This window comes from Porcisia hertigi, chromosome 23, assembly GCF_017918235.1.
Source record: "Porcisia hertigi strain C119 chromosome 23, whole genome shotgun sequence".
Taxonomy (NCBI): Eukaryota; Euglenozoa; class Kinetoplastea; order Trypanosomatida; family Trypanosomatidae; genus Porcisia; species Porcisia hertigi.
The window spans coordinates 621,422-742,500 of record NC_090582.1 but is presented as its reverse complement, the minus strand read 5'-3'; the positions used below and the strand labels follow the sequence as shown (position 1 = coordinate 742,500).

The 121,079-nt window shown below is 55.9% G+C and overlaps 34 protein-coding genes across 34 annotated transcripts; all 34 read right to left on the bottom strand.

The window, feature by feature from the left end:
* Positions 1–22,060: 22,060 nt before the first annotated feature.
* On the bottom strand, positions 22,061–22,528 carry JKF63_04951 (uncharacterized protein; the record flags this gene model as incomplete). Its single annotated transcript, XM_067900922.1, has 1 exon — positions 22,061–22,528. The coding sequence occupies one exon, from the start codon at positions 22,526–22,528 to the stop codon at positions 22,061–22,063; it is 468 nt and encodes a 155-aa protein (XP_067757122.1).
* A 694-nt stretch (positions 22,529–23,222) lies between these two features.
* Positions 23,223–25,997, bottom strand: JKF63_04950 (uncharacterized protein; the record flags this gene model as incomplete). Its single annotated transcript, XM_067900921.1, has 1 exon — positions 23,223–25,997. The coding sequence occupies one exon, from the start codon at positions 25,995–25,997 to the stop codon at positions 23,223–23,225; it is 2,775 nt and encodes a 924-aa protein (XP_067757121.1).
* Positions 25,998–27,201: 1,204 nt separating this feature from the next.
* JKF63_04949 (uncharacterized protein) lies at positions 27,202–28,200 on the bottom strand (the record flags this gene model as incomplete). The annotated part of the gene is made up of 1 exon (XM_067900920.1): positions 27,202–28,200. The coding sequence occupies one exon, from the start codon at positions 28,198–28,200 to the stop codon at positions 27,202–27,204; it is 999 nt and encodes a 332-aa protein (XP_067757120.1).
* Positions 28,201–30,242: 2,042 nt separating this feature from the next.
* Positions 30,243–32,627, bottom strand: JKF63_04948 (uncharacterized protein; the record flags this gene model as incomplete). The annotated part of the gene is made up of 1 exon (XM_067900919.1): positions 30,243–32,627. The coding sequence occupies one exon, from the start codon at positions 32,625–32,627 to the stop codon at positions 30,243–30,245; it is 2,385 nt and encodes a 794-aa protein (XP_067757119.1).
* Positions 32,628–33,698: 1,071 nt separating this feature from the next.
* JKF63_04947 (uncharacterized protein) lies at positions 33,699–36,596 on the bottom strand (the record flags this gene model as incomplete). The annotated part of the gene is made up of 1 exon (XM_067900918.1): positions 33,699–36,596. One exon carries the CDS (start codon positions 36,594–36,596, stop codon positions 33,699–33,701), a length of 2,898 nt encoding a protein of 965 aa, XP_067757118.1.
* A 1,097-nt stretch (positions 36,597–37,693) lies between these two features.
* JKF63_04946 (uncharacterized protein) lies at positions 37,694–40,222 on the bottom strand (the record flags this gene model as incomplete). Its single annotated transcript, XM_067900917.1, has 1 exon — positions 37,694–40,222. One exon carries the CDS (start codon positions 40,220–40,222, stop codon positions 37,694–37,696), a length of 2,529 nt encoding a protein of 842 aa, XP_067757117.1.
* A 3,156-nt stretch (positions 40,223–43,378) lies between these two features.
* On the bottom strand, positions 43,379–44,536 carry JKF63_04945 (uncharacterized protein; the record flags this gene model as incomplete). The annotated part of the gene is made up of 1 exon (XM_067900916.1): positions 43,379–44,536. The coding sequence occupies one exon, from the start codon at positions 44,534–44,536 to the stop codon at positions 43,379–43,381; it is 1,158 nt and encodes a 385-aa protein (XP_067757116.1).
* Positions 44,537–46,140: 1,604 nt separating this feature from the next.
* Positions 46,141–48,468, bottom strand: JKF63_04944 (uncharacterized protein; the record flags this gene model as incomplete). The annotated part of the gene is made up of 1 exon (XM_067900915.1): positions 46,141–48,468. The coding sequence occupies one exon, from the start codon at positions 48,466–48,468 to the stop codon at positions 46,141–46,143; it is 2,328 nt and encodes a 775-aa protein (XP_067757115.1).
* An 821-nt stretch (positions 48,469–49,289) lies between these two features.
* JKF63_04943 (uncharacterized protein) lies at positions 49,290–50,666 on the bottom strand (the record flags this gene model as incomplete). The annotated part of the gene is made up of 1 exon (XM_067900914.1): positions 49,290–50,666. One exon carries the CDS (start codon positions 50,664–50,666, stop codon positions 49,290–49,292), a length of 1,377 nt encoding a protein of 458 aa, XP_067757114.1.
* A 1,028-nt stretch (positions 50,667–51,694) lies between these two features.
* Positions 51,695–52,612, bottom strand: JKF63_04942 (uncharacterized protein; the record flags this gene model as incomplete). Its single annotated transcript, XM_067900913.1, has 1 exon — positions 51,695–52,612. The coding sequence occupies one exon, from the start codon at positions 52,610–52,612 to the stop codon at positions 51,695–51,697; it is 918 nt and encodes a 305-aa protein (XP_067757113.1).
* Positions 52,613–53,227: 615 nt separating this feature from the next.
* JKF63_04941 (uncharacterized protein) lies at positions 53,228–53,962 on the bottom strand (the record flags this gene model as incomplete). The annotated part of the gene is made up of 1 exon (XM_067900912.1): positions 53,228–53,962. One exon carries the CDS (start codon positions 53,960–53,962, stop codon positions 53,228–53,230), a length of 735 nt encoding a protein of 244 aa, XP_067757112.1.
* A 750-nt stretch (positions 53,963–54,712) lies between these two features.
* Positions 54,713–55,375, bottom strand: JKF63_04940 (uncharacterized protein; the record flags this gene model as incomplete). The annotated part of the gene is made up of 1 exon (XM_067900911.1): positions 54,713–55,375. One exon carries the CDS (start codon positions 55,373–55,375, stop codon positions 54,713–54,715), a length of 663 nt encoding a protein of 220 aa, XP_067757111.1.
* A 1,135-nt stretch (positions 55,376–56,510) lies between these two features.
* JKF63_04939 (uncharacterized protein) lies at positions 56,511–58,082 on the bottom strand (the record flags this gene model as incomplete). The annotated part of the gene is made up of 1 exon (XM_067900910.1): positions 56,511–58,082. The coding sequence occupies one exon, from the start codon at positions 58,080–58,082 to the stop codon at positions 56,511–56,513; it is 1,572 nt and encodes a 523-aa protein (XP_067757110.1).
* A 2,253-nt stretch (positions 58,083–60,335) lies between these two features.
* Positions 60,336–60,785, bottom strand: JKF63_04938 (uncharacterized protein; the record flags this gene model as incomplete). Its single annotated transcript, XM_067900909.1, has 1 exon — positions 60,336–60,785. One exon carries the CDS (start codon positions 60,783–60,785, stop codon positions 60,336–60,338), a length of 450 nt encoding a protein of 149 aa, XP_067757109.1.
* A 2,054-nt stretch (positions 60,786–62,839) lies between these two features.
* JKF63_04937 (uncharacterized protein) lies at positions 62,840–64,312 on the bottom strand (the record flags this gene model as incomplete). The annotated part of the gene is made up of 1 exon (XM_067900908.1): positions 62,840–64,312. One exon carries the CDS (start codon positions 64,310–64,312, stop codon positions 62,840–62,842), a length of 1,473 nt encoding a protein of 490 aa, XP_067757108.1.
* A 1,539-nt stretch (positions 64,313–65,851) lies between these two features.
* On the bottom strand, positions 65,852–66,697 carry JKF63_04936 (uncharacterized protein; the record flags this gene model as incomplete). Its single annotated transcript, XM_067900907.1, has 1 exon — positions 65,852–66,697. One exon carries the CDS (start codon positions 66,695–66,697, stop codon positions 65,852–65,854), a length of 846 nt encoding a protein of 281 aa, XP_067757107.1.
* An 816-nt stretch (positions 66,698–67,513) lies between these two features.
* On the bottom strand, positions 67,514–69,964 carry JKF63_04935 (uncharacterized protein; the record flags this gene model as incomplete). Its single annotated transcript, XM_067900906.1, has 1 exon — positions 67,514–69,964. The coding sequence occupies one exon, from the start codon at positions 69,962–69,964 to the stop codon at positions 67,514–67,516; it is 2,451 nt and encodes an 816-aa protein (XP_067757106.1).
* Positions 69,965–71,549: 1,585 nt separating this feature from the next.
* Positions 71,550–72,359, bottom strand: JKF63_04934 (uncharacterized protein; the record flags this gene model as incomplete). The annotated part of the gene is made up of 1 exon (XM_067900905.1): positions 71,550–72,359. The coding sequence occupies one exon, from the start codon at positions 72,357–72,359 to the stop codon at positions 71,550–71,552; it is 810 nt and encodes a 269-aa protein (XP_067757105.1).
* Positions 72,360–73,382: 1,023 nt separating this feature from the next.
* JKF63_04933 (uncharacterized protein) lies at positions 73,383–74,135 on the bottom strand (the record flags this gene model as incomplete). Its single annotated transcript, XM_067900904.1, has 1 exon — positions 73,383–74,135. One exon carries the CDS (start codon positions 74,133–74,135, stop codon positions 73,383–73,385), a length of 753 nt encoding a protein of 250 aa, XP_067757104.1.
* Positions 74,136–74,977: 842 nt separating this feature from the next.
* Positions 74,978–76,225, bottom strand: JKF63_04932 (uncharacterized protein; the record flags this gene model as incomplete). The annotated part of the gene is made up of 1 exon (XM_067900903.1): positions 74,978–76,225. One exon carries the CDS (start codon positions 76,223–76,225, stop codon positions 74,978–74,980), a length of 1,248 nt encoding a protein of 415 aa, XP_067757103.1.
* Positions 76,226–77,190: 965 nt separating this feature from the next.
* Positions 77,191–77,607, bottom strand: JKF63_04931 (uncharacterized protein; the record flags this gene model as incomplete). The annotated part of the gene is made up of 1 exon (XM_067900902.1): positions 77,191–77,607. One exon carries the CDS (start codon positions 77,605–77,607, stop codon positions 77,191–77,193), a length of 417 nt encoding a protein of 138 aa, XP_067757102.1.
* Positions 77,608–78,437: 830 nt separating this feature from the next.
* Positions 78,438–78,830, bottom strand: JKF63_04930 (uncharacterized protein; the record flags this gene model as incomplete). The annotated part of the gene is made up of 1 exon (XM_067900901.1): positions 78,438–78,830. One exon carries the CDS (start codon positions 78,828–78,830, stop codon positions 78,438–78,440), a length of 393 nt encoding a protein of 130 aa, XP_067757101.1.
* An 848-nt stretch (positions 78,831–79,678) lies between these two features.
* Positions 79,679–81,721, bottom strand: JKF63_04929 (uncharacterized protein; the record flags this gene model as incomplete). Its single annotated transcript, XM_067900900.1, has 1 exon — positions 79,679–81,721. One exon carries the CDS (start codon positions 81,719–81,721, stop codon positions 79,679–79,681), a length of 2,043 nt encoding a protein of 680 aa, XP_067757100.1.
* A 779-nt stretch (positions 81,722–82,500) lies between these two features.
* On the bottom strand, positions 82,501–83,220 carry JKF63_04928 (uncharacterized protein; the record flags this gene model as incomplete). The annotated part of the gene is made up of 1 exon (XM_067900899.1): positions 82,501–83,220. One exon carries the CDS (start codon positions 83,218–83,220, stop codon positions 82,501–82,503), a length of 720 nt encoding a protein of 239 aa, XP_067757099.1.
* Positions 83,221–84,482: 1,262 nt separating this feature from the next.
* Positions 84,483–85,340, bottom strand: JKF63_04927 (uncharacterized protein; the record flags this gene model as incomplete). Its single annotated transcript, XM_067900898.1, has 1 exon — positions 84,483–85,340. The coding sequence occupies one exon, from the start codon at positions 85,338–85,340 to the stop codon at positions 84,483–84,485; it is 858 nt and encodes a 285-aa protein (XP_067757098.1).
* Positions 85,341–86,375: 1,035 nt separating this feature from the next.
* JKF63_04926 (uncharacterized protein) lies at positions 86,376–91,484 on the bottom strand (the record flags this gene model as incomplete). Its single annotated transcript, XM_067900897.1, has 1 exon — positions 86,376–91,484. One exon carries the CDS (start codon positions 91,482–91,484, stop codon positions 86,376–86,378), a length of 5,109 nt encoding a protein of 1,702 aa, XP_067757097.1.
* Positions 91,485–93,281: 1,797 nt separating this feature from the next.
* JKF63_04925 (uncharacterized protein) lies at positions 93,282–95,198 on the bottom strand (the record flags this gene model as incomplete). The annotated part of the gene is made up of 1 exon (XM_067900896.1): positions 93,282–95,198. The coding sequence occupies one exon, from the start codon at positions 95,196–95,198 to the stop codon at positions 93,282–93,284; it is 1,917 nt and encodes a 638-aa protein (XP_067757096.1).
* A 2,426-nt stretch (positions 95,199–97,624) lies between these two features.
* JKF63_04924 (uncharacterized protein) lies at positions 97,625–99,172 on the bottom strand (the record flags this gene model as incomplete). Its single annotated transcript, XM_067900895.1, has 1 exon — positions 97,625–99,172. The coding sequence occupies one exon, from the start codon at positions 99,170–99,172 to the stop codon at positions 97,625–97,627; it is 1,548 nt and encodes a 515-aa protein (XP_067757095.1).
* A 1,117-nt stretch (positions 99,173–100,289) lies between these two features.
* On the bottom strand, positions 100,290–101,255 carry JKF63_04923 (uncharacterized protein; the record flags this gene model as incomplete). The annotated part of the gene is made up of 1 exon (XM_067900894.1): positions 100,290–101,255. The coding sequence occupies one exon, from the start codon at positions 101,253–101,255 to the stop codon at positions 100,290–100,292; it is 966 nt and encodes a 321-aa protein (XP_067757094.1).
* A 2,633-nt stretch (positions 101,256–103,888) lies between these two features.
* JKF63_04922 (uncharacterized protein) lies at positions 103,889–104,632 on the bottom strand (the record flags this gene model as incomplete). The annotated part of the gene is made up of 1 exon (XM_067900893.1): positions 103,889–104,632. One exon carries the CDS (start codon positions 104,630–104,632, stop codon positions 103,889–103,891), a length of 744 nt encoding a protein of 247 aa, XP_067757093.1.
* Positions 104,633–107,072: 2,440 nt separating this feature from the next.
* Positions 107,073–107,717, bottom strand: JKF63_04921 (uncharacterized protein; the record flags this gene model as incomplete). The annotated part of the gene is made up of 1 exon (XM_067900892.1): positions 107,073–107,717. One exon carries the CDS (start codon positions 107,715–107,717, stop codon positions 107,073–107,075), a length of 645 nt encoding a protein of 214 aa, XP_067757092.1.
* Positions 107,718–108,631: 914 nt separating this feature from the next.
* Positions 108,632–109,078, bottom strand: JKF63_04920 (uncharacterized protein; the record flags this gene model as incomplete). Its single annotated transcript, XM_067900891.1, has 1 exon — positions 108,632–109,078. The coding sequence occupies one exon, from the start codon at positions 109,076–109,078 to the stop codon at positions 108,632–108,634; it is 447 nt and encodes a 148-aa protein (XP_067757091.1).
* A 470-nt stretch (positions 109,079–109,548) lies between these two features.
* JKF63_04919 (uncharacterized protein) lies at positions 109,549–116,103 on the bottom strand (the record flags this gene model as incomplete). Its single annotated transcript, XM_067900890.1, has 1 exon — positions 109,549–116,103. One exon carries the CDS (start codon positions 116,101–116,103, stop codon positions 109,549–109,551), a length of 6,555 nt encoding a protein of 2,184 aa, XP_067757090.1.
* A 3,060-nt stretch (positions 116,104–119,163) lies between these two features.
* JKF63_04918 (uncharacterized protein) lies at positions 119,164–120,366 on the bottom strand (the record flags this gene model as incomplete). Its single annotated transcript, XM_067900889.1, has 1 exon — positions 119,164–120,366. The coding sequence occupies one exon, from the start codon at positions 120,364–120,366 to the stop codon at positions 119,164–119,166; it is 1,203 nt and encodes a 400-aa protein (XP_067757089.1).
* Between the last annotated feature and the right edge of the window lie 713 nt (positions 120,367–121,079).

The window sequence follows — 121,079 nt, the reverse complement described above, 5'->3', positions numbered from 1 at the left end:
GGACTTGACTTAATTCTAATTTAATTTTAATTTATAATTTGTAATTTTAATTTAATTTTAATTTGACTTAATTCTGACTTAATTTAATTTAATTCTGACTTGATTTGAATTTTAATTTTAATTTTAATTTAATCTTGACTTGATTTAATTCTGAACTTCTAACTTAATTTGACTTAACTTTAATTTTAATTCTTGAATTTTAATTTTAACTCTAATTCTAACTTTAATTTGAACTTATTAACTTTAACTTCTAATTCTTAACCTTAAATGCTACCTGACCTGTGTGAGATGTGTCGCGAAAGAAGGAGGCCGAGGGGAAGTGGAGGGAGGCGTGGCCTGAGGTGGGGCAGGTCATGGCATGATTCTTCGCGACCCCGATGGGAAGCGGCAAGGCAGGCACGCGACTACAGCCGCGTGGCCGCGTAACTGGGGTTCCGTTCGTCCACCCTTCGCGTCCAGTCGCGTGTGGGACACGTCACGTCGTCTACATCTCTGTTGTGTGTTTTTCTGTGGCTTGGCACCGGTACCGGGGAAGCCCCCAGCACCGAGTGCCCCTTCATTTGTGCCAAAGGTGTGCATGCCAAACGGACATGCAAGAACAACGGATCACGAAAGAAAATCTGAAAACATATGAAACTACAAAGGCAAATCAGCTCCGACTGAACAAACGGTGGTGCCCGAGGGAAAAAGGAAGAAGCCGAGGCGAAACGAGCACTCGTGTTGTCAGTGGGCAAAAAGATGAAGACAAGAGAATCTACTAAACTAGAGAAATCGAACAAATCAAAGAGTGACGGAAAACAAAGAAAAGATACTGGGTGGATGACAAACGCCCCGCCGGCGTTCGTCAGAGGGTTATGGCGAACACAGCGTGAATCCATGCTGTGTCAAGAGAAAACTGAAAACAAGAGAATCTTTAGAGAAATCAATCATAAACGTTAGATATAGTTTTTCCATTTTTGAGGTCATCCTGGCTACCATTTCTTCACCCAGCGATGCCCAGCCACTAACTATTGAAGGGAAGAAAATGCTGAAAAGTAAAGAATCTGAAAGGGATGTCATTACGGAGGGAACAAATCAATCAACGGTTCCCCTTGTTAAAGCCCACGGGGTGTTGAAACGCCATTGGCATATGAGGGTGGTTAGCTTTCCGGAAAGGTTTTACAACAGAGGAAGCGCACCCTTTCAACTTAGACACCCGCTCTCTTTCTTGGAAACCCGGGGCGCGGGTGAAAGAGAGCTGGTCGAAAAACCTCTCGGGCACCTGCAAAAACATTGAACCTGCAAAACATTGGATAGAATCACAGTCGCGTGGCATTCTTGACCGCCTTGAAAACAAACTGCTTTGCTGATCTGCCATCGTGTGGCATGGAACAGCTTAAACTGAATCAACATTCTGAAAACCACTTCACCGTGGACCAGACACCGTCAGGAGTTCCGGTTCTCAGGGTTGGGTGGGTGGGCGTTTTTGCGTCAGAGACCGCATTAAACCCACTAAGATTACTTACTGGATTTGTATCCAATTCCATAAGAGACAGAAGTAGAAGGAGAGAGAACGAATAATCATTCGGTAAAGAGATAACAAACACACATACATGTGACATCACATTTGTAGAAAACCACTTCAGGAGCATATCGGCACACAAGGTGCACTGGACCAACCGTCCCGGGTACACCCGGGTCCGGGGTACCAAAATACATTCGGACCAGACATCTCGGACGAAACCCGGACATGCATTCGTCAGAAATCCCCGCACCACACACTGCATAGCAGTGAATGTGCGTCGCTCACTCGGAAAGCCGGCCGACCACATGGTACCCGACCCCTCGCTCGGACCCCCTCCCGTGTAGACTTTCAATCCCTCCAGAAAATCATGTACCATTCGATTGCCTCCGTCGAAAAGACTTCGCCAATGAAATGCTACCGACCTGTGTGAGATGTGTCGCGAAAGAAGGAGGCCGAGGGGAAGTGGAGGGAGGCGTGGCCTGAGGTGGGGCAGGTCATGGCATGATTCTTCGCGACCCCGATGGGAAGCGGCAAGGCAGGCACGCGACTACAGCCGCGTGGCCGCGTAACTGGGGTTCCGTTCGTCCACCCTTCGCGTCCAGTCGCGTGTGGGACACGTCACGTCGTCTACATCTCTGTTGTGTGTTTTTTCTTGTGGCTTGGCACCGGTACCGGGGAAGCCCCCATAGCGCGCGGTTAGCCAGAAACCACTCTTGCATCTTTTCTTCCTTCGAAGTTCTTCATCTCATGGTGTGCGTGTGTGTGTGTGCGGGGTTGGTCGTCACACTTCTCCGCCCTCCTCGCGGGGCCGCTCTTCGCATAGCGGGCACCACGTTTGACGGAGAAACGGCACACCGATGGGAGCTACACGCTCCACCTCCAGCGACCCCGTCGCGTCAACCCCAAAGTGGCGCGAGTAGGCGTCAGCCGGATTCTGCGCACCCTCGACGTAGAAAACACTACGTCGATGCCTCTGTCATACCAGAGGTCATATGTGTACTCGAAAAGTTTGTTCAGTGCATAGCCTCTGCCAATGCCACCGAAACCGTTCAGGTGCTTTTGTGCAATCACAATCGCCCGGTGATCCGTTGCCAGCGCGATGCGTGCACCATCGGGAACGCGATGGTGTTCCACAATGTATCGCAGCATCAGTTGCGCTGCGCGAGGTTCCGCATGTGCCGAGTACCTCGCCTGGAACCGGTCCGTCTCGAGGTCCGGATCTCCTAGTTTGCCGTCCGGATTCCTATGGCATTGTTGCTGGTATTTTCGCAGTTTTTCCAGCACGCGGGTCGCCTCGCCGTCCTCACCGCAGAGCTGCTGCTCCAGGTCCTCGGTCCAACGTTGTCGATACGTCCACATTTCAGTGGCGCCGGCCTCGCGCAGGTGAAGGACCGCACCCCAGCCTTCCAGCGACGCGTCGGTGAAACACACCGCGTCGTAGGCCGCCTCGTCATAGGACGGGTGACGCTCATTCGATATTTTCCACCACTGGTTGTGCACAAGTGCTCCGCCAATCTCCTGGAGTGTGCGCGAAACCGCCGAGTCAATGTATGGAACTGGGTCGTCCCAGTCGAAGCCCCGAAACGTCAGACGGAATATGCCGCGGTAGGTTCTCAACAGCTTGAAGGCGCGAGCCGGGTTCACCTGGGTGGTGTGGAGTGCGAAAATATCAGCGAGATCAGTGACGCCAAACTGCGGATCGTGTGGGAAGTTTTTCGCAGCGCAATCTGCATCTTCGCCACGGTCTTGACCGAGTTCCGAATCAGACGTTCATGTCCGTTCCACATGTATTCCTCACCGAGAAACACCGTATTGGCACCTGCCATCTGCAAGATCGCCTCGTCGGACATCACCTCCAACTCGTCACGGTTTGGTGATGTCATGAGGTTTGCCGCCTTGATGCGCGCCACGACCGCGCGCACCGCCATCAGGAACTCACGTTCCTCACCTTCTTTCGCTGCGATCAGAATGTTGTCGATGAGGGTGGTGATGGTGACTGGCGTGTCGATGTCGACGATCGTCCAGGTCACGGCCTGACCCACTGCAACGCTCCACCGCGCACCGGTCGGGAGCGTCCGCAGACGGTAGTATCGCCCGTCATGTCGTGCTCGAAAAACGAACTTGTTGCGGAGTGTCGCCGCGATCGGGATAGCGTCGTAATAAGCTTCGAAATCGATCTGCAGCATGTAGCGGGCGTATCGCAACCGCTGCCGCCTTCCAAGGCGAGTGTCGTAGTGGACGCGTGGCACGTGATGTGTCGGGATCACCCGATTCAGCAGCGGCTCCGTGATGAGGCGCCGTCTGCCCTTCAACTCGGGCACCGTGAACACGTTCACGCCATGCACTCCCTCAGGCAGTTGCGCCTGGGTACCCCCAATTCGTTGGCAGGACACGGCTCGAATTTTCCCATGTCGACTGCCTGGCGGATCTCGTCCGCTGTCAGGGCGCATTTTTTGATGGTCCGCGAGGTCCGCAATCCGTCATAGAAGCAGGGATCCAGGAAGCACTGGATCCGGCGAAGAAAACGCTTTGTGGAGGCGCGTTTTGTCGGCATCATCAGCACCGCCTCCATATCCAGCGGCGTGTTTTGTTTCAAGTGCAGCGGCCAGTGCTTTACTAGCGCCGGCCTTTCCGCCATCACTCGGACGAACCCGGACATGCGATCCACCATGTCCGACACCTCTTGCGGTGCAATCGCGAGGTTCGCACATGACGATTCCTGGGAGCGGAAACGAAACACCGAAGTCGCCGCTTCTAGCGGGTCTGGAATAGCGCTCTTCCTGCGTTTTCCCTTGCGGTCTCGGCCTCCACCGTAGGCTGCTGGCCATACCCAAGGTAGCGCAGCAGCGTGGCTTGTTTGGCGTGGCCTGATATCGTCATCAAGTCCTTCAGCGGGACACCCGCTTCCGCCATGCAGCGGAGTGCGCCTTTTCGAATCGAGGGCAGCTGTGCGCCTCGCATCTCTGTCCGCACCTCGTGTGCGATCCGCGACCTCAGCTCCTCCGAGTGAGGCGCGAACAACTCCTCTGATGGTTTCCGTTTTGCCATCATCTCTTGCAGCGTGGCTGCAAGGTCTCTGGTCAGCATCGACGGCACAGGGTATGGACCCCTCGTCTTGGCACCTTTTCCTTTGCGTATCGTCAGGGTGATTCGCACGCACGGCTCCTCCTCTGCGATGGTGGTCGCTCTCCTCCTGCCGCGGTGGTCCGGTTCCGCCGCGGGTGTCGGAAACACCGTCACGTCCTTCACCCGAAGCGTGGATATGTCGCACGCTCGCGCGGCGAATCCCCACATCATCGCCAAGAAAAGTGCAGCCCGAGGATGGCCTAGGCGAAGTCGGTCGAGGATTTTCTCGACCTGCATACGCGATACGAAAGGAGGCGCGTCTGGCACCGACTCCTTCATGAAGCGCTGCGCCGTGCCAAAAGCGCTTCGCCATTCCGGGTCGTCCTGGAGGCGAATGCCTCGCGACTGGGTGGAATAGAGCGGCAAGTCGCGCAGCGCACCCGCTACTCCCGCAAACGCCTTCGCTGTCGTTGCCCACTTCCATTTGCGTGCCCGAGCGGTCGACAAGATCAGGTCGATACACGCCGACGGAAGACGCATGAGCATCTGCTCTGAATTCATGCATTTTATGCGCGTCAGCCATCGTAGATGGTGTGCGCGCGTGTCCGGCCTCACAAGACTCCATGCCAGCTGTGAGACGTGTGGCGGTTTCGCGCTGAAGAGGAACCAGTTTCTCGGGCAGGCCTCTGCTTCCTCTGCTTGCGAAAGAGGCCTGCCCTGCATGTTTAAAGGGTTTGAACGGATATCCTCGAGTGCTCGTTTCGCCTCCTCCGATATGTTTGCGTCGACATCGGCGTATCCATCACCTTTCCTGTTGCCAGGAATCCTGGATGTCTCGCCTTCATCGCCTTCATCGTTGATGTCCGGATCGACGTTCACTCCATCACCTGGCCATCTTTTCCGTCTGGTCAGACGTGGCGCTGGATCATCCGAACGACCTTGATGTGTCTCCGGCGTCGCACCTCTTGGGCGAGGCACGTATCGGGACGCGTGGCGTGACGCACGCTGTGGCTTTGAGGTCGGGTAATGCGTCATCCCGGCGGGAATGTACACACCCACCGTCGCCTCCGACGCCACCTTTGTGAGGACGTAATAGCTCGGGTATCGCACACCGTTCATGTCTTCCGGTGCCTCACGGAGTCTCGCTCCGAGGAGAAACTTATAGTTTCTAAACTGGTCAGATAACGCCGACATCGAGGGCCCTCGAACGAGATACAATTCGTCGATCGGAGGGTCCATCGACACCTCATCGGCTCCGTTCTCCTCACGGAAAATCACCTCATTCGGATCGGTCGGTGATGGATCCACGATGTGGATCTTCTTGTGGAGAAGTTTCAGCATCTCTTGAACACTATAGGGTTGCAGCGGTGTCAGTTTGTGTCGCACACGCTGCTGTCCAACGGCTGTGTCACTCATACCGCGCGCGACACCATCACCGGCTCTCGCCAGAGCCGTCGCAGCCCATAGGTGATCCAAAACGAATTCGTATACCTTCCTGGCGTGTTTGTTTGCCTCTGCGAATGTTTCTTCTATCCACTCAGAGATGCATTTCCCTTGTGGAGATGGTGGTGATGGATTCGCCGGCACGTTTTCAGCTACACTCACGGTCGCGTTCGTTGGCATACTCCCTGGGATGTTCTCTGGGACAATCCTCTGCTCATTTTCTGATTCTTTGTCGGGAATTTTCGCCGATGCGTTCTCAGGCTCGTGAGCCACGACTCGTGCTGATACGCTGGTTGTTTTATTGACGGGTGCATTGCCTTGCAGTGCTGCAGCACGTGCGTCGGCACGCGCGATCGCATCAATCAGCAGTATGTCCTCATCATCGGATGAGGGTTCGTTTACCAGTGGGGAATGTGATGTGTTTTCCGTCACTCGAACTGGATCCACGGACGTTTGTCTACCACGTTTCTTTGCAGCCTTACGTCTTGGAAGCGGAGCATCCATCGAGGACCTGTCCGGACGTTTTCGGGACGACGCCTGCGATGTCGATTTTCTCTCCTGTGGTGTGCGCCTCGTTCGCGCAGCTCGGTCCACGTTCCTCTGCATCCTGGTTTCCTTTTTCTTCTGTCTCGAAGATGGTTTTGGAATGCTCTGGACCGCTCGTGTGGTGCGTGTCGTGGGTCGTTTCCGATTCGGCGGAGACTTTTTCGACTGCTTTAAACCACCGCCTCCGTGGAGAGCGTCGTGTGATCCGGATGATTGGACTGCGTCATCCATTTTTGCACGCTTCCATGGCATCTTTGCGATTTCATCGTAAAAGAAATCTTTCCTAGATACCGGGTGGTTCGTGAGCACCTTTCTCATTTTCGTGAGGAAATAATCACGAGGCGGGTGATACTGCGACGCCGCAAAAAATAGTCGTCGCAAACACCGTGGCAAATCACGCCGGTGATCGACCATTAATTGTAAATAATGACTGAAAAATGCCGCGGACATGAACAACCCACAATCATTGCTATAGCGTTCCTGACGTGGCGAAAATTGTTTCACCAAACGCAAAGCCGGCCAAACCTTTTTGAGGTTCTCATTGAGTTGTTGCTCCAAAATTGGGGATGGTGCGGAATCATAAAGGGATAACTGAATGCCTGTTGCATCCTCGTCGTCTTGCTCCAAAATGCCCGCTATCCAATGCTTCATAATAAAGATTGGAAAATACACAAAGCCGTGCTTGCGCACCATCTTCGTAAGTTGTTGGGTTTTATCACGGTCCAAGTACACCATTGTATCCGACGGAACGATACGTTTTGGTGGGAGGTACTGCTCGTAAATTGCGTCGAGTTCTATGTTTGATGTTTTGCCTTCGAGCATATCGCCGCCCCACACCTCCTTGCCGAATTCGCGGGCAATATTCGACATATTTTTTGATGTGTGTGTGGATTCCTCCTTCAAAACGACGGCTGCCGTTCCGTCGCGCATCAGTTTTTGGATTTTCCTGCGGTTCGCCTCCTCGGTATGTGTGGCCTCTGCCTCCTGCGCCGCCGTTGCCGTAGCCGTTTCGCCTGCCACCGTTTGTATAAGTTCGTCCTTGGTAACTCTTTTGGTTTGTTTGGCGCGTTTGCGTGCGCATGCGTTCGTTCAATATCCGGGAAGCAAGCTCACGATCATTGGCGTTGAGGGCGTCCAACTTTGCGTTAAGCGTAGCGGCGAATTCTTCCCAGCTGCTCAAGTCCAAAGCTCCAGTTTGTGATCCGTCCGGGCCCAAAATGGGTGCGTATTGCGCCCCGCCCTCGAGCAGGTCGTGTTTGTCATCTTTTGCCCGCCTGAACAATCTTTGCGATTTCTTTTCATGGCCGCCACCTCCCTGGATATTTGTCGCTGTGTTATCCGCCTCTTTCCGCGCCTCCTCTAGCGCAATCCGGTTGAAACGCGCCAACCGAGCCGTCTCAGGAAGTAGAGGGGTGTCCACTTTTGAGAGTATTTCGCGCCACTCCATGTTGTCACCTTCAAGCGCGCTGGTAATAAACGTGTTGTAACGATATAAACGCGACGTGCTTGGCTCATGTACAAAGAATTCGTACCAAAGAGTGATCCGCTCTGCAAGGCTCATCTCCTGAGCCCCAGGCCCCGCAAGGCCGAGCAGGATTACCGCGGATGCTGCCATGATCGGTGTGAGAAGTTTTGCTTCGATGGACGCCTCTAACCTTGCCTGTAGTCCTTCCATTGGGTCCGCTACCTCGCTCAAACGCTGCAAGAGTCTCTTGTTTCTATCCTCCGTAGATAGATACTTTCGCATTTCCTTATCGGAAAATAACGATTGCGCGTGCATCATTTCCCTCTGGATGTTGCGCGGGTGTTCCTCAAAGGTCGCCCTGCTGTCATATGATCTGGCAGATGCTGACCCGTCCCCTTTGCCTTCGAGCAAGCCGGTGGCCATACCCATGCACAACTCGATAAATTGGTTGTGATCAATGCTTCCTCCGAGGTACATCTTTTTATCGTTGAGGCTGAGGTTCGGGTTTCGGGATTTGCAAAATAGACTTTCATTTTCTCATCAAGCTCCTCCTCTGTGAGTCGTCTGGTTGGCTCCATTGTTGCGTTGATGTTTGATGAGTCGTCTGATAAATTGTCTGATAAATCGTCTGGTAGATTCCCTGATAAACGGCGTCTGTTTAAACTTTGTTGGCGTAACTGAGCGTGCTTCAATTTTTGTGTAAGAATTCGTTTTTGCGTCAGAGACCGCATTAAACCCACTAAGATTACTTACTGGATTTGTATCCAATTCCATAAGAGACAGAAGTAGAAGGAGAGAGAACGAATAATCATTCGGTAAAGAGATAACAAACACACATACATGTGACATCACATTTGTAGAAAACCACTTCAGGAGCATATCGGCACACAAGGTGCACTGGACCAACCGTCCTGGGTACACCCGGGTCCGGGGTACCAAAATACATTCGGACCAGACATCTCGGACGAAACCCGGACATGCATTCGTCAGAAATCCCCGCACCACACACTGCATAGCAGTGAATGTGCGTCGCTCACTCGGAAAGCCGGCCGACCACATGGTACCCGACCCCTCGCTCGGACCCCCTCCCGTGTAGACTTTCAATCCCTCCAGAAAATCATGTACCATTCGATTGCCTCCGTCGAAAAGACTTCGCCAATGAAACCCTAACCTAACCCTAACCCTAATGCTACCGACCTGTGTGAGATGTGTCGCGAAAGAAAGAGGCCGAGGAGAAGTGAGGGAGGCGTGGCCTGAGGTGGGGCAGGTCATGGCATGATTCTTCGCGACCCCGATGGGAAGCGGCAAGGCAGGCACGCGACTACAGCCGCGTGGCCGCGTAACTGGGGTTCCGTTCGTCCACCCTTCGCGTCCAGTCGCGTGTGGGACACGTCACGTCGTCTACATCTCTGTTGTGTGTTTTTCTTGTGGCTTGGCACCGGTACCGGGGAAGCCCCCAGCACCGAGTGCCCCTTCATTTGTGCCAAAGGTGTGCATGCCAAACGGACATGCAAGAACAACGGATCACGAAAGAAAATCTGAAAACATATGAAACTACAAAGGCAAATCAGCTCCGACTGAACAAACGGTGGTGCCCGAGGGAAAAAGGGAAGAAGCCGAGGCGAAACGAGCACTCGTGTTGTCAGTGGGCAAAAAGATGAAGACAAGAGAATCTACTAAACTAGAGAAATCGAACAAATCAAAGAGTGACAGAAAACAAAGAAAAGATACTGGGTGGATGACAAACGCCCCGCCGGCGTTCGTCAGAGGGTTATGGCGAACACAGCGGGAACCCATGCTGTGTTAAGAGAAAACTGGAAACAAGAGAATCTTTAGAGAAATCAATCATAAACGTTAGATATAGTTTTTCCATTTTTCAGGTCATCCTGGCTACCATTTCTTCACCCAGCGATGCCCAGCCATCAACTATTGAAGGCAAGATGGTGCTTGGAAAACTAAAGAACTTTTAAAGAAGAATGGCCTTAATGGGATCAACGATTCCCCTTGTTAAAGCCCACGGGGTGTTGAAACGCCATCGGCGTATGAGGGTGGATAGCTTTCCGCCACGATCCTACCATCTCGGAAGCGCACCCTTTCAACTCAGACCCGCGCCCTCTTTCTTGGAAAGACCCGGGCGCGGGGGAAAAGGAGAGCTGGTCGAAACCCCCCTCGGGCACATGTAAAAACACGGAATAAAATCACACTCGCGTGGCATTCTTGACCACCTTGAAAACAAACTGGTTTGCTGATCTGCCATCGTGTGGCATAGAACAGCTTAAACTGAATCAACATTTCTTTGAGAAAAACCACTTCACCGTGGACCAGACACCGTCAGGAGTTCCAGTTCTCAGGGTTGGGTGGGTGGGCGTTTTTGCGTCAGAGACCGCATTAAACCCACTTAGATTACTTACTGGATTTGTATCCAATTCCATAAGAGACAGAAGTAGAAGGAGAGAGAACGAATAATCATTCGGTAAAGAGATAACAAACATACACGCATGTGACATCACATTTGTAGAAAACCACTTCAAGAGCATATCGGCACACAAGGTGCACTGGACCAAACCGTCCTGGGTACACCCGGGTCCGGGGTACCAAAATACATTCGGACCAGACATCTCGGACGAAACCCGGACATGCATTCATCAGAAATCCCCGCACCACACACTGCATAGCAGTGAATGTGCGTCACTCACTCGGAAAGCCGGCCGACCACATGGTACCCGACCCCTCGCTCGGACCCCCTCCCGTGCAGAACTTTCATCCATCCAGAAAATCATGTACCATTCGATTGCCTCCGTCGAAAAGACTTCGCCAATGAAACCTAACTTAACCTTAACTTTACCTAATTTTAACTTTAATTTAACCTTAATACCTTCACTATTTTATGATTTAATACTTAATTTAACTCAACTCTAATCTAAACCCTAACCCTAAATGTCACCGACCTGTGTGAGATGTGTCATGAAAGTAGGCCGAGGGGAAGTGGAGGGAGGCGTGGCCTGAGGTGGGGCAAGTCATGGCATGATTCTTCGCGACCCCGATGGGAAGCGGCAAGGCAGGCACGCGACTACAGCCGCGTGGCCGCGTAACTGGGGTTCCGTTCGTCCACCCTTCGCGTCCAGTCGCGTGTGGGACACGTCACGTCGTCTACATCTCTGTTGTGTGTTTTTCTGTGGCTTGGCACCGGTACCGGGGAAGCCCCCAGCACCGAGTGCCCCTTCATTTGTGCCAAAGGTGTGCATGCCAAACGGACATGCAAGAACAACGGATCACGAAAGAGAATCCAAAAACATATGAAACTACAAAGGCAAATCAGCTCCGACTGAACAAACGGTGGTGCCCGAGGGAAAAAAGGAAGAAGCCGAGGCGAAACGAGCACTCGTGTTGTCAGTGGGCAAAAAGATGAAGACAAGAGAATCTACTAAACTAGAGAAATCGAACAAATCAAAGAGTGACAGAAAACAAAGAAAAGATACTGGGTGGATGACAAACGCCCCGCCGGCGTTCGTCAGAGGGTTATGGCGAACACAGCGTGAATCCAAGCTGTGTTAAGAGAAACTGGAAACAAGAGAATCTTTAGAGAAATCAATCATAAACGTTAGATATAGTTTTCCCATTTTTCAGGTCATCCTGGCTACCATTTCTTCACCCAGCGATGCCCAGCCATCAACTATTGAAGGGAAGATGGTGCTTGAAAAACTAAAGAACTTTTAAAGAAGAATGACCTTAATGGGGTCAACGATTCCCCTTGTTAAAGCCCACGGGGTGTTGAAACGCCATCGGCATATGAGGGTGGATAGCTTTCCGCCACGATCCTACCATCTCGGAAGCGCACCCTTTCAACTCAGACCCGCGCCCTCTTTCTTGGAAAGACCCGGGCGCGGGGGAAAAGGAGAGCTGGTCGAAACCCCCCTCGGGCACATGTAAAAATACGGAATAAAATCACACTCGCGTGGCATTCTTGACCACCTTGAAAACAAACTGGTTTGCTGATCTGCCATCGTGTGGCATAGAACAGCTTAAACTGAATCAACATTTCTTTAAGAAAAACCACTTCACCGTGGACCAGACACCGTCAGGAGTTCCAGTTCTCAGGGTTGGGTGGGTGGGCGTTTTTGCGTCAGAGACCGCATTAAACCCACTTAGATTACTTACTGGATTTGTATCCAATTCCATAAGAGACAGAAGTAGAAGGAGAGAGAACGAATAATCATTCGGTAAAGAGATAACAAACATACACGCATGTGACATCACATTTGTAGAAAACCACTTCAAGAGCATATCGGCACACAAGGTGCACTGGACCAAACCGTCCTGGGTACACCCGGGTCCGGGGTACCAAAATACATTCGGACCAGACATCTCGGACGAAAACCCGGACATGCATTCTTCAGAAATCCCCGCACCACACACTGCATAGCAGTGAATGTGCGTCACTCACTCGGAAAGCCGGCCGACCACATGGTACCCGACCCCCTCGCTCGGACCCCCCCCCGTGCCGAGCTTAAAGCCCATTTCAATCCATCCAGAAAATCATGTACCATTCGATTGCCTCCGTCGAAAAGACTTCGCCAATGAAATGCTACCGACCTGTGTGAGATGTGTCGCGAAAGAAAGAGGCCGAGGGGAAGTGAGGGAGGCGTGGCCTGAGGTGGGGCAAGTCATGGCATGATTCTTCGCGACCCCGATGGGAAGCGGCAAGGCAGGCACGCGACTACAGCCGCGTGGCCGCGTAACTGGGGTTCCGTTCGTCCACCCTTCGCGTCCAGTCGCGTGTGGGACACGTCACGTCGTCTACATCTCTGTTGTGTGTTTTTTCTTGTGGCTTGGCACCGGTACCGGGGAAGCCCCCCATAGCGCGCGGTTAGCCAGAAACCACTCTTGCATCTTTTCTTCCTTCGAAGTTCTTCATCTCATGGTGTGCGTGTGTGTGTGTGCGGGGTTGGTCGTCACACTTCTCCGCCCTCCTCGCGGGGCTGCTCTTCGCATAGCGGGCACCACGTTTGGCGGAGAAACGGCACACCGATGGGAGCTACACGTTCCACCTCCAGCGATCCCGTCGCGTCCACCCCAAAGTGGCGCGAGTAGGCGTCAGCCGGATTCTGCGCACCCTCGACGTAGAAAAACACTACGTCGATGCCTCTGTCATACCAGAGGTCATATGTGTACTCGAAAAGTTTGTTCAGTGCATAGCCTCTGCCGATGCCACCGAAACCGTTCAGGTGCTTTTGCGCAATCACAATCGCCCGGTGATCCGTTGCCAGCGCGATGCGTGCACCATCTGGAACGCGATGGTGTTCCACAATGTGTCGCAGCATCAGTTGCGCGGCGCGAGGTTCCGCATGTGCCGAGTACCTCGCCTGGAACCGGTCCGTCTCGAGGTCCGGATCTCCTAGTTTGCCGTCCGGATTCCTATGGCATTGTTGCTGGTATTTTCGCAGTTTTTCCAGCACGCGGGTCGCCTCGCCGTCCTCACCGCAGAGCTGCTGCTCCAGGTCCTCGGTCCAACGTTGTCGATACGTCCACATTTCCGTGGCGCCGGCCTCGCGCAGGTGAAGGACCGCACCCCAGCCTTCCAGCGACGCGTCGGTGAAACACACCGCGTCGTAGGCCGCCTCGTCATAGGACGGGTGACGTTCATCCGATATTCTCCACCACTGGTTGTGCACAAGTGCTCCGCCAATCTCCTGGAGTGTGCGCGAAACCGCCGAGTCAATGTATGGCACTGGGTCGTCCCAGTCGAAGCCCCGGAACGTCAGACGGAATATGCCGCGGTAGGTTCTCAAGAGCTTGAAGGCGCGAGCCGGGTTCACCTGGGTGGTGTGGAGCGCGAAAATATCAGCGAGATCAGCGACGCCAAACTGCGAATCGTGTGGGAAGTTTTCCGCAGCGCAATCTGCATCTTCGCCACGGTCTTGACCGAGTTCCGAATCAGACGTTCATGTCCGTTCCACATGTATTCCTCACCGAGAAACACCGTATTGGCACCTGCCATCTGCAAGATCGCCTCGTCGGACATCACCTCCAACTCGTCGCGGTTTGGTGATGTCATGAGGTTTGCCGCCTTGATGCGCGCCACGACCGCGCGCACCGCCATCAGGAACTCACGTTCCTGACCCTCCTTCGCTGCGATCAGAATGTTGTCGATGAGGGTGGTGATGGTGACTGGCGTGTCGATGTCGACGATCGTCCAGGTCACGGCCTGACCCACGGCAACGCTCCATCGCGCACCGGTCGGAAGCGTCCGCAGACGGTAGTAGCGTCCGTCATGTCGTGCTCGAAACACGAACTTGTTGCGGAGTGTCGCCGCGATCGGGATAGCGTCGTAATAAGCTTCGAAATCGATCTGCAGCATGTAGCGGGCGTATCGCAACCGCTGCCGCCTTCCGAGGCGGGTGTCGTAGTGGACGCGTGGCACGTGATGTGTCGGGATCACCCGGTTCAGCAGCGGCTCCGTGATGAGGCGCCGTCTGCCCTTCAACTCGGGCACCGTGAACACGTTCACGCCATGCACTCCCTCAGGCAGTTGCGCCTGGGTACCCACCTCGTTGGCAGGACACGGCTCGAATTTTCCCATGTCGACTGCCTGGCGGATCTCGTCCGCTGTCAGGGCGCATTTTTTGATGGTCCGCGAGGTCCGCAATCCGTCATAGAAGCAGGGATCCAGGAAGCACTGGATCCGGCGAAGAAAACGCTTTGTGGAGGCGCGTTTTGTCGGCATCGTCAGCACCGCCTCCATGTCCAGCGGCGTGTTTTGTTTCAAGCGCAGCGGCCAGTGCTTTACCAGCGCCGGCCTTTCCGCCATCACTCGGACGAACCCGGACATGCGATCCACCATGTCCGACACCTCTTGCGGTGCAATCGCGAGGTTCGCACATGACGATTCCTGGGAGCGGAAACGAAACACCGAAGTCGCCGCTTCTAGCGGGTCTGGAATAACGCTCTTCCTGCGTTTTCCTTGCGGTCTCGGCCTCCACCGTAGGCTGCTGGCCATACCCAAGGTAGCGCAGCAGCGTGGCTTGTTTGGCGTGGCCTGATATCGTCATCAAGTCCTTCAGCGGGACACCCGCTTCCGCCATGCAGCGGAGTGCGCCTTTTCGAATCGAGGGCAGCTGTGCGCCTCGCATCTCTGTCCGCACCTCGTGTGCGATCCGCGACCTCAGCTCCTCCGAGTGAGGCGCGAACAACTCCTCTGATGGTTTCCGTTTTGCCATCATCTCTTGCAGCGTGGCTGCAAGGTCTCTGGTCAGCATCGACGGCACAGGGTATGGGCCCTCGTCTTGGCACCTTTTCCTTTGCGTATCGTCAGGGTGATTCGCACGCACGGCTCCTCCTCTGCGATGGTGGTCGCTCTTCTCCTGCTGTGGTGGTCCGGCTCCGCAGCGGGTGTCGGAAACACCGTCACGTCCTTCACACGCAGCGTGGATATGTCGCACGCTCGCGCCGCGAATCCCCACATCATTGCCAAGAAAAGTGCAGCCCGAGGATGGCCTAGGCGAAGTCGGTCGAGGATTTTCTCGACCTGCATACGCGATACGAAAGGAGGCGCGTCTGGCACCGACTCCTTCATGAAGCGCTGCGCCGTGCCAAAAGCGCTTCGCCATTCCGGGTCGTCCTGGAGGCGAATGCCTCGCGATTGGGTGGAATAGAGCGGCAGGTCGCGCAGCGCACCCGCTACTCCCGCAAACGCCTTCGCTGTCGTTGCCCACTTCCATTTGCGTGCCCGAGCGGTCGACAGGATCAGGTCGATGCACGCCGACGGAAGACGCATGAGCATCTGCTCTGAATTCATGCATTTTATGCGCGTCAGCCATCGTAGATGGTGTGCGCGCGTGTCCGGCCTCACAAGACTCCATGCCAGCTGTGAGACGTGTGGCGGTTTCGCGCTGAAGAGGAACCAGTTTCTCGGGCAGGCCTCTGCTTCCTCTGCTTGCGAAAGAGGCCTGCCCTGCATGTTTAAAGGGTTTGAACGGATATCCTCGAGTGCTCGTTTCGCCTCCTCCGATATGTTCGCGTCGACATCGGCGTATCCATCACCTTTCCTGTTGCCAGGAATCCTGGATGTCTCGCCTTCATCGCCTTCATCGTTGATGTCCGGATCGACGTTCACTCCATCACCTGGCCATCTTTTCCGTCTGGTCAGGCGTGGCGCTGGATCATCCGAGCGACCTTGATGTGTCTTCCGGCGTCGCACCTCTTGGACGAGGCACGTATCGGGACGCGTGGCGTGACGCACGCTGTGGCTTTGAGGTCGGGTAATGCGTCATCCCGGCGGGAATGTACACACCCACCGTCGCTTCCGACGCCACTTTTGTGAGGACGTAATAGCTCGGGTATCGCACCCCGTTCATGTCTTCCGGTGCCTCACGGAGTCTCGCTCCGAGGAGAAACTTATAGTTTCTAAACTGGTCAGATAACGCCGACATCGAGGGCCCTCGAACGAGATACAATTCGTCGATCGGAGGGTCCATCGACACCTCATCGGCTCCGTTCTCCTCACGGAAAATCACCTCATTCGGATCGGTCGGTGATGGATCCACGATGTGGATCTTCTTGTGGAGAAGTTTCAGCATCTCTTGAACACTATAGGGTTGCAGCGGTGTCAGTTTGTGTCGCACACGCTGCTGTCCAACGGCTGTGTCGCTCATACCGCGCGCGACACCATCGCCGGCTCTCGCCAGAGCCGTCGCAGCCCATAGGTGATCCAAAACAAATTCGTATACCCTCCTGGCGTGTTTGTTTGCCTCTGCGAATGTTTCTTCTATCCACTCGGAGATGCATTTCCCTTGTGGAGGTGGTGGTGATGGATTCGCCGGCACGTTTTCAGCTACACTCACGGTCGCGTTCGCTGGCATACTCCCTGGGATGTTCTCTGGGACAATCCTCTGCTCATTTTCTGATGCTTTTTCGGGAGTTTTCGCCGATGCGCTCTCAGGCTCGTGAGTCACGACTCGTGCTGATGCGCCATCAGCGCTCGTGAGCCACGTCTCGTGCTGATGCGCTGGTTGTTTCATTGACGGGCACGTTGTCCCGTAGTGCTGCAGCGCGTGCGTCGGCACGCGCGATCGCATCAATCAGCAGCATGTCCTCATCATCGGATGAGGGGTCGCTTACCAGTGGGGAATGTGATGTGTTTTCTGTCACCTGAACTGGATCCACGGACATTTGTCTACCACGTTTCTTTGCAGCCTTACGCCTTGGAAGCGGAGCATCCATCGAGGACCTGTCCGGACGTTTTCGGGACGACGCCTGCGATGTCGATTTTCTCTCCTGTGGTGTGCGCCTCGTTCGCGCAGCTCGGTCCACGTTCCTCTGCATCCTGGTTTCCCTTTTCTTCTGTCTCGAAGATGGTTTTGGAATGCTCTGGACCGCTCGTGTGGTGCGTGTCGTTGGTCGTTTCCGATTCGGCGGAGACTTTTTCGACTGCTTTACACCACCACCTCCGTGGAGAGCGTCGCGTGATCCGGATGATTGGACTGCGTCATCCATTTTTGCACGCTTCCATGGCATCTTCGCGATTTCATCGTAAAAGAAATCTTTCCTAGACACCGGGTGGTTCGTGAGCACCTTTCTCATTTTCGTGAGGAAATAATCACGAGGCGGGTGATACTGCGACGCCGCATAAAATAGTCGTCGCAAACACCGTGGCAAATCACGACGGTGATCAACCATTAATTGTAAATAATGACTGAAAAATGCCGCGGACATGAACAACCCACAATCATTGCTATAGCGTTCCTGACGTGGCGAAAATTGTTTCACCAAACGCAAAGCTGGCCAAACCTTTTTGAGGTTCTCATTGAGTTGTTGCTCCAAAATTGGGGATGGTGCGGAATCATAAAGGGATAACTGAATGCCTGTTGCATCCTCGTCGTCTTGCTCCAAAATGCCCGCTATCCAATGCTTCATAATAAAGATTGGAAAATAAACAAAGCCGTGCTCGCGCACCATCTTCGTAAGTTGTTGGGTTTTATCGCGGTCCAAGTACACCATTGTATCCGACGGAACGATGCGTTTTGGTGGGAGGTACTGCTCGTAAATGGCGTCGAGTTCTATGTTTGATGTTTTGCCTTCGAGCATGTCGCCGCCCCACACTTCCTTGCCGAATTCGCGGGCAATATTCGACATATTTTTTGGTGTGTGTGTGGATTCCTCCTTCAAAACGACGGCTGCCGTTCCGTCGCGCATCAGTTTTTTGGATTTTCCTGCGGTTCGCCTCCGCGGTATGTGTGGCCTCTGCCTCCTGCGTTTCCGTTGCCGTAGCCGCCTCGCCTGCTACCATTTGAATAATTTCGTCCTTGGTAACTCTTGTAATTTGCGGGGGCGTCCGAGCGGTATTGAGTGCTTTGGCGCGTTTGCGCGCGCATGCGTTCTTTCATCATCCGAGAAACAAGCTCACGATCATTGGCATTGAGGGTGTCCAACTTTGCGTAAAGAGTGGTGGCGAATTCATCCCAGCTGCTCAAGTCCAACGCTCCAATTGGTGACCCGTCCGTGCCCACAATTTGCGCATACGCAGCTCCACCTTCAAGCGGGTCACATTTATCGTCCTTTGAGTTCCGGAACGTGCTTTTGGGTTTTTTGGTGTAACCAGCGCCGCCTTCAAATTCCGCCTTTTTAGTCATTACTGCAGCCTGCGCTGTTTCCATAATGTCTCGCGTGAATCTCGCCAGGCGTGGCGTTTGTGGAAGCAATGGCTCGCTGACTTCTTGGATAATTTGTCGCCATGTACGCATCTGGGCTCCCATCGCCCTTGCAACATGCACGTTGTACCGGAAAAGGCGCGTCGGCTTGGGTTCTTCGAGAAACATATCGAGCCATAACGCGATCCGCTCCCTATCGCTCAATTCTTTCAGCTCCGGCCCGGATAGGCCGAGCAGGATTACCGCCGACGCCGCCACGACTGGTGTCACCTGTGATGCTTCGATTGCCGTTTCCAGTTTTTCCAGGGCCCCTTCTAACGGGTCTCCCGTTGTTTGGCGTAGGCTCCGGAGCGCCTCGATAGCCTGTTTGTCTGCATTTTCCGTGTTCATGCATTCGCGGAGCCGTGTGTCCGCGTAGATGGTTTGCGCTTCCATCATGTTGTGTTGAATCCTCGCGTCACCGTCCAACGGCACCGTTCGGTCCCTTTCCTTGTCCTTTTCAAGACCCTCAGCCAGGCGCACAAGCTCTTCGTGATACTTCTCCGCTGAAATGATCCCTTGTTTGCGGAGACCTCTCCACGTCTTCGCTCTAGTCGACGTGCTTGGGTTGTTCAAAAAGAAACTGATGTCCACATCGCCCTCCTCGGTGGAAAGCGAAGCGATATCCGTCTTGTTGCTCATTGTTAAGCGCGAATGTTGTGAAGTACAATCGTCTTTTTGTGACGTGGCGGAACTTCTTGAACGGCTAGATGACGAGAAGCTGCGGATCTGCCTGGGCGCGTGCGTACGGTATTTTTTGTGCAAAATGTGTTTTTGTTTTCGTTTTTGCGTCAGAGACCGCATTAAACCCACTTAGATTACTTACTGGATTTGTATCCAATTCCATAAGAGACAGAAGTAGAAGGAGAGAGAACGAATAATCATTCGGTAAAGAGATAACAAACATACACGCATGTGACATCACATTTGTAGAAAACCACTTCAAGAGCATATCGGCACACAAGGTGCACTGGACCAAACCGTCCCGGGTACACCCGGGTCCGGGGTACCAAAATACATTCGGACCAGACATCTCGGACGAAAACCCGGACATGCATTCTTCAGAAATCCCCCGCACCACACACTGCATAGCAGTGAATGTGCGTCACTCACTCGGAAAGCCGGCCGACCACATGGTACCCGACCCCCTCGCTCGGACCCCCCCCCGTGCCGAGCTTAAAGCCCATTTCAATCCATCCAGAAAATAATGTACCATTCGATTGCCTCCGTCGAAAAGACTTCGCCAATGAAACCCTAACCCTAACCCTAACCCTAACCCTATGCACCCTGACCCTCACCCTATGCACCCTGACCCTCACCCTATGCACCCTGACCCTCACCCTATGCACCCTGACCCTCACCCTATGCACCCTGACCCTAACCCTATGCACCCTGACCCTAACCCTATGCACCCTGACCCTAACCCTATGCACCCTGACCCTCACCTCGCACCCTGACACCATGACCCTGCCACCCTGATGCTGACCAACCTGATGACCACTCACCCTGACTCACCCATGCACCCTGACCCTCACCCATGCACCCTGATCCTAACCCATGCACCCTGGACTACCCTGCACCCTGACTCAACCCATGCACCCTGACCCTAACCACTGCACCCTGACCGCAACCCTGTGCACCCTGACCCTAACCTCATGCACCTGACCAACCTCGCACCCTGGACTCTAACCCATGCACTTGACCTAACCCTATGCACCCTGACCCTAACCCTATGCACCCTGACCCTGAAATCGCAGTCGAAGCCAGAATTAGAAACATTCACTTATCCTTTTGGTGAAAAGGAGTGGATGTTGGGCGGGGATCCTGACCCTCCACGTACATTATGGGACCCTGGTTGCTCTTTCCGCGAAGCGCGATTAGAGGTCCAGGCGAAGAGCCCCCAATGACCAGCCTGGCGCCAAAAAGGCAAAGACGCCCTAGCAAAGCAGAGAGGCAACCTGGGGCCAACAAAGTGGCGGGTTCAGGGCGGAGGGGCCACTGGATACCGAACCCGCCGTCCGACGTCCAGGTAAATAGATCCGCGCTGGGGCCCAACAACCGAAAGAGGGGCACCCAAAGCACCGCAAAGCGGCTAGAGAACCCACACCGCTGCCAAGAGACGGACCCTCGCCACCAAGGCGTTGGAGCCTCGCCGGGTCGTGGAGATGGTGAGGCGCACTTTTCTTTTAGCACATGCGCCCGCGATGCCTTATTCCAAAGGAACGGTAGCAAGAAGGGGGTCACGACGGGGGAAAAAAGCGGGGCCGCGATCCCGGGAAAGAAAAAGACAGGGGAGCGAAGCACGCGCACACACACACGCACCGTAGACCGATGCCGTGCACGCTCACAAAAAGCCATCCGCCTGCTAGAATGGATCCAAAGGGCAAGATTGTAGATGTAATTGCTGGGGTGGGGGTGGGGGGTGGCGGATGCACACCAATGCCTCGGCTAGATGAACGCAAAACCGTTCCAGCCTACCCACCGCGGAACCGCAAGGGGCCGTGATGAAAAAAAAAACACTACTGTGGTGAAAAACATCATTCCGACGCGGCGCCCCTATGGTGCTCCCCAACGTGCGCGTTGGCGGCGGTCGCTGGTGGTTTTCATGGATTTTTAAAGACGAGACATGCCTTTTCAGAGGGGAAGCAGGGAGAAACTCTGATAAAAAAAGACGGAATAGAGAGAGGGCGTTCAGGGTGTGAAAGACAAAAATGTCATGACGTTGGCAGGAAAGGAGACGAAGCGGTCTGCTCATGGGTTGGTCAACCAGAGGAAACACAAAGGTTTTGGACAAGAAGAAAAACAAACAGATCCGTCGACGGCAGCACCGGGCTAAAGCTGCTGAAATGCAGCGCCCCGTGGCCTTGATTGGGGGGAGGGAGTGGAGTGCAAAAAGCTAGCGCGCACCCGCATCAATGATGGAGAAACCTAGGAGGATGGCGGCTTTCCGCATGGTGCGCCTGTTTTTGTGCGCGCGTTGGCGAGGATCTTCTGCACGGCACGGCAACCCCCGCCTCGCTTTTCCTTTTCGAAAAGAGAGTTTTGCATTTGTTTTTCTATTTTGGGGGGCACTCTTCCACCCCTTGGTTTGCTACGAGCACACAATTCAACGCGAGCGGGATGCGCGATATATGAGTAAAACTGCGCACCACCATTGCAACTAGGGAAGACAGAAAACTCTGCTGTAGATCATAGCGCTATTATTAGTTGGATTGCCTCTTCTGTTTGGCGCACGTCATCGAAAAATAAAAATGGAAACGGAAACGGAAGAGGCAACAGGGGAAGAGGGAGAGGGGGGGAGGGGGGGCAGGGAAGCGACTTCAGGGGAGCGCATTGACACGATCGCCGGCGTCACTGGGAAAGGTGATGATCAACGAAATGAGTAAATGCCGCTTCAAAAGAGTTGAACACGGGAGTCCCATCGTGCAGCATCAGGTTGAAGGGCAGTCCGAAATTCTCAACGGAAAGGCCCTCCGCCATCTCACCACCGTACTTCTCCACCATCGGTCGTGTGTCCGTCGAAAAAGTTATCAGCACCTTACCCAGCGCTGCCGCATAGCCAACTTCGAAGGCAGTTCCACAGTCAGGCTCTTTCGAGCGAAACGGGGAGAGGTCGGCGATAATTGCGTCACATGCCTTGATCATATCAATATTCTTGTTGCGTATGTCGAGGGCCTCGGTGGCGACGTTGTCTATTGGGATAAGCGGCCGAACACCTTTCTCCTTGAGGAGCGCACGAACCTTGTTGTAATAAGCCTCACCGTGGTCAGGGTGGAAAACGGCGGGGCCCGCAATATAAATAGACTTTGTTGCAGACATGTTGACGGCTTTGCGGCAGGGTGAAGGGGATGGAGGGAGAGAAGGGAGGGGGGGGGGGCAAGCGATAGTCTCTGAAGTGTCGTGGAGATGTAAGCGGAGACCAGTAAGTTGGAGAATGGGGGCGATCAACTGGAAATGGAAGGAGGCGCTGAAATGGGAGACAGAGAGGACACAAAGAGGTAAGTGGGAGCCAAACCGCCGTTGCGCAGCGCAAGGCAGAAAGAGCTCACACATAACATGCAACAGTGTATGAATAGATTTCAGACAGAGAGAGAGAACGGCGATAGAATAAGAGAAAGAGTGAATAATTCGGGGGCACTTATACGTGCGAAGAAAAGCGGTGCGTCGAGTCTGGTGTCTGGCCGCACACCAGCGGGCATCTCACTGTGAGCACCATAGCCCCCTCCCCTTATATGCCATGTATCCAACACGAGATGACGCGATTCAGGCAGAAGAAGCTGGTGCGCGCAGGGGGGGGTGTTATGTCGTTCCTATTGTTTTCGTGTCGGAATTTACCCCCCGCTCTGATGAAAAAAAAGCTCCACCTGAACCTACTCCTCCGGGATTCCCGATAAGTAGAACGAGTTCAAACCAAGCAGACGTCAGGAAGTACACGTATAACCGACGTGGGTAGCGCACTATGCCGAGCAGGTGGGGAGAGAGAAGCGTCACCAGCGCTGTCACCTGAAGCGTCTCAGCCGGGCGGCTGAGCAGTGAGCTCGGCCACGGTCAAGACGACAGGCAGCTCTGCGTCTTCAATGGTGGTGCCAACGAAAGCGATGAGGTTCCCGGCGGAGCACATCTGTAAAGACCGAAACGCGCTGCACGGTAGCGGCACGGCGTGCGCACCGGTATGTAGCAGTTGGAACACTTGATGGGTCTTTCTGTCCATACGTGCGGAATGCGGATAAACCTGGTTCGCGACACGAGGGCACGCCATCATGGAAACCGGCGTGTAGGCGAGATGCTTGAGCGCGAAGCCACCAAGGTCGTAGAGAACGGCTTCCGCGACAAAGCACACCCAGAACAGCGTGGGCCTTTCCGCCGGAATGACGTGCAGAACCTTCGACCCGGCAGATCCCTTTTCAAGCATACACTGATAGCAAGTGCCTCCATGGAAAACAAATACCTCCAGCTCCTCTGTGGCGGCAACCACAACGTCACCATCGGCAGAGCTACCCATGGACGCGACTCGAGAAGAGGCCTCGGACGTAAGTGAATGCGGCGACTCGAACACAAACGGTGATGCTCCACGAGGCGGTGTCCAGCATGACAGCTGTGCATTCGAGTCCGCGAGAACGACAAGCTGTGATGCAAAACAAGCGTGGATGACAGGAGCCGTCGTCACCGCCGCAGTGAAGTGGGCTACTACGTTTGAAGTCAGCGACAGCACATAACAACTTGTGTTGTCGGTAAAGACAAACATGCTACCATCGTGGAAGGCGGCGGTAGTGATGAGACCGTCAAAGTCAGGAAAGGAACGAATACGGCAACCTGTCGCAACGTCAAATAGCGTTGCTGTGTGTTGATCACTGCCCACAACAAGCAGTTTCGCCATCTGGGAAGTCGGTTGTTCACCTGGAGCGTAACCGAGCGCGATGAAACGGGATGATCGACAGGCCAGCGGGGTTGAGGAAACGATAGTGAGATCAGCTGCGTGCGTGGGCAGACCATGCGTACCCTCTTCCGGTCTGTTTTCTGAATCGACGACAGCAATGGCGTCGTCCATAAACTGCAGCTCTTCCATCATGCGCAAGATCCGCTGCTGACCGGCAAACTCGCGCGAGCATCCGCACGCTTCCAATGCCTCTGTCGTGGATACAGGGGCATGCATACTCTCCATGCGCGGCGGATGTGCATCAGCGAAGAGTTGAATGGGCACATTGCCGAACTCTCTCGCATACTCGTGAGAGGAAAGGTGCAGACCAGGCACGCTTACCTGCTTTTTGGGCTGTGGGTAACAGAAGGGATGAAACAAGTTGGCAGCTGCACAGGCTCGCTCGCCGGTCTGTGCAACGCCAAAAACGAGATCGATCCATAAGTGGATTGACGCAGAGACAATATCGCTCTCAAGAGCGTTCCGATGTTGTCGTAAAAAATCGTCGCTGCTCTTTGCCCAGGGAGGGAGTTTGATATAGGTGGCCACCGGAGACCCGTCCGCGTGAAAACCAAGAGGTAAAACAGGAGGACCGCACATTGTCAAGAACTGGTCGTTGAAAAACTGGGGAATGAGTTCTCGAAAGTTGCTTGAGTTGCTCGTGATGCTTTTCCAAAGTTGGGGAATTGACTCCATGATCCGCTCCGGCAAATCCAGGCTGCCGCCCTGTATGCTGAGCAAGAGCTCAGGGTGCGGACGCACCAGATAGTAGGCTACAATACCAGCAGAAGAGTAGTGAGCTGAATACAAGTAAGCGGTCTCCTCTGCCTCTCGCAGGAACTCAGCCCGCTCTTTGAGAAAAGCCAGCCGCGACGGGGAAAGAGCACCGATCGGCTTGCTCAAGTCGCGGAAGGTCGAGGCTTGAGAAATATCGAGCTCAGAAGAGGTGTAATCAGCTAATATCCAAGGAAAAATAGGATACTGAGAAGCGTCGTTTGCGCAGCGCGACCCCCACTTGTTCAGGTGCAGGAGATACTCGTAAGTAGACATGAAATGCTTCCTCCACGCCTCCACAACTGCCTGGATGGACACATGGTAGGGTGGAACACCGAGACGCCGGGCAAGCAGGTGCACAGCCTGATCCCTTTCGCTCGGGTTTTTAAAGACAAGCGACAGCGCAGGAGCTACATCAACTGAGTCCGATGTATAGACGTCCAGTCCCACCGCCTCAAAGATGATCCAACGAGCAAAGGTGTGCCGGCACAGGTGCCGGTCTAGTGTCACTACACCATGCGCTGGCAAAGGGAAAAGCGGCTCAAAAACAAGGTCGACATCGCCGATGTAGAGAACACCTCTCTGCTCGCGCATGGGCACTTGACGCCGCACGCAAAAGCTTACAGCTGTTGAAGCACTCTGCAGAGCAACCTCACGTCGCGACAATATGTCCTCGATGCGATGCCGACTGAAAAGGCTGCGGATGGACTCCACCACCCACTCAGATGTGCGTGAAAAGTGAAACACCCACACTTCTTTGTTCTGGTATTGTGTGCAAATGCCAGGGATAGAATGTTTTTCATTTGGTGGGGTAAGTACTTCTCGCTGCAATGCGCTCTTACACGCGAATGTCACAGAAATGTACTCTTCAAAGAGTTCCACCTGAGCGCCCGTCACCTTTGACAGTGGAAAAACAACAATGTTCGGGCCACCATCATCGAAGAAGAGATGCTCCGACGCCAATGACAGTGTTCCCCTCGTGCTCGTGTTCAGGAACGGTGCCCACCGAGATGACAATCGCACACATTCGTCCTCGCCGAGAAACCATTCTTTGTCGGCAAGCCAGTAGAGCGTCAAACGAGAGCTTCGTCGACGCATCATGCACGTACCCTAACTTGGTTTGCAGGGCGTACGTGTGTATGCGCGATTGTCTAGTGGCTGCAGAGAAACAAGCAATTCATTTTTCGAGTGATGTTGATAGGAAAGGATGCTTCTCCGCTCTGGATCGCGCTCTCAGTGGCGAGGGCTGTGGGAGATGGGGGAAGCTGTGACAAACACAGCAGCGCAGCCGCCGCTCCTATTCAAAGCGCGCCGCTGAGGAGCGTGCAGCCACCACTAGCCGGTTGACTTTTCTGATGCACTGTTGCGATGCGGTGTAGCCGATCGTGGGTCAAAAGGGACGCCGATGTAGGGGATTACTTTTTGGTTCTCCGGGGGATGAAAGGAGAAAGAGAAGAGCGGGAAGCGGGAGTGAGAACACGCCTCTTCGCCGGTAAAAGATGAGGAGAGGGGGGAGGGGAGGGGAGGGGAGGGGAGAGGGGGGGAGGTCGGCAACAAAGCATGGGCGGAGAATGGTGGACGGGTGGGAGGAAGAGGGAGAGGGAGAGGCGGTGCACTTCCACGAAGGGCACGTAAAAGAGTGTCAGTCACCAGACAGAGCTCCACGTTTAACGAGCAATTCCAAAAGAAACATCAGGTGAACGTGGACAGCATCAATACCGTCTCATCGCTCTCATTGCCACTGTGTGGACAGGGCCACCGGTGTGTTTTGTTCAGTTTTTCAGTGGGACTTCTGAGACGGTACGACTGTGAACATCCGTTGCGGGCGTCTTGCCGCCGCACCGTGGGAGCGGACGGCGCGGCGCTTATCACCTGAGCACATGGAGGAGGAGGAGGAGGAGAAGTGATGCCAATAGCAGGAAGCAGGCATAGACAATATGAGGAATCTGTTGCTGAGAAGCAGCGCACAGTGCCAGTAAGCAGAAGGGGGTAAAGCCAGTAGGTCAAGCGTAGACGCACAGAACAAAGGCGAAAAACGCGGGCAAAAGATGACCTGTGTGACAACAACACGTGGCAAGTAGAAGGGGAGGGGGGGGGGGGGCAGCAGCAGCAGCAGCGAGCCTGGAGAGCAGCACAGGAAGCATTACACGAAAAGACACCATAGGGGCGACAAAATCGGCGCTTCGCGGAGAAGAAACGAAAGACACATTGGAAAAGACTTGGCTTCCAATGGTTTGACATCGTGTCTTGCACACTGTCCCCCTTACGTGCCTTGGAGCGTCCATCAACGATTGGGCACAGATCACTTGTCCAGATCGAGCTGCTGAGAGTTATAGTACCGTCTGTGAATACGACGCTCACACTCCACCACAGTACCGCAGAACGTCATGGCTTCATCTACAGCAATCCAGAGGAGGGGCTGCAAGACTTGCATTTGGGGGGTCTCGCCGCATGGAACATCTCGATGCTGGAGAGGGTACAGCATCTTCAAGAGCTTGTGATGGTGCCAGTGGCTTTCGTAGTACACAAACGACACTGACATGCTTTTGATGAGAACAACCCGCGGGATTGCGCTCACCAGCCTCTCCTGGGTTTCAGACGGCAGCTGTGAAATATGCACTACCCGCAGGGTCTCATAACAGTTGACAAGATGAGGTGCTGCACCGACACGAACTCGCAGCCCCTCAGCGGCAGCCTTTGTCTCCTCAACCCAGTCCAACGATGTATAGCCAAACTGCGCGGCGATGGTGGTTAGCGCGCTGCCGAGGGAGTGCTGCAAGGCCATCTTGGTGAAGAGGTTGCGGTGCACAAGGTCAACGTCGACCAGAAATGGATTGCTCGTCTCTTGAGCGTTGAACACCGTCACCTCTTCATCAACTGTCACACTATCGACGCTGTCGGCGGCGCAGAGCAGGTGCTGATGGGACAACGGAGAGCTGCTACGCACGAAAGCTGCATCAAAGCACTCCGATAGAGAGGCCAGACGCCATGACTTGTCAGCCCCGGCGCTCTCCAAAAATAAACACGAGCCCGGCGGTGTGGAGGGTGGCGGGTGCGTGCTTAGGATCTTGCGTTTCCTTGACAGAGGCAATATAGAAAATGGAATCGCGCAGAGAGGAAGCTGAATCACACTACTGCTCGGCAGTACCAGTTGGGTTGGGTAGAGAGGTCGGACGGAGAAGAAAGCCAGGTGTCGTGGAAGGAGCCATTGATTGCTTTGAAGAGCGTTCTGCGACCTGTAACGCTCAAGTATCTGCAATGCCTCTGTGTTGTTGATCGGCCGGGAAGTCAGAGCCCACATCGCCTCTCCGGCAGCGTGCTGCGCAGCAGGGGCGATAATTTGCCCTCACAAAGAGAAAAGACTCACACGGGCAAACAACGCGTGTCGACGCCTTCGGAAGAGAGAAAAAAAAAAGGGGCGCAAATCGCGAAGTATAACAAAAAAAGAGAGAGAAAACGGAAAGAGAAGAGACCAAGGACAGCGTAGAGGGAAATGCGGGGGATGACTTGCTCGTGGGCGCGGCGACGGTGGAGGGAAGGGGAGGGAAGGCAAATCCATCCAAGCAGAGCGAGATGTGCGCCACAAGATACTCCGTGTGCGAGATCGGCGCGTGAAAGAGCCACTCCATTCGAGCTTCGAGAAATCGGTGAAGCTCCCAGAGTATAGCAGGCGCAACACTGAGTCGGTGGAACGGATGGTTTTTTTCAAAAAGGCTGGGGGGCGGAGGCTTGGAAGAAAGAGGTAGGGCCACCACAGCACTAGCGGAGCAGTGGACTGCACATCACTCCCACACCAGGTCGTTACTGTCAGTCATCTAGCGCAGCCGCTATTCAGAGTACAGGCGGGTGGGTCTTGATAACCTGGCGAGGATTGCCTCTTGCCATCTCCATCACCTCAGGAGCCAGGTTGTTCGGTGTGGAAGGGCCGCCTGCCCGGTAGCGTCTGTCGTAGTGCGTCACAGCGTCCATTACTGTAACGGGGCATGTGAGACTAGAGGCGAACATCCCATGATCACGTCCGTAATCCATGCACTTCATGTAGGCTCCCCTCAACACTGCGCTGGCTATTCAAAACTTGTCTGCTTCGCATGTATGCTCCACTTCACGATAGGACACAAGCACACCGAATAGAAACGCGCACGCCAGACGCTGGTGGTACCCGCATTTTTTGCGCCAAGTACAGTGCCGTCCGACATCATAACCATTTGCAGGGACCCCGTTATGAGACACGCGAGGAAAAAAGGAAAGACCATGACGATGACCACATCTGCTGTTTGCGTTCGGCGCCTTAGGCTCACTCGGGTTTGCTCGCAGCAGGTCACGCCCTCAGCTGTATTGCTCCACATGCAGTACAACAACTCTGAGTGAGGGGACCCGGGATTTTTCCTACTGCGCCTAAGGCGTGTACCATGATCATGTGGCGTTGCAACCGCTTTGGATTGAGCGGGTGTCTTCACTGTGTGCTTCACCTAGAGCGAGCAGGAGAAGTTCACTGAACGGAAGAATCCTTGTCTTCCTGGGGCCGGGTCCTGTCCAAAAAATATATGTATAGACACAGGACCGCAGCTCACCCGGAGGCAATATCCTGTTGTCTGTCTGATCAGCCGTGGACCGCAATAAGCGTGTGCATGCGAAGTTTCGAGGAAGTCAACTCCTGCGCATACTTTGTATGACAGCAGACGAGGAGGTGTGACGGCAAGGTGATGTGGCCTGTGCACATCCCCCCCCCGCCCCAAGTCTAAAAAGCAGACTCACATGTAAATACAGAGAGACGAAAGCAGAGGCAATGGGAAAAGAGAGAGAATTTGTTGATGTGTCGAGGAGACGAGTCGTAATCGCTTAAAAAAAAGGTCATGGCCACGGGTTTATTCGACACAGCGCCAGAGAACACCTTTCCGTGGACGACTAGAGTCCACGACCGTGCCCCCAATGCCAGGAGACGCAAAACCCTTGCCCCACCCACCCCGAGAGATTAGGCACCAGAGTCCCCCCCTCCTTCCGCCACGGTGGGGCAGTTGCATGATCGGGGTGTGCTGCGTGCACGTCACAAGCAGCAGCACTAACGCCCGCTACACAAAAATACGGGTGAGATGATACGACAGCCAGTGGGTACGCTCGTCATGGCCAACACAGCGGTCATGCGAGGTGTGGGGAAAAGGGGAGGGTGAAGAGGTCTGCCCATCGGCGCAGTGACAGGTGATAGTGGAAGGCAGGATCAGACAAGCAAACACCAGACCTGCTTTTCGCCTTTTCATTTATACGGGGAGGACCATTGGACAGTTCGAACAACAACAAAGGCGGCAGGGAGGCGCCAGCTCACGCAGACACGCATGACCATCAAGTTTACAGAGATGGCTTTGCCGTCTCGCGTTTTCCAAATCGAATCGCTGCCTGCTGACGACGACGCGCCACCTTCTCAAACTCCTCCACACTGGTGCAGAGAGACTCCCACAACCGCCAGTAAACCTCACCATGGACGGTGGACGGATTCTGGCTGTCTCCACATGCATCGAGGATGAGGTGCGCTTGTGGTATGTTACCCGAGCGCTTTTCGATTGCGGCCCATTGAAGTGCAACACGTTGCAACAAAATTGTGTCTTGGAGACGCTGAACCAGCGCTCCACAGTACGTGCGTACCGAATCGTAGCCCCTGCGCTGCTCCGTAAAGGTGATAGAATGCTCGAGGATTGCCTGCAAGAGACGGAGGTGCTCACCAGCACCCCTCAGCGCCACGATAGCGACAAAGGCAATCTCCTGCATCATGCGGACAGCTGTCCCGTAGAGGCCAATTTCTGCCTCCATGTACGCACAGCTGACGTGCAGATCGATAACGGCCGCAGGTGTGGTGCGTATAGCGACAGGTGTCACCTGCTGCACAAGCCTAAACACCTCACGAAACTGATGCAGCGGCACCTGTCGACCGTCTCGGACGTGTAGAAAGGAGAGATACTGCTCCAGAACGAAGAGCTGCGCTGTGGGCCTTTGCCGTGTAGCAGCGACAGCCCTCTCCAACACCATCAGAGCAATGGACTCGTGCTTACACGCGTAGGCCTTGTGGGCTACATAACAGGCAGCTTCTGCGGAGAAAGCTGGGGAGCTAGCAAGTGCCTCGACAAGCCGCCGCCAAGCAGCCGCGTTGGTTGCATCGTAGGCAGTGCAGACATCGCACCACATGATCCACGCGTGGGGGTGGTGTACCACGTGGGGCAAGGCTACGCTCGACTGTAGCAGCCCATTTCGAGAGCGCTTTGAGCCGCTACTGCGAGAGCTGGCGGTCAGTCGTTCCGCCAGAGCATCCCGCACGGACAAGGGTGACGCAGACGACATGAGTAGGGCCTCTACAAGAAGACCCAGGAGCTGTATGTTGAGCGCAGAGCTGGTGAAGGGAACGCACCAGGCGCCCTCACTGAGCACCGATACGGCGCTGTCTAGCTTGCCGCCACGGATGAGAGTCTGAGCACACGAAGAGAACAGCTGCGCCGCCGCGCCGTCCACACGCGACATCCCTGCAGTGCACTGTTGAATAGCCTGTCGATACAGGGCAACAAGATCGTCAAAGGTGGAGCGGCCCGCACAGACGTCTTCCTGGACCAGCTCCACACGCTTCAGCCAGAGAGCCGCATTGTGTGGGCTGTTCCGCAGCTGTGCCTGATTGAGGAGCAGCGGGAACTCGCGCACAAGCCGCTCAAGGTGGCTAAGCGGGTCGACTGTACCGAAGATATGCTGCACCACGCTGGTGTACGCGGCGTCGTCGAGGTTCTTGAGTTCGGGGTCTACAGCGAAAGACTCAACTAGTTGGTCCTCCACCTCCACAGCAAGGTGGTAGAGCGTGGTCAGCGTCTGCGCCTCAGGTGCCTCGTCGAGCAGCTGACGTAGCTCCTGTCGACCCTCCTGCATGTACCCTTGACCGTAAAGAAAAGCGGCGAAAGCCATGCAAAGCTCGACTGGAGAGGCGCACCGCCCCCTGCCCAGGGCAAACAACTCGCGCAAAGGACCAATATCACCTGTGAAGCGCCACCCCTTCGCCCGCAGTGCCGTCTGTACGGTTTCCCAAAAGCTCACGTCGCCAAAGAGCTGGTCACGCTCCTCAATGGCGGCCTTGTCGGAGTTTTTGGGCAACCCCAGGTGCACACACTCCTGCAGGAACCCGTTGAAGTCACCCTTTTGCACAAGCACCTGAAAGTAATCCCGCTTGGCCTGCAGTGAGCGCTGAAAAGAGAGATAAAGCCGCCAAACGACCCGCATTGTAGCACTCGGAACAACAGGCATAGCACACCAACGCTTTGCAACTTTCCAGAGATGGTGATGCTGGGTTGCCGGTAGCGCAGCCAAGCCACGCGCAAGCACGTGCCGCGCCATAGTCACACGTGGCACTTGAAAAGCAATGATAAACTCCATGTAACCGACCCAGAGCATCGGCATCTTAGGAAGCTCCACCAACGCCCTCTCATAAACATCGCGCACAGCCTGGAACCACTCGTTTGGCCCACAGAGCCTATCTGTCTCCTGCTGGCGATAGCGAATGTAGGCCGTCCAGAGCTTGTAGGAAGAAGAAAAGGCACGCACGGCACGCTCGTACACGAGCGTCACTGCATTGGCCCTTTCCACCGGATCAGTCGCGGGCACCGCGGCGGTGGTGCGGGCCAGCTCCGCCCACGTTTTGGGTGACGCTGTGGTCTCCCTGGTTACCTCCCATTGTAGGGCACTTACTCGTGGATCACCGTCCATCTGATCAAGGACCTTTATCTGGACTTGCGCCTTCTCAAGGTCATGCAAACCTGCAGACAAAAAAGACAGATACGCACACACACTCACCGCAAGAATCAAGGGTGGCTCCTTCGGGTGCACGGAGCAACACCTGCACTGAGTGTGGGGATCCCTCGATAAGGCAAGTGGGCGCGTTGTCGCTTACCGGAAGCGGTCCGTATGACGACGCCTCAGCGACTGGAGAGAGACTGCGCTACCGTACAAATTGTGAGAGTGCCCCAGATGGGAGCAGAGTTATCAGGTAGATACAAAGGAAGAAAGAAGTAGGATTCGATCTGGGGAAAGTGGAGAACAATCTATCACTCTTTGTGTGTGCATCGAGACCACTTGAGCATAGAGTAAGAGAAGGCATAAAACATCTGGGGGAGACCGAGAAGGCAGCCGTTGATTACGGCTTCAGAGGACGTTGCACGGACGGAAAAAAAATCACAAATAGCGGAGAAATATAGGGGGTCCCCCGCGGCGGCAAAGAAAAAAAAAAGCAGGAAGAGCAGAGTCGTCTTCAGATGCGTTCACCCATAGGTGTGAGTTTGCCTGCCCCCGCTCTGTGCCCAATCGCCTCTGATCTTCCCTCCACGACCGCGCCAACATCCCCGAAAAGAGATCAAGAGAAATTCCGTCAGTCGCTAATGTGACGAAAAAAAAAATCATTGCAATAGGCAGACCCCAAAGAAAGGCACACATCTGGCGACTGCTGCACTGCGATGTGAGTGCCTCGATACACAAGAAAGTGAGTAGAACCCCCTGGTGCTTGCAGATCCGCGTGCTACAGAAACGTCGAAAGCAAGCAAAAAAAAAGCAGTGGTCTTTTTTGGTTTTCTCCCCCCCCCCCTCCCACACACCCTACCACCAACACCAACACCACGATTGGGGTAACAATCATCTGCTTTCTTTCCTATGCAGGCACCTACTTTCTTATATCGTGTGTACGTGCGTCGATGTGAGGACGCGATAATGGCAACGTCACCAGCGCTTTCTTTTTTCGGCGTGCTGCTATGCTATCAAATGCTGCATGGGGGGCATCAAGGCGGGCTAAACCGCCTTTGTGCAGTCGGTGTCATCACGAAGAACACCGAGACGGAGACAGTGGAAAAGAAGTGTCTCCGAGTAGTTGCGCAGTCTCTGTGCATACTGGCCACCCTCGACAGGGGTACAACCGATGACTTCCACAAGGCGAGAGGTCGACGGAGCCAGGGCGACCACCAACCGGTGCTCCTCTGCGCCGCACCCACCTACCACCTCTGCACCGATCCGTGACATCACGGCAGCCACTGACGCCTCGTCCTCCAGCTCCGCACGCAAGTTTGAGGCGCTCTGCAAGAGCTCATCGGCTTTGGTGACCACCTGGAAAAGATGTTGGTCAGCGTAGACCAAACTCTCTTGAGTGCGAATGTTCATGGAGACGTACTCGGGGCTCGTGAAGTCTGCCGCCTCTGCGGCCAGGAAAACACAACACCGCACACCCGTCTCAACTGCAGAGTATATTGTCTGCAGACAGCTCGACGCGACGCGGCACTGGACGGTGCGGAACCACTCTCTGTCGCGCGAGCGGGACCGGATCTCCTCACGTTGCAACAAGGCTGAGATGCTAATAGAGAGCGTGGAGACACCGCACCCTGCGCACCCCACATTGCAGCAGAATGTCGTTCTTGCCATCTCGCGTCGTAGCTCGAAGCAGTGGCAAAGTGCCCACAACAGCATCGACTCGCGCAGATAAGGCAGCTTCGAGGCGGAGGCGATGCTGTTTTCGGTCTCGAAGATGCGAGAAACTGCACCGTAAAAACTGCTAATGGACAGCTCGCTGCACAACAGTTGGTTCATGTGCACTGGTGAGGGTTGTGCGATGGAGAGAAAGTACTTGGTGTGGGCATACAAGCACGCCTCGATACACGCCAGCGGGGCACCGTCGTCAAAATTTGCGCCGCTATCGAAAACGTGGAGCATTCGAAGAAGAGTCCTGCGATACGAAGTCGCATTGAGAAGCGACAAGCCGCGAAAAAGGCGCTGCCTCCACGCGGCGCTTCGAGACGTCCACACCTCGGCGCCAGTGATGCCAGCCTCCTTCCACTCTTTTAATGCGTTCTCAAGGCAGGCTGCCTCGACCTCGGGCACACGCAGAGCTGGCACTTCCTCCTGCTGCTGAACTGTCCTTCCAACAGAGAGCCGGGTCGCAATGCTGCTCATCACAGCCAGGAAGCCACCACTAGACATGGCTGTTGCATCAGCGTGAAGAGGCAAGAGGATGACCTCGGCGGCAGAAGCGAGAGAACACAGGGACTCCAAAAGGGGGTTATCCACTGCGCTATGCGTACAAGTATGAGATGCGGCCATGTCCATACTCGCCAAAGCATAAAGCGGTAGCAGCTTCAACGCGCATTCAATAAGCCCGGGTGCAGCATCAACACTCCACGGTATGGAGGCCTGCTGTGCAGAGCGAAACAGCTCAAGGAGGTCGCCTGGGAGAGACACTGGTGTGGCCTCTGAAGCGAAGGCCGTGCCCAGTGATGTTTGCACAAGAAGGCCCACCGATATGCTCGACAGAGCCGCATGGGCGGAACCGGCACCTGCAGCGCACTGCTCCACCCAAGGCAAGAAGCAGGTAACACATTCGAGTTGAGATGGAGTGTGAGCGGTGACATTCGGGAATAGCGCTGTTCCGGCCCGACCCAGCGGGACTAACGTCACACGAGGACAGTAATGTAAGTTCACCCCCTTCACGCTCACGCGCAAAAGGGGGCCATCGGTGCGGCAAATGATGGAAGTCACAGACGGCGACATCCAGTGTGGTGACGAGGGAAAGAATAGCTCCGACAACGCGCGCAGCTGCCCTGCTGCGTCAAAGACCTCTGCCTCCTCCGCCTCAGTCAACAGCTGGTCTGGCGATGAAGGGCAAAAGTGCAGACCGACTCCGCCCTCTACTCGGCACTGTACCCCTAAGAGCGTGTTACGGTAAAATCCACTTGAGTACCCTAGCGGTGGCGTGTCAACGGTGCCGCCAGAGCCCCGCTGCGACAGGGCCACCGAATCACTTGCAGGAGTCGCGTGCTCGCTCAGTGGCAACTGTGTGAAGTGCAGGAGCTGCTCACTGAGCGAGAGGGTGTGCGCCAGCAGACGTGGACCCTCCTTTAGCAGCAGGCGGGGCGTCCCGTAGGTGATACAGAAGACAGACGAGCACATCGCAGGGCACGTCGTTACCAGGAATGACAAGAATGTCAGCGCGGCGCGCAGGGCCAGACGACCACCATCCGCTATTCCACAGAACACGAGCGATGCCTCCTCGCGCTGCATCATCCTCAGCAGCTCTATTGCGGGGGTGCGCTTCACCGTGTGGAGCCGCGCCGTCGCCACGATGTAGTAAACCGTTCTCGCCTGCCCGACAGGCATTGCAGCGATGCCGTTGTAGACTACCCTATAGGCATTCACAGCTACATCGCCCTCAAGAGTGTAGCGGGTCACCCTTCCGTCGAGGGAGGCGGTGTTTTCAATGGTGGTGGTGCGAGCGGCACTCAGCGCCACAATGTCCTCGACTGTCGTGTTTGTGCAAAGGTAAAGCGCATCGAAGATGCACACCGGCGGTCTTGTAGTGCTGAGCCAAGGTGTTGAGATGTTGCAGACCGCTGTGAACGTGATCTTGGTGGAGACAAGGCCTGCAGTGGATCCTGCTAATCTGGCCTTGGCCACCACTCGCACGTAGTAGGTCTCACCCTCGTGCGGGGTAGCGAGACCAACACAGGTGTCATGAACAGTGATACTGTGTGGCTGCTGCCTCGCTTTGCAGGAGCAGTTGTACTCCACTTGGTACTCCCATACGAGGTGCTCTGCGAAGGATTTGATGTGTGGCGTGCGCGGCTGCTGCCAACACAACACCGCGTGTGATGCAAAGACTGCCACCACGGTCGGCACCTCAAACCTCAAGGAGTCAAGCGGCATGAACCTCCTCGCACCCACTCAAAAATGTGAGAAGACGCAGAGGGGAGAGAAGCGGCGCCAACAAAAAAAAAAACATGTAGGGACGTGTGTATTGAGCGCGCGGTGCCACGCACCAAGGAGCGCAAGCCCGTGTCCGTGTGCCTATATGAGCAAGCGTTCCCTAATCGCCTGGAGATACCTCGGAAAGACAGCGGGGCTCTCCCCAGGGCAAATTAAGGAGAAGTCAAAACGACCAGAAAAGGAGATGCAGGCCAAGTGGAGGCGCTGAAGTGCAGGACACCGCTGGGCGCTTTGATGAGGAAGCAGAAACCGAGCGTCTTCCTGGGGAATACACAGTGCCTCTGGGGAACTGTGCAGCACAACAAGTCTTTCTTGTGGCCTCTCCCACGAAGCCCCGCTACCTGCCTCCCTGTTCTGCCTCGATGCCTTTGTGGACTGGGGCAGAGAATACTAAGGCAATGGGTGCCGTGTTGACCGAGAGGCCTCGTCGTGCTTTCCCTGTGCCAGTGTCGTTTAACAACAACGTTCCGCATGGAGAGCGCACAAGATCAGCGCCGTGTACGAAAATCTCCTTGAATATATGTATATATATATATATATATATACGCACACACACACATACATATACGTTACAAAAAGATGGGTGTGAGATGAGAGCAGGAGATACGGGAAAAAACAAAAAAAAAGGTGTATAGTGAACCAAGGCGGAGCCTGAGGGCTGCGCCAAGTACGCAGTGTCGCATGAGCGTGAAGAAGCAGACGTGCTCGGCGTGGTTCGCCACCGCCACGTTTGTGTCTGGATGGCGGCTTCGTTCATTTGCCCAAAGAGAGGGTGCGTAAAGCCGAGCAAGCAGCGACATACGCAGATGGACACATACAACGCAGAGTGGTATGGGCAGAATGAAACGGAGTGGGTGGTGAAAGACGAAGCAAGTGCTCTCCAGTAGCCCAGTTTAGCTGTGTGTGTTTGTGTGTGTGTGTGTATGTTGAGGAAGGGGGGGAGGAAGCACCTGGGCGACTGTCTAACGACGGCTGCGCTCATCGACGCGGCAAACACTCGCTCACATAAACGCGCATGCACCCGCCACCCTCTAAACTTAATCGCTCACCAAAAGGGGATGGAGAACACCTAAACTGGCAGCCACCTCAAGTACAAGGCAGCGCCACGCGAACGTGTCGTCAGCACCGGGGCCCAAGAGTAGAGGCACCTCTTGGTAGATGCAGAGACTCATAAAGTGAGGAAGCCCGATCATATCCCCCGCTGACCCCTCTAGTGCGCTCCAGCTGAGGAAGTGCGCCTCGAGAAAGAGAGAAAGGCAACGATGGACTGTGCGATAGAAAAGCGCGGCATTTCGAGCCTCCCCACTCAGCTGCAGCAAAATGTGGAAGAAGAAGGTGACAGCCACTGCATCGTGCACCAGCGACTCCACCGGAAGCGCGTTCATCCTCGTCCACATGGACTCTGCAGAAGCCTTCTCTGACCCTCCGCATACCACGTGAAGTGCGTACGCGCACACCCACTCGACCGGTGGGGAAGGTGAGAAAGAGGACACCTGAAAGGCATCCGAAAGGCGCAGCGGGTCACCGAGATCGTCGGCGGAGAGATGGTTGGCCGCGCAGAAAGCCGACAAAACATCCTGAACATCTGGCAAGGGAGACATTCCCCACATCCGGAGGCGCCCTCGCAGTAGAAACGTCAGCACACAGGAAGCTCCTTCGTTGCGCACGAGCGCATCGGTGACGAGCGATGCAGCATACACGGACTGCTGCTGAGCAACCGCAGTCACGTACTCGCTGTACAAAACACCCTGCGACAGCGGCGACTCTGGCACCGTCTTCTCCACCACACGCTCCATGTACACCAGTTTGTGGGAAAAGGTCCGCAGAACGCTAATCTGAAGTGCCGCGTCACAACAACTCACAAGCTGTGCATCAAAGTGGTCGCGCTTGTATGACGCCACTAGCTTCAGCGCTCCGTGCAAGGCGTCACGGCCACTCTCTGGGGGGTCGGCGCCGTCCGGCGGGGAGAGCTCGAGGGCGATATCGGAAATAGCGGTGAGAGGGAGGAATTGGGCGTAGTGCAGGTGGCCTGTACGGCGCAGTGCCACCATCAACAGGGTCAAGTTCTGACGCGCCAACGGTAGGAGGAGGGCAGCCACACCCGCTTCACCATTGGAGTTCAGAAGAGGTGCCAGAAATCCCAAAGCCGCGGCCGCATCCACCTGCGCCACGTGTACAAACACTCGAGCGAGCATGTACGCTGCATGGCGAGCCACGCTGGTGGGATACTGCCCACAGTCTAGACCCGCCACAATAGCAGCCGCCCCCTGCGCGGAAAGAGTGCGGCAAGATGCCAGACAAACCTCGAGTACCTCACTGACCCCGGCACCGTCATGTAGTACCGAGAGTACGTACTGCAGATGCAACTCTGGCGAGCTGGGAAACAGCTCCACCCCCTGACGTCCCAGCCAGCGGCGCTGCGCGGCGTCCTCCACTGCCGCTAGCATGCAACGCCAGGACAAGGAGCTTGGATGCTGCTGGAAGTGCGCCACAGCTGCAGCAGTGAGCGAAAAAGAATCGGTACTGTTAAATCTCTGTTGCTGCTGCTCAACAGCGCACCACCCCTCTATTTCCTCGGTGGACCGCAAAAGTGACGCGCGGGGAGGTGCCGCATTAGCCGCATCCACCGCCTTCATGACCGGTGCGCTCATCATTGCACACACAGGCTGCTTGTCGGTAAGAAGCCCCACATACAGACCAGTTGCTATCAACGTCTGCAAGGCTTCGCATAGAAAGGCACAGACTAAGGAAATTGAGTCGGCGTGATACACGTGACGCGCAAGGCGAGCGGTGGCGTGGGTGACAGCGCACAGGTTGTCATCCACCACCAGATGGCATCGCATGGAGTCTAGAAAGACCATCACTATCATCTTGACATGCGCCAGTTGATTCCGGTGCCAGTACGGGCACGCAGCGTTTCGGCACACCACTGCGGCGGTGTTGCCATTCTCCTCGGATAATGTCAGTGTCCCATCCGCGCCACGCTCCATGAGGCAAGGCTCATCGAAGAAGAAGGGTGGCTTCACCGCCTGCTCCTCCTCGCTCCACTGAAAAAGCGGCGCGCAGCGGCGCAAAAACGCCTCCACATCGGAGGACCGTGGCGGGGCCGTGTTTGCGACGCTGCTGGGGAAGAGAGAGAGGCCGTGCACCGACAACGGGCAGGTCATGGAGATGCGGAGATCCACAGCGCCCAAGCCATTCGCTGTTGACTTGCTAAAGAGGTCACTAGTGTAGGAAGAGTAGACGCGATTAATGCTCTTTTGGTAGTGCAGCTGGTTCCGCAACCCTTCGGCAATACGCTGGCCCTCTTCGAGGAGCGTCAGCTCTGGCGTCAACTCTGCCGTGAGGCTGTTTAGCTCCTTGGCAAGCTGCTCTATACGAGCACGTTTGCCGCTGGTGCGTCGCTCCACAAAGTCAAGCTGCGACTCCACGCACCGCCGATGATTCTCCAACTCCTTGAGCTGCGTAGCCACGGTGGCTCTCTCAAGCCTTAGTCGCAGTTTTTGCAGGTCGCTGTGCACCCATGATGCTGCTATCGGTAGCTTCCGCACAGCATCCTCGGACATGTCGTTGCAGCAGCGCAGCAGCCTACCCACCCTATGGTGCCTGATATATGACCTGTAGGTGGCGCAGGAATCTGTATGGTGGCAGAGTGAAATGCCTCTGTGGATGTGCGGAGTTTACCTTGGCACGGCTACCGCGCCAGAGAGCGACAAAGTAGAGTGGGATCAACTTCACAGACCGTTTGAGGCGTAATGGGAAAAGGGGGACGGGAGGTGGTGCTGGAAACCGCAGGAATAGAGCGATGCGACCTAGGCGTGCGATTAGTGAGCGCCGGTGAAAGCTCATCCCCATTCCTTCACCCCTCCCCCAAATGATTGGCGAGGTAGACGGGGTGACACAGGGGGAGGAGGGAGGGGGCGAAGGGCAATGCCTGGGGGTGGGCAGGGGGGGGGATCACACCCTTCCTGGCTCTTAGAAGCCGTGCTTTCATTTTTTTTTTGGTGCAATGTGACAAGTACGGTTCAGCTCTTGGAAAGCTAGTAGAATGCCCCCGACCGAACACTCACGACGTCTCAGGCATTCAGTGGCGCCATGTTCACACCGGGTGGAAAAAAAAATTGCTACGCGTTGACAAACAGCGACGACAGGGATACGATATCCCTCAATTGAACACACGCACACACTTTAGTGCAGCCGCAGCCCAGGGACGAGACGGGAGGACGAAGCGGTGCCCAAACACACATGAGAAACGAGTCTCAACAGAAAAGGAAATCCCCCCTCCTCCTCCTCCACACACACACACACACACACACACGGGGATGGAAGAAAGGCGACATAGAGAGACCCACCGCTAGTTTATCAAGACACAGCAAGAGATTGAGGGGTGATCGAGGCGGATCCGTCCCACTACGGCTGTCCTCTAGCATCACCGAGGATCGTAAGAAGGCGAGAAGAGACAAATGTGCACGATGAGTGAGTCGGAGGAGGAGGAGGTCAACAGTGCCTCAGCACTCTTCCCATGCACTCACACTATCAACCGCATACGCGTAAAGACCTCATGTTACGGTCGAATGGCCGACACGTAAGCGAACAGAGCGAGCGAAGATAAAGAGAAAACCAAAACAGAAACGTGATGGAAGGCCGAGGAAAGTGCGCAGATTCCCCAAAAAGGGAGTAGTAAAGCAATACACATATGTCACAACCCTCACTAACTCTGCCCTCTACTGTCATTCCTCTCCCACCTCCACCACCACCATCACTCCGTCAGCGCACCCCGACGTACCTCCATATTCCCTATCTATAGAAAAGAATGTGGAGGAAACGCGTCTTGAGAGTGTAGGCTAGCAGTCCCTCACCCACCCACCCACCCCTCTCTCTCTTTATATATATATATCAGGTTGTGTGTGTGTGTGTGTGTGTGTGGTGCATCACTGTGCGCTTCCAACAAACGCGGAGTGGGGAGGGAAGCGCAAAGCGTGAGTCGGTGCCCCTCCGCCCCTCTCACTCCCCTACACACGGCAGTATACGAAAGGCGCGTCACCCATATGCAGGCGGAGCGAAGAAAGCCAAAAGACACGGCATCCAAGCCTTCTGCCGGAAGCGGAAGCAGGATGAGCCTGTTATACGGCAGCTCTCACGTATGCCTTTCCGCTTCCTCCGCACATCTCCTTCAGCGTCTGCTTCGCTATCAGCAGCCCGTGTGTGAGTAGTGTGCAACGCGCCCCTGTGTGTGAGCCCTCGCCACCGAACAAACAAAAAAAAAGAAAAAAAAAAGAGCCGCAGACAATTTCGGCTCGGCTGCTCCTCATTTTTTTTCCAGAATTAAACATTTTTTTGTTATTTGCCCCGGCAGACAAAAAGACATGAAAGAAAAAGACACAGACGCCTCCGCGTACGCAGGCGGTCTTACACTCACCGAAAGAGAGAGAGAAGTGCAACCACACGCACGCCCCGCCCCCTTCTCTCCCTGTTTTGACATCACTAAACAAAAAAAAGACTAAATTTGTGTGGAAATGCGCGGCAATGACAAAGTCAAACCCCCTTGCCCCGCACCTACACAGCCGTGGCGCGTACAGTGGTAAGACATGCACGATCACTACGACCATCACGACAGAGGCAACCCACACACTAGGCAAAGAGAGCTGTCTGCTCTCGTATGTGAGTGTGTAAGCGTGCGCCTGTCAAATGCAGAAGCGGAGGAGCGAGAAAGAAACAAAAGAAAACAGCGGAGTTATCGAAACTCCGCCGCGGATATGCCACCTCAGCCCTCCATCCTAGTGAAACATGAGAGCCGCACTGAGAGACTGGAAGGAGGGAGGAGGAGAGAAGGGAAAGGGAAAGGGAAAGAGAGATGTGCAGTCCACCACCCTCCCCCCCCTCCCTCCCCGTCTCCACACCCACCACACAGCTACCAGCGCAAACGGGGGGAGGGGGCAAAGGCAAAGCTCGACAAACAAAATGGAAGGTTAAAAGAAAATAAAGCGGAGAGGATGCGCGAATCAGCGCAAGTCGAAGAATTCAGTGGGCTATGCTACTAAGCGGTGGCGTCAAATGACAGGCGGCGGGAGGGGAAGGAGGGGAAGGAGGGTGAGGGCCACACACCGTCTTTGTCTGCCCAAGTTGGTGAAAAACTGCAAAATGGGGAGGGAAATACATCGCATAGCCCAATAGATAACAACTCACCCGCCCTCTCAACCACGCGCTAATATCACCACCGCACCCATGTGTTTGTGGGAGTTCGTCTGCGGAGATGATAACGAAAGCGTTGCCCCATTCTCTCTCCCACTCGACACCAGTGACTGCCAACGCGTTCTAGAGGATTAAGTACAAACGCATGTCGACGGAAAGGAAGAAAAAAGTGTTTGTGGTGCATGGAGATGAGACGGCATGTTGGTGGTGGACAAGCATGTCGTGAAATTTTTACTCCCTTTGCTCTGCATGCGGGTGCGATGCTACTGTTGCTTTGTGCGTGACGCAACTAATGTTCAAAACACCTGCGCAGGCTGGACAAGTCTGGCAACGGATTCGGAGATCGCACTTGCATGCACAGTTGCCAATATATATATATATATATATGTGTGTGTGTGTGTATGTGTGCGTGCGTGTGTGTGGCAATGTGGAGGAGAAAGGGGAAGTGCGTGCCTGCATGCCCACTAAGAGCATGTTGCTGCAAGGGTGCTTGGGCACACGCCAGTCTGCACGCGTGCTTTCGACACCTACTACGCCTCTGCGACGGGTGTCATCGACAACGGCGTCTCAGACGCATCGGTTGCCCCCGTAGCCACATAGTCGATGGCGCTCTGTACGAGGTGCATCGGCTGCAAGTGGTTCAGCATGAGCGCCGCGAGGACAACGCTGAGGTACACATAAGAGAAGACGAAGCAACCGCGGCAGTGACTCACCGGCTCATTGTGGAAGAGCAGCGACTTGTAGATCATGAGCGCGTTGGCAGCGGCCGTCACTGGGTAGTACCAGACCCCCTCCACCTCCATGCCCGCGAGTGTCGGGCAGACAAGAGTGAGGAAGGCCATCAGCACGGAAAGGGCAACAGCGTAGAAGGAAGCGCGCCAGGGGTTGTAGTAGGCTAACATCTTGTAACCAGCCGCTTCGTAGTCACGGCGACAGTGGAAGGCGAGCCCGTTAAAATGTGGGATTTGCCAAAAAAACAGGAACGTCGCCAGCAGCCACACCGGCGGCGTGATGACACCAGCGACGGCAACGCCGCCCATCAGTGGGGGCACACCTCCCACGATAGACCCGAACCATGTATTGAGTGCGGAAACACGCTTCAGTGGAGTGTAAACACAGACGTACAAGAACCAGTTGAGCACGCCCAACGCCGCGGCCGGGGGACTGACGCAGTACAGCAATGCAGTGCCTAGGGTAAGCTCTATGCCGGAGATGGTCGTGGCTAGCTGAGGTGAGACAAACTTCATCGGCAAAGGCCGACGGCAGGTGCGCTTCATCAGGCGATCGTACGGTGCCTCAATGATTTGGTTCGCCGTGTTGGCGGAGCAAGACTGCAGCATTGTGCCTGCGGTAATGGCGGCAGCAATGAGGGGGCTGGCGCCGCCCGCAATGACATATCCCGCCAACGCCGTAGCGGCCACATGAGCGGAAAGCTGCGATTTGCCCATCTGCAACGTCATCATCGACATGGTTGGTGTCCGGCGGTCGTACTGCCCCGCCTCTAAGGGGCAGGTCATGCGCGGCGTTGTGCCAACTACAGGGCAGTGCTCCACCGTCCCTTGCGCCACGACCGTGGGAGTTCCCTCCTTGTCTTGGTGGTACGGGCATGCCGTAATGGTGCCCGACTGCAGCCGGCGCTGCGTCAGCCGAAAAAGCTGTACATGCTGAGCCGCCGTGAGGCGAAGCATTGTCCTCTAGACTGTATTAGTCAAACTGAAGAATGTCGCTGACGCACGCGACAGACCCTACACAAGAAGCGAAGGCACACAAGAAAAAAAAAGTGAGAGAAAATGCAGCCAAAGTTGCCAGGGGCTCTTACGAGATGCACAACCAGAAGAAAAGTCGCCAGGGCACAACACCAACGACACGCAGGCACACACACTCACACGCAAACGCAGGGAACCTTTAGAGAGAGACAGACAGGGATGGTGATCCAGAAGACGAAAAGTGTAAGGGTCGAGGTGGAGAGAACGCATGCATGCGCGCCGGTAAGTGTAAAAACATGGATGAGGGGTGGGGACGCCCATGTGTCCACCTTTTTCCCCGAGCAGGAGAGGGATTTCGGCAAAGAAAGGGGGAACAAGCGAATAAGCTTGTTAGGAGAGAGTAGCAGCTGAGTATTGTCGGCTACAAGCCACAGACCTGCGGCGAGCACTTCGACACGCACACGTAAACTTACCTTCGCGCGCAGCCCTGAGGATTCCGCAGCATGGTCAGTCGCTTATAACACCGTCAAGAAGAAAATGACTGCGCCGAGCTCCCACCCCTTTCCCCCACCCGCATGCGTAGGTGCACTGGACCCCAGCCTTTGTCCCCCAAATTTCTTAGCTTCACTCAGGGCTCGCCTCCACAAGAGACAGAGAGCATCGATTGGCATAGCGGAAGTACAGCCGGCACACACAGTTAAACTTTGAGGACAGTCCACACACCCCCCCCTCTCCCCCTCCCCCCCCCTCTATGGTGGCTGTGCCATTCAGCTCATTTGACTACCCCCTTTTATATCCTTCTTTTTTACTGTTTTTTTTTTGACAACTCTTGCGCCTTACATATTCACAGCAAAACAGCGGCCAGGAGAAGGGGAGCGGGGGTTATCCCTCCCTTCCCGTTTCACTGCTGGTGCATGTCCTCGCTCACGATAAAATGTGACATTGCAGCTACTGATACACAGGGTAAAAGAAGTGCAACACAACGTTGCACATCACGGAAACGACGCCCATTCTGGAAAATGCCCTCCAGCCATTAATATGCACAAGAATCCTTCAAAAAGGGAGGAGGGGCGAAAGAAAAAGACGACGAAAAACGGCGTGCATGAAAGCGTCAAGTGTTCCGGGGGCAGCGTGCAGCGCGTGTGCCCACGGGAATGATGGAGAGTCGAAGACACCCCAACGCCACCGCCTATCAGTAGCAAAATCTCAAGCACGCGCAGCCGGAGAAGCAAACCCGCAAACAAGGCGAAAATTAACCAAAGCTACACAGTCAACCTGCACACAGAAAACGGCGGTGCGACAAGAGCCGGTGGCTAAGTGGTGTTGGGGGAGAGGGAGGGGGAGGGAGGGATTCGCGGCCTGCACACAATGAAGCTCACGATAGCGCGGCGAGGCGGGGGAGGGGGGGGGGGGGAGAAACCTCAAGGCTGCAACTCTCCTGATGATAAACCCCTCTCGCCTCATCCATGCGCTGAAGCCACTGGGGAACTTGTCACAGCTGGATCGCATTTTTTGATCCCCCTCCCCTTATCCACACACACTTTTTTCCAAGCGCGATTATCGGGCCCTGGTGCGGGGCACAAAGCTCAACACAGATTCCTCAGAGACTCCGCAAGGTCGAACGGCTCAAATGGGCGGCCGTCAGCGGCGTAGAATTTGTTGTTGAACTCTACCCAGTGAAGACGCAGGGCGTGGAGGAAAGCCGAGAGAGACTCCATGCCGAGGAGCACACCAATCGTTGCCGCCATCCACACGGCGAAGCCGATGAAGACACAGACGCCGCTACCATTGTCGTAGCCAAGCGTGAGGAGAAAGGCAAAACTCCAGAACACCTCGGAAAGCTGCGAGTGAGCGAGGGACAGGGCCCACAGGCGCAGGTATGAGGCAGTGTTCGACACGCAGCCCAGAACGTACTCGATCGTGTGGATCATCTGATGGATTATGACCTCGCTGAGATCGAAATCGTCCTCCTCCTCTTCCTCACCCTCCACCGGCGGGTGCGCAGCCCGTTCCTTCATCTTCTCGTCATGCTCCTTCTTTTCCACGTACGGGATGACGCACAACATGCAAGGCACGCAGACCAAACAGATCAGCAAGAGCACCACCTGCAGGGCAGCCTGGCCACGGTAGAGCGGGAGGCTGATGGTGCCCGGAGCCAAGAAAAAGTTTGTCATGGTCTCCAGCAGTGACGGGGCTTCGTGCGTGTTCTCCCAGGTGGTCAGCCACTTGACGATGATGAGGACGCACATGTAGCCAAAGGTGCAGGACAGAAAGACCACCTCGGGGACAAATCGGAACCACACCTTTATTTTGTCGTTGAAGTAGATGTAATTTGTGAGGGAGATGAACACACCAGCCATCATCTGCGCCACACCGATAATGACAGAGCACTTCATCTTCACCGAGTTGTAGAACTCCAGCTTGTTCTCCGTCTCTGACCAGGCAGAGTCGATACCAAAGGCAGCCGGCGAAGTTGGTTTGACGCTGGGGCGGCCATTGGGGAAGGACGGGTACACAGTCCCGTCTGGGCCCTCCGGCGGCAGCTGCGGCCAGCGGTAGGCTGAGGCAAAAATCTCAATGGAGAAGCCAAACATGTCATTGTACAAGAGCCCCATGTACACGGCAAAGATACCCATCAACAAGAGCAGGTAGCGGCCACCAAATATCATGGCGAAGATCTCGTTCAGCCGCTGCCCCTCGAAACTTTTTTCCTTGAAGACTAAGAAAGCGGCGAAAATAGTGAGAATGATTCCGTGGCCCACATCGCCGTACATGACACCGAACAGATAAGGGAAGGTGATGATCGTAAACACTCCTGGATTTGCCTCCTTGTAGCGAGCCATGCCATAACTGTCCACGATGCTCTGAAAGGAGGCGGTGATCTTGTTGGTCTTGAAGTACGATGGCGGTTTCTCCTTCGTGTGAAGCTCCTCAATGATCGTACCCACCTGTGCCCCGCTCAAGTACTCGGCCTCGGCGATCGCCACTCGGATGGCGTCGCACGCGCGTACCGGCGCCCAGCCCTGCGCGATCGCTGTAGACCCCGAGAACTTCAGCATATTCATGGTCGAGAAGACCGCTTTCTCGGTCGCCACGGCGCGGCGCCACTCGTAGCAGGAGCCCGCGATGCCGAGCAACACCTGCCGCTGACGGTAGGCCGACTGGTGGAGGGTCTGGGTGATCGTGTCCACCTGCTGCTGCAGCAAGGCACGCATGTGGGTTAGCTGCTGCTCGGAGTCAGCGTAGTTGTACACGGTCGCAGCGTTCGCCTCGGCAATCTTGACGATTCTCTCGCGCAGGCTGGGTGCCGAAAAGTATACGGCAAAGACACTCTTGAAGAGAGGCTCGCTTGTGCTGATATTGTAAAACGGTTTATCAATCTCGTCCACGCACATGATGGAGTTGCCACGTGTGGCGCGGTACACCAAGCGCTCAAAAAGAGAAATGCGCTCCTTTGGGATGACACCAGTAACCATGAGTAGCCCGTCGCCGCTCGCCCCGCCAAAGTCACGCGAGAGTATCGCGAGGTGCTCTTTAGACCGGTTGCGCTCCTCGATGAGCGCTCGGTACTGCTCATTGAGCTCCATGACCTCCGAGTACACCTCATCGATCTTGTGCTCAAGCGAAGACATCGTCTCATCCTCTGCAGTGCCCTCAACAATGGTCGCTACGCCGGCCTGGTCAATCTCCTCTTGCAGAAAGCGCAGCTTGCGCTCCATATCGTCGCAGCGGCGCACATCCTGCACGAAGTCGCGCTGAAAGGCGTTGAGGTTTTTGTTCAGGTCATGGAACTGGAACTGGCCAATCTCACCGAGCTTCAGAACAGCGTCGTGAGCCACCTCTCGCTGCATATGGAAGGAAAGAACCACCATGTCCTCCGACCTCCACAACCCACTGCACGCCTCTTTCGGCATGATGACGCAACGATCGGGAAGATCCCGTCACAACGTCGCGAAAAAAAAACTTGCAAAGGAAGATGTGAGAATTAACACACGATGCGAATCGTGTCTGCACAGGGCCGCGACGAGAAACCAAAAAAAAGAAAAAGGAAGGGGGAAGGAAAAAGCGGTTGTAACACTTTTGAAATATCCTTCGATGTCGCTACTACATATACGCGCGCACCTTTGTGAGTAGGTGTGTGCGTGTGTCATGTGCGAGTGATGATGTGGCAACCAATAGAGATGGCAAAAAAAGGGAATAAAAGACGCAGTGGGTCACACCTACAAATACCCCAAAGAGTGCACACCAAAGGGCCACAATACCGCTGAAGCAAAATATCCGACGACTCAGCGGCATTGCGTGCGCCTTGTGGTCGTTCCGTTTCAGGAGAGATGGGCGCGTGGGGGGGGGGCGCCCATCATGTCGTGGGCATTAGATATGGGATTAGTAGAGCTTTGTCCGCATTGTGAGCAAGGTCCATCGAAGAGTCCCCCTTTTTTTTCACACTAATCGCCTCATTACACCAGTCAGAGAAGCGAGTGTATTTTTATGGTTGGTTCTGTGGCACAATTTTTGAGAGCAACACAACAGCGACCAAGAGATCGATAGCAGATAAGTCATTAGCAGCGGTGGTGAGCGGTGGGTGATTTTAGCGCTGTGAGCCCTCTCACCACAAGTTAGAGCAAGATGAAGTGACACGGGAATCCTGAAGGGGGGCGGGGCGGGGCGAGGGCTGTCACCAAAGAGGGAAGAACCCTCCGACACCAGCATAGGGCAGGCCTATACCTGCCCTAATTCATTCATTGGAGAGAAGCGCATCGAGTGAGAAAGAGGCGGAAGCGCAGTGAGACACCAGCTGCTGGCGAAGGCGCTGCATTTCTGGTGGATACACCCCTTGCTCCCGCAACCCTTCGCGTGTAGGGGGCGCAGGGAGCGGCACAAAACGCAGCTCTGGAGGCACGATCTCGCGCACCCGCATTGTTTTATCCGGCATGAAGTATGCAACGAAGTGGTGATGGCGCAGCATTGCGGTATTGCAGACTTCGATACCTGTGTCTTCAGCAGCGAAAACGAGCGCATCGCCGCGGAAGACATCGAAGAAAGCATGCCAAAGGGAGGCCGCCGACGCGGCGCACGACTTTGATGGCGAAGAGGAGCTCAAAGTCGAGGTGAAGGAAGTCGATAGGTCCAGTGTCAGAACCCATGTGTCTCCGAACAAGAACGATTCGTCTATCTTGTCAGCTTCAAGCACCGCCCGTAGGTGCAGCGTGGGCCGCTCGTCCCGACAACTCCTCTCCACCGCCGGTCCCACACTGATAAGAGGATGACAGTGAGCTGTGTCTGCAAAATGCCGGCGCTTCATGTCCCTCGTAACGGGCAAATCAGGCAACACTCGACTCACCCCCGGTACGCTGCTGATTGTGCGGCATTTATTCAGGAAGGCTCCGTAATGCCAGATCGACGCAGCTACTGGTACCACCTGTAAGCCCACTTGCAATTGAAGGTGACGTGAAGAATATACGCTGGGCAACAAAAACGAGCCAAGACCGTCCTGCAATGCCGCCTGCAATTGGCGCGTACTACGAGAGCAGCGATATACACGCACACTGCTGGACATCTCGCCAACAGTCACACACGCAGCCTCCCAGTCCACCAGGATACAGCGCAGCCACTGGTGTGGCGAGGCGTCAAGGCAAAGCCCCGACAAACTCTGCGTAGCCTCGCTGTGACTAACGTAAGAGGAGCAGAAGAGGATGAGCTGAGAGTCCTGCTGGAATTTGTCTAGTGCTCGCTGGACGTGCGGCATCACTGGACTCATTCGATTGCCAAATGTGGTCATACCACACGCGTCGACGCTGTGATCCGGTTGGGCGACTGCAAGAGCGCGTAGGCAATTTTCAACGTCAAGAGCGGCGGAGTTCGTCGGTTGGTCGCTGGCAGTGACGTGAAACGACGTCGCGCCGGACTCCACACGAGTGTGCCTCACAAAATGAACAGTCACAGAAGACGCGGGAGCATCACCAAGTGAGTGGTGGTGAGAGAGAGCTCTGAGTTGACTACACTGTGAGTACACGGTTTGCCGCAGATCCTCATACCCTTTCCCGTCTCCCAAGACGCGACAGTCTAAGAATATACAGACACGCTTGCATCCAGCCACCGAGGACGCTGACATGGAGACTGTTTGCGTGTTTGAGCGAGCGTCGCCACAAAGGTGAGTGGTCCATGCAGAGACGAAGGTACGTAGAAAGCCCGCATGTATGTGCCACCTGCCAGTTTGTAGCAGCGATTAGCCGACTGCAGTTGTGTGTGTGTGTGTGTGTGTGTGTGTGTGTGTATGTGTATCGCCTGCAGAAACCAATCACAGACCCGATGGCAATGACACCTCCTTTCATCCCTTGGTAAAGATGAGGTGTAGCCCTGAAGAAAAGAGGGAAGACGGTAAAGGGGCGATAGCCCGAGGAGTGTAACTTCGGAGGAGAGTATGCATCCACGGCTTCATGGAGGACAGCGCACGAGAAACACTGCAGAAATGGGCCACACATACACGGGGAACGGGAAAACGCATGCGCAACCCCCGCCCCCCCCCGTCCCCCTCACTCCTTCCCTTCCGATCGCTCTCTGAGCCGCTGAAATCAGCAAATGACTGCTCTAATAGACATTCAAAAAAAAAGGGGGGTTGCGACAAAGAAAGCGTGCTCGCGGCCAGCCCTCGACTATGGTCGCTACTGCCTCCTCTCTCCATGCAGATGTGAGCAGAGCCGGGGTGAGTGCAGCCCTCACCCCCATCCCTCATCGATGCCCTCGATACCCTCTCTTCCCTCTCGCGTTGCATGAAAAACATTCCGTCTGACTTCAGTCACAGAGGACGAGACATGCCCTCATCAGCACACATGTAGTGCAAATGGTAAAAGCCCCACGCCGCCCTCATTAGTGCTGGCGCCCGCGTTTTGGCGGGTGTACACGTCCATCCCTCCAACACCCCAGACGCGACATCGGGGAGACATCGCAATTAAAGAAGAACGTGGAAGAAAGTAACTGCAGAGAACCGATAAAGAGACCAAGAGAGTGTGGACAACAGGCCATTCGCGCACCTCCCTCCTCATTCGATGCGCGTGTGTGTGTGTGTGTGTGTGTGTTCGTATATATATATATGTGTGTGGGCAGGGAAGAAGGGAGAGTATGCGGTGCGTGTGAAAAATGCTAGATGAGTTCAGCTTGACCACCCGCATGCAACTTCTTGTTGACCACAGCCCTTTGTTGCTCCTGCCAACTGCAATAGGAGTCCGACTGTACGAGTAAATCATGGAGCTCCTCCTCCCTGGAGTTGCCCTGGAAGGACAGGGAGTTGAGACCCGGGCAGTGAATAAAAATAGCGGGGCTGATGCAGCGGAGCGGCTCCTTACCCGTTTGTGCATTCAAGCTAATGCGTCTCAGTGACGGCATCACCGGAGCCTCCTTCCCTGCTACAAACCCCAAGTCCACGGTGCCGTTGAGATGGTTCTGATCCAGGAGGAGCTCTCGAAGCGCCGGGAACGGCTGGTCTGAGGTGTCATCTGCTATAATAAATGCCTTCAGTTGGTTACGCTCCAGTGAGACCACCTCGAGGCTACTACTCGTGCCGATACACCGGGCCAATGACAGCGGAACCTCCAGGGCCCTCTTGTTGTCGGTGCAGACGAGGCGGCGCAAGCGCGGAAAGCGCACCGCGAGGAACGGGGGGAGCATGTGTAGATCATTTGCAGAGATATTGAGTGACTCAAGAGGTAGCCGTGTGGTGTCACCTGAAGCGTTGGTCCTGGGAGCCCCTGTGATACGTGTCAGTGCCTCCTCCACGTGCCTCTTTGACAATGGAACATCACTTCCCAGCGCACACGCGCACCCGAGACGGTTGTGGGAGAGATCCAAGCTGACTAAAGTGCCCCAGAGAGAGAGAGTCGTGAAGGCCGCTGGAACTGGGTCGCGGAGCGTGTTGTGCGTGATTGTCATGGTGCGCAAAGAAGGCAACCCTTTGAGACCTTTAGCGAGGCTTGACCAAGACGCCACGCTCCCTTTATCAAGCGTCAGAATGCCGGTGGTGGCAGCGCGCTCATAGCGGTCTTTCGAAGTAGCGCTCCCCATCGTTGTTAAAGAAGCCTTGGATGCTTGTAGAGGTGTGTGAGCAGATGCGTGGAAGTGAAAGCGTTACAAAGTCACAGCGTGTCGAACAGCCAAACAAAAAGCCTCCAGGAATGCACCGTCACTGCAATGTCGAGAACAACACGACTCGGATGCGCGGTCAATATGCTTCGTCTGTTGTGTGGACGGCCTTTTTTTTTTTTTGGGGTGGGGGGGGGGAGGGGGGAGCTCCGTCTGCAGACGACCCATTGGCTATCATTCCTGCTTCTCTTTTTTTCTTCAATGCTAAACAATCCACTCGGAAACACTTATTCTAGAGAATCTCGCAGACAACGCAGCACGGCACGCACATACGCGTACCAATGATGCCTGGAGATGTTCCCACGCTCCTCGTTGATGAGTAAGCACGCCCCTTATGGCCCAAAGACCACACTCCCCCCGCCCTACACTCCCACTCCTTCCGTGGATGATCTCGCACAAAGAGCGAGAGAGCAGCAGCGTCGTCGTCACTTTTGACTGTGTGCAGAGGAAATTCATCGCTTTTATTTTTGCCTCTACGTCTCGATACGAGTCAAAGAGAACGGCGCCGCCATCACACAGCCACCGCCTCTTCCTCCCCTACTTCGGTGGGTAGTAGCGTGGACCAAAAATTGAGGACCCGACGCGCACAGTCGTGGAGCCCATGTGAATGGCATTTACATAATCACCGCTCATACCCATAGATAGCTCCAAGTCTTCCGGAGATAACTGCACTGCCCGCGCCACGTCCTCTCGGCACTTCATGAGGCACTCAAAGTTCTCTGGCCGGCTCGTGTAATCAGGCATGCCAATCGTCATGAGTCCCTTCAGCTGCAACAGCGGACACGCATCAACGATGTACTTGGCGAGGGCCACCACTTCTTCGCCAGGCCCTGTTCCGCTCTTTGACTCCTCGCCGCTGGTGTTTACTTGAACATACACCTCCAGTGGCCGGCCGTTGCGATACCTCTTGCACCCCTCATTTACTTTGGTTGCCAACCTCTCGGAGTCGATTGTCTGAATCACGCGCAAGTTGGGCACATCCTCCAGCAACTCCTTCACCTTGTTGCTCTGCAGGTGACCGATAAAGTGCCACACAATGTCCTCAGGCAACTGCTTTGCCTTCTCACTCAGCTCCTGGACATAATTTTCTCCGAACACACGCTGGCCCAGGTTGTATAAGTTCAAAAGGCAAACAGGTGACTTGGTCTTGCTCACCGCAACCAGCGTAACTCGGCGGCCGCCGCTCTCCCGCGCCACCGTGTCGCATACTGCCTTGTAGTTGAGCGCCAGGACCTCGGCAGTGGGCTCGCTGGCGGTATCGTAGAGAGACATGGCACGGCGCAGGAGAAGGGAACTGATACGAATGCGGAACGTTTTTCACTTCCACTGTTGTTATTGTTGTCTGCTGGCTGTGGCCAGAGATGGTGAAACAACGAGAGACGAAGACGGCAACCGTGTCAAAAAAAATAATTTGAAAAGAGGAAAGAACCGCAAATTGTGAATGGAAGGAGAGCACCAGTGAGCCTTGGCAGAGAAAGCAATAATCTCAACAGCACCCGTCCAATAGGGGGGGGATGGGCCCATAGGAATCCTAGTGCGCATCAGCCTGTGTAAGTGAAATGACGGACACAAGATTACGTTCGAGACAAAGAGAGGGAGGGAAAGGAGAGAGAAGCAGCCAAGATAGAGGTCTGGTAAAGAGAGAGAGAGAACGATCACGTCAGAGAGGCAAATAACGGCATGCGTCATCATACGACCCCCCCTCCCCTCCATACCAGTCGAATCGAGGATGATGTCGACAAAGCATCACAGTTACGGTTTCAATACGTTCGATGTGGTGCTTCCGCACAGCGTTACAAATAATGCGCTGGGAATGTCTACGGTGGGGCACACGCGCGCCCTAGGGCTATTCCATCGCTTCTCATCGCAGTAGTGGATCCTCCTCCCTCCTTCCCTCCTCCCCCCCACGCACACGATCAAATACACTTGTAGGCTCCTCAAGAGGCTGCTAAAATGGCCTACAGGCACCCCCCCTGTCACGCGCCGAGGCAACGTGGTTCGTTAAAATCCTGCAAACCACCTTCAGCAACCGTTATGATTATCAGTGCGCGTCCTCTTCGCCAACGGCTCCGCGTCGCTCTCCGACCCCTCCTCGGTGCCACAGCTGCTGGACCCGGAGGATGTAGTCTGTCCTTCCTCATCGGAGCTCTCCCCATCATTGCTATCCCCGTACTCCTCATCGCTGTTCGACTCGTCAGACTCCTCCACGATAATCTCCGTCCCGTCGCGCGTACGCGAGTTGAGGGCGACCAGCTTCGGAAATGCCTCAAAGATAGAACCAAAGTGAGCAGGGGTATCAACATCATTGTCCACCAAGTCCAGTATCTCGAGGTTCGGGAAGCTCTGCGCCAGTCGACCCACCTCATCCAAAGAGCAGAGCTTATTGTTGGGCATGAGAAGACGAGCGAGGGACGGCACGGCCGGCGGGGGTGAAGCGACAGTGAGGGCGTTGTCGCTAACATCCAAATGTCGAAGCACCTGGAGCTGGCTGAGGCCAATCATGTCCAGACTCACCAGCTTGGGTTTCATGCAGACTAGCAGGAGGTGGGTGAGATGGGTGTAAGGCGACCACAGCTCCGGGAGCACCGGCACATCGCTGAGAGAGAGCTGCTTCACCTCTTCGATGGGTCTCCCTTGGACCTGTTTTTGAACCCGGAAAGCAGCCGTCTTTTTCAGTACATCCATGGCTGCCTGCCTGCGTGTGTGTGTGTGTGTGTGTGTGTGTGTGTGTGTGTGTGTGTGTGTGTGCGAATCGGAGCAGAAAGCGTTTATTCTCGTGTAATGCGTATCGACGTGAAGGGACAGAGAGAGAGAGGGGGTCTGTGAAGCCACAAGGCACATACAGCCTTGAACTTTGTGTCAACTTGTAGGTCTGTTGTGGGGCGAGTGTGTGTGTGTGTGTGGGGGAGGGGAGAGGAGATGAAGCCACACACATAAAGGCACAAACATATAGAAGGAAGTAGGTCGATCAAGCATGGCAGCGACATGGGAAAGACGAACTGCCACTGCAGAGCAAGAGGCGGAGGCTACTCTGCGGATGCCTCAGAGAGAATTGTAGTACTCGAAATGCGGCGTTGCCTCCGGCCAACCCAAGACCTAAACATGCACACACGGGGCGACCGGTAGAAGGCTCCGTTGGCAGAGATGAAGAGAGGCTGCACGAGTCAAAGAGCCCCCCTTTCCCAAGGAAATCTGCAATTGCCAGTGCAAGCAGCGGGTACGCGCCCTCGGTCAGGCAACAGATTACATCTCTCCCTCCCCCTCCATATGTCTTTCACCGTGCGCACGCACGCATGCGTGTGTAAGTTAGGTGCGCACCAAGGTGAAGAAAAGACCACACATCCGAGCACGCAATGAAGGAAAGGCGACAGAACACACACAGAGAGAGAGAGAACGCCTGTGGGTGTGTGTGTGAAGACCAAGTAAAGGTATCCGCAGAAACACACAGCGAGTAGGTGCACTTGACCGACACTGCTCAAGGTTACACATCTCGGAAGCGATAAGAGATAAGACAACACACCTCAAGCCGCGATGTCGGCATCGCTGAGAATAGACAGGGGGGGGGGGGGACGAAGAGGGGTGTGACGCGTACACGCATATGGGTCGCAGGCCGTCAATAGAAAGTGCCCTGGAAGAGAGAACCAGAGCCTCCGATCAAGCCAACAAAAAAAAAAACGAGGGGGATGATGAAGCCGGGATTGCAGACGCACCATCTGACCCGCACTAAAATTCGCGTGTGTGTGAGTGCAACCGCTGCACCCCACCCCCTCACCCCCGGCGCAGAGCGCCATAGAGAACAGCCCACCAACAGCCTCCGTCATCAGGCCACCGCCTTCGCTCTCTCCAGCATCCAGTCAGAGGATGAAAAGACCTCAGCCTTAGCGGAAATGGCGTCGGGGGACATGGACTTCCAGTCGACACCGTCCACAGGATCCGCGATACTCAGGCGGCGCAGCTGCTCGAGCAAAACAATGTGTGGCACCCCCGATGGCGAGCGAGTCTTTCCAAACTCGTGGAAGACCCGCACCTCCCGCATCCAAATTTCGTGGTTGTCGACGCGCACAAAGTGACGGAAGAGAACAAAGAAAGCGGAGTCCATGACGCGATACTTGACGCTTCCCGTCACCATGCCGTGATCGTGCAGGTCGTCCTCCATCATGTCGAAGTTGCCGTAGAACAAAATTGGAAGGCTCGTGTCCTTCAAGATGTCCCAGTTGATTCCAGGCGCGTCTGCATCGTCGTTCGGACGCGCCACGAGGCTCACCTGCCCGGGGACGAGGCCGTAGAAGTTGTTGCGCCACGCCCAGTCCACCTTCGGGTCGTATTTCTGGAAATCAAACGACCCCCAACTCTCTGACACTGGAATGCGGAGCTGCTGGGAAACAGTCGTCTTGAACTCCTCCGTTTGGTAATACTGCGCCGCGCTGCGCATCAGCGCCTCGAAGCTGAACTGCAGCCAGGGGTGTCCCGAGTCATCCTTTGGGCCCAGCGAGAGCGTTTCGCCTTGGAAGGCGATCTCCGGCAGCGCAGAAATGCCAAGAGAATCCTGCAGCTGCTGGGCCTCGTCTTGGGTCAAAATACGGTCCAGTTTTGTGCGAGTAAACACCCAACCCTTCACATCCTTCACAGCGACGTCTGGGTGTCTCACGTCCACCTTAAAGAAAGGGATGCGGGTCACGGTCGAGCTATTGGACCCTGTTGTCGTACTGGTGGCCTCGGATGCAGGCGGCGGACTTGCTTCGGCGTCGCTGAGAGACTGGAACGCCCTCTCGCCACCAGCCAGCGCGGAGTAACCAGGTACCCCAAGCGCCGGGTTCACTGTGAGTGCCCGTGCCATGGGGAACTCGAGATGTTGCACAAGCACCGCTGCCACGCGCTCCAGGCCTTCCTTGTCCTCCTCTGAGAAATGACTCAGCTCCGTGCTATCCACGTCGATCACGGCCACGACGCTGCCGTTTTCAATCAGTACAGGCACCACAACCTCCGACTCCGACGTCGAGTCGCACGCAATGTGACTGGCGAACTCATGTACGTTCTGCACCACCAACGACTCGCCAGACTCAGCAACGGTGCCGCAAACACCTTCTCCAACTCGAATTTGTGTGCAAGCGGGACGGCCTTGGAAGGGGCCCAGGGAGAGCAGCCCTGGCGCCTGGAGGAGATAAAAGCCGAACCAGTTGACCTTGAGCTTCTCTAGCGCGGCGCCGGGATTGCAGAACCGGTTCAGCTCGTAAAAACAGAGGGCCGCTACATTGCTAAGGCTGGTGACGAGGTTCGCCTGCGGAGTGAAGCGCTTGCTCAACCCCTCCACCAGCGCCTCGGTCTGCTTCACCAGCCAATCATACAGCTCCTTCTTGGTGGTGAAGGTGGGCATCGAAATCGTCCCGAGCATCACCGCTCAGTACTCACGTGCGGGAAGAAAAGAGGAGGCCAATGATATGGTGGAGAGCTCAGCGCAGCTTACGAGAGCAAAAGATAAGACGCGGTATTCGCAAAGGCTAGTGGATCAATAGAGAGGGGAGGTGAGGGAGGATATATCTATCGCCCGTGGAAGCGTGTATATCTGTATAATTGCTATGTATATATATATATATAGACCTATACGTTGCAGGGCGAACCTGTCCTTCATCTACGCGAGCGGGGGCGAGAACAAATGTTGAAGAATGTGCACAACAGGGTGTAGAAAAAGTGAAGCAGCGAAGAGATGGGGTAAATCGACACAAGAATGGAATCGAGGCAGATGGAAGCACACATGTCAAGGGGGGGAGGGGAAGGGGGGAGAGCAGCAGTAGCCAGCGGAATAGTGTCATATTTGGGGGGTCATCGAATGACCCCGTGTAGAAGTCGCGGAAGAACTCTTCGTCTCTTCCTTCGCCGATGCATCAAAGCACAGGGCGTGGCGGCACGTTGACGTCCGCTTCCCCTCCCCCCCCCCCCCCCCTCCCCGGGAAACGTACATATTTTTCTGGCACGATCACAAGGTGTGCGCCAACCGCGAACATGGAAATGACGACGGGTGACCGGGGTGGTGTTGGTGCCAATGCAGCGGAAGCGAGCCCTGCTCTATGAGGATTCATATAAGGAGAGGATAACGGCCGAGATCTCCAGGATGCCGTCGTCAGCCATATACAAATGTGCAGACGAGTGGATTTGAGTCAAGGAAAGAAAAGGAAGAAGGGGGAGGTGGGAGAATGCTGTGCAATGGACAGCGAGGGAGGGCTCCTCCATGAATGGCGAAGAGAAGGGAAGAGTATGTGGATGAAAAGAGGGCGCTGCTTTTCGAAACGACATAACAGCATGGAGACACCCGCAATGACGAAAAACGAGAACACACACACACACACACACGCGCGCGCGCGCACGCTGATGAACGTGCGAGCATGAAAAGACGACGCACCACTTGGCCCATCACGTGTGCATCCCCGAGAATACGGAGCGACGACGACGGCAAGGGGAGCGGGTGGTGGTGGTGGTGGTGGTGGTATGGAGAGAACAACATAATCTCCGTGTCAATGTACCTGGAAGTAAATCAAACAGAAAAGGAAAAACAACAATTCGATGGACAATAAAAACTATGCGAAGAGGAAGAGAGACGTATACGTTTTTTTTTTTGCCTAACTCAAATTATGAAGAAAAAAGGGGGTGTGGAAAAAAAGAGGGAGCGGGGAGGGCGGAGGAGCACAAATCAAATCGGGGCGGCGAGGCGAACGGGGTGGGGAGGACACGCGTTCAAAGCGAGAAAGAAATATAAATACGTACATATACACATACATATACAACAATAATAAGCACGAATATAAGTATATAAGGAATCCAGTGAAAGTCACTCGCAATGAATAGTCGTCTGGGAGGGAAAGAGGAAGAAACGAGTTACACAGTGATGGAAGCTCTTGAAAAGGAAGGAAGGGGGAGTGTCACCGGGGTAGCGCAGGGACAAGAAGCGGTAAAAGAGGGAAGTGGGGCCGTTGTGCTGTCTCCCTTAGTGTACTCTCCTTTGTTGTCACATTAACCACTCCTTTCATGTCGGTAGCACCCATGAGCCTGGCCATCGCTGCTGCCTAGAGTCGATTCCTTTCGGCCGGCACATCCCTTGTTTACCGACTGTGCACTCCTTCCCGTGAGAAAAAGAAGTTCACAGCTGGTTAAAGTCAAGAAAGCAGAATCGTATCCAACTGTACATCTGTGTGTGTGTGCGTGTGTGTGTGTGCAGATGTACACCAGTAGGACCAGGGGGTACAAATACGTGGAAGAAGTTTTGGCGTCAGACAAACCCCACAATACGTCTTCCCACTTGCAGAAGCATCCGCCGCTGCCAAAGCTGCCGGTTCCTTTTCCTACGGAGGTAGAGAGAGTGAGATGAAACACGGAGGGGGAGGAGGGGGGGGGGGCACACGTGCAGGAATGACAGGAAGAAGACGTGATACACTCGACGTCCCCACGCACTCACCGCCTCACCGTTTCCTCTGACGCACACCCTCTTTCCATTGGACGCGGAGGAAGCACTGAGGGAAAAGGATGGAGAAGAGAGCGCTTTGCAGAATGAGATGCGATGCCTCTCTCTTACTCCTCCCCCTCCTCTTTAGCAAAATCTATCGAAAACAAATGTCGTTGCCCCGCCCCCTCGCCTGCACACGCACATACTCGCTCAATACATTCGCTTGGCGGCAAGCAGCTCAGCAATCGGACGATAAAAAAGAGAATCCCGGCATGCCTGGGATATTTTCTCCTCCGGTATCGTGCGTAGGCAGCGGCGCACCGACGTAGCGTGGTCCGCTGCGGGATAGACGCAGCTACTCCGCTTCTCTGCATCCGTGGTACACGCACGAAATCCAAGGACGTACTCCTTACACATCTCGTTGGTGATGTTGTCCGTGTTCATCATCATACACGCCCACAAGCTCCTAGTCGAGGTGGAGCCCGTACACACGAGGGCGAAGTCCTCGCTGCACTGCCTCACTGGGCTCATCTGCGGCCCCTCGAAGCCCGCAGCTGTGTCACACACCGCGCCACACAAGAAGCAGGCAAGCAGCGCAGTAGACACCAAATCCAACAGCAGAGTCCTCCGCAGCATCTCTAGTCCAACCGAGCGAGCCATGATGCAGAGGTATGTTGAGGTCTAGATACACCACAGCACGCCGCACGGGTGTCTACTCGTGTGTACAGTATTTAATAAGGATCCACTGCAAGTATGAGAGCGTTGAGGAACAACGGAGACTTCTTGTAGTGTGTCCGTTCGGTAAAACACACACACACACAGACACCACTATAGTGAAAAGGAAGATATGTGCGCAGTGTGTGTGTATCCAGAGAGGAGGAAAAGAGGATACAGAGGAGGGCGCACACACCTTCGCATAAAGCGGAGCTTACGCAAGTGAGCGGTTCATACACACACGCACAAAGCGACACACACATCAAGAGAATTGAACAGAGAGAAAAGGGGGGAAAAGGAAAGAGACGGAGTGTACAGCAGGGATACCGGGCAATCAAGATGAAGAGGTGAATATATATTTTGCGTGCGTGAGTGAGTGTGTGTTGGGAGGGGGGGGGGAAGTTCAGGAAAGGCATACAGTACGGGAAACCCACACGCCATCGCCCCCACCACCCCCCCCCAACCCCTTCCTCGCATTCATGAAGACCCCTCCAATGAGGGAAAAGACCACAAATCTCCCTTTTGCGCTCATTTTCGTACGGACGTGGGGTCTCGCTGAACATCACCTCTGGTGAGCAACACCTTTCGCGTGTGAAAGAGAGGGACGGGGATCACCAAGTTTGAACACCGCGGAGAAAGACCAGCTCCTGCGCCCTCCACGCTCGGGTGATTTCTCAGCACGATGAACCACGGAGCTCGTAAAATGCACAAATATGCGGAGAAAGGCAAGAGCACGTCTGCCTGTGCGTGTGTGTGTGTGTGTGTGTGCGCGCGCATAAAAACAAAAATGGAAATAAATAAGGGGGAATGAAGAAACCATAGAAGTAGTCTACATAAACAATGACAGGGCCGCCAGCGTCAAGCATGACCCATCACACCATGCCTCGATGTGCACATTGACATCGGCCCCCCCCTCTCCCCTCCCCTGTTGAAACAGGGGCTGCAGCACCCACAAACCCAGAGCCACCCACACAGACATGATCCAGCAGAGCACAAATATAGCTACAAAGAGCAACAGAAAAAAATGAAAATAAAAGACATCTGGATACCGAGCCGCGCACCCCCTCTTTCGACTCCGGTTTGCAACAAGGCGGCTATGCAGCTCGAAGTATACATCAACACACAGCATGGGCACATGCGCACGCTCACGGGGGGGAGAGAGAAAGAGAGGGGGGGGGGGGCAGACGACGACAGCAAACAAACATACACGACCAAAAAAGGAGAAGTGCCGAAGCGGCGAGTGGCGAGCGGCGCGCAATGTTAACTGCAAAAGTAAGCACATTTACAAAGACCCTTGGATGGCCCCCAAACGGCTTCGAACGGCTGCTCCACAGCTTCACGAAGACGTGACTCTTTCACTTGACAGCCACCATTACCACTCATCTATCCATCCAGTCACACACACACACACACACACATACACACACAGACACGCAGACACAGGTGCAACGACGACAGTCCATTTTTCGGAGACACGTACCTTTCATTTGTGTGCTACCCTACCTTGAGCCTCTGCCATCCCCGTTGTGAAGAGCAGAAGCGACAAAAAGAGAGAAACGAAGGGATCAGCACATACACGACACATACAAAAAAAAAGAGGAAGGCGGAGGGTGGGTCGGAGGGTGTGCGCAAACAAAGACTGAGAGGTGATGCTTTGAGGATGATGATGAGACGCGGCCAAACACACGTGCACAGAAAAGGAGGAGGTAGGAGAAACAAAAAAAAAACAGCGGAGAGACCCCCAGGGGAGAGGCGACAGAGGAGGAGTGGCAATGACCAAACCCATGAGGGAACCTTGCCTTGAGAGCAGACGCCAGGACTTGCCTCGCACGCGGGATAAACGCTTTCCGGCTCTCGCTTTGTACAACCCCTTCCTGTGCACATAGACATGCCCTCAGCGAGTGCCCGCCCCTCCCGTTTCCATCCAGCACATAGACCACACGCAAACTGCAGCATCACACTGGATGTGTGCTGCGCCGCCTCGACAACAGTGTGTGTCTCTAAAACAGTTGGTTCCGCGACTTTCTAGGGAGCAGCGGAACATCACGGTAACGCATCGGCTTAGCCGCCTCGAGGTTGGCCATCTCCTGTGCGATCAGGTCTTCGTACTTCTTCTCTAGAGCCTGCTGATCCGTCAGCTCAGCACGCTTGGCAATCCTTTCGGTCTCCTTCTCCGCCAAGCGCCCCTGAATTTGACCTTCAAGATACTTCTGCGTCTCCTTCAGCAGTGCCTTACGCCGCTCTCGCTCTATAGCGTCGATGTCGCGCTCCTTCGACAAGGATGCAAGGAACTCCTCGTCCTCCAACTTTCGCAGCATAGCATCATCCTTGTCTTTTTGACGCTTGTCCAGAATCTGCTGGCGGCGCGCGATGAGAATGTTTCGCAGTAAGGCGTCGCGCTTGGCCTGGTCCGCCTCCCACTGTGCCTCACGCTTGCGCCACTGCTTCTCGTTCTCCTCCTCCCAAAGCTTGTCCAAGTTCGTGGAGTCTGCCTTGCTCTCTGCCGCTTGCTTGAGCTCCAACAGCTGCTGCCGCTGCTCCTCCATGAGCCGCTTCTTCTCAGCCCGCTTCTCTTCCTGCTCCGCCGCGAGGGAAGCCATGATAAGATCCAGCGCCTCCCTGTCCTCCTTCTTCAACTGCTCGTACTCTTGCTTACGAGCACGCTGCAGCTCTTCGTTCAGTTCGATCATCTCCTGTGCCATCTGGCGGTTCTTCTCCAACCGCTGCAGACGCTTGCGAGCCTCTTCTGCCTGCTCCTCGTGTAGAAGTCGGTAAAACTCTTCGTTTTCACGACACGCCTCCTCCTTCTCCTTCTCTTTTCGCAGGCGGTTGCCCGCCACCTGCGCGGCCAGGTCGCCGAGCATGCACTGCTTCCGGTTGTACTGATGCTCGAGATCGTGTTGGAGTCTCTCTACCGCCAACCGCTGCGCCTCTGCAGCCTGCTGGGCGTACATCTCAGCCTCGGCAGCCTCCTGGCGACGTCGCTCAGCTGCGGCGTCCATCTGGTCATACCGTTCATCTGTCACCTGCATCACCTTGAGTCGGCTCTCCGCCTGACGCAAACAATCGATTTTCGAGCGAAAGAGGCGATCATGGCGGGCGCCAATGTCAGCCTGCTTCGCCTCCTCACGCCTCGCGCGAAGCTCCTGCGCTTTGCGGATGAGTCGCTCACGACGCTGTGTGTCCGTCTCCTGCAAACCCTTCATCATAACCGCGTGCTGCTCGTTCTCGCGCAAGAGCAGCTCTGCTAAGCGACGGCGGCGTGCAACGAGAACGTCGTTGTGCTGCGCCTGTATAACGTCCATGTACTGCAGCACTTCCCGCTGTTCGTTTCGCGCGTTGCCCCGCGTTTCCCACTCCACTGTGCGGCACCAACGCTCCCCTAGTGCGCTCTCCGCGTTGAACTTTTCCATGAAGGCCTCGCGCTTCTGGCGCGCCTCCATGAAGGAGGGACCTATATGGCTGCGTGGCATGACCGTGACGAGGATGACAATGCCGGGGCTGTAGAGCACGACACCAGATGCGTGACAGGGAACAGAGGGGTTCGGGGAAGAAGGGGAGGAAAGGGGGGGCCGGAAGAGAGGCCTATACGATGGAATGGGCCCCCAGCAGGAGGAGTAAGAACGGGGGGGGGAGGGAGGGAAAATAATAGTCGTGCCCGAGATTCGATGCGTCCGTTGTGTACGTAAAACGTCTCGGTGGCCTTGGGGGAAATGGGAGAGGAGACGTTGAGTGTGGGGCAAAGAAGTGTCGCTTTTTCTCGTAACTATGCTTGGATTTCTGGGGTAGCGGTCGATGCTGTGGACGATACGACGGGGTGATGCGGTGGCACGGAGGTTGCGCTCACTCCACACACTCACATTCGCGCACACGCAAATTGTGCGCAGAGGGCGAGGAAAAACAAATGGAGCCAAGAGAGCGGGTGGCGTGTGCCGGGACGCAGAAGAACGGACGGAGAAAGATTAGACGGTAATGCAGAGGAAGGAGAGAGAGGGAGGCAGAGACTCATCAACATGGCAGGGAGCACAGAAAGTTGCGGTGAAGGCAACAAACGTTAGCAGTGAAGCGGCGTAACCCCCAACAAAAACATTTGAGTTGGATATGACGTGGTATACACACATACCACATGTTCTGCGGCGCTGTTGGTCTGAAGACGACAACTTGGAAGCGTGTGTGCCGCAGGCGATGGCGAACGGCCGGGGGGGAGGGAGGGGTCGCAGTGTGGAATGAGTAGTGCAGATCTCACAAGCATGTCTTGAACCGCCAGAACTCACATGCGCGCATTCTCTGGAGGGCTTCTTCATACCCGACTAATGCAGCTGCTCAAAACAACAAAAACTGCGATACGACTGCTGGGAATTGATCCTGGATGCATTACCCCCGCTTTGCATCAGACATTTGAAAATCATGCGCACGAGACAACCGTGGGGCGGCGGTAAAGACGAAAGAGAGACGATACAATGAGGACATCGTGAAAAGAGTCCCCTCATGGTGGTGAAATACCCGCTCTCCCCCCTCCCCTCCCTCCCTCCCTCTCTCCCCTCTCCCCCTCTCCCCCCTCCTCCCCTCCCTCTCCCCCCCCCCGTCTCCTGGTGCTGGTGGTAGAGTTGGAGATACGCACCAGTAAAAACCGCAGCCTCGGGCAGTGGCACACAACTGAAAACGACGCAGTGCGCCCAGCGTGCGCAGAGGACGTACTCGGAATGCCAGACTGTGAGGAGATGGAAGAAGAGGCGGTGTGCATCTTTTTATTCGGTTCTGAATTATCTTTAAATTACACGAGTGGGTGTGCTGGCAGCGTCAAAGTCCACTCGCAGCGACGGACACCGCAACACCTGAGAACGGAGCGCGGACGTGTCTCAGTGTTTGTCTGCGTGTGCGTGTGTAGCAATAAGTAAGAGGGGAAGGGAGTCGTTCCCGTGTAGAGAGAACCCTCGGCATGACAACATGCACATCCAAAGAGGGGGGGAAACTTTAAAAAAAAAACGTGCAGGCCTCATTGTTGTCGTCCCTTACGCCAGTAGCGGGCACCATCGCGGCACCACTTCTCCCGTGCTCCGAACCACCATGGCGTCACGACGGCCGTGTATGTGCGCCAACTTCAACTTCTCTTGCTCGCCGTATTGCCCCTCAGCAGTGGTTATGGTGCTCTCCAACACGCCGAAGCCCTCACCAGTGGTACTGAGCTGGTACTGATGCACGTCGGACTGTGAGATGACCTCGGCGAGAACTACATCACCGACACCGAAGGCCAGCGAAGGGGGAGGTGGCAGCAGCTGGTCCTTTGTTGGCTTGAAGGGTCGGATATCCTCCTGTCGCAGGACACCCTTGAAGACGCCGCTGTTGGTACCGCCGCCGGCCCCTGCCGCAAAGAGGCTGTGATTACTACACCAGCTCCAATTCACTGCAATGATCTCGCCAAAGGCAAACAGGCGGTTCAGTCGTGTGATACGAAGATGCACTGTGTCGCCAGGTCGCGGTCCGAGCACGGAGGGTCTTGAAGACGGGACTCCAGGGCCGGCGGCAGCGGCGCCTGCGTGTCGCGACGCCGCGTTCTCCATCCTGCCAGTCGAAGCGAGGGCAAACACAGACACAAGGCGTCCGTCCCACTGCGCGACACCATGACGAGTGGCCACCACCGAGCGCTCCATCGTTGCCGAGGGCGCCAAAGAAGATGTCGACTCTGATGCAACGCATCGTCCTATGTACTGCACGACACAACCCTCCCCTGGCACGACCTGCGCCTCCTCGGCAGCACCGTCTTCAAGGGCATCGCGAGAGGTTGTCACCGCCGCAGGGGATGTAAAAAGAACGTCGCCAGGTGCGACGCGATCACCGGTGTGCACAATGACTGGCATCCCCGTATATGCCAGAGCTAACAAGACTCTCCCTATGAGATAGACGGGTGGGCCTCCACCTCTTGTCCACAACAAACACTTTAACCGAGCAGGGGAGGGAGTGGAAGAGATGCGACTGGAGAAGGGCGATCGGATAAGGAAGCTGCCCTCGAAGACGCGATGGAAGAGCTGTTGTGCTTTGGGGGAAGTGGGGGGGGGGGGGAGGGGAACGTGCGAGAACAGCACTGACCAAACAGAAGAGAGAGGAAAAGACACGAACTTGGGGTGACAGAAAATGTGCATCCAAAGCGAGAGCAGCAGGGGACTTCCTGCAATTTGGGAACGGCGCCCACACGCCATTCATGTAACCACGTTACCGCGACATTCCCCATTATGCGTTTTTTTTCTATTCATTATAAAAAAGATGCATTGAGGCCCTCTCCATGCCGTGTGGGGGGGGGGGGGAGGGGAGGCGAGAGGCGGGGGAGGCGGGGAGGGAGGCGGGCGGGGAGGGAGGCGGGGAGGGAGAAGCGAAATGGAATTTGTCATCCTTCATTGCACTTAGATGGACTCCTCTCTCTCTCTCTCGATTTGTATTTTACCCACACTCGGTGCCCATCCGCGTATAGTGGAGCAGCCTGGCCTTTATGTGGTAACGGGAACGTATTTCTGGTCATGAAAGGGCGAACGCACCGAGTGCACCTGGTCGGAAGAAGAGTCGAACAAGCGAGACGTCTCTCTCCACATCGTCTTCGAAACGCACTGAAAACATGTGCCACACACACACACACACACACGCGAGCGGATGCCCACCTCGACTGCGGGATGTAAACCTGTTCAGAGAGACTCGATCCGGCAAGCAGGGGTGAGTGCGTCCATATCGCTTAACAGGCCATCCGCGTCAAAGACCCGATCCGGGTGCGCGCAGAGGCAAAAGTAGAGCAGCTCCAATGTAAACATGCGCGCCTCGTACTCCGGTTGTCGTACGCACGTCGGCACCCAGTCGGGCATCTGGAAATGGCCATAAGCGGTGACGCTGCTGCACTCGACGAGAATGTGCGTCGCTGACTGGAGTGTCTTTGCAGAAATGCTGCTTGACGGGGAGACCCCCTCCACAACTCCCTCCGTAGTCGCACAGGTCTCGTCGTAGACGCGCAAGCGTGCATCGGCGTTCATCGGTGCATCCATCTTTAGATCCACCACGAATGCGGTGGCCTGCGTGCAGCCACCTGCAAGCAACGCAGCCAGTACGCCCCGTGCTGCGGCGGAACGGGAGGTTATGAGAACCACTCGCCAGTTACTGAAGATCGGAATGGCGTGCGGTCGGTGCGCAACACCGCGTTGGGGATTCATGTCGTACTCTTTAACGCGGCTCACTAACCAGTAGCCCCGGCGCTGCGAATCAAAAACGAAGCGTGGCGGCACGATATACGTGGCAGCTGCGCAGGCGCCAAGGTACTTCTCCGTCCTCTCTGTAATACCTTCTGCCACGACAAGGTAGCGGCACGCTCGGCTGTAACCAGAGCTCTGGTCCACCACCCCGCCAAGCTGTGATATGGCCTCCATCAACTGTGCCTTGAGGTACTTGACAGAGTTACTGATCTGAAAGACAAGCTGCGGCACGCTCACATCAGCAACCGGGGCTGGAGCGGCGGCATTGCCAGCTCTCGAGGTGTCCTCTTGCGGATGCAGCACGGGAGTGGCGTGGGCTGAGCTGGATGGAGTAACCGAGAGCCGCGACAACAACGCATGCTGGGTGATGCCCACGTGCTGCGATTCCTCAAACTGCTGAGAGGGAGTGATGATGTCTGGATCAGCCGCACCATCGTACACTTCCACGGGGCTCACTGCGTGGGCGGGCGCACCGGCTTGCAGTCGCGCAGGGCCAGTGACAGGAACACGTGAAGAGAGTCTAAAGAGATCAGCCGTCGCGTTTGAGTGAGCGGCAGGAGCTGGCGTTCGCACGTCAACATCCTCCGCCGTTTTTGCAGCTGTGAGGTGCTCATGAGGGTTCATCGTGCTTCCAGAACGATGACGCTTCCACTGTTGTGATGCTCGGCATCCGTCACGGTGAAGCGCGGACCGCTGAACGACAAGCTCCTGACTGCTCAGATAGCCTCGTTCTGCTACAGGGGTAGAGGGCGGCAACGACCACACCGGGTCGATGGCGTTCATGGGAGGCATGTCCGCCTCGAGTTTCACAAAAAGCTCTTCGAGAGCAGAAATGCCTTCGTCGCAGCCGTTTGGCGGGCCCTCATTTCTCGTCTCGTTTCCGTGCCGGTTGAGATCGGCAAGAATGGCCTCATAACTAATCACGAAAAAGCCAGAGCATAACAGGATGCGGCGCAAGTGATGCTGCGGAACGACAAGGAACAGGCAACCGAGACGCAGGGCCATATCTGCCTCTGCCTCCGGGGTTGATGTAGGGTGAAGTAGAACGGCGTGAAGATTGAGGCGACGCTGCACCGCGTCCAGAACGACGTCGAGTCCGTGCTGGTCAGCGATACCGTGCTCCCGAAACGCTGAGGAGAGCGCGAAGAGTTGAATTCGGGGCACGTTCGGGCGTGGAATCCCTTGTCTCTGTAAGGCAGGCTCCTCTGCATGTGCTGGAGCTGAGCTTGTAGTATGCATCCAACTCAAAAGTCCCGAGGACGAAGCATCAGGCTTGGCGCCGTCGCGCAGTGGGGAAGAGTAGGATGTGAAAGAGGAGGAGGGTGTCGTCTTCATCAGCGTTTGAAGCGGCACATCACTGGTGGGACCGTCGGCTTGTGTGGAAAAGCAACGGCCTATGTGGGCCTGAGCAGGGCGCGCGAGCTGGTAACGCAGCTGCGTTATTTGTCGGCGCAGCTCCCGTTGCTCCTCGTCCACATGCGAAGTATCAGCTTTGCTGCGGTTGCTGCCGCCACCTACATCAGCTGAGGTTTCTGAGTGAGACATTGTCTGGGAGAAGGTGGCTGGCGCGTCGCCGAACACAGACCGTTCCACGCCGGCCATGAAACTCAGCACGCTCTCACGATGATGCATGTATACATTCCTGAAAAGAAAGTGATGCAAGACCTCGACGCGCCGCAACAGCTGCGTGAACTCTCGCACGGTGGGCGGCGGCAGCGATGGTGATGGAATCGCTTCAGATGACACCCGCTTCGACGCTGCGCCACCGCACACGTCATGGGCAGGTGACGCCTTCAAGGATGCCTCCAGGGCGGAGCAGGCCGAGGCCAGAGAGGCAAAGGCCTGATGCGCTGCATTTTGCTGATGCCGTAGGTTCTGGTGAAGTGTGCGCAGCATCGTTGCCTGCTCCCCTACTGTATCCACGTGCTGCCGTGCTCCGTCACCAAAATCTGGTGAAGGCATGAGTGGAAGTGTCTGGATAGGGTTTTCGAGGCTGATGGCGGTGTCTCTAACAGCGCAACCAATTACATAGAGAGAAAAGAGAAAATTTGGGGGGTAGCTAAGAAGAAATCGCCCTACACCAGCTCCCACACAGTCGGCTGCGCTCTTGTCTTGTGTGTCGTGGCTCCTGTGTTTTTATATATATTTCGTTAGCTGGAGTGAGTCTCACGAAGCTGGAGCACTTCCCCCGTTCGTCTGGTGTGGATTCCAATGTGAGCCTACTGTGGCGGTTGCATGAATAAGTCACACCGCGGGTAAATTTTTTCGTTGGCTTGTTTTTTGTTTACCTCACCCCTCTTTCCCGATGGTGCACGGGTGCCCCGATTGCAGGGAGCGCGAAGAAAAAAAAAACGAAGGAGAAAGGAGGTGGGTGTAGAGTGCCTTTACACGCACAGGAACGGTGGGGACGGTGGTGTGTGCGCGTTTTTTTCAAAGGGAGATAAGCAGCAGTGATGATAGCGGTGGTCTAGTCTGATCGGAGTCTAAGGCAGGCCAGTGGCAACAGGGAACGAGGCAACAAACGATCTCTCTCCCTCTGGTGCATCCTGAGTGGAGAATGGACGATCGTGATGTGTAGAGAAATGCTGAGGGACAAAGATCAGGACAACCAGGGCGCAGCAGTACGCCGACTGTGCGGGGAGGGGGAGGGGGAGGGGGATTAACGAAGAGCGGCGGACGCCCTGAACAACAAACCCAGTGCGGGAGATCGATGATGTAAGCAAAGTTTATCCCACTCCAAGCCCCCCCCCCTCCGAGGCGATACTGCCATAGCCAACAGTGTTGCCGATGCCGGCAACAACGAGTGTTGCAGCCGCACTGCACCACGAGGTGGCAGCTGTACCCTCGGACTGGATGGATACTTTGTATGCTTGGTGTGCGTGCGTTGGGCCTCACTCCTGTGTTCAGAGGAGATTTGGGGAAAAGTGAGTGGACACTGTAAACGCTTCGAGCTGCTCAGTAATAAAGAGAACGCAAAAAAAAAACGGCTTTTACACTTACACACACACACACACAAAAGGGGGAGAGGAGAGCCGCACATGAACGAAATACGGTGAGGACCGTTAGGTAAGAAGGAACCGCGGCTGCAAGACGATGCCGCACTGGCCACGCGTGCGTGATAGTAAGTAAAACAGGGTCTGCCGCGTAAAGCACATGACCCGTCTCCCCCGTCATCAAGCGCACGAGAGCATATACATGAAAACAAATCCACAGGGAGCGGGAACTCAAGACGACGCGAAATGATGGGCCAGGGGGGGGGGGGGCATGATCACCACCAGGATTAGAGGCAACACACACACACACACACATTGTTGGATTATATGGGGCAGGCACACGCCCATTCGAATATGCATAGCAGGTAAAATCTGCCGTATAACAGTGAGTTTGGCCCTCAAACCTTTTCGGGGTTTTTTTGCACTTGGGGGAGATGCTTCACCTTCACCATTAGTCTACAACGATACCTTCGACAACATCACAGCCGCTACGGCGCCACCGATGTGATAGGGTCGTAAGGGGCTTCGGTCTCTCCAGACGGAAGCGAGTTACGGCGATGCTTCGCGACGCTGACGTAAATAGCCACGCAAATCAAGAAGATCAGGAAGAGTATAATCGCTATGAGAGTGACCTTGTGTTTGATCATCACCCTCTGCATGCCACTAATAATCTTGCGCACCTCTGATACCTCCTCGTCGACAGCGATCGTTGTCTCATGAATATGTTGCATCGTCTCTGTCTGGTTGCGGAGGTTTGTGAGGGCCTCGTTGCCCACCGTCTCTGTATCATTCAGTAGGCGCTCTGCCTGTCGCAGCTTTCCAGAAGCATTTTTCACCTGTGCCGTGTTATCTAGCATGGTTATTCGGTGCGCTTTGGTCGCGTCATCGAGGTCGCCAGGATCACCCTTTCCGTCCCCACCCGCCTTCTCTTTGTCGGCGTCGCCGAGCAGGTCGAGTCGATCAGCAGCGCTAGCGTCCGCCTTGATGCGCAAGATGCTCTGCTCCAATGTTCGCACGTTCATTCGATACTCGGCGATACGCTCCTTAGCGGCCTGCCGGTAGGCCGCAGAGAGATCGTTGGCCTCGTACTCCATGTTATTCACCAACTCCCGCACCTGAGCCAAAAGAGTTGTCAAGTGAGCACCGCGCTGTACACGGCTTCCTGTGCCAGTCGCAGGGGGCGGCTTGTATCCAGGCACCTTGCGGTCGCACAACTGGCGCAGCGCCTCGGACTCATCTCGAATGGCCCGCACGCCTTCGCGGTACTCCTCCTCATAGGTTTGCAGCAGAGTTGTCATGGCTGCTGTGGCTGTGTGTGTGGAGGCGGTACGAATGTACGGATAGCAAGAGTGTCTTCAAAAGCCGACGGAAGGGAAGACCAGAAAATGCCCCTCCTTTTGGGGGGACTCCAGCGGAGCCAACCTCCAAAAAAGTCAACCGTTCGCCTCACAGCACGGCACTTGTGTGTGCGTGTGCGTATTCCAAGCCTAACATGTAAGTGAAGAACACTCGAGGGCACAGCACGGCGGAGAGTGCGGAAAGGGGGAATTGGGGGGGTGAGGGGGTGGCCCAACCTGAAGGTAGGCGAACAGCGAAAGAATTTAAAAAAAGGTGCTCGACAGTGATTGCCGAGACTCTGCTCTCATGTGACACGCAAGGAAGGCATGTGTGTCGGCGTCACTCGATGCGCAGGCGGCGAAGGCAGTTCGGGTATGGGAGAGGGAAAACACACGTGGGCGTAGACAGGAGCGAAGATCACGAAGTGGATCAAGACCATCGGTAAACCCCGACAAAATAATCATCAAAAGAAAATATATATAAATATAGATATATAGATATATATATATATCCGGGGGAGAGGAGAGAGGGAGGTGCACAAGGAGACGGGGGAAGGGAGGGAAGGAGAGTAGAAGGCAGGAAGGGGGGGGGCTGATGCGCACCCACCATTCTCCGCGCTGCCGGAACTAAGGCAAAAGAAAGATGTGCACGCTGTGGAGAATCGACTGCTGGCTGCTTCGACTGCCGAGAAGATATGCGCTCGCTCCTCTGAGGAATACACACGTCAGTAGGGGGCACAGGTGCGCAAAGCGTGACACTGGAGACGGGGGTCGGGGAGGGAGGAAGGGAAGGGAGGGAAGGGGGCAGAAGGAGAAAGCGAGAGAATACAGAGATTCAAAAAAAAAAAACGTGTGTAGCTGCACCAGCAATAGAAAAATATGTAGCAATGTAACTTGGAAAGAAAGAAACACAGGAGGGGGGGGGACGAGAAACTCAAGACTGTATGTACGCCGCCATGCTGACACCCCCTCCGCTCGCCTGAATTAGTGGTAGTAAAGTAAGAGGAGGATGAAAGCGACTAGTAAAAAAATGAGCATAATGAGCTTCAACCTGTGCCGCAAGGCGGTGCGCTGCATCTGGTTGATAATCGCCCGCGACTGCAATATCTCGGCGTCGACATCGTTGGTAGTTTCTTGGATGTGCACAATCTGCTCCGTCTGAGTCCGGAGCGTGTTGAGCGACTCTCGACCGAGGCTGTTTGTCTGGGCGAGGTACGCCTCCGCCTTGGCCAGAGTGTTGGTGCCGCCCTGGAGCCTTTGGGTCGTTTGAAGAGCCATGAGACGATGCGCTTGTGTTTCGGTGTTCGCTTCGGTCACAAAGGGGTCGCGTGTGCCGCCATCAGCAGTGGAGACACCAAAATGAAGCAAGTCTGCCCTGTCAGCCGCACTGCAGGACTGGCGCAGCTGAGCAACCTCCCCATCCAAACGGTTGCATGTTTTGCGATGCAGATCTAACCTCTCTCTCGTTGCCGCTCGCTCCGATGGTTCTAGGTCTGACATCTCATAGGTCATACTCGTCAGCAAATCCTTCGCGTGAGAGAGAGCTTGCTGCACGACTTGGAGTTGTTGCGCCCTGCTGAGAGGACCGGTAGCGGGCGGTGGATGATAAACAAGTGTTGGGTCCTTCTCATGTTTGTATTGCGCGTCGATGCCTGCCTGGAGTTTCGCGCACCCTTCTCGGAGGGCCCGCAGAGTGTCATCCAAGTCTCCTTCATAGGAATTGAAGAGACTTGACATGTTCACCCTGCGTGTGTGCGTATGAAGTTGTGAATGCCTTTTTTTTTTGCAACAAAGAAAGCTTCTCAAGTGGAAGCAAGAAGTCAAGCGAAGAGAAGTGGAGAGACGGCATCGAGGGTGACTGATTACGTGTCTATCTTGCATGTCCCTCCGTGTGCGCGTGTATTAGTCTTTTGGGGGGAAGGGAGGGGGGCTGTCATATATGCGAAGGGACTGACGCTCCCCATGCAGAATATCGAGACTTGCAGCTCACCGACCGCGCTGCAATTGTACCCCAGAGTTACCACGAAATCAAGCGCGGCTTGTAGACGAGACGCAAATGGGGGGGTTGGAGAGATTCGGCGCGGTAGAGAACGGTGCCGGGTGGTGGACACAGCTCCCTGTGACACCGGAGCGCAGAGCTCTCATGGTGAATAAATTACAACGTTGTTCGAGAAGCTCCTCTAGTAAAGGACACTAAAAGCAACGCAGCGGGGGGGCATGCAACACGCACGCCCATACATAAGTGCGCACTCCCAACCCCTACTCAGCGACAGACAGACGCACCACTGGTATTAAAATCACATCGTGCAGATATCGGGCGCTGGACTCGCAAGTGCCTGAGATGCCTCCAACTCCATCTGAGTTTAGTGTTTGAACGTAAAAGTGAGAGGGCGGGACGAGAGGGGGGGAAGGGGAGGGGGGAAGTTGAGAAAATATTTTTTCACCGTGGAAAGACATCAGGACAACCCCGCCTGTCACGCCTTGGCCCCCTTCCCTCATTCCTGTTAAAGGTCGGCATCCCCCTTACCCCTCCCTCCGATCCCTGAGAGTAGTAGAGCACACACACACACACACACACACTACGAAGAGCTTACGGGCGCTGATGATTCAGACCTCGGCAACACCTCTACTTTACAGATGGGACATGTTTTGTTGTGGACGAGCCACTGACTGATGCACGACTTGTGAAAGCAATGACTGCAGTTGAGCAATTTGACACACAGCTTGTCTGAGTAACTGAGCAAGGACGCTGGAGGCGTGGCATCAGTAGTTGTGGTCGTCACCGTCGTCGTGGCGGAGGTGCCACTTAGATCTTCTTGACAGATGGCGCACGTACCTGCATCAGCTGATGCACTTTGCAGCGGTGTCATGCAGCTGTCAAGCAACGCTGGCGATACGCCTTTGCTGACATTCCCAATGCGCTCCTCTAGCTCCAGTAGCTCTTCGTATGACATATTGTCGATGTCGAGATCCAGACCCATCGACTCCATCGTACTCGCCTGCTGCAGCACTCGCAGAAGATTCTGCAGGCTCATCATGCCCCCCTCCAATATGGCGCGCTGATCGAGGCGGCGGCCCTGGCGCGGCAAACCATCACCGTCGCCGCTGCGGCTCCCCGCTTGTGTATGATTGCCGCCAAGGAGTCCGAGGATTTCAATAAAACTTGGCAGCGCGCCCCTCTGACCTTGCGGCCGTCGCCTGATGTGATGCAGACGCACCCCCCCGGTGTCGTCCTCAGAGTCGGCAGTGGTGCCATGAAACGAAAATGGTGATGTCTCAGAGGTGGCCCCCGCGTTGGAATCCTCGTCCTCGTCCTCCTCTTCCTCCTCTTCCTCCTCTTCCTCCTCACCCATCGCCTGCCCTTCGGAGTCGTGCACTTCATCACCATCGGCGTCTGCATGCTCGATCGTGTCAATGTCGTCCTCGGCATCGCTCTCCTCATGAGGGCTGCGCATCATGTGGGCCTGAAACGCGCTAGGGAGCAACCCAGCGCCAATCGTGAAGAAAGAACCGCCGGGGCTGTCAAAGCTACTTACAGCAAGGCTGCGAATCAAGCCCGCCTCTATCTCTGCGTGTTGCTGATGGCGGATGATGTCGTTCAGAACGTCCCTGCGCGTATTTGGCGACATGGATCGAATAGACTCGCGAAAGTCCTCGTCCACATCCAGTGCGTCAAGCTGACGCTCTAGCAGGGGATCCAACTGAGACTCCATCACCTCCACGCCTATCGGATCCGCAGTGGTGCTGTCCGCGTCGCTTACCTCCACAACGTCGTTCTCAGCAACGATTGACGCGTCAGTTGACTTATCTCTAACCCTCTTTGGCATCTCCAGCCCCCGTCGCTCAGGTGCCAGCGCAATCACTCACGTCGTCCTTTCGCAATGGAGACTCCGTAGGCTGGGATATAATTGTCAAGCAGATGCAAGCTCCACAGAAACGGGGCTACGGAAATGTATAGAAACCTGCGATGGCGTGGCTCAACGTCCTGCACCCTACTTGGTGTCTGTGTGAGCTTGAGAGGGTGAGTGGGGTTGGTGTTTGGGGAGGGGGAAGGGGGAGGGGGAGAGATTCTAAAGGAGGGGGAAAAAGGAGGTTGCGGTGGAAAAGAATGCGACAGAGGTTAATATGTGTAGAGATGTGTGTCCAGTAAAGGGCTTGGCGGATGCGTGTCTATGCACCTCTGAAGATACTCCTCACACTGAACGCGATGTGGGACTCTTCAGAAACAGGGGGCAAAGAATACGGGCGCAAGGTAGTGGAGAGCAAAGACGCAAGGGGGGAAGGGGAGGGGGAAGGGGGAGAGATACTTGCAAGTGTGGGGGTGTCGGTGTACACCTTTGGAGAGAGGAGGAGGAGGAGGGGAGGGGGGGGGAGGAAGCCGCGGAATCCAGTGTCAGCAGTGGCAGAGAAAACGTGAGAAAGGAAAAGAAGCGAGGAGAGTTTGCCACGGCGGTAGCAATCAGGACAATCAGTCATGCGATGGGGTGCGATGAGGAGGTGTTCAACTGCACACGTCAGAGGGCACACCGACAGGCCTGAGATGAGGGAAGGAGGGGGGGAGATAGAGGTCTAGCAAAATGGCAAAGAGTCAGTTTATTATTATACAAACAGACGACTCTAAAGCAACAGCCCCCCGGACAGCTTCCAAGATTGAGGCTACAAAGGACCGCGGGTACCAATCGAGGGGGCGGAAGGCGATGCACCGGTACGAGTGGACATGCACACACACACACACACACACACATATATCTCTATAATGAGAAATTATAGCTCCGCCATATACGCATGCACTTCATATTATTTTGTTCTGCAGCGCCTCCTGCTTCCTCTTCAGCGCAGCCTCTCGACGCTCCTGAAAACCCTCCATGATGCTGAAGTAGTCCGTGTCTTGCTCTGGCAGCTGATCCTCTCGAAACTGGCGGTGTTGGAGACCGCCGAACTGCTGCTCCCAACTGTCCGGCAATTCCTTCTCCTTATGCTTCCAGTACAGGAGCATAAAAACAGGAAAAATTATGCAGGCCATCATTTTGCCCAACTCGAACGCACCGACAACGTTGAAGCCATGACGGGTAGTCGGCCGTAGATAATCTGCTAAGCGCTGCATGCGGGACTTCAAGAGAGGCTTCTCGCGTACCACCACCCGCCTCGTGGCTCCTTTGCGAGTGAAGGCGCGCGCGTCATAGTGATCAATGTTCGCTGGATCACTCATAGCGGAGCTATGCACGTCCTGAATAATAAGAAGCGAGAAGCGCTAGAGTATCGCAGCGCGACATGCGGGGGGGGGAGGGCGGGGGGGCGATCAAAAACAGTGCCGCCACCTCTCGGTGCACCGCGCTGCAGAGGTGAACAAATGTACGCGCGCTCGAGTACGTGCCTGTGTGAGCACACGCAGACCAAATTGATGCGAGTCTCAAACGGGCGCAACACCTGCAAATGGGGAAGAGGAGGAAGAGAAGAAAAAGTGGTGAAGGGGGGGGAGGGTGTTCATACGGTGTGTAATTGTGCGTGAGAGAGAGAGAGAGAGGAGAGAATAAAAATGGAAAAGACGCACCACCAAAGATGCACACGGCCCTGCGATTGAGCATTATTATTTGTTCATCTCCAGTGGGTGATGGTGCGGACGAGGAGCTTCTCTAAACCTATTGGAAGATGCAGACACACACACACACACACACACGTGGAGTGTAAACCCCACGCACGCCCTATGCAGTTTCCTTTCCTTGAAGGGAACTAAAAAAACTAAATATATATTTTGTTTGCTTTTCTGGGGTGGGGGGGTGCCTGTGTTTCTCGATGTCGACCTCCTCTCCACCACCACCACGCGGTCCATTTCGAGCAGCGGTGTCTTTTCTATGGTTGATCGGCCCCCCTTCCTCGTGCCGCCAATTCTAACATGTACGACGGCATGTATTTGGGGACAAATGAGGAGGTGCGGTGATACACACACAGGGGACTGCCGTGTGAGAAAGGCAGAGTGTTGCCCCGTGTGGCTCCCCCGGCACCTCCAAAAACGCGCGACGCTTCTCTTCAATTGAGGTGTCAGAAGCCTATGGTGCGGTAGTCCTCCTGCATCCTCTTTACACGCATCTCAGCGGCCGCTTTGGCATGCCGAGCTGCATGTTGACGCAGCGTAGCACTGCGCCTCTCCGCTGCCATGTGGGCCTCAGCAGTGACACGGCCGACACGTGCGTCAATGCGCTGGCTGAGCGCGGCAGAGCGCGCCTGATACTCCATCCGCAGCTCTATTGCACGCAGATTGTCTTCAGAAAGGCACTGGAATTGCGGGCGCACCAGTGCTGGCACGTAGGGGAGTTCTCTGTCGCTTGCATGGCTTCGGCGAAAGGCTGCCTCGCCACTCGCCCGCTTGTAGGAAGTATTCACACGCGGCGCAGCGTATGTGTCCACTGGGACAGCAGACAATATGGGCTGCATTCTGTTTTGGGGGCGTTAAGGTGTATCTCTCAGCTGGGAGAAACTGAAGAGAGTTTGCACACAACATCCAAAGACGAAGGAAACACAAGAGGGAGGGAAAGGGGGAAGGGGAATGCAAGATGATGCCATGTGACGCCTCTGTGTGTGTGTGTGTGGCTCATCCTCTCTCGCTGAGTTTAGAGGAGGGGGAGCGGAACGGAGGTGCTGAAGGAAACCGATTTGGAGTAACCCAGCATCACGCCATGGTGTCTTCGCCTGTAGGACGACAGAAACCGAGCGATCGCCCAGATGGCTGCGTGTTTCCCATCCGCCACAGCGATGGGAAAGAAAAAAAAAAACAGAAACAATGAAAATACTTTCGACCACGAAAAGGATGCGCAACATTCTAACGGAGAAGGAAAGGGAAGAACAGACACGAGGACGGGAAAGAGGAGCGAGAAGCACACTAAGAGAACGGCTTGAGATGACCTCGTGAACTCCTTCCCTTTCATCTCTTAAGGGCGCGCATCTGCGCTACAGGGCAAATGAAGGGAACCAAAAAAAAAGGGGGTGGGGAGGGAGGCGGGAGCACTGTAGGAGCTTCATGGTGTCCAACCTGTGCATCTCCCTCCCCCCCCCTCCCCCAGTCTCTCCCCCTCAAACCGCACGCGTCGATTCATCCGGAACAGTATTTAGCAGCGCTCCACTATTCGTGCGAGTTTGGCAACGGATACACTACAACGACAGAATATCAAGGCGGTCTATGGAGTAAGCATAAAGCAGGAAGATAGGGGACTTGCTCTGCATAGCGGGCAGCGAACAGTAGTGTCCGACCCACCATCTCTGCACCACACACGAGAAACGCAGCGCTACATGCTTCGGAGTTTTTCTCTATATTTGCGGTGGAGTATGTTCAATGTGATGTGCAGTGTGCCAACACTGTCGGTATACAAGCCCTCCTTCACATTGAGGCCTGTGCGGTGTGCAGAGGCGGGACCTGCCTGCCGCGCATCCACCAGCCCAGGTGCTCCGCCAAGCAGCGCAGAGCGGAGGAACTCAATACCGGTCTTGTGCGGTGCCCACATGGGCGCTGTTACTTTGTGGTGACCAGGGCTGGCAATGGGGAGAGTGACGCAAGCGTACGCAACAGGTGCCTGTAACCCTTCTGCGGCTGCACCCTCCGTAAATGCAGTGGCGATGAGTCGAAGTGGACTGCTCGGAGCTGCAGCACCGAGAAAGGAATAGTCGAAGGGCAAGTTGAACACGTGGTCGATGTCTAGCAGACACTCACTCTCCACAAATGTGCTTGCATAAACGAGTTGAGAGTTAAATTCGTACACGCCGGGCGAGGAGAGGGAAGACGCGGAGACCGAATTGTGTGTTGTGGGAGCCCTGTCCTCGACTAGCTGACAGCGTACGAACAGTGTCGACTCTGGAATGCCGACGCAGCGGTCGACAGTGCCGAATACGTAGTAGTGGCAGCAGCCACACGGCAGCGAGGACGCTCCGTGAATGACACTTGTGCGCGACGGGAGCGCGACCCCAGAGGAAGTCTGACGGCGGGGCCTAGAGATCGATGCAGAGTAACCCGCGAAGCTCCCAGCATCGGTGCAACGGGCAGCAGAAGAGCGCGAAATGCCGACCACGGACGTTTCCCGCCCACGATGCATCTCAGTACCCTCCGATGCTGAAGAGGCTGCCGCCGCTGCTGCTGCTGCTGTCGGCGAGGCGCCAGCGTCGGCACTGCCACGCTCTGGTGGCACCATCATGGCCACCTGTCGCAGTAGCCGTCGCGCCACTGCGTCGTTGCTGACCTCAAGCGACTCATACTGCTCCTCCACGCTCCGAGCGACGTGGCGTATATTCGACAGCAGCACCTCCAGAGGCGCTATTGAGGAAGAAGAAAAACGACCGCCAGGCAAGACGCCGCGCAGCATCCCGTCTCCGACCACCCGCCCCTGCCGCGCGGCGGGGACGTTCGCACGTGAGACGGTGACACGGAACGTGTAGATGTATGCAGCGTCAACAACCAACGTGTGCAACTCGTTGAGACTGGGTTTTGCTGTGAAGAAGTGCTCATCCTCATCCGCGGTGAGGGTGCATAACACGCGTTCATCGCCGACCCACGAGACGTTGTCCATCGTGATCGATGCACCTGCCGCCCCCACCTCTGTAGAAGTAGCGGCAAGCGGAGAGGAGGCCGCGCCTGTGGCGAGACCCGTTCTGGGCGAAGCTGCCGTCGGCGATACTCCGTCGACGCCTCCACCACCCGTTACACTAGCTGCTTCAAGTGGAACACGTGAGGTGCCGCCCGGAGGATGGTTGCGCACCAAGAGCTCACCAGCGGCCCACATCAGAAACATGCGGCGGTTTGGCTGATGATCGCGCCGGTGCTGACGCAAGATGATGGGGGCCAAGAGGCTGGGGCCCGGCGGTGGGTCCACCGGGACGTCCTCCTCAGCACGGTTGATGAAGTCCTCCTCGGAGGGCCGAGTGAAGACGGAGAACTGCACCTTCTGGCGCTGTGCGACGATGTCGGGAAGAGCAGGGAAACACGGCATGTTGGGCAGGAGGACGCCAGGTGCAGAGGCTGGCATGCCGACATGAGAAGACGCCGACGGCACCCCGTCTAAATGCAAGGCGGCTGTATGGCTGTGATCACGCACCTTGTCACTGTTGGGGGGCGGCTCTGTCGTGCTTCTCTGCAGTAACTGCGTCAGGTCATGATAGAGGTTCAGTGTCTCAGCCGGAGAGAGCACCTTCCCATCCCACTGCACAGTTTTCTCCACAAGTAGTTCTGCCTTGTCCTCTTCCACAACGATAGCGCGGTACACAGTCACCGTGAACTGCAACTGCCTCAGTGGTAGCCGCGATCGGTAGCGCTGACTACTGGCAAAGTTGAACCAGTCCATCCTTCCCCTCTGTGGCAGACGACGGTCTCATGTGCACGCACACACACACACAGTGAGAGAGAAAGGAGGAATGTTGAGGAAGCGAGGGAAACAGTCAGGAGAAAAGGCCGAAGACCCAATAGTTGAGTGCAAGTGTCTGTTGGGGGGAGAGAGGGAGGGAGGGGGGGAGATAGTTTGTGAGGGGATGTCCGTGTACGCATGTATGCATGGAAATAATAATAAATGTACAGCAAACACACATACACACACACCTTTAGTGTGTGCATATACATATATATATGTGTGTGTTGTGCAATGTAGGCGTGCAGGGCGGGAGAAAGAGAAGGAAAAAGAGCAGCCTGGACCGCCTAGGCACCAGAAACAAACATGAGCGCGCCGATACTCCACGCTGAGAACACAGAGCCAAGGCTCAGTTGTGTGTGTGTGTGTGTAGGGGGGGGAGTGATCATGGACCACTCCATCAGAAGAATTGCGACAGCGCGATGAACAGCGAAGCCGAGACGGCGCTTCGCACATTTTCCACGCTTTTTTTTTACTGCTGCATGACCCCCTCACCCCTCAAGCGCAGCCGGACCCACATGGCGGCTGGCCCTGCAGCCCACAACGAGCGCGAGAGGTCGAAGGGGCGGAGAAATAGGGGTAGGGGGGGGAGGTGAGAACGGCGCAGGGTTGCCGCTTACACGCCAGGTTTGTTGCGAACATTTATGCATCAGAAACTGATACGAAGCAGCGGGTGCACGACTGCTCGCAGGCACGCGGGCCCAAACCAGCATTAAGAGTTACAGTGTCGCGTGGGAATAGATATGCACGCGGCCAGCACGTTCCCGCAGGAAGGCCTCGAGCCCTGGGATGGGCCAACGGTTCGACGCCACTAGCCAGCCACGCTCCATTATTTGTACCAGCTTCTCACGCAACTGGGCGAGGGCTTCCGGGAGGAGGTACATGTACAGAACACATGGCGGCAGGGCTGAGGCGCAAGACGAAGCACCACCGCCCTGGACCCTGCGAGGGAAGTAGATATCCACATCCGCAGTGCAGAGATCCTCAGCAACAAAAAGTGTCTCCACAGAGACCAGCGATGACGATGACGACGACGACGCGGCAGCGAATGCAGACGCGTTTGCCGCCGCGGTCTCGAGAAGTCCGTCGTCCAAGTCGATGCCTGTCACAGTGATGTGCAATGAAGCTGCACCACTCAGGAACGAGGCACCGGCAGTGGTGCTGTGCAGGCTGCACCAGCCTTTGCTGATGTGCTGAGCCAACGAAAGCACCGCTGTGGCATCACCACAACCTAAGTCTGTAAGCCGCAGTTCATGTGATCGAGAGACAGCACAACGCTGATCTGCACAGCTACTAGAAGCAACGCTGCAAGACTCCACGATCGGGCTCAGGCATCGCGTGGTGATCCATTCGGCGAATGCTTTCATGTCTTCCTCGCTGGCAGCCACAAATGGAGAGATGAAGGTGCCATCCTCCCACTGAAACGGTAGATCAGCCATGACCTTTATAAATAATTATATATTTATATATAAATATGTGTGTGTGTGTGTGTGACGAAAGCAGACGAATTACAATGAGAAGGCGGGATGTATGGTGACTGTGGATTCGTTGTCAGCAATCGGGTGCATCAAGGAGGCGGAGTTCTCAAATAAATAAAAAAGACAAAAGCGCTCACACTACTCCGGGACACGTGCCTGGAGGGGGAAGAGGAGGGGAGGGGAGGAGAGGGGGAATACGTAGCCCCCGCTGGGTCGAAGGAGTCTACAAGCGCGCACACGCTGTTGACGAGTTAGCCAACTCTTGAAACACATCAAAGCCAAAAATGAAAACACGCGATGCCGCATGTGCGGCGCCGGTGGGCGGCAACACTTTTGGGGGAGAGCAAAGAGAAGAGCGCTATTAGGATGTGAACATAGCACCAGCAACAGTCGGCGTGCGCGGGGGGGGGGGTCCCTGGAACAACAATTGGCACCGTTCCTGGGAAACTGCTGCCATGAGAGACGGCAACCATTCAGCAGACGACCGACACTTTTCTTTGTTCTGCCCAATCCCGCCCCCCTCCTCTCAATCCCTCCCCCTCCCGATTGACCCTCCCTCTGTTACAATGAAAATGCTGTCCTTCGTCAACATCATCACAGTGTACCAATGGAGCCCCCTTACACCACACACACACACACACCTCTTCTCCTCACATAACACATCACATCTACATGCGTTCCTTTTTTCCTTTTCTCGAGAATGGCGGTGGTGTTGGTGATACCGGGGTGCTCCCCCTCCCCCCTCCGTCGCTAATGCGGGACCCCCCCCCAATTGGGGTGGGCCTCTCTGGTGTCAGTCGATGAATGTACTCGAGAATATGTTCTCTCGCGTCAACCACAGTATATATGTATATATACATTTTTTTTTACTCTGTACATCAAGAATCGGAGAAGGACAAAGTGTGTACGGTCGAATAAGGCGGAAGTGGGACCTCAATAAGTAGCAATGAAGTCCGCCTGCCTTGGGTGTGCACACACGGCACAACAGAAGATGAGAGATCAAAGAGAGAAGACGGTGCAACTCGATGTTCCCTTTGGTTATTGCACAAAAAAAATCTGCCAAAGATGTCTCTCAACGAAAACAGACAGAAAAACAAGTAAAACAAATTTGAAGTCAACCGTCACCGTGTGGAAATACCGTCAGCACGAAAAGGGAGAGGGCAGAGATGTGAGGAAGGGAAGGGTGACGTCGTACACTGCTTCTGTGTAGAGGTGCCGCTGCTCTACTCCTCTTGTAGGCTGGTCAGGATCTGCCGCGTGACGGCTTCAATGCTTTGCGCGCCATCCACGACCAGCAGTTTGTGCTGCGCCTTCCAGTATTCCTCAAAAGAACTAAGAGAGTCAAGGCAAGCAGGAGTTACCGCAGAGCGGCGACGCCCCTGTAGGCACTCAGGAGAGCAGTGTAGGGACACAACAGCAGAAATCTCTTGTCCCACTGCCGCCTCGAGAGTCAGTGCCTCGGCGATGGTAGAGGGATAGCCGTCAAATAGAAAGTAAACCGTCGACGAGAAACCCGGCGCCCCTGCCGTTGACAGGGGGTCTGCTGCAGCTCGGCGCTGACGAACCTCGTACTCCATGCGATTCACGATAAGTCGCGCCACGAGGTCGGGTTGTAGCGAGGAGGAAAAAGACGACGCCGATGGCTGCGACAGTAACCGCTGCGCGAACGCCTTCCTAGCTTCCCTCAGCTCAGCTTGGAGATCCTGAGGAACGTACATGTCTTTCGTGCTATGGAGCACGCCGCCGTTCAGTGCGTCTCGCACCAGCGATGGCACAGCGCAGTGAACACCCTGCAGCCAGTCGGCGATCTGGGAAGCCTGGACGGACTTTCCACAGCCAGGCAAACCCGCAAGGATAACGAGGCGCGGTTTTATGAGAGGCGTTGGAGTATTCACGGCCGCCGATGCCGAACCTGTGCCCTCTCCCTCGATGCGGTCTAGTGCATCAAGCAGAGCGCGCAGGGGGCTGCGGGGGCGGAACTGCGCAACAGTCGTGATCAGCGCCTCCGTGATGGTCTGCACCTCGCAGTTGGCTAGATGCTTCTGTGCCTGCTGCCTCTTATAGGCTGCTGCTGACGGCATTGTGAGTGTGAGAGAAAGAGTGTCGATGCTCACGCAAATCAAACGGACGAAGTAGCCGCAGACAGCCTCGTGTTCCCTGAGGCTCGTATGTGTGGGCGAGTCCGTAGGAGACTGCGGAAGGCGTGTCGGCTGCTTCGCTATTGACAGATCGCGTTTGGTTTCAGAAGCCCCGTTTACGGGTGGGGTTGTGCGCGTTGAGTATACCGAGAGGTGTGGGCGGAGGCATCATGACGAGTTTAAAAGAAGGGGTGCGAGGAGTGGCCATGTAAGTGGAGTGGGAGAGAGCCCGGCGAAAATATCCAAATGACAAAAAGAGAGATGAAAAGAGAAGAGGAAGGGACAACGCTGCGTGGTGAGCGAAACCTTTTTTTTTTGGTGGTGGGGGTCCATCAAACTCGGGCGAGGGTCCCCCCCCCTGTGGATTCACACAATGGGCTGAATTGGGCAGCCCTGTTCTTGAGCGCATGACCACCACACGGCCTGCCGTCAGCATCGACGGCTTCTCGTCACTTCTAACAATACTTAACTACATCACCACGCAACATCTGTAAGAGCACAGAGATATATCCATGTGCTAAGGAATGGGAACAACAGACAAGGGGATATCACCAAAGACACAAAAAGAAAAAAAAGGATATCGGTCAAATGTGAGGAGAACTACACAGACATACACGCAACGACCACCCACTTCAAACTATGTTCACCTGAGAATGAAGAAAAGCTGACAAACAAAAAAAAAGAAAACTAATAAAGAAGTACGGAGAAAATAAAATATCGGAGGAACAATGAAGGATGGGGGGAGGCGTGTGAACGCCTTCCGTTGAAGAATGATTGTTTTTACATCAGTAAAGCGAACAACGAGAGAAGCGCCAAGAGAGAGTGTGTGAGAGAGAGAAAAAAAAAAGTGTAGCTGCATCATCGCCTTTTCTAGTAAACAACGAATCTTTACAGAGATTCGTGCCCCCGCGCACACACACACACACACACACACACACACACACACACACACACGACACTGCACATGCACGTACAGTCTTACATTAGGGCGCATGAGTCGAACAGCGCGCAAATCTCCGGGTGGGTAGACATCCAGTCGGTAAATGAGCGCCGCATGCGTTTCAGCATGCGGTCGTACTCCTCCTGTAGATACACGGCAAAAACGATTAGATTGAAGTAGCGCTTGAGGTAATGCACACCGGCATGATGCGCACGAGCGCGACCTGCCTCAGTCGTGTCCGGCGACGACATCGTAATCGCAAAGGACTCGATAGCCGTACGCAAGTTCTGCATCTTTGAGCATGCTTCGAGAACGAGATCTACTTGGTACTTAGCGGTGCGGCCCTGCACTAGCACGCGCTTCAGCTGAACAATGACTGTGTATTCTCCGCGGCTGAGATCGGATTCTCCGTCCGAATACAGGAAATCACGGTAAGCGTTGTGGAGCTCGTCGTAGTACTCCGGTATCACAAGCCCAATGAGGAGGCAACAGATCACCATCCCGGTCGTGGTGCGGCCACGGCCCATCTGACAGTTGAAGACAAACGATAGCGTTTCGCGGCGGTCGAGGTGCTTGGCAATGCGCGGCAGAAGAGCGCCGACGAGAAGGTCGAAGTCGCCAATATCGGGACTCTGCTCGTCCGTCACTGGCAGTCGTAACATGTGGCACCGAAACTGCTTCACCAGCAGTTCATCGTAGATCTCGCGCAGCGTCTTCACTGTCTCCTCGTTCGCCGACACCCACACCCCAACGAGCTCCCCTGGGCTACCCTCATCATGGACAAGGAACTTACCATCGTACTGCTCCGCCTCCTTGAGAACATCGCGCTTCAGCTCGTACTCCACTAACTCGACCTTTTCGGTCTGGATGCCTGTCAGCTCAACATTTACATACGGGGCTGCCAAGTCGCGGAAGACGAATGGCCGGTCGCCAACGTACAGAATGGGCTCCTCACGCAGGTTTATCCACACCACGGAGCCGCGCAGCGGGTGCTGCAGTTCTTCGGGCTTGAAGGCGGGTTCGAAGAGCCGCTGCGCTGCAAAACCGAGGTACAACTCCGAGTCGTTGCTCTGCCCGGGGTACGCTTGAATCGGCTCGCTCGACGCGCCCAGCAGCGAGAGGATGTTGTGAAGGCCCATGAGAGTCGGGATGGCAACGCCGTAGACGTTTACAAAGTCTACCTTTCGAAAGTTCGGTGCGCCACATAGCGCAGGCCGCAGTCCCTTCTTCTGACAGCCGGGGAAGTGATCTGCCTTCAAGCAGAAGTTGGCTGTGAGAACGTCTCCAGAGCGGCGCAGGAGGTCCGCTTTCATGAGGTTGTCGGCCGCCACGTACTTGAGCGCTGCCTCGCCGCGGTGCTCGAGGTGCTCCACGATGTTTGACACTGCCGCGTGGGCGGTGACCCAACGACTGAACAGCGTTTCTCCGACCGTGAAGCCCTCCTCTTTCTGCGCATCCAGATACAAGCAGGAGAGCAGCACCAGCAGGTAGCAGCGGAGGACATTCAAGGCATCCACGATGCACTGGGGCTTGTTGCTGCCCAGCACTCCAATACGCCTCTTAAGGAAGTCGAGCTCGTGTAAGATGTTCCAGCGCCGACCGCGACCGCAAAGTGCGATGACGGCGTCCACCGTGCGAAGCAAACTGCCAGCTGTCAGCATCTGACATATGGTCGAGGCAAGATGCAGCTCTACGTGGCGCTCCGGGATTTCTTCCGGTGCCACGGCTGCCTTGGCGGCCACCTGTGCAACGCCAACTAGCAGATCTGTGGCCCCGACGCGCAGCAGCGTCGCCACATCGTCGGTGGTCTGCAGTGAGCGCAGGTCCCGAAGTCGGCTGGCCCGAAAGAGCGTCAGGATGTTCAGCGCTACAGTGCTGCGCGTTGTGCCGGCTGAATCGTTGATCACAATGGCGTCATACTCGTTGATGTTGGCCTTGACTAAGTAGTTGAAGAGGGGGTCGATGTCGCTTGCCAGGAGTTGGCCGGAGAACGGCATCGGGATGCGGGAATAACACACACCGGTGGCCTCCGCGAACTCCTCCATCGTGCTGCGCGGGGTGCGAGCTGAAATGACCTTCACCCGCAGAACCTCTCGCTCGCCCGCTGCTGTCAAGCGGTGCAGTATGACGAAACCGCTGTTGTCCTGCGCCTCCAGCAGCACATCGCGGCGCAGGCGGTCCTCAATCTGCTCCATCGCTTGCAGGGAGACGTGCATCGTGGTGCCGTACTTAGCCGACTCCTGCGCAACATCGTAGTCGCATAGCGTATAGGCCACGTCGTTGATGAGTACCATCGGCTCGGCGCGCAGGCTGATCCAATGAACGGATTTCGCATTTGGAAACGCTGCACGAATATCGCGCACGAGTTCGTCACGCGCCACCTCGTTGATGCGGCCACACGTCAGCACCGGCACTCCTGGTGCGAGCTGGCGCAGGGCAATAACATCAGAGCGCAGATGGTTGCTCATTGGGAAGCTGCAGAGGATGCGGCCGGCGCTCAGCACGTTGCCGCGTCGGTGGCGGATCGCGCGCAGCGCGTCCGCTTCGGGACCGCTCGACCGCGGGGCAACCACCTGCTCCGACTTGAGCTGATCAAAAAGCTTCTCGCGCACGCCGCTGATGAGAAGCCTCACCTCAGAGTTGTCGTTCAGCCACTCCACGAAGGACGCATGCGTCGAGTAGTTCCACAACCGTTGCTCACAGTAATATGAAAACACCAAAAAAAGGGCGTACATCTGCAGCCGCATCTGCGCCACCTCGGGGGCGTCCTCCATGCCGGCAAAGGCTTCGTTGATATGATCCTCCATGGAGTACACCTTGTCCGCCAGCTCCATCAGAATCATGAGGCGGCGCTCGTGCAGCTTGCCGTCGGGGAACAGTGATACGAGCTTCTGGATCGTGCGATAGGAAGGCGCGCTCACTTTCTCAGAGAGCACACGCATGTCCACTGTCACGTCCTTCACGCACAGTTGGTAGAAGCGGACGATGTTGGCGATCTGCATCATCGAGCTCGTGCGTCCGCGTCCGGACTGACAACTGAAGACGAACACCGCCCTCGGCTCCTCAAGGCATGCGTCCAGCACGAAGTCGAAGTCCTCCGGTTGGGGCCCGATATTTTGCGTGATGGGACGACGGAAGTACAGGACTTGGTGGTCGGTGTCATTGTACAAACGGTGAAAGAGTTCAGCCAACGTCAACACTTCTCTGCGGCCCGCGCACACCCACTGGTCCTCCATGCCGCCACCGCGTCTCTCGAGGTGCACGCTGATGTTTCCTCCATTATCATACGCCTCCTGGAGTACCTCCTGCTTGAGCTTGCGCTCAATGGACTCGATGACGGGGCCCGTCACGTTGGGTATGATGATCGGTTTTAGCGGATCGTCACGCTCCCGCACAATGTAGGCGTTGTCGCTGATGTACACAAGTGGCTCTTCGCGCAAGTTCACCCAGATAATCGGGCCCTCGATATGCGCGCGGAGAAGTTCGTTCACAATTGTGCGCACCGCCGTAGCGTTTGCCTGAGCAACGCCTGCGATGTTCAGCTTGGGCACAATGCGAAAGAACGGTGCCCCGGCGATTATGCCAGTTGAGCCTTGCCGCGATTGCAGAGCCTCCTCCAAGTCGCGCTTGAGGATGTGCTTCGAGGACAGCACGTCGCCGCGACGCGCAACCGCCGTCTCTGCCGGGGATGGGATCAAAACGTCTGCCCGATTGGCGAGCATCTCCATCACCGCCAGCGTGCTATCGGTCACCTTGGCAACACTGCACGAGCGTATGGACATGCGGCCAGGTGCCACACTCCCCATGGACATATCGCTCCCCTCACGAAGATCCTGTGAGCCTAAAGAGCCATGCACGGGGAGAGGCCGACCGCTGCTGCTGCTGGGCCGTGGATCGAAACAGTTTTCTGAGGTGTCGCCGTCATCACCACGTGAGCCTGCATCACACGGCGCGTTCAGAAAAGCTACACTTGAGAAAGTGCCGTTATTGTCGGCAGACAGACTCGGGCCCCCCGCGGATGAACGCAAAGCACGCATGGCCTCCCTCGACCGTGGGCGTCGAGCTCTCTCTGCACTGCGCTGGCGACGCGTTGAAACGCTGACCGCGTACTCCTCCGCCGCCATCGCACGCTCGTGCACTTCGGCGTCGGAGGTCGCGTGCAGAACCGGAGGCGAGGGAGGATATATATGACCGGTCGAGTGCCGCGACGGCACCGCACAACTCCTGCGAATGTCATTGGTGCGACGTTGAAGCCGAGCCTCCCGCACTGCCGTTTCCTGTTCCAACGCTGAAAGCAGCGCTTCCTCTCCGTCGTCAAGACCCGACTGCATCGAAAATTCGTGCTTGGTCTCAAACCGCCTACAACGGTCTGTGACGTCGTCAAAAAAGTTGCTCGGGGGATTTCGCGCGTATATCGCACCTTTGCGCACCGTCCGCACCCCCGCGTTGGCATACGTGTTGGTATGGATGGGCATGCAGTGATCTGTCGGTGTCTCTGTCGCGCAAGCGATCGGCGCGCGCTTTGCCTCACCTTCGTTGGGGACCTCCGCCACATTGGGCTCAGTTACAGGGCCAGTCGTTGGCTGAGTTGCAGTCACTGTCACAGCCGTCGGATCCGCCCCTGCTGCCACTTCCCTCGGCTTAGAAGGACTGGAGATGAAGGAAATCGAGCTTTCGTGCAGTCCACGCATCTCCTCTTGTCCCAATGCGGCTGCGGGAGAGCGGTAGCGCAGACGCAACGATTGTGAGTTCAGCAGGAGCCTCAAGTCACGCAGCTCTTCCTCCTCCGTCTTCAAAGTCTCTTTTCTAGGGCCGTCACGTGATTTTTCTGGAGACTCACCCTTGTGTCGCGAAGTAGCGGATAGGGGTGGCAACGCAGGCAAGCTGCTTGGCGAGCAGTGCACGCCCCGACCCAACCTACAACTTCTGTTCCGTGCAAGAGACGGATTAGTCGATCTCACATCTCGGCAAGGTACCCCAAACCCATTGTGCATCGTGGGCGACCTCTTCAGTGTGCCCTGGCCCGTCCTCTCGTGCGGGGATACGAAAACACCATTGCCTCCTGTGTTGCCATCGCGAGCTGCAGCCTGCGCCTCTCCGGGGGCAGCATGTACGGAAGATGGCGCTGAAGAGGACCGTTCATTCATAATCGGCTTCAGCGCAATACGTGGGAGGCGATCCTCCGCACTGGCGGTGGTGTCGGCCATGTATATGTGAAATCCCCAAAAAAAAAAACGGGGAAAGAACTCCTCCCCGCGCAGCCAAGAGTCTTACAGGGAAGTCGTGTGTCAAGATGGTGTTTGCGTTTGTGAGCTTCGCTAAGAACCGAAGCGGCTCACACTCGCCTGGACGTGAAAAAAATGATCGGTGGAAGAGGAAAGCTGTGAAGGATTGGGTGGTTAAGCGGTTACCGCAGGAAGTGGGGAGAGAGTACTGGCGAGAACAGAGAGAGAGGCACGGACAGAGGATGTTCCCAGAAAAGAGCCTCCCGACGTAGTTAGCCCTACAGCAGAGAGCGAGAGACAGTGTCAGGGAAACTTCTAAAGGGCGACAACTGAACGAGGGATCGGAAGACGCGACTATCGGACGGTGTACAGTTTGTGGAAGCGATGGAGAAGAGATGTGAACCCGCCCTGCCACGGTTCCGTATCACGTAGCGGGGGGGAGGGAGGGGGGGAGGGGGGGAGTGAGAATAAAACGGAAATTCTTTCGTCGTGCGCAGGTGCGCGTAGAGGCACAGCTGTGCTCAGAGGCTCTTCTCTTGCTCCCCGAGCACAGAGACAAAGGGCGTAGAAGAAAAATGTGGAAGGTGGAAAGTAGCCCAGAACATGAACACAGAAAAGACCGGTGATACGCAGCGAGGTCATGAGAGAGAGGTAGGAGTGGGATGGGGGAAAAGAGAGAACCAACATGGCAGCAGAACAGTCGGTCTGCGTGATGCCCTTAGTCTTTTTTTTTGCGGTGGAGCAGTGGTGACACCAAAAAGAGGAGGGCGTGGTCCTTCGGGCTGGAAATAGCGTACACGACTTAGAAAAAAAAACAGGTGAACCGGCGCCGGCAAAACGCCGCAGCAGCGTGACCAGTTCCAAAGATATGGCCCTGGGGATGGGGGGAGAGAGAGGGGGAAGGGGAAGGGGAAGGGGAAGGGGAAGGGGAGGGGGAGGAGGGGAGATTCAACGAGACCCCTCCTGCCATACAAATTACATCATATGTAGCTTCAACCCCCACACTTCATTCTGCGTCCATCCCCTTTTCCTCCCCCCACCCCCCTCTCTTTCTCTACCTGCCACGTAGGCGCATCACGCGGTGGGAGGCATCCCATGGTCATGCGTCACAGCAATGGCGACCCCTTCCATCGCAGCACTGTCTTGGCCCCGAGCCTCGGCCACCCCCCCCCCTGCCTCGCAGGTCGCCACACAGCAACTCTCACTACGCCGCTGCTAGCTCACTGGTGCATCTCGCAGGTCGGATCGAAGCCCACCCACCGATTGGGAATAAAAGTCCAAGTGAGATATGTTCGCGCCACGCTGATGTTCTATCATGTCGTCAAGACACACGCGTACAGTGCCATACGCTGCGCCATACAAAGCCCAACCGCTGACATCAGCAACGATAGGCTGCTCGGACCTACCCCCTCCACGTCGCAGGTACGTGAACCCCTGTCACCTACAGAAGTGAAGCGGGATCGCAAAACGGATAGAGAGGAGGAGGGGGAGGGGGGGGGGATGTCGCTTGGCCTCCTCTCAGAACTGATAGTGGACCCCCCCCCACCCAAATACCCTTAATATACGTGGAGATGCTGGTCCACGTTACGAAGATACACAGAAGCGGTATGCGAAAAAAAAAAGAAATCCACATACTGCACATATACACCCAAAAAGCAGGCTGAGATGCCACGCGGTACGCGAACCCGTCGCCACATCTCCCCCACCCCATCGGGAGCGCTACATCTCTCTCCCGGGGGACCTCTCACGCAGCTGCAAATCCTCACTTGGGGGCGAGAGAGGCAACAGGTGATATAGGCAGGTGCGTGGGTGTCCGAATAACAATGCGATGCGTTGCGCCCTCCGCTGCAACCGGTTTGCAGGAGTGACGAACGCACTAGCCGGATTGCCATCTCTATCGCTATTGGTGAGATACGAGTTATCGATACCGTGCCGCCTTCGAGACTTGCTGCTGCGCCTCACCAGATCAGCCAGACGCCCCATGAGTAGGACGAGGCTCGTCACACACTCATTCACTGCCATCCCGCAGTCGTTGCAACAGCTTCCAGGCCTGGCGATCCTGCTGGGGCGTGACCCGCCCAAGCCCGCTAGGAAGCGCTCAGCAGAAACCTCAGACATGCGATCAAGCGTGCCAACGCCTCGAATAAGAAGAAACACGTGTTGCGTCCACAAGTACGCCACGCAGACGCCGATCATGCTCATGCCAACCGGCACCCACCACCAGCTGGGCCCCCAGTCCTGGCACTCTGCGCTCCACATGTACGCCATAACAAATAGCGTCGAATTCACCCCGCCACACATTGTGGTGTAAAACAGGCACAAGAAGAAGTACTTGTAGTTGTGCCTGCCTATGCAGTTGTTGAGGAAGCGGCAGTGGTGGTCCATGTCGAAGACGCAACGCTCACATATGCGGCAGTGATGGCTACCATCTGGCCGGTACTGGCGACACACCCCACAGAACCGTAGCGACCCGTCGGCCTCGTATTCCAACACACGATAGGGGTTTACGCCCAAATCTGCAGCCGCAGGGGTTTTGCGGTGTCCACCAAACAGGGGTGACGCCAATGTAACTCCACCGCCACTCGTCGGGGCACCGTGAGGCCCGTCATCTCCAGTAGAGTGTTGGCCCGGTGTGCTCGCCGGCGGGGTGGTGGACCCAGATGACGAGGAGGATGCTGAGTGACAGGAGGGGAGGGCTGCTGTTGCGGTGGCGATGATGCCTGTCGTAGTCGCCACTGCCGCGGAGCAGGGTGACGAAGAAAGGCCTACATCGCTGGAAGTGACACCCGCCCCTCGGAGCGCTGCAGATCCTGAGCAAAGGGCAGGCGCATCCCCCCCCTCTGGCTGAACCGCGACGCTGACTACACTCCCTGAGTCCAACCCGAGAGAGGAAGCAATGAAAGCTGATGTGAGCGGGGTTGAACAACGTGCGGCTGGAAGGAGCGGGGATAGGAGCTTCGATGGCTGCGGTAGAGTGAGCGATAGGGCACATTGGTTCGATGCACTGCTTGGCGCTGGCAGCCCCCCAAGGGAGACTCTGGGCGCGAACCGATGCCCTAACGGCGTCAAGGGGCCGGGGGCTGGTAAAGAACCCGTGCATCGCGGTTCCTGCCGCAGCATGTGTACCTCGTAAGCCCGCCATGCCTGATGAGCCTGCAAAGCTTGGGCGAATCGCTGCCGGGCAGCGACGCCCTGCTCTTGAATCCACTGCCGTTGCGCTGCCCATGTTACCTGCAAGTGATGCTGTCGCACAGTATCGGCACGAGGCGCGCATCGCCAGGGTTTCGCTGGCACGTACCCTGCACAAGTAAAGACTACCTGCCCAAAAGACCAGCACATGAGCGCAAAGAGGGCGTTCCCAAAGGTAAGAGCGTACACGGCAAACCTGCGCGTCGCAGCGAAGTTCAGCAAGTATTGTGACGGCTCCAACACGCTCGAGGCCTCGAGAACGCGCACAGCCATCCGTTCCGCATCCCTCACGGCGCGCAGCAGTTGAAAGAAAAAGCTGTTGTAGCCAGAGATGAGAACCATCGCAGAGATAAAAAGCAGCAGTGGCCACCGATAGGCAGCGATCATGCTCCGCAGCGCACGCCACGATGTCACATGGGGTTCGGTATGAACATTGGTCGTCGGCATCTCTCACGTACCTGGAGAGAGAGAAGGGCGGCGGGTACACGCACACGTACACACGTACACACACGGCCATGAACCTCCAATTGAGACGTCTGCGTTCACGAAGCTGAAAGAAAAGTAAGACTCAACCTTTTCTCCCACACACCCCTGAACGGGTGCACACTCGCGTATGCGTCTTCGATGGATGGGCCGAAAACCACCTCGAGACCGGGGCGATTTTCTGGAATGCACAGCCCGCTCCCTTCGCATCTGTGGTTACTCAGTGCCCCACGTCACCCCGTTCCAACAAATACGAGGGAAAACAAAAAAAAGAAGAGGGGCATTCCAGCCAAGAATGAAGTAATACAAAAGGGGAGGGGAGGGGAGGGGGAGGGGAGGGAGTGCAGGGGAGGGGGAGTGCAGGAGAGGGGGAGGGGGAGGGAAGGGGGTGCAGGGGAGGGGAGGGGGAGGGGAGGGAGTGCAGAGGAGGGGGTGCAGGAGAGGGGGAGGGGAGGGAAGGGGGTGCAGGGGAGGGGGAGGGGGAGGGAGTGCAGGAGAGGGGGAGGGGGAGGGAGTGCAGGAGAGGGGGAGGGGGGGGGAGGGAGTGCAGGGGAGAAGCATAGAGTCACATCCGCCGGCGCATTACTACCGCCTTATGTGGGTCCGCCCTCACAACGAGCCCCTCCAGGGTGTCAATCACTCATTCAAAGAGCACGCACCACAGCCCACTTTGCGGGCTCCTCCCTAGCGTGTGACGCTTTTTTCAGGCTGGGGCACGCACTTCGTGCCGACCAGGTTTGAGCGCACCACCCTATGGTCACAGCCACGAGCATGCAGGCCCTTGTCCACAGATTCCCACACTGACGCCAGACCCTCCGTGCCAGTCAATTGACCTTGTCTCGGGCGGTGTCCAAGAGACGTGCAGTGAAGATAACGCGTGTTCCCACGGCCCATGCTACGCACACAGCACACACTCCAGCCAAAAGAGAGAGAGAGCGCGCTAATCAGTTCGTTGAGAGTAGGCAGGCGCGTGTCCGAAGACCTCCCCCCACACCCACCCCCCCCTTCCATACGCTGTGGCGACAGATGTCGAGGGAATGCGGGATCAGAATACACTGAAGCGACCCACCGGCCACGGGCTCACAACAGCGTCTCCCCCCCCCCCCCACATCCCCCTGCCATAACATCGACACGCATGGAGGATGAGTAAACCGATAGCCCCCTTCCTCCTCTCTCCAGACAACAACGGCCCCCCCCCCTGCCACAGTCCCTCAGATCCCAAATCATGAGCTCTGTGCGCGCGCACTGCGACGCACCGCTGAAGTGGTATAGGGGGCAGTCAGTCCAACAGTGCAGTGAGGGATCCGTGCCCAACAACCCCGAAGTGCACATGCTGTGTAGGCTAAGCTGCACATGCCGTACCCCACCGAGGAGGCTGGTGTGGCGCTGATGCTGGAAACACAACGAGAGCACCTCGAACGGCACGATCGAGCCCCCCCTCCCCCAAGGCTCTCACCTGGGGAGTCTACACTCCCCATCCTACAGGGTGCAGGGGCCTGAGGCGACACAGGCAGAAGCGCGGCACACGGGTTGAGCCCAGCCTTTCGGAAGGTCCTCACCTGAAGCTGGCCAACGCCCTGCTTGAGCTTAGCCGGCATGTGCGCAAGCCTTCCCCTGACACCCGCACTCGAGCAGGACGCTGAAGTCTGCCTGAGTGCCTTGCAGAAGGCGTGCAGGCGCCCCCCCCGGCCCGTCCGACACCGGTCACGCAGCACGCATCCAGAGGAAGGGACGGGAAGCGAGAGCAAGAAGAGTTCGCATGGTGCATGACTGGATACGACAACAGAGACAACTCGTCCCATACGAACGGAGTATTAACTGTGGGTGTAGCAGAAGCAAAGGGAGCGTCGGCGGTGTGCGTGTACAGATTTGTTGACTGGGTCGTGATACAACGGGCCACGGTTTGAATAGGAGACGAAAAAAAAAACATGTTCCCTTTTTGGGCTCGCGTGAGAGGTGGAGTCGTCGTCGTCAAGGTGTTCGCCTCGGCAGACTCATAAAAACCCTCTTTCCTGATAAGCACACAAACAGAAGAACACACGTACACACGCGGGTGAGCGACAGTGGATATTTGAAATAATTGAGGGAATGCAAAATAATAAGTGCGCCGAAACAGGTAACGCAAAACAGGGCGTACAACACACGAGAACGCCCAACACCTCACACGATCACATGCCCTCTGCGCTTGTGTTTTGTCACAAGGCGAATATCTTGCGGCTTCATGGAGAAGTTGGGGGGGGGAGGGGAGGGAGGCTCATGTAGGATGCTAGCACCTCAAGACACGAGCGCTCACGTTCATGTCGGTGGGTGAAAGCACTCACAGCGCACTGAACGATGCCATCTCCCCCCCCCCCCCCACCCCATCCTCCTCCTCCCGCCGCCCCTCACTATCATATGGTCCATGAAAAAGCGTCATCTGCTGTGTCGTCGGTACGCAGTGGCAAGGGAAGATACCTCCTCCACCACGGCGACTCGTCACCCAGTAGGGTGTAGTTGTGCCGTGCCACTTTTTCTTTTTGTCGCCGCGCATTCTCGGCCCTATCTTGGGGGAGCTGAGGCTTTTGAATGCGGCAGCAGAAGTCCCCGAAGGCGTCGTCGCCGCCAGCAGCCGTGAGAGTCTCCAAGGTGCTCTGCCCCTTGCACAGGAGGACACGGTGCTGACAGTAGAAGAGCAACAAGGAAAATCCCAAAATCGCGTCAATCACGGGCACCGAAATCCAGCGAACTTTTCCCAGAAAATCGTCCCGATCAACGGCAAAAAACGTGAGAAGCATGAGACCGCCCCCAAGGCTCGCCCCACAGCCGCTATACAGCAAGAAGATGAGAAACAGCTTGTAGTTGTTGCGTCCGACGCAATTATTCACAAAGGGGCAGTGGTGATCAAAATTGTACACGCACCGGCGACAGACACGGCAGTGGTGAGCATAGTCAGGCTTGTAGAGTTGGCACACGTGGCAGAAGCGCATACACCCTTTGGGGTCCAACTCGGTCACCACATGCCGGTTCGCACCCACGGGCGGGACAGCGCGCTGCCGCTGAGACTGCTCTGGATGTGGTGCAAGTGGAAGGGGGATGTCATCACTGGGCCTGATGTGCCGCCCGTCCTGCAACGGCGGCGAGCGAGGGGCATTGCTTGACCGCATCGGCGCATCCCCAGCGAAGACGATGATCCCATCGCGACTTTGAGCTGGGTGTGTGTGACAGTTATTGATAAGCTTGAGTTGGCCAGTGCTGTCACGGACATCGCCCTCAACGAGGCCGGTGGCGGCAGAAGAAGACATCGGCTGGCTCATGGGCAAAGGGGTGGCGCTGCCAACGTGTTCTAGGGCGGCAGAGACGAAAACGCTGTTGGCCGTATGTGATTGACTCACCTCTGGCGCCAACAGAAACTCCCTTGCCAGTGAACTGGGTGAGTTCGTCTGAGGGAGCCGTGCTGCCTCCTGGTTTGGCTGCTGTAGGTCTGGATGTCGGGGTGGTAGAAGCTGGTGCGGGGAGCACGAAGGAGAGACCTGTGCCGAGTGAAGCCCACCCCCGCAGCGTGGGTGGGATGCCTGATCAGCGTACAGTGGCGGATACACCCACGGATCGCGTGGCACAAAGCCTGGAGAACCGAAGACGATGGCGTAGTAAGACCACAGCACTAAAGCGCCAAAGGCAGTTGTCAGTATAAGCACGATGGTGCACACGACTATACGCCAGGCATCGTACCGATTTCGAGAAATCAGAAGCAAGCTGTACGCGTCACTTGTGAGGGTTAGCGCCACAATGAGAATGGCAATAACGGCGGGGGTACAGTAGCCACAGCACATCATACACTTTTCCGAGCATCCCTTCGGTGGCTCTGGGTGGGCGAGCACATTCAGGCAACGACAGTCCGACATGTCGACCTTGAAGTTGTCCGTGTTGTGAGCATGCGACGAGCGATCATGTACCTCCATATTTCACAAGCGCCTCTCAGGGTTCGTTGCTGTGGGTGTGTGTGTGTGTGTGTGTGTGTGTGTGTGTGTGTGTGTGTGTGTGTGTGTGCGCATCAGATCTCGACAGCGCAAGAGAGTAGTAGACGCGTTGAGAAAAAGAAGAGTCTATAGAGCTGCTGCTGGTGTGATGTGCATCGTGATGAGGAGGGGAGGGAGGGGAGGGGAGGGGTTCGCATGCCGCCTGTGTCATCCTGCGGTCGTGGGCAGTGGTGCTAAACACCCTGACTCCACGCATTTCACGCCAAGTACACGCAAACATGACACCACAGGACTACGCCCCATGACCAGGTTGGCTGATTGGCCGCTAGCACCGCCCCACTTCACCTCTCCGTATGTAACACATGAAACAAAACTGAGTAATGTAAATCGATCATTCACAACCATGGACAAGCCATCCAGCCGAGATCCCCCCTACCCCACCCCCATTCCCTCTCCCCTCGATGTTCCCACCATGAACATCAGCGCAAACACGGGTGATTAAAGAAGAGCCACCCTCCTCCACGACCCCCCCCCTTCTCCTGGCACACACAAACGCGTTAAGCCCACCCCTCAATGGGGGAGGGGAAACGAGGGATCACGCACAAATGGGGAGGGATCCGGATTGAGGGCGCTGACGGCCACGATCACGCACGGGGGCACGTTCGAGTCGTAATCACCGCACACACACACACACACAAAGATCAAGAGTAGTGAACTCTGGCTACCGAAGCCTGGAGATGATCACAAACATTATCAAAAACGGGAGGGGCGATCGTGGTGATAATGGAGGAGAGGAAGCCGAAGAAAACTGGCCTAAAGATTCTTCTTTCAATTAAGGGGAGAAGAGGGGGTGGGTGGGGATCCATGAGAATAGGGAGAGGAGGTGGCAGGGGTGATGATGCACAACTGTAACCGGAATCACAAGTAAATGCAACAGCAAACACAGCCACTAGAGATGCAATTTTTACAACTACGTACACCAAGCCACCAACTGCAGCAAAACAAATATGGAGGGACACACACACACACACACTTTTACATCCTCCCCACGTCTCTCTTGGGGGAGGGGAGAGGGGGTAAGGGAAATCCCATCTATCGCCTACACGGGATTAATCCAATGTTGATCTGCCGGTCCACCGAAGTAGCGTAGGTAACCCTGTGGCGCATGGCGCACATCGTGGTCAGGCTTGAAAGGGAATATTATTCGATACCACCGCTGATCACTGCCGAAGAGGTCGAACATATAAAAGACTCGATCCGCTGCCTGTCGCTTTCGAATCTGCTCCAACTCCTCAGTAGGCTTCGTCGAGGCGATCATGCGCGATACAGAAGTCTGGCCACGGCACGCCATGCAAATGAAGTGCAACGCGAACGCCAGGAAGCAGAGGCCCATCATCATAGAAAACACGATAGACATGATGATGCAGAGACTCGTCAGGATGTTCTCGTCCAGCATGGAGGACTTGAAGAAGTCAGGGAAATGGAAGGCGCAGCTGAAGAGCGTCGTTGCGGCAATGTGGAACGCACCGACGGGGATGTACGACACAAACAACAAAAAATATTTACTGTTTCCCCGCCCAACGCAATTATTGATCCATGGGCAGTGATGGTCCATGCGGTAGACGCAGGAGCGGCATATATGGCAGTGATGGGCCTGATCTGGCTTGAACTGCTTGCAGAAGCTGCAGTAGCGCAGCCGACCGACGCGGTCGAGCTCGAGCACCTCGTACGGGTTGTTGCTGACAGAGCGACCCTGATATACGGGGGCCTCTGCCCACGGGTCGTGGGGCACAAAGCCCGGGCGTGTGAGCGAGGCTAGCAAAAAGTTACTGTAAACCATCGCCTCAGCGAACAGCATGACGATCACACAGTAGTAGTAGTACACGAAGGATGCATCGCCAGCCTCGCACGCGCCGCGTAACTTTTTGAGAAAACAGAGGTGGTATGGAGCTATGTTGGCAGAGATGAGGAGTATGGCAAGTAGGCACGGAACGTACCCGCATGACAAGGAGAGCCACCCGCAGAAGGTGCGAGGCCTTACCGTGTGTATGTTTCCTTGGCACATGGTGATGGTGCCCCCCCCACCTACGGTCTCGGATATGAAAAAGAGGTGACAAGTCCGCAGCGATCAGCAATTGAAAAACGAAGAAGATTTGATCAAACAGGAAAAGGCCAGTGGCACCCACACCCAAACCAGGCGCAGAGTAGCGAGCTCTCGCTGCCGTGAGGGAAGGAGAGGTGTGTGTGTGTATGTGTGTGTGTGTGTGTGTGGGGGGGGGGGGGGTAAGAAAAGATCAACGAATAGAAAGATTTGAGTACGCTCCCCCCCTCCCCGCTTTATTGGCGTACCTGAAAAGAAAGTCACCACGTGAAGGTCAAAACTACAACCCAAAAAAGGGGGGGTGAGAGGAGAAGAGGCACACACACACACACAGAGAGAGAGAGACCCAATCAAGACAGTGGCAACAACTGAAAAGCCACGGATTAGGGATACACGTGCAAAAGTCTAGAACGAGACGAGAATTTGGGGGGGGGGGGTGACTCGCCTCCCTCTGTTTACTGCACGTTTGAAAAGATGGATGAATAGTCAGCGACGTGTTTCGTGTACCGATTTGAACGATATGACCCACATGATGACGGAGACAGCGTCCAGTCGACACACATTCGTCGAAGCACAGCCCAAGCGAGAGAAGGGAAGGAGAGAGAGAGAGAGCCCGGCAGTAGTGAAGAGGAATGAAGAGAAGTAGCAGAGAATGGTCTCCTCAGTCGGAGTAGATGAAACATCTTCTCATCAATACGCCATCACGACATCCGCTCCATGTCACGTGAGCTCAGTGATCGACACTGAGAATACCTCACAGCACCCGAGACATGGATAAAGAAGCACGCACTAGCGTGACATCTGCTGCATGATGACGGTGAGTGGCCCCCACCCCCTTGCAGCAGGCCTCCGTAATCAGAGGTAGGGAAAGAAAGGATGACAGGTAGCCAATCAACAGCTCCCCACCTAAACCGCCAACCCCAATCCTAACCCGTTACTGCACATACTGAAGAGCACTCCTCAGCGGGGCAGGGGGATATGCTGGCGCTTTACTTTCCCGTTGTCGTCTTAGATGAACAGTCACTAGTCTGTCGGTATCATGCCTGTCAGCGTGCTTGGTGGATGGGATTGGGGGAGGGGGCAGGAGGCGCTGCGCCCACCCCCACCCCATCCCCATCAATGGAAACATAAAACCCAAAAATACTAGCCGACATTTCCACGCTGACCTGCTGCTGCCTCAACGACGAAGCGCGGGATGTCAACACGTCAGTTCACGCTAGCGCGCACAGACGTGGGCCAAGGAGAAACAGCGACTGGCAGTCCGCAACCGTCCCAGTGTGCACCGAGCCAAAGAGACTCCGGGAAGAACGAGGCGCACACGCAAGAAGTACATCGATGCGAGTTTGGTGCACGCAAAATGGGCAGCGAAAGCAGGCACAAAAAAAGAGGGGGGCTTAGCAGACACTGAACGTACGCAGAGCACACTCCGTATTGCCATCGCCTCCCTCCTCCTCTCCTCTCTCCCTCCCTCCATGCAAACACAGAGAGAGAGACACAACAGGCACAGAAAGACGCCACAACACACACATCGACTACACGCGTTGTCCGCATGAAATAGAGAGTCACCATGCCAGCACACAAAATGTAAAAACGGAAAAAAAAAAGATGGCGCATATAAAACGATCCCACCTTCCACTCAGCCTCCCCCCTTTCCCCCTCAACTCTTCACCTGCTCAACGCACACGACGACAGCGGCAGACAGTTCGGTCCCGCCAACTTAACAGGTCCCACCGCGCACTGAGGCGTCGGTGGGGTGTAGCCTCGATGGGCACAGAGACTAAGATGTGCAGGCTCCGTCTGTAACGCCTCCTACTACTACTACAGAAGTTTAGGCAAGCATAAACCTGATTTAATAGAAAGGAAGAGGAGACCCGCAAGGGCAGAGGGGGAGGGGGGAGAGGGGGATTGGGGGGAGAGAGAGAGGGGGGGAGGGGAAGGGGAAGGGGAAGGGGGGGAGATTCAACGAGACCCCTCCTGCCATACAAATTACATCATATGTAGCTTCAACCCCCACACTTCATTCTGCGTCCATCCCCTTTTCTTCCCCCCCCCCCCCCTCTTTCTCTACCTGCCACGTAGGCGCATCACGCGGTGGGAGGCATCCCATGGTCATGCGTCACAGCAATGGCGACCCCTTCCATCGCAGCACTGTCTTGGCCCCGAGCCTCGGCCACCACCACCCCCCCCCTGCCTCGCAGGTCGCCACACAGCAACTCTCACTATGCCGCTGCTAGCTCACTGGTGCATCTCGCAGGTCGGATCGAAGCCCACCCACCGATTGGGAATAAAAGTCCAAGTGAGATATGTTCGCGCCACGCTGATGTTCTATCATGTCGTCAAGACACACGCGTACAGTGCCATACGCTGCGCCATACAGAGCCCAACCGCTGACATCAGCAACGATAGGCTGCTCGGACCTACCCCCTCCACGTCGCAGGTACGTGAACCCCTGTCATCTACAGAAGTGAAGCGGGATCGCAAAACGGATAGAGAGGAGGAGGGGGTCTCTTCTTTTGTGAACGGCCGTCACACTGGCTGCCAGTGGTGTGACCGACTCCAGCCTCTCTCTCATGTCGATCTGCTTCAACATTAATGAATCACTTTTGTTTGGTGGCAAAATTCTTGAGCCCGCGCTCGATCAACGCCGTCACCTGTGCTGGGTCCAGCACAACCCCTTCATGCTCGACCTTTTCCAGCACCGAGAGCACCTGCGTCACGTTGCCAGCATCCACGGCAGCGTCTGCAATGCGCAGCAGCGCCGCTACTGTCGTCTCACTCTTCTGCACAGCCGCCAGCTTCTCCTGCGCCTGCTCCATCGCCTTCGCTTCAACCGGACTCACACCGTTTAGAACGCGAGCGATGTTGTGGTAACGCTCCACAATGCTGTCCACCTGACTGCGGTGGAGGTTGGCGTTGCGCACAAACGGTCGAATGTAGGCGTACTGCTGAAAAAAGTGGCGCAGGTCCACAACGAAGTCTTTGATGACAGGGAAATTTGGCAGTGGGCCCACCGTTGTGACATTTTGAGCAAAAGTAATGCAGGCCAGCGAGTTGACGCCGTTAATGTTCATGGCGCAGCTACCGCACACACCCTCACAGCAGGAGCTACGGAAGGCCAAAGTGGGGTCCTGATGGGCCTTGACAGCAATGAGCAGATCCAACACCATGTACTCGTGATGCTTGTCGTACTCGTAACTCTCCACACGCGACGAGTTCGTCTCGGGGTCAAATCGTACAAGCTGAAGGACGGCCTTATGCGCATTTGACTCCGCAGCCGCATCAGTGGCAGCCATGCGGCGCACCATCGTCTTGTACGGACGGGGGGCAACCTTGCGCAGCATCTTGGAGCTACTCGCGGTGGAGAAAGCTGCCTTCAAATGAAGCTATGTCAGCGTGTATAGTATGAGTGCTCACTGGGAACAGCTCAAGCAAATGGAAAGCTCCGCGCCGATGCACGTCACCAGCACAGTAGCCGTGCTGCAGCGCTGGGCGTACGGGGGGGAAAGGGAGGGGAAGGGGGAGAAGGGGGGGGAGGGGCAGGCGGACGAACGGACGGACAGACACGCAGAGAGAGCTATGCCAGGGGGGGGGGGGTTAGCGCGTATGCGTTTGCAGCGTTTTGGTCTTTGATGTGAGCAATGGTGCTAAAAAAAAAGAAGCGAAAAATATATATATAAATATATAAATGTGTGTGTGTGTGATAACGAAATAATGGCGGAGGATGCTATAATACACTAAGAGGTTAAGTGGGCGTAAGAGGAGGAGGGGTGAGTGGATGTCACACACACACACACACACACACAGACACACACGGAGAGAGAGAGACTGAACAGCGTCGGCAAACGACAGATGAGGGGTATACAGAAAAATGTAGACGAGCCTGTATGTGTTGATGTCACAACTCACTGTTAAGCCGAGAAAGAAAGAGAGGGTGGGCAAAGATTGAGTGATGCTCTGAGGCCGCCATCAGGGAAGAAGAGAGGTGCACACGAGCGCGCACAGTAGGTGGATGGTGGTTGTATATATGGATATATATATATATATATATATTTGTGAAGATTGTGTGAAGATCACCCACGATTAGAATGACGACCAGGTCCATCAACAAAAAAGGTTTGGTGAGATGCCGGGACAGTGGAGGAAGAAAGGAAAATATAGATGGAGAGGAGAGGAGATGGGAGGAGAGAGAGAGACACGAAGTGAGTGTGTGGGCATGGATTCGGTAACAGGTGGAAAGATGAGCACCGCACCGGTACAAGAATGCAGCCGGAAACCAAATGGACAACGTGAGGTCACGCATGAGGGCGGGGAGGGGGAGTCGCAGGAAAGAAAAATTTCTGTTGTTGAAGCCCCGTCAGCGCACACAGCAAATAGCGACTCACACACACCTCCTCGGAGCACCCATGAACATGTTGGCTGTACAGACTGAGCTAGACAAGTGCGCCAATCGTGATTACGACACAGTGCATCAAACGAGAAGGGAAAGGCAGCAGATGAGGGGGTCAACACAACGTCCAAGCAGAGAAGAGCCTGAGGCGATGAACAGCCCTCGATCGAAGGGTGAGGAGAAGAGGGGGGGAGTGGATGGGGCATGCAACCTGCTCTCCTCACGCACATATTACAGACAGGCGATCCACATACGCATTGACCCCCCTCCTCCCCTCTTCCACACATGGACGCACCACACGGTACCCGATACACAAAACACCGGGTAGGGAAAAAAACACTGCCGAATCGTCTCTAAAACAAAAAAAGATGTCGGGTGGTGGGCAAACGGAGGCCACCTGAAAAAGAGCGGTGTCTCTGCCAGTGTTTGCACATGTGTGCTGCTGCACCGCTTCTGTTGCGGCCACGTCGTCACAATCTAGCCTGCTCACCTTGAGCTTCAGGCAAGCACATGTCTGAGCGAAGAGAGTTGAGACGTACAGGGTGGTGCATCACCGTACGGAACTTTGTGTGTGTGTGTGGAGGGGGGGGGGGGTCGGTGTAAGCAGGGAGGTGTAGTGCATCTGCCAAAAACTCTACGACTGCTTTTTGATCCTTCGTCACTGAGCCCCGCCAGCCCCCCCCCACACACACAGACGCACACACCGAATCACAGACGTTCTGCATCGCCTAGTCAGCCTTCGCCACGGAGAAGAGAGACCAAAAACTGAGAAGTATCAGGTCCGATGTAGGAGGGACGATAAGAGGGTGACAATCGGCGAGAGAAAAGGGCTGCGCTCGCGTATCCCACGAACAGACAACCGGGTGCGTTAAGTTTGTGAATTAGATCGTATTGGCCCTCTTTTGAAGATGTCACTGATGGCCACGCACATAGCTCTGTGTTTTGCTTCACGATTTTTTGTGAGTGCACGAAGTGTTGGTGGGCCTCAGTGTAGTGACCGCCTGAGTGAGCGAAGAAGCGCGTGCGGCAACGGCGTCATCAGATCGATGCATTGGAATTTTTTCTTCCCCGTGTGTACTTCTCGCCTACGAGTGAGTCCGGGACGAGGTGAATAGAGAGAGATGTACCCCTTTTGTAACTCCAACGCTCTGTAATAGAGTCATGATGACGTATGCGCGTCGGGGACCGTTCGCAGGCGGGAGGGACGCTCGAACTCGCGTGCAGAGACTTGGTGTGGCTGCCATGCGAACGTGTGGTAGTGAGATGCCCCGTATCCCCCGACAGCGCCATCATATATATGAGCCCTCTAGCATGCACGCCGTCGTTGGCACGCACCAGCCCCCCGGTCCCACAGACAGAGAAACCTCTCCCAACCCTCGCCGCCTACAACCGCACTACTCTCCCCCCTCTGGCACGAACAGCCCCCAATCCACAACCTCTAGCGAGGCAACTGCCATCTCGAGCACCTGCAAACGTTCCTGCTCGGTGAGCAGACGCTTCACCACTGTCGCCTCTGAGCTCTCCGGGTGCAACTCTGCGGGGCACGACAAGGAAATGAGTACTTCTGTCGATATAGGCGGCGTGAACCGCAGCACGGCCAGTCCCACAAAAACGGTATTCTCCTTCCCCCTCTCATTTGAAAACTTGGAGATGCGCTGCAGCCCTGTTGTGAGACACGCAAAGTCACATGGCTGCGGTGCCGCAGACCCAGACGCAGCGCCCACAACTGGAGCAGTAGCAGTGGCTAAGTGTGGGTACGCCGAGGGTGAGAGCACCCATGTCTCTTCTTGAGAGATGTCCTCCAGGGAACAGCCGTTGTCCTTGGCGAGGTCGTGATAAAAAAGGGGGCCCGCCTCGGCGTTTTGGATATGTGTTTGCCGGCTGAGAAGTTCGACGATGAGGGAGGTACCCGTGTCCGCGTCATTATACACTTCCTGGTGATCCGGCACCTGGCGAAAACCAGAGACATCCACCATTGTTGTGGGAAGGCGAATGCGCATAGCACCACCGTACAAATTCGCTGCGCGCATCTCCGCCATGCGTCGAGGCGGTGGAGGATATGTTCTTCCTTTTTTCTTCTTCTATCCACAGAGGAGAAAGGAGAGAGGAGGAGGAAAGGTCAATGACGGGGGAGGGGGGGGGGGAGCGGGGGAAGCGGGGGAAGCGGGGGAAGCGGGGAGTTTTATTTTATTTTGTTTTTTTTTCTCAAAGACCCCTGAAGCCATCGAAGAGAAACACAGTAACACGAGAGAGTGACAGACTGCCCACCCAATACCCCAAACGGTCACGAGGGAAGGGCACAGTGCGGCAAAATCCTTCGTGAGTTACGAAGGTGCAGCGTATGGAGCGCGGTGCGGTAACCGGAAGACACCAAAACTAGAATGAGGGTTGAACCACTTCACACAAACACACAGGCGCGGATGTGAGCCCGTCCGCGGAGTGCTGCTGACAACTGAAGTGCTGCCCAAACGACGGGAGAGGGAAAAAAAGAAGTTGACAAGAGCAAGAAAAAAAAGGGGTGACAGAGAGGGATGAAGCTCATGACAAAGAAGTCGAATGATCGCGTGGCTCGCGGTGAGTGCGTAGGTGCAGCGCTTGGGAGTTCCGGGAGCGCACACGCGTTCATGCCATCAGAGATATACTCCGACCGGCAATGAGCGCCTGCTTTTGTGAGGTGAAGAACTCACACATGCCCAATACACAGACACATATACATATTTGTAAGGGCTCCCTTTGGTGGGGGTTATTCACTGCGCCTCGGCACACACAACAGATCCGCAGGCGTGAGAGAAGGTGGAAAGGGGGAGAGGCTATGGTGAGCCATGCACAAGATATCCGTGGAGCGGAGAAAGGGGGAAGCGGCTCCAGAACAACAGCGACACACACACACACACACACACACACAGACCGCATGGACCCGTCTGAATTCATCATCATCTCTCGATAAGGGAGCCTACGCACTTTTGGGCGGCTGTAACCGTCTCCGTGATACCTTTAGCATCCGTGTGATATCGATCAAGTGGTGCATCACCCTCGTAACCCCGTAGGCAACGAACAGCAAGCACGACATCCACATTGACTCAGCCAGCCCAACCTGCAGTACAAGCGGGCGAACGCCCGCTGTCGCGTTGACGAGCGGCTGTGGGAGATATCGTGCCTTCTCCTTGGTGAACTCATGCAAAGTCTCGCCCAGAGCGTTATACGATACACACACCGTAGTGCCTAGGAAAAAGGCGACAGGGACTAGCGTGACGGCCACGGCGCTGTGCTGCATCGCGTGAACATACCCACACAGCCGCCGGACTGTCATAAAGAAAAACGCGATCGAAAAAACGCAGATCATTCCGACGATGCCGCACGCGCTCCAGAGTGCAGCGGCGCTGCTTGTAGAAGAGAGCATGAGGAAGAAAAACGTGATCTGGTGGTGACGACCGCAGAGAAGGTGCCACTGTCGGCGCACAACACGAGCTCGCACGTGGACAGAGAGAGAGAGATACCGAGGTAATTCCTTGACTGTACATGGAAGTGGGAGGGGAAGGGGGAGGAGAAGGGGAAGGGGAGTGGAGGTATCAGTTGACCGCATTTGATGGTGGGGTAGGGGCAAGTAGAGTGACAAGAAAGAGCCTTGCAGGGGTTGGAGAGCGAGACAAGCACGCACAGGAAGACATACATGGGAGAAAGGAGAGAAAGGTGATCCAATCGCCTTGTGTTCTGCACCTTACGAGACAAAGCACGCAGTTGAGCTGACAGACAGACACACACACACACACACACAAACGCCACACTAACCCCTTTTAAAGTGAGCATCCCACAAAAGACGAATGAGCACAAATATGTGTGCGCTCCCCCCCCCCGCCGCCCCTTGCCCATTCAGCGCACGCCGCGAGCACCTCCGCGAATGGTCAGCTCCTGCAGCTCTCCCCTCTTCTCCTGGATTTGAGACTGTAAGGCGATGTTCGCCTCCCGGATGGCGATCAATGCTGAGCGCTTCGTAAAAAAACGCGCCGCTTTGCAATCTTGTGGGTTCATCGCCTTCACCTTTGAGACAATCTCATCCGCGTCGGCCGCCGCGATTGCGGGAAGATTTTTGAAGCCGGCGTTCCACAGCGCCCGCGCTCTCGATGGCTGCATGCCACGAATCTCCATCAGCGGCAGCAAGTCTGGCTTTACACCGAAGCCCAGTCGCTTGACAAAAGATGAAAGCACCGCCTCCAACGAGAACCACTCCATGGCATGGCAAAAGCTCGTGATGGAGCTGCTAAACATCGAGGCGGAGCGCATCAAGTTTTGCAGTTGCCCGCGGTTCACATTATAGCGCTGCTCCACCGTTGACATGGGCACTTCAGCAAGCACATCCGCTAACATGAGCGCTACATAGAACCGCTTTGCCGTGAAGAGGCGTCGCTTTCCCTCGTCCGTGGCTTCCAGTGGTGCGCCAAGGCCCATCGCCTGCTGGTCAATGAAGTAGGCGTCAACCCCTAACAGGCTCGCAATGCGCTGGCGACTGTCGCTCATGCGAGACATCATGAGCCGCAGGAGGTCCCAGTCGCACCTCCCGACCTCTCGCAGAGGCGTGAGAAAATAGCAGAGATGTAAATCGTCTGAGAGGATGAGACCAGTCTGACGCAACTCATCCAACTCCTCACGCAGTAGCAGCGCCTCCTCCACGCTAAAACACGAGCGAACAGATGATCTGCCAAAGGGTGTCACGTGCACCTGCAGGTAACAGGCATCGCTCGGCTCATCTGAGGAGTCTGTGAGGCCTTCCCCATCAGCAACGCTGCGCATACACATCTCAAGAGCTGCCTTCGAGGTGGTGACGCTGCTTTTCCCTGCTGTGGACGCAGCAGCAGCACCCAAACTACCTGTGCAGGTGTCGTCGTCGTCGCCGCTGGCGCTGCTGCGTGTATCGGTAATGCGGATGAGGCCGCAACGTGCCAGTGCAACGAGTGAAGCGCGCACCATCGCGTTCATGGCGGCAGGCGGCACGCGCGTTAGCTGTGGATGAGGTGGTGCAACCGTACGGGGGGGTTCTGGAGCCAAAGGACCAGGGGCGGGGTGGCTACTCCCTGAACCCCCTGCAGGAGCCACTCCATCGACACGGGCTATTGGAGAGGTGAGGCAGGGGAGAATGGGGCTCCCGTCTGTCTTATTCGCCGCCAGTGGGGGCGAAGAGCCTTGCGCAGTCCTGGACAAATCAAGGGCGGCAGCTGCAGAGATGGGCGCCCTCCACGCAACGTCCACTGGGCCTACGGCCCACCTACTCAGGAGTGAGTTGCTCCATTGGCAGGCGCTTTGGTAATCGGACACCAGCCCGACCCCAACGCACTCCAGGAGCGAGCGGGTGAGCATTTGATCATCCTCCAGGAGTTGGCTGCAGCACGGCTCCACAGGGGCACGCATGAGAGCGTGGCCGCGCGTCTGATCACGGCGACTCAGCAGCAGAAACGACTCGCCGTACGGGTCAAAGCCGGCACGTCCGGCACGGCCGCACATCTGCATGTAACGCGACTTTGTGAGAAAGTCTCGGCCCACGTACGGCGTTTTGATGATCACTCGACGCGCAGGCAAATTCACACCAGCCGCCAGCGTAGAGGTGCAGCACAGGATGCGGAGGTGCTTGCGACGGAACGCCGTCTCGATGAGGTCGCGCTCCTCAGCAACGAGGCCGCCGTGGTGAAACGCCACCCCAAAGGGAATCAACTCACTGAGTTGCGAAGCTTCGTAATGCGCGAGAGCCTCGAGGTCTGCCAGCAGACCTTTGATCGCCGCCGAGGCCTGAGACGGCACAGCGGCCATCGCCGCTGCCGTAGCCGGTGATTTTGCAACGCCCGGAAAGGGCGCACCCATCACGGAGACGCTCTGGACCTCTGTTACCGCATCGCTGCAGCCTGGCCTCCACTCAAACGGCACGCTTTGGCCAGCAACGGCCTGAGCCCTGAGATAGTTCACGATGCCCTTGGCTGTGTCAACACACTCCTGGCGACTTGCGCAGAATATCAGCACTGACGCATCCGGGACCTCCGTCGCAAGCTCGAGGAGGTGCTGCGTGGCAGTGCCACTGCTCAGATTGCGCTCGTTGTGTAGGCCATCGCGTAGAACGAGCCCGCCAATCACACTGTAAGCGCGCAGTGGAACGGGTCGGTAGTCGCATTCAAACGATTTAGCGTGCAGCCAATGGGCAACGGTGTCGAGGTTGGGGATGGTGGCACTCATACCGATCATCTGTAGAGGACAGGGGTCTACAGCCGCCATCGTTGCACCCGCTGCGACAGTCCCCTCACCAAAGCCCTCCTCAGACTTTTCGGCCTCCGCCGTACACCCTGGCGGTGTACCACACGGATGACCGCCCTTCTTCAAGGCCGGTGCAACCACAGAGTCCAGCCGCCGTCGCCTCCGCGCGGCGTTGATCATGAGTAGCTTGGACAGGAAAAGCTCCAACGTCGCCCCTCGGCGGGGTTCGCCGACCATGTGCAACTCGTCCACCACTACCGCCCCGATCTCGTCTGACCGGCCCTCCTCGAGCATGTGATTCAGCAGCGAGTTCGCCTTCTCGATCGTACAGACGTAGATGGCAGGCGCTTCACAAAGCGGGAAGCGGCCGCAGCTGCCGTAGTGGCCGTCCACTTTGAAGTTGAAGGCCACTGTCAGCGGCTGCAGCGCCATGGTCTTCTCCTCGGCCAGTGACACAAAGGGCAGGACGAGAATGCAGGACTTGCGGCGGTTCAGCACACACCGCAAGAGGCTAAGCTCGGCAACAAGGGTTTTGCCACCGCTTGTGGGAAGGCTGTAGATGAAGCTGCAGCCTTCCCGAACCTCGGGGCGGGTGATCAAGTCGTGCTGCCATTCGTACAGCGATGTAATTCCACGCCGTGTGGCATAAAATTCGCCGACTGCGTGCGGTAGATCGTAGAACAAGTCCGCAGCGACCAGTTGCGGACGCGGGGGCGATGAGGGTTGCGGCGGTGGAAAGAGAGGAGGGAACAGCATCTTCTCACTCTCCCGCGGGTGGGAGTGCACCGCCTCGTCGCCTACCCCGAATGTCTGTGCAGGGTGAGGCGCCACTATACACGGAGCGGTGGTACTCGTGCCATCCACGGGCGGTGCCACAGGAACGGCAATGTTCGGGGCAGGTGGGCAAATACGGTTGTTAGACGACCAAAGCTTCTGCTGCTCTGCCACCCCGGTCGTTGGTGGTGGTGATGGGGGCTTCTGGGGTGTGGGTTCTCGGCGATTCCAGGCTGCCTTCGCACTGGGGTGTGCCGAAGGTGTGCGGGGCCCGACCGCCCTCGCGGATGCTAGGCCAGATGGCAGCGGCAACTCTGGCTGTGCGCTCACAAGAGAATCCCCAACACACACAGCCGTATGCGTGCTCTGCGCAAAGCATGGCGGGCCTTTATAAACGACAGACGTCGCATCACCTGAAACCTCTGCCGAGAACACATGTGCCGGCGCTTGCTGTGGTGGCACAGCGCAGTTGCCTGGCAAGTGCCGCTGCTCGGCAGAGCCGCTTCGGCAGGAAGGCCCCTCGCCTAACTGTTTGCTCGCTTCTGAGGGCGCTGGTGTAACCGCACCGCCAGACCTGATCGACGCCGCAGCCTTTGGCTCCACCATTGGAGCGGCAGCAGCAGCAGATGTCGATTTCGATGTCATTGACGCCGATGAGTGTAGTGTGAAGCACGTACGACCTGGGCGCGCCGGCAAGGCAGATATCGTGCCGCTCTCAGGCCCGGGGTCGAGGTGCGAGTAGGAGAGCGGAGACGCTGCACCTGGAGACGATAGAGTCAGCCCACCAGTCGCAGAAGTCAGTGTGTCACTCGACGGCGGTGGCATTGACACCGGTCCCGCCATGCCCACCAGAGGAGCGCAGGGAAAATTTGTGTCATCTGCCGTCAATGTTGGTGGCGTCCTCACATCCGGTAGGCGCCCTCGAGAAAAACCCTCGGAGGTAAGCGGGACTAATTCGGGCGCAGCATGCGCAGCCACACCACCTCCGACGATCGAGCACGATTCGTCTGTTGTAGTTGCCTCGGATGAACGCGACGGACCTGCCCGCGGATCGAGAAGGGGCTGGGGTGGCACTGTGGCAGTTGCAGTGCCAGCGCGCGTCGCCTTCAATGCAAACACCGTGCGATGACGTCCCCGGCTTATCCCCTCAAGACCCGCGTGTCCACACCCGCCAACCGCAGCAGCAGCAGCCACAGAGCCGAGTGGCAGCAGCCCGGCACCAGGCACAAGCACGGATGGAAGACGTGGCGTCGTGGCCTCAAAAGCAGCCCTCGTGGACGCCGCAGACTGCGGGCCGGTGAAGGCGCTGGAGAACCCGTCCAAGGATCCCAGTGGGGCCACCCCACCCGAGTCAGTTGGAGCCGAGTCAAGAACGCTGCCGCCACAATTCAGGAGTACTTGCTGATCCGACGCAGCTGGAACCGCGACAGGGGAGCGCCGGGGCGATCCAGCGATCATGGAACCACCTGTACCGTCTTGGGGGTGGAATAAAGGGGGTGCGCTGCCTGCCTGACCTCTCACCCCTGAGCCACAGCGCGGCTCACCTCCGTCGCTTGCTCGCGCCAGAGCCGCCACACACACCCTCGCGATGCCGGACCCCTCTTCGCACCCCTCAATATCCACCTGCTCTTCGTCCTCTTGCATGATGGAGGATTGAGAGAAGATCGGAGGGGCGCCACTGCCAGTGCCAGACGGAGTGAAGGCAACGTCCGTTGAGAGTCGAAGGTCCTCATCCCTCTCTCTCTCAATCGCCTCATCAGACTCCTTTCCCTCAGTCTCCTCTGCAGCAGCAGGTACGCGAATCGGGCTCATCGACATTTGCTGCTGCTGCGGTGGCACGCGCGAAAGCTCTCCGGGAAAGTAGGCGGGAAAGCAGGCGGGAGGCGCAAGAGACGACAACAGAGAGTTATCGCCTCCCTCAGCAGCGGCGGTGGGCGCGGTGGCGATAACGACAGCCCGTGCCTGCGCCTGTGTCGAGCGCATTGCAGCCTCTGGAATGCTGTGGGCAAGCAGCGGCGATGGTGACTGCTCGGTGCACTCGAGATTCGGCGACGAGAGCGATGGAGAGTTAGAGCCACAAGGCAACAGCGGGAGGGGCGCTGCTAGAGGCACTGATGACACCGCCTTTGATGGACTAGACACGGAAAGCGGTGCCTGAGAGATCTGATAAAATGAGCTACTTGTGCACGGCGGCGATGGAGACGGCAACGAGAAGGAGGCAGTGGTGAGCGCCGTGGCGTAGTCGCGGCGTTGATGTTCCGGTGCAGAAAGAGCACTCTCTCCAGTCGGTGTAGATAGCGGAGCTTCCGACGGAGTGGTGTTGGGCTCTGGCACTGTGACGCTGGTGCTACGCCGCCCCCCGCTTATCTGCTCTTCTGACTCGGACCTAGGGTCAGACAAAGCGCCTGCAGAGGGCGGCATTTCGGGTGCGTCGCCTGTTCCAGTCCACTCGGTAGCAGCAGCTGCAGAGCTCCAGGGATGCGTCTGCACAGGATACTCAGAGGTCACGCAGGCGTCCTCGATCACTGACCCACTTCGCACACTTGGTGCCAGCACGGAGGCAGGGGCCCCCATGGCATGTGCACTATGCAACTCGTGTGAGTCCTGCCGCAGCGATACGGGCTGCTCGGCAGAAGGGGGATAGAAGACGGCTCGGGGGATGTTCGAAGTGGAAACCCGAAGCGCAGTCGGCGGCAGCCGTGGAGACAGCAACTCCGATCGTGAGGGGGTGTTGTCGCTGCACTGCCTCTTGTCCCTGGAACCTCTAACGGAAGGCGCACAGCCGGGTGTGTTCGTCATGGCATGACAGTCATCCACACCACTGCTGTGGAAGCCTTCAGAAGAGAGTGAACGCGACCGCTTGTACGGCAAAGATATGTTGTCGCTGGCAGCCGTGGAGGCACCACCATCTCTTCTCGCGCACGACACCGCGTGCTGCACAGCTGTGGTAGTTACGGTGGTGCTATCCGCTGATGCCCTCATAGTGGTTGCCGCGGTTGCGGTACCATAATGTGGCGTAGCCTGGTCCTGTCGCCGCGACCCGCGCCGCAGGTGATTAGCGCTGAAGTGGCCGCCTAGCAGCCCGCGCGGGGCCGGGGCAGATGACATCAAGCCGCCACTCGCCGGGTAGACTTTAGTGGAGCCGGCATCGGTGTTATCAGCAGCAGCAACGGCGGTGGATGTCGTCTTGACTCCACTACCACCCTTGCGTGGGCAAGTGGGCGACGACGACAGCGGTGGGGAGGGGCCCACTGTCGCCGACACACATGCGGAGACCCTGCGAGTCGATGATGCAGAGGGTGGTGGCGGTGGTGCAGTTGAGTTCGACGGCGAGACGAGAGAACCTGCTGATGGCTCATGACTACCTCTGGGCCGTGGGGCATGAAACCCCTTCGTAGTCACGATGGTACGCCGCATTCTCTGTGCAGAGCAGCAGAGATTGCCCGAGGGGTATGAATGAGGTGGAGAGAAAAAAAGAGAGAAAAGTTGACAACCAGCACGTCGCAGCGTACAGCGAAGATCGATGAGTGTGCGAGAGAATATGTGTGTGTGTATGTGTGTGTGCGTGTGACGGGGGGATCTCGGGAGGATAACTGGCACTGCCTCCAACAGCACCAGTGTGGGTTTCAATCCCGCACGAAAAGTTATTCACAACGCGGAAGCCGCGGGGGACGGATGTCCAAAGCTACTCCGTGAACACGCGCCCAGTCGCTTTCGTCCTCGCTCCCCTCCCCCCTCCACCCACCCCCCCCTAGTCACCACTTTTCAAAGGTTTCTACTGCTTCCAGTGAATCCTATCCACAAGAACGCCGTGTCTAGTCTGTGTGTAAGTGCAGGCAAAACCGCGCAAGCGATGCGGCTGTACATGGCAATACAGAGAGCCCACCGCCATCACCCCCACCCGTTTTTTCCCCCAACCGATCGCGGGCCTGGGCACAGAACACTAATCAGCAGCGAATAGGCGAAGAAGAGGGATCGGGATGTGCACAGGAAGGGAGAGGGGGAGGGGGGGAGGGGGAGTGCAGATGAACTCACCAAGGTGGAGGGCGGGGGGAGGAAGGAGGAAGGAGGAGGGAGGAGGGGGTCTGAAGAGGATGCTAGACGGACCGCCTTTGCAACCTCGGTTGGGTCGTATCACGTGTATGGAAGGAGGAAACACTGAAGAGGCCAGCACACCTCCTTCGATACGGAGGATATCGCGACTGAGCGCTGGTTGATTCGGGGGGCACCTCTGTGGTAGCGCCTCTACGCGCAAAGCACTTTGGAAACGAGATCAGTGAAAAGGAAACGAGAGGGAGCGAGAAGAGACGGAGACAAGTAGAACGGGAAACGCTGCAGTATCCGTATGTGCTCCTCGAGTGGCACGGCACCACATTAGCCACGGCTCAACAAGCCAAGCAGAAAGGAAAACAGGGTTTTTGCTGGGTCGCACCTATGGTGCACTGTGCGTGGCACAGCAATTCTCAGTGTGAAGAAAAAAAAGGGGGAGGGGGAGGGGGGAGAGGGGGGTATATCTTCACAACATTGCCCTGCACCCACCAGATGGGTACACACCTTATCTGTGTGTGGACGTGAGATTGAGATACGTTTCGTTTTTTTTGTCGCTGATAAGCCCTCGGGCAGAGAGACGAGCGGGAGGACATGTGGAAGCGGTATAGGGGGGTCACACCACCAGCAGCGGCAAAGATTTGGTCTGCGAACTTCATGAGCGGTAAGCACGTCCATAGTGGACACTGGCGACCATCACCACACAGCCGCTGGCTTTGCGCCTCCCTTGATGAACTTCTCGTTTTCCTTCTCTGGCGCGCGCTCTGCGTAGAAGCCTGGAGACAAACGGAGACAATGAATGCGGAGGGAGTGGGAAGATCAAACATGTATGGGGGCACACACTACCCTCACCTGGCCCTCCTCCCCACCCGCTGCACATTCACACGCATCCACACACACACACACACACACAGAGTGATCGGCTTACCCCTTTTCTCTGTGTGTGTGTGTGGCTTTGCGTATATATAAGATCTAGTACATATGTATACGTATGTGGAAGATCCCCCGAAAAGATCCTCGCTTCACCTCGCCTCCCCCCCCCCCCTCAGCCTCAACGACCACCACCACCACCACCGTTGTCGCCGTCGGAGACGCACCAGACATGACTGATGGACTCCATACGCCCGAGCGGCACAAACCACGCAAAGTCCCACCCACCCCCACCCGGTGACGAACCCACGCAGCCGCGATGGATTGACGAGATTGACAAAAAAAAAGAGGTTCGATTCGCGAATGGCGACAAGTGCCCAGACAAGAAGAAACACATGTGTGTAATATGTAATATGAACTACGTAGATGAACGCCCAGACGAAAAGAAAGAGGGTGTGAGGGGGGTACAGCACCGATGCACACGCGCAGAGAAGTCACAGCCCCTCCCTCCTCTTCCTCCCCTCCCCCCTCCCCCCTCCCCGCATCACGCACACACAAAAAAAAACATAAAATATCTCCGGTGCCTAGTGTCTCAGGGGAGACGTCCTTTTTACACAAGTGTGGATGCACCCTCCACTTGCAACCTTTCTGTTTCCCTCCTTCCTCCACTACAATTCGGAAAAGAAGTGAGCGCGATTGTGCGTGTGTGTGTGTGTGTGTGTGAGGGGGGAGAGGGGAGAGGGGAGAGGGGAGGGGGGACTTTGCGCATGGCCTCCCCCCCCACCGCTCAAAACGTGTCCGCTTGGCCCAAACAGAACACGAGTTCAACTCCGCACAACAGACGGCTACGCCTCACCCCAGCTACACACACACACACACACTGATACCGTGCTTAACGTGTAGACTGGTTGGCATCATCACGAGGGAGCGAGGCACCACAGGAGCAGTGACAACGTGGGGGGTCTCAAGGAAAACCGCTATAGCGTAGGAGTAGAGATCGTCTCCGCTCAACCCCACCCACTCCTCCTCCCTCGGGCAGTGGGGATAGCAAATATGTACACAGCACCGCAACGCAGGCGATCCCCGCAAAAGAGACGCATGCATCGAGAGAGAAGGAAGCACGCATGCGTGCGACCCTCCCCCTTCCCCTGCGAGGTAAGAGATTCTGTATATGCATAAATATACATAACTCTTTATTGTTTACACGAATGCAGGGCATGTACGGACGCCCATCACGAGCCCCCCTTTGCTGAGGATCCCCCCTCTCGCCTCCGTTGCTGCTACTGCTGCTTTTCGGATAACCCTTTTAAAAAAACTTTATACTGGTGTTGTCGAGTCCACTAAGCCTCCAGCAGTAATAATGGGAAGAAGGGATCGCAACAGATGCACTTGGAACCAAGAGGTAATCGGCACGGGACCTTGGAAGCCACAACGGGGGCGTGAAGAAGAATAAGATAGATCACACTTTTGCATCGTTTCTCTGTCACGTGTGGGTTTGTGGACCGCGATCGCCCCCCCCCCCACACACACACCACCACCACCACCACCACCACTCATGAATCACGAAGACGTGCCAGTACTGCTACTCCCAGTGGCGTATCGCTGCAAGAGCGAGCGCACACCTTCAAAAAGAGGAAAGTAACACGCCATGTTCATTGTGACCCAAAAAATGCGTAGGCTGCCACCACGCACAAAGCCACGCAAACCCTCTCGCCGATAGGTGTGCCGCACCACATCCGCGACAGTCAGGTTGGAGTTGTGCACAGTGGCCACCACAACACGCGTGCGAATGTTGTCTAGCGGCGCGGTGAGCATGGATGCCAGCATGCCACTGAGACCGCCAGAGAGGAAGGTACGCCCCAGCTCTGCGACATAGAGAGCCCAAAAGCTTGTCGAGACTGGCAACGTATCACCTAGCCCAACGCCGCCATTCGACGCCTCCGCGCGCTCCCTCCACCTCTGGGTCCATGGGCGCAGGGTTTCGTACACCACCCATTGGATGACTGAATACGGTATGTCATGCATCAGAGTTTGCGGCACGGTGAGACGCACACATGAGGCAAAGCCCTGTTGACGGAGCTGCCGCAGCGCGTGGAGCGAGTTGGTAGCGGTAGTGGACTGGATGCGCATCTTCATTGTCTCCATTGGCACACGCAGGGTAGCGCTCACCATCTCGGCGAAGACGGCTGCGGCCACAGTATGCCACAGGTAGTTGCTGGAACGGTGGCCCACATTATCCACCACCTCCGCATCAGCCCCCTGCAGCGTGTGTTGCGCAAAGTTGTAGGTCGACACGTACGTGGCTTGGTACGGCACGTAAAAGAAGAGCTTCAGAGGCAGCCCGCCGTAGAGGTGCCGTGGCACCCACTGACCCGTGTATTGGTGCTGCAGCTGTCCCAAACGAGTGCGCAGCACACCGGGTGGCCCCTGTGTGAAGTAGGAGAGAGAACGTTGGCTGTGCCGCGGTAGCGGCGGTGGCGCCACATCGGTGCGCAGGAGCTGCACACGGCACTTGAGAGTGTCGATCGGGTGCAATAAAGACTTTGTAAAAACGGTAGCCACAGAGGAGGCCAAGGCGGCTAGTTCAGGGTTCCCATAGAGTGTATCCCCTTTGTGGCCAGCACTGCAGCCATGGGCTCCAGCCGCGGTAGTGGACTTGGAGTTGACATCATATCGTGCAGCGTCCACAGGTGTTGGAGTCGAAGCACCGCTGCTCCTCTCCTCATAGCCGGCTGAAGATGATCTTTCGGAGTGCACCAACATATGCTCAACCGCGGTGACGCCCACCCCCACCCGACTGCCCTCCTTGGGTTGTACAGGACACCTTTGTAGGAACTCGGAGATGAAAACAAGAAAACCGATAAAGCGGGAAAAGGGGGGATATTAGTGCGTGTGAGTGGGGGGGCGGAGAGGGGAGGAGGGGAGAAAGGTAAGGGGAGACGCAAGGCAACACCAGCCGACAAGATAGTGGCAGCTGCGGCCGCGGTAGCACTCGTCGCAGCTGCTGCAGAACAGCGCGCCGCCGAGAATGTAAGAAGAGTAGAAAAAAGGATGGTGGACTCGAGAGGGAGGAGGGCTTTTCAACAAACTGGAAAAAAAAAACGGCCGGCCAGCCGTCGTTGCAAATTTATTTGGTTCAGCAGACAAGCGAAAGATTGGAAGCGTAGCTACAAGGCGAAAACAGCAACGGATAGACACCCCAGAAACACGTGCTGGCCACCCTCCTTGTCAATCCCCACCCACTTGCTTTGGTGAGCGCCAGAGCAACAAGTGAAGGCCCGGCAAAATGTGAGATATATATATATATATGTAATGAAACAGAGCACGGAGGGTGGCAGAAGCCACACACATCGAGAAAACTCCTCGTGATTGGAGCAAGGCGAGTCTCGGGGGTGTGAGAAGACCGCAAGAGGGGGGAAAAAGGAGGAGGAGTGGTGGGAGTGTAGAGAATCGATGTGACGTGACTGAGCTACAAC